This window comes from Brassica rapa, chromosome A03 (assembly GCF_000309985.2).
Source record: "Brassica rapa cultivar Chiifu-401-42 chromosome A03, CAAS_Brap_v3.01, whole genome shotgun sequence".
In the NCBI taxonomy this organism is placed as follows: Eukaryota; Viridiplantae; Streptophyta; class Magnoliopsida; order Brassicales; family Brassicaceae; genus Brassica; species Brassica rapa.
This window is the reverse complement of record NC_024797.2, coordinates 26,667,011-26,779,841: the sequence shown is the minus strand read 5'-3', so window position 1 is coordinate 26,779,841 and position 112,831 is coordinate 26,667,011. Positions and strand designations below refer to the sequence as shown.

Below are 112,831 nucleotides of genomic sequence, written 5' to 3'. Positions count from 1 at the left end.
GTGTCCTAAAAGGATGATATATGAGTCTATAACACGCTGGAAACGTGATAGACCATTTTGGTTCCAAAGAGTCTTCGAAAAGGAGAAAAAATATAAATAGAAGATGAATCTCATGATGAGACCGTTGATATGGTTAATGTACAGTCAGGTACCTGGGTAAATCATCGATGATGATAAAGAGATCTCGGTTAACCATATCAGTTCGGATAAAAAGATGGAACTAAAGATGAAATGAAAAAGGGCTATACATGAATCTACCTCTATGTATGAGGTATGAGATTTAAAAGGATTATGAATCTACCTCTATGTATGAGGGTAGAGTGAATTAATTGGCCATCAATTCGATATAAAGCTCGTTAGAAAAACGAGAGATTTTTGGACCAAAAGTCCAAGGTATAGTTCTCCAGAGAATGAAATGAAAGATGACCTTGAGGTATGAAAAAAACGGCTTGTTCCGAGGTCACTGGAGAAAATTCAAAATAGATGCAATATATTAAAATGTCTGGCAGGACAAAAATAACTTGAGTTGCATCTTGATGTTTAGTCCCTGGAGAGTTAAAGATACTCTCGGGAATATATAAAACTCTGAAAGAGTTAGAACAAACCGTATATAAGGTATCTTGAACCAGTAACTGGTGATATGTTTACGGCACGATTTGCCGATTGCCATTTTAATGAGGATGAATTTCCAGCGTTAGGGGGAGGAATTTGAGAAATTTCTAAAGAGATTACATGGTGTACACAGTTGTTGTTTCATTTTGGCCCCCCTACGAATCAAAGAGAGATGGAAATTCAGGAAATTATGCATTTGCATAATTTGGCAAACCAGTTACTAAGTGTATTCATAGATACGACATGATATACCCGCTGAAAATATTCCATCAAGAGTTGATGTTCCTAAAGAACAAACTGATGAAAATAAAATGAACCTAGGGTTCAGTTAAAGAGGGGGAGACTAGCGGGTTCTAGAGATAAAAACCCCTTAAAGAAGTTGGTTGAGAAAATGGTAAGGTTCCTGAAGAACCTGACATTATAAGATGTTTGAAAGAAGGCATAAGTGGAAAGGTTCCAGAAGAACCTGATACTGAAAAATGTCTGAAAGAAGGCATAGATGAAAAGGGTCAAGATGAACCAAATAAAGATGATCCAGATGACGAAAAGAGAACAGAAAAGTATAATATTTCCATCAACTACACCCTTGATGAAAAGTTATAAGATAAAAGATGTTGATGGAATGTTCTCCTTTTCTGTCCAAAGAGATCGATCATAAAAGTGATGATCCCGATCCAAGATCCATTAAAAAGACATGATTGGGAGGAGTGGCAAAAGGCCATTCAAATTGAATTATTCTCCCTAAATAAAAGGAATGTCTTTAGACCTATAGTCATAACGCCTGAGAATATAAATCTTGTTGGGTATTAGTGGGTATTCGTGAGAAAAGTAATACGATATAAAACCTGATTAGTTGTCCAATGATTTTATCAGAGACCAGAATTGATTTTGAGGAAACGTATTCCCCGGTAATGGATGCAATTACGTTTAGATTTTGATGAGCCTAACGGCGTCTAAAAATCTTGAGATGCATCTCATGAACGTTGTGACTGCATATTTGTATGGATCGTTGGATAACAATATATATATATATGAAACTCCCTGAGAGATTGAAAATGCCAGGGGCATTGAAAGAAAAATCCAGGGAGATTTGTTCGGTCAAGTTACAGCGATCACTTTACGGATTATAGCAATCCGGACGCATGTGGTACAATCGCTTAAGTGAATATATCTTGAAAAAGGGATATGTTAATAATGTGATATGTCCATGCGTTTCTATAAAGAAATCGTCATCTGGCTTTGTGATCATTGCTGTATATGTAGATGACTTGAACATAATTGGAACTCAAAAGGAGGTTGATGATGCTCGAACTCATATGAAAGAAGAGTTCGAAATGAAAGATCTCGGCAAGACAAAGTTTTGTCTTGGACTCCAGATAGAGCATCTCCGAGAAAGAATAATTGTGCATCAATCATTCCATACGAAAAGGTTATTGAAACGGTTTGGTAGAATAAAGCGACTTCTTTGAGTACTCCAATGGCAAATAGATCTCTCGATGTTGAAAGAGATGTTTAAAAGATCCTGGTAAGATCTTATATAAATAAGTAGTTTGGAGATGCTAATGGTAATAAAGCATATGTGAACTTATATATCTTGCGAGTTGTATTTGATTAAATATACGTTTAGACACTAATGTCTTTGCAAGATACATCTCATTTCCTATTTATGGAAATTAAAATGGCATCGAGAACATGTCAGTTCTCTCCAAGGTACGTATTGATTCGGAATTGGTTTATCCTAGAAACCCCGAGTTTGGTATAGTTTTGCAGATACATGCTATTTATAAAGTCGAGCGCAAACCGGATATGGTTTTACAACTGGTGGAACCGCGATCTCTTGGCGGTCCCAGAAACAAACTCTGGTTGCGACATCTTCAAATCATGCATAAATTATTGCGTTTCACGAAGCATGTCAAGAATGTATGTGGCTTGGTCAATGAGTCACCACATACAAGAATCAAATGGAATAGTCAACGAGAAAGAGCCAACGAAAATATTTTAAGATGATTCGGCATGTGTCGCTCAAACCAAAGAAGGCTACATTAAGAGTGACAGAACAAAGCACATCCCTCCAAGATTTTTCTCGTATATAAGGGAGCTCGATAAAGATAAAGAGGTGGACATCGAGTATGTACGGTCATGCGACAATCCGGCTGCCTTGTTCACAAAAGCTCTTCCGACTACAACATTTCGAAAACACATTTATGGTATCGGAATGCGGCATATGCATGACCTATGATAAGAAAGCTAGGTCCACTATTTTCAAGGGGAGATTACGGACAGTGTACTTTTTTCCGTTGTCATGGTTTTTGTCCCAATAAGTTTTTCCATGACTAGATTTTTAACGAGGCACTACGTAATACAAAATGGATAATCAAAGGGGAGTGTTAAAAATTGTGATTATCCATTAAGCAAAATATCTTGTTTTGTCTTTTTGTATTAAGTCGGTCAACCTAACCGACTTCTTCCCTTATATATATTGTTCTCATGTTCATTTGTAAAAGTGAAGTCAATAAGAAGAGAATTAGTATGACCATCTTTTGACTCTCTCTCACGTTTGTTCCTTTTCATCAAAACACAAACACATATATACAGATATATAAAGATATATATATATATCTGAGCTAATAGTTCACAACAGATTTGTGTTACTCTAGAGTTCTGAACTGTTTTATACAAACTCTTAAACCAACCAAACAATGGTGTTTCCTAGAAACAGAGTTTGAGCTATCGTAAAGAACAAGTTCATGTCCTCTTGTTTCTCACGCACCTTCATGTCTGAGCAAAACAATACTCATGGGGGTTATTGGTTTAAGAATCTAAAAAGAATTAGAAAATTTTAATAATCCATTGTTATTGGTTTATGAACTTTTAAAATCTTTCTAAAATTCATTGTTATTGGTTTGAGGATTTTTAAATTTCATTCAAATCCTTTGTTATTCAAAAAGTTTCGTTATTATTAATTTTGCTATTTTTTAAAAATCTATGATTATTGGAAGGTAAATTCTTTATATTTTTACTCATAATCTTGATTTTGAAAATATCATGTGCTCATAAGATTTTAAAAATCTGTGTAACAGTAAGAACATACACATACCGCATGATATACCTATGATATAAACTTTCTTTTGTTAGAATGGTGTCTCAAAAAAACAAAAAGTCATTGAAAACAAAACAGGAAAATCTTTCACGTATAGTCATAACAAAACAAAAAACAAACCATAGCACAAAGAAGCAGTACCATAAAATGTATATGTCTACGTGAACATACCAAACCATAATACCAATAGAAATAATCTGTCTCATTATCACTATTGACTTCCATTTCCTATTGCATCTGTCCACATTAGAAATTATCATGTTTCTCTAATTATTAGCGTGTTCAATGATTTTAGAACTTTATGAAAGTTCTCACTAGTGTCAAACACATATATTGCAGGAATCTCACAGACATATTATGCTGAAACGAGAAACCAATAACAGCGAGAACTGATTTATCAAGATCCATTTTATTATTAATCAAGCCAATTCAAAAAAGTCTCAGATATCGTTAAAATAAATAACTATAAATTAAAACAATGATCACTTGTAGCTGAAACAGTGATCACTTGTAACTATAAGATGTGTATCATTGTGTCAATTACGTAATGTTTATATACATAGTTTACATTGAGATTTTTTTTTTGGAAAATTTTTAGAAAGATTGTTATACATTCCTTATAAGGAGAAATCTTTTGAAAAAAAAAATTATGCAAATCTATTATACTCAATAAAAATCTATAGAAATCAAAATATTTGATGGAAATTTACACAATATTTGTTAACTCTACTTAACTTCTAAAAATCTGTCAACTTTTAAACTCCTTCCAAATTCTGATTCCAATACTTAACTTCTAAAAATCTGATTCCAATAATCTGTCATCAAGGAAATGTCTTGATGAACTTTCTTCTTCTTCTTTTCCATCAGTTTTCCCCGTTTTTTTCAGGTTTTTATTTCGTAACATATATATGAGGATTAATTCAAACATTGGTATATGTCAAGCTTATTCTTAACCTTGTTTTGTATTTTCTCCATAAAATAAAATTATAGTTTTGGGTTTCAAAAGTTAAGAAAAAGTGTTGATTTGTGTTACTCTAGTAGTTCTGAACTGTTTCATACAAACTCTTAAACCAACCAAACAATGGTGGTTCCTAGAAACAGAGTTTGAACTGTCGTAAAGAACAAGTTCATGTCCTCTTGTTTCTCACGCACCTTCATGTCTGAGCAAAACAATACTCTTGTGAATACTCAGCGTTTTCACCTCTGAGTATATTATGTATATTACATTCTATACATAATATAATAAAAATATATATTCTGTATAGAATGTCGTAAAAATGAATGATGAATATTTAATAATAACAAATGCTTGTGAAATTATACATGTAATTATCATATTTACTTCTCCAACATATATTATGCATCTTCTTCCGCTTCTTCTTATTGTTTTTGTTATTATTTGATTTTTTTATTAAATTTTTGCTTATAATTTCCTATTTTTTTACATATTTTTTCCAAATATTTATTTCTCTCTAAATAGTAATAAAAATTATACAATCAATGAACCAAAAACTCATCTTATAATTCTTTTCAATCCTAACATTATCTTATTCGCTTTATTATTTCATTTAAATGCAAAACATTTTTTTAATCAAAATTCTAACATGTTTGTTCAGTATAATTCATCCAATCTTCAAAACCTAATTATTTTAAAAGCATATATGGACATTATAAGAGATTAATAATTATATCAACTTCAATAAATTGTTTTCTATCCATTATTTTATGTAGTATATAAATATAAAACAAATTCATCAAACATTATTACACTTTCTATAATTTTTAAAATTAGCTACCATATATTATTATTTGTAATATCATCTAGATTATTTGGCAAGTGATAATAATTAGTTTTAGAATTACCTTTTATTAGATCTAATTAAAATAATTAAAAATTATTAAATTTCCATGCATTATATTATGTAATTTATAAATAAAAAATAATAATTGATCAAACATTATTATTATTTATATAATTTCAACACTTAGTTACCATAAATCATTATTTGTATATAATTTAGATTATTTAGCAAATGATATTAATTGGTTCTAGATATATTTTACATCTAAACTATAATAAATAAAATTAAAAATTATCGACCAATCAAATTATAAAAAAATTCTTAAGACTTCACAAATGATCGACATGTAAGCAAAAGTCATTTAAGTGACTTCTCGTTTAATATATAGGAGGATTTCTATTCTTTATAAATGGTTTGTAGACTCTTAAAAAATTAAAATTATGATATAATAATTTTGTAAGCCATGATAGATAATTTTATAACTGTTTTAATTTTTTTAATAAATTACTCATAAGACATATATGGACATTGTAAGACATTAATTAATAATAATTATAATATTTTATAAAAGAATATAATGCTTTTTAATAAGAATATGTAATCATTATATCGATTTCAATAAATTGTGTTCTATCAATTATTTTATGTAGTATATAGATATAAAAATAATTAATCAAAAATTATTACACTTTCTATAGTTTTGACAGTTAGGTACCACAAATTATTTTTTGTAAAATCATTTAGTTGGTGAGTGATATTAATTAGTTCTAGACTTACCTTTTATTTTAGATCAAATTAAAATAATTGAAAATTGAAAATCTTTCAACCATTCAAATTTTATTTTCTTAAACTATATGTATAATCGACATCTAAACAAAAATCAATTAAGTGACTTATCATTTAAGAAATATACTAGATTTTGACCCGTGCTTCTCAAGCGCGGATTTATTTATGAAATTATATATTAAAAAAAATGAATTTCTATAAGATAGTATATAGGTCTGATTATATTTATGGGGAACCTAATCGTACCTAACTGAAAGATAAAACCAACATTGAACTGAATTTCATAATAATCGAGTAGATCCTATATTTTTAAAATTAAAAACTAAATGATAACCAGAATTTTAAAAATACAAATTATATACCTACAAATATTAATTACATTTATTTTGCTACAGAACCAAACCAAAACCCGAAATAGCCTAACAAATGATTTAACTCTTTTTAGTTGGAGAACATATGTGGTTTTTAACTGAATCAAAGAATAAGCAGTGTTTTCATATTCGGACCTACAGTCAAACCGGTAAATCCGTTGGCCGTATATATTCTAGACTAACTTATGTTCAACATGTAGGATTTTATTAGAGGTTCTACCAACTGATATACTTCTACAAAATTTAGATTTACGGAAAACCTATTAATTAAAATCCGATAAAACCTAAAATCTGCTATTACCTCGTGAACCGACACTGGTTGACTCAGTAAAAAAAAACTAAAAACCCACTAAAACTGATATTATTTTGATTAAAATTCTCATATACTTTATAATAGTATATAAACCATTTGATTTGTCATATAAAATATGTGCATTGTATTTATGTTATGTATTTTAATTTATAAGTTTGTAGTGATCAATGCTATTACAATTTTATATAGATAATATATTTCTTTGTTTAAAAACAAACAATGGATTTAGGTTTATTAATAAAATGAAAATTATGATTGTTGGAATGAGATTTTCAATGGATCTTAGATGCAATAAATTAAATTAATGGATATAAAAAAACGTATTTCGTGAGAATTAAATTTATTTTGTAAATTCAGAGATAGTTTTGGAAATTTTGAGATTTTCATTAAAAAGAAATAAATATTTATGTACTAATAGTATAAATTTGTATAAATTTATTATTTTAAAAATAGTACCGAGATTGTTATGGGTGTTTATGTTTTTAAATGCTGTGAAATTATATGGCAAAATAATAAATATTAAGGGTGTTTAAATATGTGATGTTGATTTTTTATTTACCTTATATAGTATACTGTGTGGATCAAAATTCAAAATAACAAATGAATTGTTTCTGTAATTGACATACAAATCGTATATATAATATATTCCTAACAAAGTACAATATATTCTAACAATCAACTTCCTTTAAAATGATTTCGAAATTAGTAAAAAGTGTTAATTAACTAAGTGAATATGATTAGCACATCAATGATATATTCCTTTTGGTTTCAAACTGACTGTTACAGCCTATGCAATATCAGGATTAAATTTTTAAATTTTAACAACCACGCTTTCAGTATTTTATTTGAATGAAACGTCTTAAATATTAACATATTTTAAAGAAAATTTTTTTCCCTTTTAATAACAGTACTAGATTTTGATCCACGCTTAGAAAGCGCGGATTTATTTTTGAAATTAAATAAATTCTTCTTATATAAGAGATAATGTATAGGTTTGAGTACATTTACCCGAGTGCACTGAATCGTACCAAACTGAGAAAAAAACTCAAAATTAAGCTGAATTTCATAAATAATCGAGCATAGAAAAAATAGAAACCAAAGTAAAGACCAAATGAGTACTTAAAATTTTAAAATACAAATTATATACCTATTAAACATAACTAAACCATTAAAAGTTTATATTATTAATAGAATTATATGTGGTAATGATCACATTTGAATAATCTATCATATATTCATATGGATTTATTTTTAGAGCAATTATATAATAGATTATGAGAAAATAATAAATGAATTCATTTAAATTATGTAAAGTATTTATATAGTTAGAGAAATATAAGTTAAGACCAAATAAATAGTTAAGTCTAATGAAATGGTCCAACAACCTTGTTTAAGTAGATTTTTTTAGGAGTAATTCCTTTTTAATAGTATAGATAATCTATCATATATTCATATGGATTTATTGTTAGAGCAATTATATAATAGATTATGAGAAAATAATAAATGAATTCATTTAAATTATGTAAAGTATTTATATAGTTAGAGAAATATAAGTTAAGACCAAATAAATAGTTAAGTCTAATGAAATGGTCTAACAACCTTGTTTAAGTAGATTTTTTAGGAGTGATTCTCTTTTAATAGTATAGATTGAAACAGACTTGCAATACATGTTAGTTTCATATAATGATGGATTGATGTTGAAGGGTTGGTGCACCAAAGAACACTCGTTTTTGTAGTGGGTTTCAATAGTCACGTTTTAGTTTTGGGATTTTATCATCCATATTTTGGTATTGGGATTAATAAGTACGTGTTGGTAAGAAGTGTTTTAATAAACTTGGACTACGAATAATACGGGCTGTTTCAGTCGCTAAAGCTCATAATCAAGGTTGAACATATTACATTACTTAAGATTTTCTAAGGTTTCCATAAGATTTAAAATAAAAGTATTGACTACATTATTGTTAGAGAAATATATGGTAATATATTATTAGTCTAAATTTAAGTAAAATCAAAGTATTAGTAGGTTAAAGAAAAGGTTTAAACAACTTTTATAAGTAGATTTTTTAAGATTTTTTCTATTTTAATAGTATTGATAAATATGTTGTGGAAGACTTTAAAGCGCGAGTTTGATTTTTGGATAAAAATGTTAGTTGGTATATAAAACTATTTTTTGAATTTTGATCTACATATTTATGTTATTCAGTGTGTCTTCATATCCGACTCGGACCTACGGTTGAACTGGTAAACCTGATGATCCATATATAATCCGATTTAATGAAAATTTCGTTATTTAAAAATTTGATAAAATCTGAAAAAATCTAAAAAAATATCATTAACTCGTGACCTAACCATGGTTGACCCATAAAAAAACCAGCGAACTGTTAATATTTCTAAAATTAATATTTTATATACTTTTAAATTGTACACAAAATTGGAAAAACTATTATAATTTTTTTGTACTTTGATGAATTTTTCTACTATTAGAAAAATAAAGAAAATTATATTAAATAAAATAAAAACTTTATCATATGATATATTAGTTTGTTTTTGTTATTTATATATATTCTATTAAAAGGGAAGCAACCTTAATAAATCTACTTATAAAGGTTGTTTGGACTCTTTTATTTTTGAGTCCAACCTATTATATATAACTAAATCTTATAACCAACCTATTTTATAGCAACCAAATAAAAATCTCCTACATTTAAATAAAACATATTACTGTTTATTGACTTTAAATATAATCTAAACTATCGACCTATAGCCTTTTAAATATGTACTTAGGTTTTGTATGAACCATTGTTCTATTAGTAATGTTTATATAATATGTTTGTATCGAATGATGGTATGAAATTATTATAAACCAACATTATACCTCATATAACAAGACTTTAATGAACCATATATTAGATATCTATTATTTAAATGAGTTAGTATTTTCATCACAAAAATATAACAAATTAATGTTTTCATCAAAGCATTTTAACAATTTACAGGTTTGGTAAAATGTTCATACATAAGAGAGAGTTATATAAGGGCATCTCCAACCCTACTCCATTTTCTACTCCAAACATCATTTTGGAGTAAAATCTTCTCCAACCCCACTCCATTTTCAACTCTAAAATGGAGTAATGGCTAGGGTTACTCCATAAATGGAGTAATCTTACTCATTACTCCATTTTGGTGTTGAACTTTTTTTATTTGTGAATTGGTCCTTTAAATCTTTAATGTTTTTATTTCTTACTTAAATAATATTTTAAAATGATACAATAACATAAATAAACAAGATATTCCATTATTTAATAATTTTACATAAAAATATAGACTATAATAAAAAATAATATAAAATAAAGATAACATAAAAGGATCTATAGTTTTTTTTCGCTATTGTGAAAGGACCTATTCGGTTTTGGAAAAAAAATGTGTTAGATGACATCATGACTACATGTATAATCTTACATAACATGATAATTAAGGATGAGCGTGAATTTGATGCACTAACTGAACTTGGAAGAGAAGCTACACCTCCATATATCAAAATTACATAAGATGAAAATGCCTAATTTCAAAAATTTCTTGTTCGATTTAGAAATATCAAAGATAAAGAAGCTTATGTTTCATTACCAAATGTATTAGTTGATCATTGTGAGAAAAATATTCTAATGCCACTATTAAACCAACTTATATATTGTCTTTTATTTTATTTTTATGATTTCTTGTACTTTTTAATAATAACTTTTTAATTTAAATAAAATTTTTAAGGAATTTTTGTAAACATAAAATAGTTGGGGTTAGTTAGTAATTTTTTATAAATATAAAGTATTATTAACAATTATAAATAAAATATATTATTTTTGGAGTAGAAAATGGAGTAATACATTGGAGTAAAACCTTACTCCATTTTGGTGTTGCACCATTTTGGAGTAAAATATGGAGTAATACATTGGATAAAATCTTTGAATAAAAAAAGAATACATACAAAATCTTAAATAAATTAATTCATGAATTATATAATTTAAATAAATTATTTTTTTGACATCATATGATTTTGTAACATAATAATTTACAACATTTTCAAAATATTAATTCACAAATTTTGTATATAATCCAAAGAAAACCCCGCGCTTTTAAAGCGCGGGTCAAAATCTAGTCTTATATATTAAAACAGAAGTCAAAACCTTGATTCATGCGTGATTTTTTAAAAAATGGACCTAATGAACATATTCATAGAAATTCATATTACATTTTAGTTCAGACTAATAATAAATCGAATTTTTAAAATATTTTAATAATAATATCTTTTGATATCTTTTCATTTTAAATATAAATATATTTATTTTAAAATTCTAACAAATCTGTTTAAAAAGATTTTTACAAGATCTTCATTTTCGAAATTATATTTAAATATTTTTGCTAATTTTGAAATTAGTTTAAAATATTATTATACATTAATATATTCAGTTATATAAAATTAAAAATTAAAAAATCTATAATATTTTATTTATTTTATAATCATAATCAATCATATTAAAATAAAATTATTATATTGAGCTAAATATAATAAAATTGTATTAAATTTATATATTTATTTATTTATTTTATTTTCGTAATTATAAAATATTTATGTTCAAAAATAAAATCTAATATGTTGGTAAGATGGGTTAACATTATCAAACTATATAATACATGTATAAAATTTAACATGTATTTCTTTAAAGTTAATAATATAAAATCTTTGTAACTACTTTAATCATAATATATTTTCATTTTAAATATAATATATATTGATATATTATATTTTTAATATTCTAATAAATCTGTGTAAAAAAATTTAAACAATAACTTAATGTATTTTAAGTTATCGTTTAAAAATGAAAATAAATAAATTATATCCTAATTTATCTACTTTATAGTCATGATCATGTTAAAATATAATTATTATACTAAAATAAATATGATAAAATTATATTCGATTGATAAATTTTATTTTCATAAATATAAATTATTTATTTAAAATATAATATGATGATAGAACAGCTTAAAATTAACAAACTATATAATACATATCTAAAAATTAACATATCTTAGACTTTTATATATACAATAATAAATTATCTAATATTGGTAAAAAAAATCCAGTTTTGAAAGACGGATCAAAATTTAGCATAAATTAAATACAAAATAATTTTTAAATATATTTTCTCGTTAATCTATTAATTTGCTTAATAACTAAATGCAAATACAATAAGATAAATATATAATAAGAAGTGGTAAATACATACAGTTTAAACAATTAATTAATTATAACATGTAAATTATAAAATTATTGTATTTGAAATAGTTATATAAATATTTAAGTATATGATTAATATTAAAAATATATACCACTTATGTTTTAAAATAATAATTTATGTATAGAAAAGTAAAAACAAATATCCGTGCAATCAAAATCTAGTTGTAAGTTTAAAGATGCCGGATCCTATAAGAAATATTTTAAATATTTATTTGTTATTAGTGTGAATATATAAATTTAAATCGTTGTACAAAGCCCGAGAGCCCAATAGAGAGTAAAACCTAATTGTGTTATACGCGAAGAAATGGAATGATACTGTTCATCTCTCTTCTTTGTTTTGTGGAGACTGCTGATCTTCCTCCTAACTCTGAAACTGTCCGAGTTATGTTATGTGTTCTTCATGTTTAACCCTTATTAATTCAGTCAACCACGAGGCTTTGAATGCGTGTTTAGATTCGTTGAGTCGGTGTATCTCCAAGTATAAATAGGTCATTAGTCCTCCTCTCAAATGATCTTCTCTTCGTATCTCTTTTATTTTCTCCATTCAGAGATGGTTTCGAATCTGTTTGTTGATTATGATATCGTTTTTTTTTCCGGTTTTCAGGCGATGCTCATGCCAGCCGCCGTCTCGCCACCTACAGGCATCTTTTGAAAGCGAGTTCAATATACTCCTTGAGCGGATTTGATATTACTCTGCAATCAGAATTTCAGACATGCTCATCATGTAAGCCTAATCATTCTCATTCTGTGATTTTAGATCTCTTTGCATTGATCAATAGCAGCATTTAGTAACCCACAACTCTTAAGTTATACTATTGAAAAACTCTTTCTGTGTCAATTGAAATGATCTCTGGGTTGATTTTTGTATGGTAGCAGAGTTGTCAAATCATGAAGTATCACTTTTCACTGTTTTCAGGAACGTTCATTCTCGCCACTTCTGATATGGTAGAACGAATATATGTGATAGCTGAGGGTAGTGAATGATAGTTGTCCATGAAAGCAAAATTATCAACCTCCCAAAAGCTGGAGCCAAAGCTTCTAAAGAAGCAATATAATTGTGGACAGAAGTTTATCTAGGTAATATATACTATATAACTGTTTCTCCATAATTGAAATTTAGTTTCAGTTGATATATATCTGCACTTATATCGTCTGATTTGCAGTTTAAGGCTGCAAAAGACCAAGACCCATGGAATTTAGTTATATTATTGCCACTGCTCTCCTACTCTACTCTCTTTAGTTATATTAAAAGGTATGTGTCATAAGAAAAAAGCGTTTCAGTGTGTTTTGGTTGTAGTTTTGCAAAAGAACATAATCTCATGATGATGAAAATTTCACAGCCTCTGGCGACATGTATGCAGAAGCTCCCGGAAAAGGACCGGGTACACCACCACCACCACCGCCATTCGCTTGGGAGCCAAGAAAGCAACTAGCAAACTGAAGAGATCAAGACACCTAGGGAACTCTTCAGATTCCGAAGGGGGAAAATCGAAGGCGGCGCTGGAAGAAGCAAAGCTGGTATAGGAAGCGCTCCAGCCGGGGGAAAGCAAGGAATGGCTGAAGCTCTTGCTGAGATAACAAAGAAGTAAAAATCACATAAAAACAACAACTAAAAGGGTCAAAACTAATACATGGCTTTATGTTTTGATGTCTACAACACAGGTCCGCTTCTTTTCAGCAAATAGAAGCGGAAGTGGAAATGTATATGAAAGCTATCAACGAGCTCAAAACAGAGATCTCCAGCTTCAAGAGCAAGGACATGGCAGAGCTTCAGAAGTTCCACCTTTATAGATAATCAGTGCTTGAGAAACTAACAGATGAAACAAAGGTCAGTGCCAACAACAACAAAGTGTTATCCATTAAAATTATCGCACAAACTTTCTTTATCAAATATGTTTGAACTTTTGATTAGGTTGTAGCGAGATGTGAGGAGTTCCCGGAGAGTAAACTGGAAGCGATACGAATGGCTGCTGCATTGTACTCAAAGCTGCACGGTATGATCAAAGTGCTCAAGAACTGGAAGATTGCGTCCCCTGCTGAACAACTTTTCGATAAAACTGAATGTTACTTTGCAAAGGTAAAAGCCATTAGGAATACTGATTTTACTATATAGTTTCTTCGCTTGATTGATCTGAAGAGTAATGATTAAAAACAGATAAGAAAAGAGATGACACTCTAGAGCAGACCAAAGTAGAAGAAGAAAAGAAGTTCAAGAAACATAACATCCATTTCGACTTCGGTTTACTTATTCGGATCAAGGAATTAATGGTTGACATCTCATCAGGCTGCATGGAACTTGCATTAAAAGTAATATCAAAACCTTCTAACTTAGCATATACTTTTGCAAACATCTGATCAAACACTGTTAAAATGGAATCTCTTGGTTCAAAAACTCGCAGGAGAAGAGAGAAGCAAAGATTGCATCAGAATCACGCGGGGGAAAGCAGTGCAGGATCAAGAACAAGACTGTAGGATGGGCAAAAACGCTATGGAGGGCATTTCAGTTTGCGTTCGGAGTTTACACATTTGCTGGTGGACAAGGCGACCGAGCTGATAAGATTACCAGAGAGTTGGGTAATGAGATCGAACTCATCCTCAACAACGAATGATTCTTCATGACCTCACCTTGCCTCTTAGTTTTGTTTCATCTGAAAATGTCAGACAAATATTTCAGTCTCGTTAGAAGAAACTTCAAGTGATTTGGATCTCTAATATCTAACAAAAATGTTGTAATATAATCAACAAGAAGCTGTTATAATTTTATATATCAAGCTAAAGCCTTTACAACTTCGGTATTCAGTTAAAGATAATTCAAAAATCAGTCATCCATGTATGAGTTGTTTTTGCCATATTATTTTTACAGCTTCAAAAGTTGATAGATTCAATTCAAAACTCAATCATCGTTTATATATACACCAGGATGTAGATGTTCATATAATCACATAAGAACCTAATGTAACAAATCATACATACATACAATAACTAAAAGGGGAATATGCTCAAAAGAGAGGCTGTCCACGTCAAATTAATATTCAGACCAATCATAGAGTTGTATTGTGCCATGTCATCTATTCCTCACACCTCAAAAATTAGTTCGATTACATCGAAGAAACCCAACCATTTCACCTCGTCTCTGTAACGTTAAAATTGTGACTCATAAAGCTTCGGCGATTTCATCCATCTCCTCCACCAATCTCGCTCGAGTTGATTCTCTTCTTATACAGAAAAATCGTAACTGATAGTTTTACTCTCTCTCGAATTGATAGAGATTTTGAATCGCCTCATTGTTAATTTCTCCGAGATATAATGGATATCGTGTATGACTCTCTGTGAAACAGATGTTAAAATCACAGAGAGTGAAGCATTTGAGATTTTGAAGATGGCAAATCAAATCAGCGGATCAAGCTCTTGCAATGGAAGAAGCTCTTCTCTCGTAAATGGTAAGGTTGTGATGAATCACTTGGAGCTCTTGGTGGCGTTTGGTTCACTGAAGGATTTTCTTTTTGATGGTTGTGAACAGGTCAGATATGGAAGAGAAGAAGCTTGCAGACGATAGAGTCAGCGATGAGCAAGTAAAGATAACTGAATTGATGGTTTCTGATGTTGATGCGAGGGATACCGAAGATGAGGTCTTTGAGGAAGCTATCGACAGTTCGAAGCCTGAATCTTTCCAAGCCGATGATGGGTTACACGAGGATTTGCCTTCAGAGGAAGTGAAAGTGCCAGAGGTTAATGGAGAGAGCCATGGTGAGGCAAACCTGCAACATATAGCTACGGGAGAGGCTGTACCAGGTTTTGTGACTTCCCAAATGAATGGTGATGAAGGGGAAGCAGGTGTAAGGAATGTCAGCGAGACAGCTACACTTTCTTTTTCTGAAAATGGAATCGTCTCCCCTGAGAAGAAAGCTGTTCTCCTCTCTTTCGGGTAAGCTTTTATGGTTTCATTTTCAATGAATTCTTCTTCTATGTATATCTTTGAAAATAGACGAGTACTCTATAGTTTGTGGTGATAATCCTGAGCTATTGTTTTGTTTCTACTCTATTTTATTGTTAGGGTTGTTGGAATTTATATCAAACCTTAAGTCTTTTTGTTTGATTGGTGCAATGATTGGTGATTTCGTTTTGGTTATGCTTCTGAGCAGGTCAGAGAAGAAGCTTGGAGATGATAGAATCATCCATGACCAAGTAGAGAACAATATATTACTGGTTTCTGATGTTGATGCGAGGGATACCTATGATGAGGTCTTTGTGGAAGCTATTGACGGTTTCCAAGCCGATGATGGGTTGCACGAGGATTTACCTTCAAAGGCAACTCCTGAACATTCCATGGATGATCTGGAAGAAGAGAATATCAATGACAAGGAAGTGAAAGATTCCAAGGTTAGTGGAGAGACCCATGGTGAGGCAAACCTGCAACATATAACTGAGGGAGAGGCTGCACCAGGTTTTGTGACTTCCAAAATGAATGGTGACGAGGGGGAATCAGGTGCAGAGCATGTGAACGAGAAAGTTACATGTTCTTTTTCTGAAAATGGAATCGTCTCTCCTGAGAAGAAACAGCTGGTGGCTGAAGTGATCGAGGAAACAAGGAATGATGGTACTGAAGAGGAAAACAAGGAGGAAAATGTTGATGTATCAGCTGGTATGGAAACAGAACAAGAGGCTGGGAAACGTGAAGGATCAGATAAGGATTGCTTTGAGAATGAGTCTGGGGCACAAAGAAATGGTGAGACTGTTGCCGAATACAACACTGTTAAATATGCTTCAGGTGATAGCATTCAAGTAGCTTCGGGTGAGAAATCCTTGAATGATAGTATTGAAGTAGCTTGCGCTGGGACCTCATCTCCATTGGAGGTGGAATAAGCTGTAAGGATGTTACAGAGATTGGTAGCAACAAGTTATAGTTTTATTCTTTGTTTATTCTCTGCAGGTGGAGACCTGGTATTGGCAAGACTCAGATTGGGTAAGATATGCTTCACTTCACGTTAGTGCAATCACTATATAATCTACCTCTTCACATCCAATTTTGCTGAGTAGAAGAACTACGATGTAGAATCTATATTTCCCCGGTCATACCAATGTCATCAACTCTGGATCAAGGTGGCTCTCATCTCTCCCCCTCATAAGAATATTGATTCTGTGTGTGTAAATTTGAATATTTTTTCTTGATTGGATGCAGTGGAGTAAGAGCATGTCCATCAATAAGAACCTCTTATGGGTTCTAATCAATAAATTAATAATAAATATAGTGATTTGAAATGTTTAGAACCTTTGTTAATCTAATTTAATTTTTCCTTGTCCAATGGTAGAACCTCATTGAGGTTCTTAATTTTTTTTTTTTTAAAGTAGAATGATTGGATTTCATAATATGAAAGAACATAATTTTTTTTTGTGATCAACCACATTGCACAAGGAGAGCAAAGCAGACGCAGGAGAGACGATCTTTGTGATGAGTCCAGTTTCTTATGAGTTCTATTTTCTTGATCATGTACACATGCTGTTATGAGATTTAGTTGATCCACAGCCATCCTTTGTATCTTTTGATTGAGGAAGTTTCCCGTTTTCAGGAACTTTCAGGTACTTCTTTGACCGAAAAACTCCACGGTCTGCAGGATCTGACGCCGCAATGTAATCTAGAAAGAAAATGCCACTGACTTCAAGTAAATCTCTGAAAGTACCAACTCATCCAAAGAAGGGAAAAAGTAAAACACAATTTTCAAAGACTCAATGTTTTACATAAGAGCTGAAAGTAAGATGACAGACTCAAGAAGGGGGAATGCTTCAGTGACAGACTACTGTTATCTCTAAAATGATGGATCAAGTTAAAAGAGGAGATAGCATATCCACAAATTTGAACTGAAGTTACAACCACAGACCCAAAATTGTCTCGGAATCAAGAAGTATCTAGAGCATATTCACCATTTTTTTTATAAATAAGTGAGGCTCCTAAGCTCTTCATAGGACCAGATCGGTATCTAACTAGACATGTTAGACTGTGGAACCAATGGAACTAGAAAAACAACACATAAACGGTCAATAAGTACACAATTTTGACATCCTAAATCTTCAATTGTTTATTGATCTATGAGCAGAAAAAAGTATCGAAAAGCAAGATTTGGTATCAGAAAGCAAGCAACTTTAGCTTACCAGAGGAGTGTAAATGCTCATGGCAATGTACTGATGAATCTTGTTGCCAACAAAAGGAGCAAAGAAGACGAAGAAAGCAAACCCAAGAGCCAAGAACACAGCAACTGCCACCACCTACCCATAAATTTCAATAAAGTTTCAAACTTTCACCTCAAAATCAGAAACCCTCCAAAAAAACTTCACTCAGAATGGAGTTTACCTGAAGTGGATGGTAAGGAAGTTGCCATCCATGTTTTCTCATTTTCTTGCAAAATCCAGATGTAGATCGAAGTGACTCAAATCAAATAAACATAAAAGCTTTCCCTTTTACGAAGTGACCCACCATGGAAGGGAGAGGGGAGAAGAGTTATGATTGAATCAAACGAACGTTCAAGATCCTCTACAGAGGAATCAAACGAATCAAACAAGGAAATCGAACACTCTCGACTCAAACGAACAAAAACTATTATATAAGAAAAATTTGACAGAGAATTGACAGAGAAGATGGAGAGATCAAACTTGGAGGAGGAAGAGAAAAAATGAGATTTTTGCATGAGACCCCGACGAAGGAGAGAGGCCGTGAAATAGGAAAGTGACACGTAAGGGTTCCTATCAATCCTTAAAGTCCCACTTTAAGCAGCGGTCCTCTCATTTTTCTTCCTTTTTCATTTATTTTTTTTCATTTTTTTGTTTGGAACCTCATTTAAGAAGTTCCGATGGAGGTGGTCTAATATTTAGAGTTGTAATATATTAGTTTGAACTAAACCTTTTTTTTTTGGTTTTAACTTTTAAGCTTTCCTGTTGAATCCTTCCTGACCTTACGTATACTTTGTTTTTCTGTAGTATGAACTTCTTTGAAACTTATGAATTCTCACCTCAGTTAATGACGAGGTCGTCAAGAAAACCTATAAGTAGTCCAAGAAGGTAAATTTAATAGTCCTAAACTGTTTTTGTGTTTTCAACTGCAGAAGGGTAAGTGACAATTACTTCTAGGAACCATCTCAGAGTGTATTGGCAACTGGTCTCAGCTTAAAAATCTGTAAGGTCAGCATTCATCAAAAAAAAAATATTTCTACTTTGTATCTCTGCACCATCTAAACTGTTTCAGTTAACCATATAATAAACAACTGCAGTTGATTAGCAAATGGAAACTAAAGCAGGACTCATGTTTAAAGCGATTTTTTTTTTGATAAGACTGGTATAAGCATCATCCCAAATCTTATCCAGAAACGGCATCAATACCCTGTATTTTCTGATGTTTCAGTGACCATTTCTAAAAGCCATGTGTCAGTGACTTTCACCGATTGTAACGACTTGGTGTAACTGTGTGCAGGCACAATAGAACACAAACTGTGTGTGATCTGGCGTGTAGAAAAGGACTTGACGTCCTCGACCTTCCACCTGATATCCAACCACACTTGAGAAGGAGTACTTCAAGAACCATCATTGTCTCTAAAATCGTACATGGGAAAACTCTCCATAAGTTTGGGGCATGTAACTGGTACACACTGATACGTACTCCTGCAGGATATGTACATTCTTATATGTTCATTTTCTTCATCATATTTAGATTAAAGGGGCAGTAACCTTGAAGAAGATGATAGGGATGGGTTTTCCTTTGTTAGACGTGATATACCCGTAACCCGCCACTAGCGCCGAAAAGCCTTCTGGCTAAGGTTGTGAAGTTGTTCAGCCGTCTACTAAGCTTCTGCCAGTTGCTCCGATGGGAGTTGTTGGTCGGAGGTGATTGTATCTTTCACATAATTGGAATCGCACATGACAAATCAAGTTGGCTTCTCGATGCTTCCTGCAGTCATTTATGAAAGCTCATGGATCTCTGAAGATATCAGCAATTGGGAATTGGTCAGTTCTCTTACAGTGTCAGATGACTTTCTGTGCTGCTATTGTGCCAAATACCAAACGTATCAGTGTTAAACTTAGTAAAGCTAATACAATCCAATTTTTCTTCTTTGTATGTGTTCTTTACATTAAAAGAACAAGATTCTACGGTGAGATCGAGTTGAGATACCTCATCGGCAAAACCTTGATGGAACCATTGTTATATGCTTCTTCTGAGTTATCTCTGGCTACAAGATTCTGAAATCGTAACTTGAAGCTCCATGGTATAGACCCAAAACAATGTGTACGTCAAAAGCTAATGTGCCACATAATTTTTTTTGTTATGTTTGGTGTAAAACCACACTTTTTTCTTACGTCTATTATCTCCAAATTGTCTGGTTGATATATAGCTTACATAGTTTCTCAAATTTTGGCATTCTTTTTACTACTTAGATGAATGATATGTAACTCGCTAAAAACATTTATTATTGCGACAAAAAAAACCACATATTCATATATGTTTATTCCACATAGAATATGTTGGAGGTCAAAAAGTTTGTAGGTGTTGTGTCAGCCTCCTACTAAGCTAATCGTGCTTGCAGATAATCACCATAATCCTCAATGCTCACCATTACTGATCATCTTGCTTAGCCCCTTACTTCCTCATCTTAACAAGTGAAAACAATTTAATTTTTGTTAAATATAACAACAGAATCATTTTATCATATAAAGAATCTAAACATAAGAGCATGACCAGCTGCCAGTATCTGAATTTGAGTATTTGGCTCATTTATTATTATTATTATTTTATTATGATTATATTAAGTAATTAAGTTTTAATTAGAAAAGAAAAATGAAATTAATAAAAAAAAAGACATGTAGGCAGTAGAGGTTCAGTATAGATTCTAAAAACTGTGGTTTCAGATACTCTTTTTTTATATTTTTAATTATTTAATAACATATTTGTAGATAGACATTCTTTTTCATCTCTCCTTCCATTTCCGGGCCTTGTGGATGCTCTAAAAAGGAAGAAAAATCAACTAAAAGAGATGAACCTTATAGAGAGTGTTGTGACCAAAACTCATCTCTGTTTTTTTTTTGTTGCTAAATTGTAAATGTCATTGCAAGGTTTGGTTACATGTTAATGCTACCCAATTTGCTTTTCAGCAATTCTGAAAGCTTAGGGGTAAATATTGCTTTTCAGCCATTGTAAAACTCATCTCTGTTGGTTTTATTGAGGTAAATATCTATGTGTCTTATTTATAGTTATGATGGAATGAGGAAGTTATCAAGTTATCTCCTAAGAATCATGTAGATGTTTATCATACTTGGGCTACATGGCTTCATGTATCGACAGTCGTAATCGGGAGAGTATCGTGAAAGCTATCTATAAATGTTATTTAGCACTTATATAATTCCTGATCATACTTGAATAAGAAAAATATAGTGGGACATCATATTCCAAGATTGAAAATTTTAAGAATTTGACTTAACAAATCTAGAAACTATAAAACCAAAAGTTGTTGTTAAACGAGACTTTCTAAAAAGAAAAGAAAAATATTCATTTCAGTTTAACTAAAAAAAACAATTTCCAGTCAAGTAAATTCAGCTATTAAATTATAAAATTTATTTATTTAAAATTAATTTGAATACAATGTAAAACGATAAAAATTTACATAGAAGTGAAAAATAAAAAATTTAACAAATTCAAAATATATAAAATTTTATACAAATTACAAAATGTTTTTCCCCTGAAAATAACCGAATAGCAATGTATCTTAAACAAGTTCAGATATTCATACTAAAAGTAACCATATTACCCAATTTAGTTCAAGTATTTTGTATCCAAACTATCCAAATGTACCAATAATAACCAAAAAAAATCATTATATACACTTTTTGAGAATTTTTATTCACGCTATCCTATTTTAACCGAAAACACACAAAATATTGAAATTACCTAATATAATTAACTTATGATTTTAAATTATATTATTAAAATACTTATATGTACAATTGTAACTAATATTTTTAGATATATATAAAAAATTTGGATATCTTCGGTTACTCATTTGATTCTTGGTTTAGACCATATTGGGTTCCGGATCTTCGGAACATCAATTTAAAACCCATTCGGTTATTTACCACATATCTGATCGAGTTCGGAAGCCTGATTTTTGGGTTGATTTAGGTCGGATCTTCGGGTCTGGATATTTTGTGTAGCCCTAATTTTACTATTAAAATAGTTGAGTTATGAATTCATATATTTCATAATCTTTCAAATGTTAAAAATTTGAATTATTTTGTTTAATAGTTCATTATTTTTCAAATAATTATATTTTTTTACATAACTCTAAAATCTCGGGCTTGATTTTTAATATTTTGTTAGTTAATTGTGTTACATATAATAGAAATAATTATACAAAAATTCACATATAAATAAAAATGATAAATGTAGCAAATTTAAATATATTATCCGCGCGTAGCGCGGAGAAAGGATCTAGTTAAAAATAAAAGTCGTAAAGCAAACTTGTATATATGATCAAGGATATCAAGAAAACTACAAAAGAATGTTTACAAGTGAGAACATCAAGAACAACTCTAAGCCGTGACAGACAAGTAAAAACAAACTCTAAAACAAAGATTTTGAACATACTATTTGTATAGCCTTATATCATACATGAACATGATCAACTATGAACTATAATCTATGATCACCAGAGTCAAGTTTTTTTTTTCTTCCAGAAGCTGTACAGAGAAAAATGAGAGAAGAATTGATTTGCCCTTTTTTGATCCGTTTTATGGTAGTTTGCAGGATTCAATTACTTCCATCACTGCTTTATGGGTCTCCGGAGGGATCATGTTTAGAGTTGTGTGAAATGTTCAGAGAACAAAGTTACACTAAAGAATCTTGAGATTTTTCTCTAGCCTGAAACCGAGTAGCCATAAGAGGTTAAAGAGTCACGTACCACAAATACACTAGAAACGTGCTTAGATCTAAACAATCCCTCGGCCCAATACTATAAGATTTACCACTTAGTTACTAATTCAAGTAAATAAAACCCTTATCATAGTGAATAAAACAAAACCACCTTCTGTGCTTCCACATTTACGAAATCAGTAATACAACCTAAAATCATAAACAAAATAATAGTTCGTAACTTTGGACAATGGTAAAAGTTAGCAAACACATCATAACTAAAAAACCATAGTTCAACATTCTGGACAACGCAATTTCCAAGTCTTATTTCCAAAGTCATTACTAGATGGTTCATAGGGATTTTCATTTTAATAAATAAATTTTGAAAAGAAAAAAAAATTGACAAAAAAAGAATTAAAAAGAATTATAAAAAAATCTGAATTTGAAAAAAATATAAGTCGAAAAAAATTATTTTTATTTTTCTATTTAAAGAATTATTTATTATATATAAATAACAATGGTATAAGAGTCTTTTGTCATTTAATGAAAAATGTATTTTTGAAAATGTTTCTTTAGTGGTGGTAAACATGAATAATGATACTAAAAAGTGGTAACCATGAAAATTCTACATATAATTACGATCTGAAACAAATATATTCTAAAACATCATTTTCCTGTTAAATTATAAAATATTATTATTAAATATGATATTATTAAACTATATATATAGTCTTTTAAAATTGAGATTTAATTATTTTATCAATTTCGATTATATTTTGAATGATTTAGCTCGGAGGTAGACTAATTTATTATCATGAAAGAAATAATTTGTGTAATTTGTTTTTAAACTTGAATCTTCTTGAAATATATTATAAAACATCATTTTCCTGTTAAATTATAAAATATTATTATTAAATATGATATTATTAAACTATATATATAGTCTTTTAAAATTGAGATTTAATTATTTTATTATTTTTTATTATATTTTGAATGATTTAGCTCGGAGGTAGACTAATTTATTATAATGAAAGAAATAATTTGTGTAATTTTTTTTTTAAACTTGAATCTTCTTGAAATATATTTAGTATTATTTATTTAAAATTTATATTTTTTATTATGTCAAAATGAAATAGAAATAAAGAGAATTTATATTATTATATTTTCTAATTTATTTTTTTCTAATTTTGTATTCTCTGAAATAGAGAATAATGAAGATTACTCTCATTTTAATTGAAACCAAAAATATTTATGAAAATAACAATATGATCTCAGAATTTTTTTCATTATTTGTTTGTTTATAATATCGTTTTTAATCTATAATAATTTTGAATGCTTCGTAAAATTAATATAAGTTTATATAAAATAGTTTTTACTATGGACGGGTCAAGAAGACTAATCCATTACTTGTTAATCAAAAAGCATTTTTAATAATTAACCTTGATTTTGTAAATTAATAATGATTTTGACATTATTGCTAACATGGCCCACTCACTCACAGTCCTCCTCAGACAACTAAATTAATTGACTTTTAATTACTAGGATATTTACCACTACTGCCACTGGTCCCTATTATACATTTTCTCTTAATGGAATGACATTACACGGTTCACTTACGAAACAATCTCATTTAACAGATGAAGAATTAACCGGTTCCATAATATTACAATAACCGGTGAATATCCTAAAGGTTTCTTATCGGTTATCTCCAGCAAAGCTTTGTATTGGATAGGTTTGCTTCTGATGTTTTTTACTTCTTCATCGCCACCTACAAAATAAACGTAACGTAACTGAAGCATATACACTGAACAAATGATACAAAAACAATTCATGCACAACCTGATTGCTATAACTAACCGAAAGGTCCTCCATAATCTACTAAAGAGTTCATTTCGTTCTATTTCATATTGTCATGAACAAAAGTCAAGCATGTGACGAACAAAACTGAGGAATTCAACTCAAGCTTACCACCATCAGCTCAAGCTTACTACCATTAGCCATAATGGCAAACACATGAATTCATTCGTTTTCTGTATGAAGTAACTATGCCGGTGTAAACTCAGGCCGTTGGAGCTCTATTGGACTAATACCAAATAGATACATTTTATAAACTTTCTATTTTATTGGAACGGTCCACAACAGGTTTGTTAGTAGCAGTCAAAGTAACAAAACATACTATGTAAAGCAAGCAACATTATATCAAGGTAAACTAATTATGCAAATCCATACCAAATACACTTATTCCATTGTACAAGCATGTTGTGACGATCAAAATATTACCATCAACTTAAGATTACTACCATTCCCCATAATCACGTTTAATTTGTTAGTTTTCAGTATTTAGTAATTCTGGACAGTATAAACTCAAGCCTTAAGAGCTCTATTTGACTAACATTGTGTGGGGACATTTTCTAAACTTACTATCTCTATTGGAACCTCAGGAAATTAACGGTCCACAACAGGTTTGGAGGTAGCAGTCAGCGAATTAAGTTTCATAAATTTTTAAAATTTTAACATCTTACTATTTTACTAAATTAATAAATTATGATGTTTAAACCAATTAATGATATATTTGCAAAGTAAAACAATAGTATGGTTCATGTACACACGACTCAAGCAGAGTTTTCGTGACTTTTACAAATTGCCCCTTCATCTTTGAGTCTGCTGAACTTAGAAAGTATGATGTGGAGAGATTTAGAAAGTATGCATCTTGGTTCAATTTAGTTAGAGTTAAGGGAATCTGACTCAATGATTAGTGATTAATTCATAGTCTTCATATACTATATGTTTAACTGAACATAACATATTGTAGATTGTATATATAATGTCCAATGAAATTATGAATGAAAATTATAGTAAATTTTAAAAAAAATTTCAACGTTCTCATTCTGCGCTCTTGCACATGTCTTTACCTAGTTAATAGATAAGTCACAACATTTTCAATATGACTGAAATAAATATGCTATGATAATTTTTAAATAAGTTTATTTTAAATTTTTAAACAAGTATTTATTTTCATTACGTAAATATTTCGTTTTTACATCATTCGTGATATATATACTATAATATTGAAATATTTTCAAATGTGTATTTACATACTCAAAAAAAATAATGTTATAGTTTACTTGTTTGTTATCCAATTCAAATGAATTATTTTAAACCGTCATTTGTATTTCAAACAGTCACTTGTATTTGTAGCTTTTTATTATATACTTATTTTGGTGGATGGTGTTTGAATATTAGAAAAATTAATATATGTAAAGTTTAATAAAATTGAATATTATTTTCATCTCCAATCAAATCTTAATTGATTTCGTGTATTTGGACGTTTTGTTTAATTAAAAATATATATACACAATAAGGATTTTATGGTAGGTTAAGATAGTGATCTCTTTAAAATTTGGTTGCTAAAAGTAACTATGGAATCTCCTTTTTTTAGTTATATGTGTTTACGGAAGTTGCGTGATTGTTTTTATTAGATTGTTGTTATTATTGTTTTATTTGCGTGATTGTTAGGTAGCTAGTATGGCATTGTTAACATATGTGATATTGTGGACATATATATATATATATATATTGTTATGTTTTTAGAATTTTCTTTCAAGTGGCCGATTTTTAATTTATTATATATTATATTTAACTTATTTGGTTTATTCATATAACTGGTTTGGTTTTCTTCAGTTTCTCATATTGGACATGAAATATTTACAATGTGATACAATGCATATTTTGAGGAGGGATGTTTCTTGATTATCAACAAATAATCAAAATATAAACATGTTAAATGGTTTGCCATTTTCATGTGTATAAGTGGAAGTAACCATGTCGTAAATGATATTGGAGATATGTAATCTATCATATGTACAGATTATAGTTTTATAATGCATGGTTTATATCTCTGTATGTAAATCTAGTAGAGGAACCAAAAAGTCATTACCAATGTATTAATAAGAAAGAATAGAAACCGGTTTGATATCACATTTAAATATGGTCAATCATTTGCACTGGAAGAGTGAACCGGTTTGGTTAGATTTTAGCTAAGGATGGTTGACTATTCAATTACAGTCCGGTGGTTTAAGAGTAGTCAACAATATGATTTAATTTAATGAGTTGCCGTTGGTGCAGAAAAATAAATGATAATTTAAATTAATGACTTTTTAAAGAGGGTTCAATCGTACATATGACTACATATGAATATTATTACAACAACGTACATCAACATGTATATTAGAGGCCTAGCGTGTGTATACATATATAAATACTAACTTTGCGCACTAAGTCTAAAGATCTTCTCTAGCCCAGATGCTTATTGCCTTACCAGTCTTGTTGTAGATCTGATCGTGCGCACGGAGAGAAGCCTCCACCACAATGTACGGACGAGACCCATGGGGTGGTCCTTTAGAGATCAATGCGGCTGACTCAATCACCGACGACGATCGCAGCCGTAATCTCCAAGAACTCGACCGTTCGACTCTTCGTCGACCACTAGACGCAACGCAGAGGAGCTGGCTACTCGGACCACCAGTGAGGAAGAAGAAGAAGTACGTCGATATCGGATGTATGCAAGTCAGCCGCAAGATCTTTCTATGGACTCTTGGAACCCTTCTTGTTACCACCTTTCTCGCTGGATCCATAACCATGATCGTTAGACACGTGCCACACCACAAACATGAGAAGCCTCAACAAGACAACTACACTCTCGCTCTCAACAAAACACTCTTGTTCTTTAACGCTCAGAAATGTAAGCTCGAAACTTGTTATCATTCTGTTCTTACATATATAAACTAGAAGTGATATATTAAGTGCCTGACAATTCAATTTTTTCTTCATGCCTTATACTCACTTGTGCTCTTGTTATTCATGTAATTTTGTTTATAGTGTCTTATATACAACTAAACATATCGCTTAAAATCATGATATGTCGGTTCCTTTTGTCTATGCCCCGGACCGGTCCTATATATGTATCTATGTTATGTCATGTCTCAAGTCTGGTTACTTATTATGTTCCTTGCAGCTGGGAAACTTCCTAAGAAGAATAACGTGTCATGGAGAGGCAACTCCTGTATGAAAGATGTCGATGAAGGAGAATACCCTCCCAGAGATGTGGTTGGAGGCTACTACGATGCTGGAGATACAATCAAGTTCAGCTTCCCAATGTCATATGCGATGACCATGCTGAGCTGGAGTGTGATTGAATACAGTGCTAAATACGAAGCTGCAGGGGAGCTTGACCATGTTAAAGAAATCATCAAATGGGGAACTGATTATTTTCTCAAGACCTTCAACAGTAGTGCTGATACAGTTGACAGGATGGTGTCACAGGTAAAAAGATATATATGTTTTGAAGGTAACTTGGATACTAAACAGTTATGAAACGTTTGTATATTTTCACAGGTTGGATTTGGGGATACCCGTGGAGGAAGTGTGGTCCATAATGACCATTACTGCTGGATGCGTCCAGAGGACATTGATTATAAAAGGCCTGTGCATACGTGTTACTCTGGCTGCTCGGATCTTGCTGCAGAGATGGCAGCTGCTTTGGCCTCTGCATCCATCGTATTCAAGGACGACAGAGATTACTCTAAGAAGCTTGTTCACGGTGCTAAGACGCTTTATAACTTTGCAAATTTTAATAAAAAAAGTTACAGTAAACCTTATGACGAGTCTAGCGAGTTTTATAAGTCCAGCCTGTTTTGGGACGAGCTTTTGTGGGGGGGTGCTTGGTTGTACTACGCCACTGGAAATATAACGTATCTTGATCAAGTTACCAACGATGATATGGCGAGGCATGCTGGTGCCTTCTGGGATGGTCCTTACTATGGTGTCCCTAGCTGGGACAACAAGCTTCCCGGAGCTCAGGTTAGTTCTCTAATAATGTTATTTTAAGCCGACTCTTAAAACAACCTAATATGCTTGCTTGCTTGCTTTCTGATCAATACAGTTGCTCTTGACACGGTTAAGGCTGTTTCTAGGCCCTGGATATCCATATGAAGACATCTTGAGAACCTTTCATAATCAAACAGGAGTGATTATGTGCTCATACTTACCTTACTACAAAAAGTTTAAAAGAACCAAGGGTGAGTTAACTGTCTACACTTTTTAATTTTTGTGGACCTGTTGTGAAGAGCTAAAACGTTGATATTATATCTATACAGGAGGTTTGATCAAGTTGAATCATGGAGATCCACAACCTCTTCAATATGCTGCAAATGCGGCTTTCTTAGCTGCGCTATTTAGTGACTATCTAGATGCTGCTGACACTCCTGGATGGTACTGTGGTCCGAAATTCTATTCTACTGATGTCCTACGGGACTTTGCAAGATCACAGGTATATAATATGCTTCCTCTATAGTATAAATGAAGCAACTAAATGACTTTATCTGATCATACTCTTTTGTGTGTTTTTTTTCTTGGCAGATTGATTACATACTCGGTAAAAACCCTCGGAAGATGAGTTATGTTGTAGGTTTTGGACAACGGTACCCGAAACACGTGCATCATAGAGGAGCTTCAATACCGAAAAGTGTGAAGAAAGAAAGCTGCAAAGGAGGATGGAAATGGAGAGACACTAAAAAGAATAACCCAAACACCATCGTAGGTGCAATGGTTGCTGGACCTGACAAGCATGACGGGTTCCACGACCTTCGTACTAACTACAACTACACTGAACCGACTCTTGCAGGCAATGCTGGTCTGGTCGCAGCACTGGTGGCTTTGTCAGGAGAAAGAACGTTTGGAGCTATTGACAAGAACACTATGTTCTCTGCTGTGCCTCCTTTAACACCTGCCACGCCGCCTCCTCCAGCTCCATGGACACCTTAAAAATAAAACTAAAAACCTTTTGGGTGTAATAAGTTATCTAGTTTTGCCTGATTAAGACACAAGTGAATAATGTAGTTTTAAATGGTTAAAAAATAATAATTTGGCTTATTGCATAAAGTTGTTGTCTGAGAAACCAAACACTGTTTGCTATGCTTTTAGGTACATCATGTGGATGGTACACAATAGACCTGGGCATTTCGGTTTATGGTTTAAGTTGGATCCGGTTATTCGGGTGGAGTTGAGATGTTTTAGACCAATTTAGGAACCTGTAACTTTTCTGATCGGATCCGTTCGGGTTTTGTTGGGTTCAGGCCAGTTTTCTATTTTTATGAAATTCGAAACAAAACTGAATTACATATGTGCAGGTTTTACTTTTACACATAAAATATATCATTTGTGATATTTTCTATAACACAAATGAATTTACTTCAATTTTTTTTTAATAAATACATAAAATGCAGTTCATTGGAAATTATAGTCACATATCATGCAAATAGTAGCTAGAAACACAATTTGATTGCCAAAATTTCTGAGTCTCACGTCAGCTAGTTATTCTCATCAAACGAGTTATCATTCAATAATATTGCTACAAATTAGTTTCTTTAATTGTTTGAACTTGTTAAATGGCCTTTAGATAAATGCATAATACATTCTTAAACTTTTTTTGAAATGACCAAAAAATTATAGATGGCAGTCGGGATTGGCAATCTGTAGAATTGATTCTCATGTACTAGTGTTGTTGATTACTTACCTTGGTGATGGAGATGCAAATGAGAGTGATGACAACATCATACATAATAAATAATATATTCTCAACGAAGCATATTCATGAAGCTTTTTATCATTTGTAAGATGGTCTCATTTCAGTTTAGGTAACTATATATAGCTTTGATTCAATAAAAATGAAAAAAATTATGTTGAAATAGTAATTTGGTTTAGATTATACATAATTAATTTAAAAAAATATTCAAAACATAGTAAAATTGAGAAAATGTCAATTTTGTATAACTCTCTTATGTCTTTGATGTGTTTACCTTGTACAACCATTAATTCGAGGAGTAATGAAAATTGAGAGAAGCATATTAGGTAAATTTGTGGAATAATTTTCAGTTTTGTAGATTGTTATTTTTCCACATATGAAAAGCCAATCTACAAAACTGAAAATTATTCTCAGTATTTGTGTGCTATGCTCCATAAATCACAGGTTCGACTCTGCACAAAGGCTACGGCAATCTGAGGTAAAAGATCATTCAGTTACGCACAAGGCTTGCCGCAGTTTTTGTCCTTCTAATTTCTCTTTCTAATTATAATGTTTCATAATTTTAATTATGGTTTAACATGGTGCAATCGAACAATGTTTAGAATCTCGAGAATGTTTTGCATGCACTTGAGGGAATTAGTAGAGATACCAATCCGACCGATGTTCTTGGAGGCAATATTTAGAGATATATTTTACTGTTTGGTTTAAACTTATCTTAGACATATTGCTATCTTTTGTAAGGGATAATCTTAGACATATTGATATCTTTTTTAAGGGATAATTCTATTACTTTCATGATGATTTCTATTCTAATCAAAACTTATGCTCTATTCCATTGGAATGGTGATTTTAATAACTTATTTGATGAAGCTTTAATGACCCATTTTCATGTGCTTTTCTTTAACAGTAAAGATGCGTCCCTGTGTTCTAAAAAATAATTAATAGTTATTTTACAAAAATATTATTTTACTTTTCTAAAATCGTATAAAAGAACCGTAATAATTTTTGTATAATAATTTGTTTTTCTAAATCTCTTTGAAGTCTTAAAAAAAAAAGATTTGTATACTATTTTGACACATGTCATTTTAAATTATTTATTGACACATGCCGCGATAATGTTAATTAGCAGTTCTAAAAAACCAACTTTATATAATATTTTTTTTTCTAAATTCCTAAACAAAATATAATTAGAAAAGTTCATGTAGTAGTAATTTTTCTTTTCTAAAATTCTAAGAAAAAAATAGATTTGTATTAATATTTAGAAAAATATTAAACAAAATACAATTTTCCGTAATAATTTTTTTTTTCTTCTAGTTTTCTTTAAATCTTAAACAAAATAGATTTGTATCATATTTTTGACACACGTCATAGTTTTAAATTTTATTGACACATATCACGATCATGTTAATTAACAATTTTTAAGAATCAAACTTTAAATAATTTAAATTATATAAAATTAAGATTTTACTTCATGAATATTTAAGCCCTGATTGGTAAAGCAGATGATAAACCAGTAGCTTAAAGGAATAACATTATGATATAGAAACCATATGCTGTAAAAGCTGTATGTTTTTACTAAACTGTTTAATTGAATGATTGATAGAGCAGTATGAACATGTTATTTAAAATTATTATAAAAATTAGTATACAATATATAATATATTAATTTCAAATGAATATATTTCTAATATACATATATATATAACATATACATATATATATATTAATATAAAAAAATTAAAATATATAATTAACTTATTTTATTTAGTAATTTCAAAAATTATGTTTATATTGAAAAATGTTATTGGGGAAATTTTACTTATACACTTTTTATGATACCACTTTACAACTTTACCATCAATCAAAAGGCATTTTCAAAAATACCACATTCATTAATGTGTAAAAGACAATATTGCCCTTAACTTATCTTCAACTCATTTCTCTCACTCTCGTAAATCTCCGTCCGTCGTCTATCGTCTCTGTTCAGATCCGCTGTTTTCCGTTCAGATCCGCCGTCTCCGTTCAGATTCGCCGTCTATTCGCCGTCTCTGTCCTCCAAATCCACCGTCTCTGTCCTGAACCGACGTCTTCGTCCAGATTCGTCGTCTTCGTCCAGATCCACGAAGCAATCGAGATCGAGACTCAAAACTTCAAATGTTGAATCCTCAGCAAGAATCACAACCTGTAAGTATTTTTTCGGATTTTGTTGTTTTGATCTAAGAGAAAGAGTTATCTATTAATAGTCTGATCTAAGAGAAAGATTTCTAATAGTGAACATTGAGTTTTTAAAAATTTATAACTCTTTATAAATCGAAGTTATTTAGTAATGTAATTGACATGTTCAATTCCCGACACTCATAAAAGAAGCATATGTTCAAGCTTATATAAGAGCCACAACTCTGCCATCACACATTTTCTTTGATCTACAAAGTTAATCATCAAATTCATCATTGTCTCTTGTTTTTTTTTCTAAAGTCTTATTGACCAACCATTGACATTTTTTAGTTTCTTCTTGTGTCTTAGATTGCAGAGTCTGTTTCTTTTAGCAGTGATAAAAAGTATGATATAACGCAAGTGAAGGCTCCACCTCAGCTGCAGAAAATGATGTGTTAAGTAACTCAATCAACTAAAAGATAATCTAGAAAGGCTTATAAGACAGTTTATAAAGTTTGTTAAATAATTTATAAGGTTTATAAATTCTGCACAATTTTGAAGTTAACTACGAGGTATTGTGATACTTCAACAGAGCTACCAGACAAGCCAAAACTGATCATCCAACGTTCAAATATGAATTATGTTGAAAATGATTTTTTGTATTTTAGGTAAGGAGGAATTTAGTGAAATTGAGAATTCACACCTTGCGGAAGTGTTGTAGAACTAGCTAGAAAGAATAACATTCAATTTTCAGGAGAACCTTATGCAAATAAGATTATTGATGAATGGGGGTAGATCTATGGTTCACTTTCTCATATCAACCAATGGGGTTAGATCTATGATTATTGATGAATGTAAATAATTTATAAAAGTTTATAAAAAACGTTATGAAAGCATACATTCAATTTATAAGGGTATTATATGAGTTCCATAGGTTTATAAATCAATTAAAAGAGTCTATAACCATTTAGAAAGCCTTATAAAACAATTAATAATGGTTTGTATAATAATTTATAAGGGTTTATAAGGGTACGTAAATAATGTATATGGGTTTATAAAAATAATTTATTAAGTTTATACACCATTATAAATATTATAAAATGATTTATATGGGAATTTAAAATTTCTGAAGCGGTGGAGTCTTGATTGCTGTCCACATGTACCTCAGAATCTGCCATGTATCATCATCTCTTTACAAAGCCTTATAAGGATATGTAAAATTATTTGTAAGAGTTTATAAACTATTAATAAATGCATATAAAACAAGTTATAAAATCTATAAACCATTTATAAATGTTTATAAGAAAGTTATGAAAGTTTATAAATAATTTATAAGGGGTATGTATACTATTAATAAGAGTTTATAAAAACTGTATGAAAGATTATATTCAATTTATAAGAGGTATTATAAGAGTTGTATAGGTTTATAAATCACTAAAAGAGTCTATAACCATTTAGAAAGCCTTATAAAACAATTTATAATGGTTTGTATAATAATTTATAAGGGTTTATAAGGGTATGTAAATAATGTATACGGGTTTATAAAAATAATTTATTAAGTTTATACACCATTATAAAATATTATAAAATGATTTATAAGGGAATTTAAAATTTCTGAAGCGGTGGAGTCTTGATTGCTGTCCACATGTACCTCAGAATCTGCCACGTATCATCATCTCCTTACAAATCCTTATAAGGATATGTAAAATTATTTGTAAGAGTTTATAAACCATTAATAAATGCATATAAAGCAAGTTATAAAATCTATAAACCATTTATAAATGTTTATAAGAAAGTTATGAAAGTTTATAAATAATTTATAAGGGGTATGTATACTATTAATAAGAGTTTATAAAAACTTTATGAAAGATTATATTCAATTTATAAGGGGTATTATAAGAGTTGTATTGGTTTATAAATCAACTAAAAGAGTCTATAACCATTTAGAAAGCCTTATAAAATAATTTATAATGGTTTGTATAATAATGTATACGGGTTTATAAAAATAATTTATAAAGTTTATACACCATTATAAAGGATTATAATAAAACAATTTATAAGGATATGTAAAATTTCTGAAGCGGTGGAGCCGTGCTTGCTGTCCACATGTGCCTTAGAATCTGTCACGTATCATCATCTCTTTACAAAGCCTTATAAGGGTATGTAAAATTATTTGTAAGAGTATATAAACCATTAATAAAGACATAAAAACAAGTTATAAGATCTATAAATCATTTATAAATGTTTATAAGAAAGTTATGAAAGTTTATAAATAATTTATAAGAGGTATGTATACTATTAATAAGGGTTTATAAAAACTTTATGAAAGCCTTATAAAACAATTTATAATGGTTTGTATAATAATATATAAGGGTTTATAAGAGTATGTAAATAATTTATAAAGGTTTATAAAAGTAATTTATAAAGTTTATACACCATTATAAAGGATTATAAAATAATTTATAAAAGTATGTAAAATTTCTGAAGCGGTGGAGTCTTGCTTGCTGTCCTCATGTGCCTTACAATCTGCCACGTATCATCATCTCTTTACAAAAGTATATAACTATTTATACAGGTTTATAAAACTATTTAAAAGGGTGTATTAAACTATTTACAAGAACATATAAGCTATTTATAAGTCTATTGTTAAAAGTACAACTCGACGATTTATAAGTTTTTATTAAGAAGTTTTTAAACAAGAGTTGATTGTATATGTCTATACAAAACATATAAATGTTTGAACTTGAGAAGTCTTGTGAGGAATGCTAGGCAGAATGAGTGTAAGAAACTCAAAGTGATTTATAAGCGTTTATAAATTTATTTACAATGGCTTATAAGGTAATTTTTCTAAAATCCCTCCAAAAGACAATCAACACAAAAAGACATATCTGGTGAAAGAGTCACGTCCTTCAACAAGGGATATATTGCTTTAACATAGTCTGAGAACATCAAGGCTTCTCCATATCTCACTCTTCTATAAAAGAAACAATTGAAACCAAACTCACTTACATGTCCAACTAATATCTTCAACTATGCAACTACTAAAAGAGAGATACAATTGTTTTAGTATAAGAGATGTCTAAAGAAGATGAGAGAGAAGAATGTACTAAGAAGCCAACTCTGCAACTTTTATAAAGCGTTATAAATACGTAATTCTTTGATAGCACAAACCACATTCTTCTTCAGAGTCTCTCTTGCCTCTTCAAACAGCTCACCAACCTCGTAAATTTTCAAAATCTAAACAAAAGCCAGTCACATATTATTTCTACGCATCAGCATTCACTTCCAAAAATAAGATTCAAAAATAGTATGCTTTCGTAACTCAACAAACTCATCCTTCATCTCCACTGCTTCTGTAGATATTATACACAAAACAAGACATAAAAAATAAATCTCACAAAGTATAAATAGAACGTTACACTACCAAAACACCAACGTTCCACCTCATATACTGCACATACTAAAACATTGCTAGTCAAACTACAAATAGTAGCATTGTATTACCTTAAGGAAGTGAGATACTTAGATATGCATATCACCACACATCTTCTCCACAACATCCTTTAAATCCAAAAGCTGACAACACACATTTGTAATTCTCTGCAACATCACCAAATCAACCAAGAGAAGAAGTAATCATGGAATAATTATACTCTTAGGTTAGTACCTTCTCATGAATTAAATAATTATATAAATCTGAAAACTATGACAATAAATCAACCAAATCAATAATTGTACTCTTACGTTAAGCTTTGTGTCTTTTGATTGCTAAAAGATCAACAGTAAGATTTGAAAGGACACAATTTATAAGATCTTATAAATTTGAGATCTGAAAACTTCACTTGAAAAACTTCGTCTTCTTTCTTAGAAACATATCGATTTTGATAAATCAAGCTAAAATTACAGAAAGAGGCAAAAATCACCATATACTATCATCTTACCTTTGTTAGTGTTTCTTAGGCGTTGGGAGAGAGATCGTCTCGTTCGTCTGAGCTTGTCGAGTCTGTCAGCTTTGCCGGAGAACTTCTCGGCATCGTCAGATCTCGCCGGAAAACTCGTTAGCGTCGTCAGATCTCACCGGAAACTCATCAGCATCAGGAGAGAGATCGTCTCATTCGTGTTTCGCCAGAGAACTCATCAGCATCGTCAGATTTCGCAAGAGAACTCGTCTTCGTTGTCAAAGCTCACCGGAAAACTCGTCAGAATCACCGGATCTCGTCGGATTGATTATCGGATAGTGGAAAAGAAGATAATAGTTGTAGTTTTAATTAGATAGGGGTATAATTGTATTTTGCCTATTAAAATTTTAATGGTAAAGTTGGTTAAAGTATTAATGAAAAGTGGTACATTGAAAGTGGTATTTGTGACAATTTCCCAATGTTATTTTAAAAATGATTTTTATAATTAAAATATCTATTTCAAAATAATATTTCACATTTAAAATATAATTGAATTTATATAATTAAATTATAATTTAAATGTAAAACACTATTTAAAAAAATATTGTAAATTTATTTTAGAAATGGAAATTTTATTTTCTGGAAGATATTATTAAATAAAATAATTGAATTAAATATTTTTTAAAATTTTATCAATTATAAATGCAAATGTTCTTCTAAAAGCTTCATATGAGAGCATTGGCCACATAACATTTGGAAAACATTAGCATTTAGTAAATGTTTTTCTAAATGCTATTCTAAATGTTTTTCTAACAAATGTTGATTGGATAATATAAAGCATAATACTAATGCTAATGCTCTATCAAACAAGGCTTTAGTTATATGTGTTTCTGTTTTTCTTAATTTTTAACTTTTTACTAAAATATATTTTTCAGACAACAGCATAGTATATGTAGGAATTATCTTTTTATTTTAAAATCTATTTTGGATTTTGAAAAATCACTTTGCAAATAATAATATATTTTGCTTTTCAGTCAAATAATAACTTAATAATTTTGTCTCTCTCTTTTTCATGGGTTAAATTATAATTTCTCTTTTTTTGTGAGTCAAATAATTGTTTATTTCATTTTTATTTTGTTTAAATAATAATTTGATTCTTTTTTGTGGGTCAAACAATAATCTTTTTCACTTTTTTGGTCAAATAAAAATTTGACTCCTTTTTATGGGTCAAATAATAATCTGTTCCACTTTTTTAATCAAATAATAACTTACCTTACTTTTATTTTGTGGGTCACATAATAATCTACTTTCTTTTTCGTGGGTCAAATGATAATCTGCATTCTTTTTTTGTAGGTCATATAATAGTTTGTCTCCTTTTTTGTGGATCAGATAATAATCTGTCTTCTGGTCAAACAATTGGTCAAACAATTGGTCAAACAATGACTTTCCTTTTTTCTGTTTTTTGGGTCAAATTATATAACTAGCTTATCAAGTTTAAGAAATCACTATCTCAAAACCTCTATTACAAGAGCCCTGAAAATCTCTCCAGCTTGATCTACCATAGTTGATAAAGCAACGATTAACTAAACAACAAAATGAATAAGACAATCTTTCTTCTTCTCTTGTCTTCCGTCCTTTTCTTTTTTCACGCGTTTGCGTTGACAAGTGTCAAAAGTAGCTGGAATCCTATCATGGATGTTAAGGATCCTGAGTGGATTCCCATCAAGGACGTTAAGGATCCTCACGTCATACAGCTCACTGAATTTGCAATCTCTGAAAATTTCAGACGCACCAAACATATATTGAAGTTCGTGACGGTTGTTAAGGGCGTATTTATCACGTTTCCTCATGACGATAAATTTATTACTTACCAAATTGTGTTCGCGGCCAATGACGGCGGCAGCAGCGGAAACAAAAACTACAAGGCAGTTGTAAATGAGTTAAATTCAGGATTGGAACTCGCGGGATTTATTCCATGTGAGGATGATTTCTATAAATGTAATGAGTTCTTACATATATAGCTAAATAAATAAAAAAACAAATGGCAAAATACAACAATTTCATCTCTTTTTTGAAACTTGAAATTCCTGTGGATATTCTTATATCTTTTATATGTACAATGCAAGAGCATTCTCCGAACTGTTTCAATCCAAACGCACTTAACGATAATCCAAACGCACGTGAACAATAACAAAAAATTAAACTGAAGGAACCAGTACAACTTTAAGCATATACGAAGATTGGATAATCACATAGCAGATTTTACCAGAAAAAAAAAATCAAAGCAGATTTTACCAGAAAAAAAAAATCAAACAGCAGAGAAGTTAGCATTTTCAGCTAGAAACTCAACTACTCTTATATTATAAAAATGGTTATCTTAAAGATGTACTTTAATTCTCTTCTTGTAAAAACTGTTTTTAATATCAATATAAAAGTGATTGACAAAAAAAATGTTGATATTTTAACCAAAGTAGAAATTTTGTTAATTTGATATGTTATTACTTTTGTTTAGTTGTATGTTATTTATTTTTTGTTTGATTTTCTTCTTTTTTTATAATTACACTTCCAAAAAAAAAATTTCCTTGCTTTTTTATCTTTGAAAAGATTTATCAAGTTTGGAAATAAATCATTTAATATTTAGTGCTTATTTTATTCTGTAACAATCATTCTTGATGATTGGTTCGACTGTGCCTTTAAAAATTTAGCTGTAGATGTTTAGCTGTAGATAAATCGGTTGTACCTGTAAAATTGTTACTGTGAATTTTTTCTGCAGAGATTTTTGATGTAGTTAAATTTATTGTAGTTGTAAGCTGTAAGCTGTAGGCTATATATATTTTAAAATAAAATATGTGAAATATGTATTGTATATATAAAATTATTATTTTTTATCAATTAAAATCATTTATATTAATATTTTTTAAATAAATTATCAAAATTTATTGTAATTTAAAAGTATGTAAATAATATTTATATTATTTAAATATCTTAATAATTTAAAAACACTCAAATTCAAAATTAAAATATTTATAAAAGTTTTATTATGATTATATAATTTATTTAATATTATAGATTTTTTTTTCATTTACAGATTCTACAGTCTATAAAAAGAAGATGTAGGATTTTTGTCTAAAATACATAAGAAAAAGTTTTACTTTTTTTTTTTTGCTGTAGCTTTAAAAATAAAGCTAAAGCATGATTGGTAAAACTAAATAAAAACTTGATGTAGACTTTAATTTTTAAAAGTAAAGCTACAACATGGTTGGTAAAATTTAGTGATTTGAAAATGAATAAAGCTAAAGTAAGGAGATAAAGTCCAACCAATCACCCCTATTGTGTTGAAGATATTTTTAGATACATTGTGGGTACTTGGATTTTATCTTTCTTCTTTAACTTTATTTACTAGGCTATATCTGCCCAATGCGCATGTTGAATTTTCGTTAGTATTGGCTTTGTCATGGTTATTCGGTTAAATTGTTATTAACATCTTCAAGTTGTTTTTTTGCTTAGTTTTTGTCGGTATTTCTCATGTTTATCTTTCAAACAAGGCCAAGTTTATAATTTAACTATTAACTCAATTTACATGTTAAAAGAATCTCAGTGCTAAAAACTGTAGTCAAGAAGATAGAAACAAAAACTATTACTCTCTATTCTATATCTTCTTCTGTTCAACATAGTGACCTCTCCTCCTTGTCCCCGAATGCTCCACTGCTCTGGACATCTGGTCCTGTCTCCATCACTGCCTTTGCCGACCAAAAACAAACCCCTGTTCACCACCTTCTAGCGCTCTCTTCCTCTGGAGTCGATTTTGCATATACCCTTCCCTGTTAGTTAGTCTCATTTCCCTGTTATTTAATTACTAGAGTTTTTTTTAAAATTTTCAACTGAAATTATTTTCCTTTCTTTGAAACAGGGGTCCATTACAGTCGCATGGTTTCAGATTTTCACTATAAAATATAATTTGCAGTCAAATCTTCTCCAACCTCACTTTATTTTCTGTTACATAAAAGAGTAAATTAAAATGAAGTTACTTTTCCATAAATAGAGATTATTTTATCTTTTACTCTTTTACATTTTTTTTCACTTCAAAATGGAGTAGGATTGAGAATTTGAGATGTTCCATACAGACAGGACATCGAGCTTCTTCCCATTCTTTAACTTGTTTCTGCTTTTCCCATTCTTTAACTTGTTTCTCACTTGGCTTCAAAGCACGGCCCAACTCGCATTACAAAGGCGATCCTTTAAACCTTTCATGAGATATCTTTCGGCATAACGAAACAACTTAAACCTGCAACTAGATTATTCACCTTCTCATAAGCAACAACAAACTATTTCTTAATCAAGATTAACAGCTTGGGAGTATCAACCACATTTTTGGGGTTACTTAAGCAATAAGCACAAGGTTTGTTCTTTCAAAAACTTCTTACAGCACTATAAAGTTTCAAACGTTTTGTTCAAATCGATTTACCCATTTGTTCAATCGACCAAAAGAGAAACCCAACAAGATTCTAGATGAATACGAGATCATACACATGAATCAAGCACAATGTGCATAAAACCCTAGAACTGGAAAACCCGAAAAATATTCAGGTAATACATTTTGTTTCTTGAAAATAAATCAGTTTAAAATTATATTATAGATATAAGTTAATTTAAAACTAAGTATAACTATTTTTCAGGTAAATAATTAAAATTTTGGGTATTTGGATACCTATTTGGTTCTCGGTTAGGTTTCGGTTTCTTTATTTCCAAATCCGTGATTGCTTGAAATAGAAGAAAGGTTTTGTGCTTTTTACTGGTTAAAGGTAACCTTCAAATTGCTCCATCTCTCTATTCTTTGCCCTCAACTTCTTCTGTTTCTTATTCTCTGCTTTAAATAATAAACAATAAGAGTTTATCTCCATCTTGAGGTGCAGAAAATGGCAGAAGAGAGGTCGCTTGAATATACTCCCACGTGGGTCGTAGCGTTTATCTGTTTCATCATCGTTCTCTTATCACTTCTTGCTGAACGTGGTCTTCATCATCTTGGAAAGGTATATACATCCACTGTCTACCTTCTAACATGCTCTCTTTTTCTAATAACTTTCCATTGTCTCGGTCCCAGTGTCTGAAGCGTAGGCGACAAGATGCCTTGTTCGAGGCCTTGCAGAAACTTAAAGAAGGTTAGCTTCTTCCTTCAGTTTTCCTCTGCGTTATCAAACTTGATCTGACCAAATTTGATGTCTTCGTGCAGAGCTGATGCTCCTGGGGTTTATCTCTTTAATGTTAACGGTGTCTCAGGCCGCCATAAGGCATATCTGCGTCCCGCGAGCTCTTGTTAGCAATATGTTCCCGTGTAAGAAGCCATTGGAGAAGCATCATGCTCCAGAATCATCTCATACGCTTAGTTTCAGCGCACGACATCTACTTTCCACAGGAGCAAGTCCAGACCATTGTGCTGCCAAGGCTCGTTTCTCTTAAAACTCCTATCTCATTGGATCCTTTTCTGTTAACCATCTCTTGTTTCTATGATTTTCAGGGGCAGGTTCCGTTAGTATCTGTGGAAGCATTGCATCAACTCCATATCTTCATCTTCGTGCTAGCGGTTTTCCACGTCATCTTTTGTGCCTCAACCATGGTTCTTGGAGGAGCCAGGGTAATGTAACTTACTTTTATAGCAAAAACAGCAAAAAGAACCTTGGAACTTTCATGTTACAATTTTTTTTTTTTTAAGTAAAGAACCTTGGAACTTTCTATTTAGAAGTTGTCTTTACTTTGCTCTGATTACGTTATTTGATTTGAAATGACATGTAGATACAACAATGGAAGCATTGGGAGGATAGGTTCAAGAAACATCCTTCTCAAAAAGGTGAGATTCAACAATTGATGTGATTTGTTTTGCGTGTGTTTTAAACACCAAGTAAATAGGTATTAAAATGTTGCAGAAGCAGCAAAGCGTGGTCATGCTCAGGCTCATCCTCATGCTCATGCCCTTCACGAGTTATTCAACGCAAATCACGAGTTCTTTGCGATGCATGCTGGAGGATTCTGGAGAAGATCTGTTGTCATCAGCTGGCTTGTGAGTTATATATGTATAATAATGCCAAAACAGAATTGTCACACATAAAACATATTTTTCCACCAATATATGGATAAAACTGTCACACATAAAACATGTTTTCCACCAATTAAGATTTTATTTCTGATGTGGTTAGCCAACGTGGTCTGTTTGTGCAGAGATCATTCTTCAAACAGTTTTATGGTTCTGTCACCAAATCAGAATATATAGCTCTACGACAAGGGTTCATCATGGTATGGTATCACTTTACTCTATTTTTTTTTTCATCATGTTATTTCAGTTTTACCAAGTCTTTTATGTAATCAATAAATCTTTGCAGACACATTGCCCCACAAACCCATCATTTAATTTTCACAAGTACATGCTAAGAACACTGGAGATAGACTTCAAAAAAGTTGTGAGCATAAGGTAAAAAGAATCAATTAGCTACCTAATGGCTTCATTCATCAGTTTTGTCTAACAATTTTTTATGTTGATGTGATCATATAATGTAAAGCTGGTATCTATGGCTATTTGTCGTGGTCTTTCTGCTGCTGAATGTAGGAGGATGGAATACTTACTTCTGGTTGTCTTTCTTGCCTTTGATCGTAAGTTTCACTTGATTGGCAAATAACCAGTTTAATTGCGCCATTTTATCCTTTTTGATGCTTACTTAAAAGTGTTTTGAAACACACAAAAATAAAGCTCTTACTAATGGTGGGTGCCAAACTGGAGAATATAATAAGTACCTTAGCTGTGGATGTTTGTGAGAAGCGAAACCGTGCAGAAGAAGCAGTCATCAAACCTTCTGATGAACTCTTTTGGTTCCATAAGCCAGAGATTGTTCTCCAAATCATCCACTTCATTCTCTTTCAGAATTCATTTGAGATCGCTTTCTTCTTCTGGATTTTGGTACTTCACTTTTCTTTTGCTACTTTGTTTGAAAACAATCGCAATCTTTGTTTATGATTTCTCCATTGTACTATTATTAGTTCACATACGGAATACATTCGTGTATCATGGAGAGACTAGGCTTCCTTATTCCACGGCTCGTCATGGGGTAATAATAATACGTACTTTTTAAGTCCAAACCAATTAAGGGTTTCATCTTTTGGTTTGATGTAACTGACTCTTTGTTCGTACAGTGTGTTAGTTCAAGTGCTTTGCAGTTACAGCACATTACCACTATACGCTCTTGTTACACAGGTAAGTCATAAGTGCATGCATTATAAATTTATAACCACATGCGTCGCAGCTATATATACATAAACCAATTTACAAATCTTGAATCTATTGTTTTTATTTATTTAAAGATGGGTAGCAAATTCAAGAAGGGGATATTCGACGATGTAGTACAATCGACACTGGAAGTATGGTTAGAAGATACAAGAAGTAAAGGCGACTCAACAAGCCAGACTCGCAGGTTGGAGATACAACCCACGACTCCTGAGGCTTTTAATGTCCAAGTCGATGAAGTCAATGAATGTGAAAACCCCCAAGTCCAATAAGATCAGCACACATCATTCTCTATGTTATCCCTTAACTCGTTATAACATTTCCACTAGATCGTTCTGCTATACGCTACTTTTAGAGCTCTCATCACAAAAATGTGTCTATCTGTTTGACACTCACTTGAACCCATCTTTTGACTAACCCCTCAAATAATGTTGTTTTAAATCTACAATTGTACTTTCTGTAGATTAACAAAGTAAAAGAAAATCAAATTTGAAAATTATATATAGATATTATCCTTCAAATATTTAATAAACGGAAAAGGACTTTCACATGATTCAAGTTCCATCAAGAGTCGAGATCCACAACGTTCTTCTCTCGTCTCTATCTTTGCCCTCTATTTTCTCCATATTAAAAAGCAAAATAAAAGCATAAAGCAAGAATATAAAAAGTACAGTTTAGGGCCCACTCTGTCGTTGACTAATCTAGATTGTGCACAGACAGACACAACAACAGTTGGGTTCACTTCAAACTCAGATCTAACGGTTCAGATTCCACGCCGGCAACGACCGAGTTTAAAGAGTTTTTTCATGAGGCGTCTGGAGCACCATTGCATGGTTGTGGTCTCCTTCGTACGTCACGATAAGCATCATCGCGTCATCGGGTGCACGCTCCACGTGCTTACGCGCCGGACAACCTCTCATGCTGCTGCACTTGTAATAGCCCCTGAATAAAACCGAGTCCAGATCGAGTTTAGTTTAAACATATTAACATGAGTCAACTCGGTTTTGTATCTTTATACGTTTTTTAAAAAATGTCGAAAACAAACAACAAGTCAAAAAGAGCGTGAATCCACTAGTACTAGACGACACGTTTGGTACAACCAATATAGAAAAAAAATACAAATAGTATTAGTTTTATTATCAGGTAATATTTGACAATACACAAGCTGCCCAAGGATTGTTTCTTTTTTATTTCTTTGGTGATTATAAAAAGTCTGAAACCCAACATCTGCAGCTTCAAACATGTAATCAGAAATTTAAATGGTATTTATAAATTACAACACTTTATTAAAATATATATAGTTTAAGATACTAAATTTCATAATTTATAAATATATATTTGTTTATATATAATACAGTATGTTAATTATTAAAATTTGTAAATAATTAATTTTATATTACTTATTATTATCGTATAACAAATTTTATGAGGCTTGGAAGGTAAATCACGTTTTTGAAGATTTTACTAGTTACTTTACTACTATCTTCTTTATTGAGTTTAACGCCTATATACCCGTCTAAACAACAGTTTTAAACACTTATAAAAATTAAATTTCATACAATTCAAAAAACAAAATGTAAAAACTAACCGAGGGTGAGGAGAGCCTTTGATGGGTTTTTGACCATATTTTCTCCATGAAAACTCATCTGATGGAATATCAGCCATCTTGCTGCTTACTGCAGGAACTCTAATCACTCTTTTCACTTTAGATTTCCTGTTCATTTTTAATTACCATTAATCAAAACAGAACAAATGTTATTACCATTAATAAACATAATTAATGTTTAAATAATCTCTAGATTTAGATCTGAATAAATAAACGATTAGTTTGGGATTTAAGTAAACCTTTTCTTGGTACAATGGCAACGCCCTGAGGGGGTTGAACTACACTTTCTCTTCAACGAAGCAGATGATAACGGAGGCTTGCCCCTCGAACCCGAGAACTGAGACGATGGGTTAGTGAACTCGAACCCTGACGACATCTGGTTACTCTCGGTTTCACATCTATGAGAAGACATGAACGAGTTCGCCGCAGAGACCGGTGGGGACGGCGCGAAGTGTATAGTTGAAGAAGGTGGTTCTTGATGTGGTTTTCCGTTAGGGAGTAACGGAGCCGAAGAAGACGAACCGTACTTTGTCTGAGTGTGGTGGGCATGTGACAGAGGAGGACGGCGATGTATCGGAGTCGGACAGTAAACTCTAAACGCAGATCCACCGTGCTTCTCTGTTTTCTCTCTGTTCAACACGACGGTGGTTGTTGTTTTTGTTCCTGGCTTCTCCTCTGTCTTCACAACTACTTCTTCTGGTTTCGTCGTCGTCACGGGACCTCGTCTGAACCTAGCGTGTCCGGTTCTAGATCTACCGAGAAGAGAAATCACCTTCTTGAAACTGTTAACGGCGACGTCAGTCACCGCCGTTATCTCTGTTTGTTTCTCCTCAGTTGGTTGACTTTGACCGATCAGTTTAAGAAACTCTTGGACGCCGTGAATCCCAGCAGAAGCAGCTTCTTTCAAGGCGGTGTCTCCCTTTTCCGCAGGAAAGCCACCGTCTTCTTCTCGTTTGACTTTACCGCCACCGTAGCTGCTGCTGCTGCTCATGATTAGCTCCACCGTCATATCTCACACCACTCTAGTTTCGCAAAAGTCAAAACTAATATTCTTTTCTTCTCTATTTGGAGTTGTTTAAAGAAAGAAGGAATATAATGATGATGATGAAGAAGAGCACCGAGAGACCAAAGAGAGAAGAAATGAAAGGGCGAGTCAACTCAACTCAAATGTGGTTCTCTCTCTCTTTAAAGGGATTGAAGACAGTGCATCAGTCAAATAGACTACCAATTATAGGGCTACACGTGTCTTCATTTTGTCAAGCGTTTTGACACTCTCAACGTCAATGATTTTCATAATGGGATTGGAACCAGTGGAGCTCAAAATAAAATATATTCGTTTCAGTTTAAATTTTTATTCAAAAAATCTAGATATTCGATGCAAATTTTAAAAATGAAATATACTATTCGTATATTATAAACCAGTTTACTTACTTTTTTCTTAACTTGTTTTTCTTATCATATTATTATGGTGATTATTCGGTCAGACCAGTTAATAGAGATAGTGAAATAGATGCTTTTCTAATTATTTTTTCACCCAATAATAGATTATAAATTATCACTACTATCTAATTTGGACTAAGATATCAAAATATCAAATTAGAAATGGAAATTAAGATAGTTAATCAGGGTTCTTCATTCATTTGAAATACTTAAAACATCTAGAAAATGACTAAACTTAAAATCGAAATACTTTTTTTCCTAAGTGGTTAGATACAAGAATTTTATCTATGTGTAGTAATTCTAGATCATTTATGTTTTGAGTTTTGTTTCTACTTTCATAATTACTTTTCCGTTCAAACTATAACGCTTCTGCAACTTTTATTTTTCGACTCGTGTATTGTGTAATTTTAAGATTCTATCTAAATTGTCTTTTTTTTTCCGTTCAGATTATAACGCTTCCGGGATTTCTATCTTTTTGACTCGTGGATTGTGTAATTTTCAGATTCTATCTTTTAATTTTTTTTATTCTTTTCCGTTCAGATTATAACGCTTTCGTAATTTTTATCTTTTCGACTCGTGGATCATATAATTTATCAGATTCTATCTTTTTTTATTAATAATTATTTTTCGTTCAAATTATAACGCTTCTGCAATTTCTAACTTTTCGACTCGTGGATCGTACAATTTATCAGATTCTGTATCGGATTGGGGCAAGGTGAAATCCACACCTCTTACATATTCTTCTTCTAGAAAAATAAACAAGACAAGAACAAAAATAAGAGTGTGATGACTTTAGTTGCTCAAAAAAAGAGAGTGATGACTCTTTGGGTCATCTAGATAAGAGTGAGGTCTAAAACAAAGGTTTGTTTGCCTATATCGAGTAATGGGCTTATGTAGAGGCCCATTGAGTGTTTTATAGAGCCCAAAGAAAAAGCGGCGCCATGCATAAGGAGCCTGGAGCCACTTGGGCGAAGGGGATAAGCGTTAACCGTAACAGCCAGGTCAGCATCGACAGCAGTTAGGTGTTGAGAAGTCCTGTTCCTGTCGGACCCGCTGTGTCGCAATTAAAAAGCCGAAGAGTCTACCACGAATATGCTTTCTTCTTCTCTTTCATTTATTCCTTTCTTCCTTCATTAGATCCTTAGTATCTCTGCTTTACTCTTTTGAGTCATCCGATCATGGAGTTTTTCCTGGAGATGCTTCTCACGGCGGTTGTGGCTGTTCTGTTTTCTTTCCTCGTGGCCAAGCTCGTGTCTGTGTCTATGGTTGGGAACAGCGGTGGAGTAGTAAACGATCAGGCGGAGGAAACCGAGATCGGCGTTGTTGCCGTGGAGGAGGAGCTTTGTTCTGGTTTGAAAGTGGATGCTCCGGTGGTGCAGAGCGAGAGGAGACTCGGAGCTGTTGTTGTTGATGAGAATGTGGAGCGTGTTGATCGGTTTGGAAGCGAAGCTGATCGAGTTGTTGATGAGGTCAAGGAAGGGACTAAAGGGGAAGACTGGGTGGTTACATCTGATGAGTCATCGGCGGCTGGCTCGCCGGAAAATGTGATAGCAGAGGAGATGATGGTTTGTGGAGAAGATAAACAGAGAGACGCGGCGGAAGAGTTTAATGTTCGGACGGTGGGAGCTGAGTCCACTGCTTCTGTCTCGTTGGAAAACGTGAGAGCAGAGGAGATAATGATTGATGGAGAAGAGGTGAGAAGTGAAGAAGACGTAATAAGTGGAGAACTCGTAGTCGCAGAATCTGAGGATGTTAGAGTTGAAGAAAGTAATACAGTGGAGGAGAGTGAGAATAAGATGGAGTTTAATACTAAAGAAGGAGATAAAGAAGAGAAAAAGGAGTTGAGCATTGAAGAAGAAGAGGATGATGATTGGGAAGGAATCGAGAGGAGTGAACTGGAGAAAGCCTTTGCGGCTACTTCAAGTCTTTTGGAAGTATCCGGGAAAGCAGAAGAAGTTGGTGACGAGGTTAAGATGGAGTTGTACGGTTTGTACATGATCGCCACTGAAGGGTCATGCCGAGAGACGCAGCCTATGGCCATCATGGTCTCTGCTCGTGCTAAATGGTACCATACGTATCCCATGTTTTAATAGTTATTATAGCTCATATTCCTGATATAGAAGGAGAGAGTCCATACACTAGAAAACTAGGAGGGACAAAGCTTTATATGGTACCTAATCATCTGGTTAGGAAAGAATCAGCAATTATGTAGCTTTTATAGCATGTTCAATAACTGCTATGTGTAAGTGACAAACAATGCTTACCCTTTGGGATAGGAATGCCTGGCAAAAACTTGGAAACATGAGTCAAGAGGAGGCAATGGAGAAGTATCTTGCACTTGTTTCAAAAGAGATTCCTGGACTGATGAATACTGTGAGTTGTTAGATTTTTGAGGGTTTGAAATTCATCTTGATATCTTTAATGGTTATTAAGGTCTTAAAACTCAGACTTATTCTCCGTTCCCTCTCTCTCTACAGGTAGGGAAGATACCGGTCTTACCTCCTAATTCAGGATCATTAGAAGATCCGACCACCTTAGGCACAACTGGTGTTGCTTTCAGCAAAAATGGTAAAACTAATTAGTAAATAATGTATTTGCGTCAGCGATTTATTGTATCTTTCTTTCCAACATCTAGTTATCTAATCCTTTTTCTAGCTTCAAGATAACTTAGTATAAGAAATAGTTTCAGCTGAAAGGTGAATCCATTGTTTAAGCAGGCAAGGATTGAAGAAGGCTCTTTGGGAATACAAAGGCAATCTATTCTTGCATAAAAAAATGGGACCTAAAAAAATCTATGTTTCTCAAAGATAATCATAAATGCTGAAATAGACCATTTGATGCAACTTGGTTTGGCTAGTGTTCTAAATAATTCGTTATCATCATCACCCATTGTTCTAATAGGAGTTGCAGCAAACAAAAACATTTAAAAAAAAAATCTATTCGTGTTTGTGTGAATTGGCTGATTTATGGTGTGAAGATAATGCTAAGCTGACCTATGAAGCAAGCAAGGAGACTTATATTCCTCCTAATAGTTTTCCTTTGGTTTTGATTCTATACGTGACATTAAGCTAAAGGCTAAAGCTGACTACAGTCAAACCATAAATAATAAAATTTTCTAACGAGAGATTTGAGATAACTCCAAGTGAACAAAACAATGTATATAAGCCAAAACTATCCCAAAATAGTAAAATTCAAAAGACAAATGAAACCCGCCTTTATTTTTATCTTTCTGCACACAAGTAAAGAACCGAGAAAAAAAATAACATAAAACGAAGAAGAAAACAAGAGATACATCCACTTTTGTTGTGGTATTTGTATGAAAGATGAATCAAGGCACGATCTTGAAAGCCTTGTACTTATCAATCCACGAGATGAAAGAGTTCTTGGAGTTTCTGAAACCAAGGAAGCCATGTTCTTTACTCTTGTTCATACTATCAATCATCCCTTCAACACCTAGCACATCATCAGCAAACCACCACACACCAACATCCTCAAGCTTTTTCTCTTGCAACTGATTCTTCTTCACCACCTCTTCCCACACTCTCTCTTTCCCTTTCATCATCTTCACCAACCCAACGTTCTTCCCTTCCTCAAATCCATACTTCTCGATCCCAAACCTCTCAGCAAGAACCTTCCAGAGATGTTTCCACTTGAAAACATCACCGTTGTTGCAGTTAAACGCCTCGTTCTTGGCGTACGGATCAACCGCAGCCCAAATCTGCTGCTCGGCGACCAAGTCAGCGTCCGAGGCTGCGGTGTATCCTTCCCACGCCGCCTTGCTCCCAGGGAAAAGCAACGGAGACCCTTCTTGCTTGCATATGGCTGCGTAGACGCAGAGAGTCCCCACAACGTTCGTCAAACTGTAAGGAGAGAATCCAAAGATAGTGTTCGGTCTATGCACAGACCAAGTCACGGTACTACTCTCTTTCTTCTTCTTGATCTCTTCAAACAGAACATCCTCCAGAGTGTAATAGAAGTTACTCTTAATCTTCAACCTCGGCATATCCTCCGTGAAAGGAGGATCAAGAGACTTGTAGTGATTGGTCCCTGTCTGGAGACAAACGTGTCGGAGATTCTTTGCGCTCGGGACAACCGCGCGGAGGACGTTACGTAGCGTGGAGCCGTTAGCCTCGCTCTCAAGGTTTGTGCACGTGACGTAGAAGACGTCTGTGACGTCTGTTAAAGGAGAAAGCTTTGATCGTGTTTCTTCAGCGTTGGAGACGTCGCACTGGATGTAACCAACGGGATGATCGGCTTTCCAGGTGGGACGAGGACTGGGAGCGACGCCGTAGACTTTCCATGGACCGCCGGGTGTGTCGGAGAGAGGGAGAATCTCGGCGAGGCTGTTTCCGATGATTCCGGTGACGCCGATGATGAGTGCGACGCTCTGGTAGCTTTGCGTCGGCTCATAGTTATCGTCTATTTTTTTCTGCGAAAAAAAATAAGATTTTTATAAATGAGTTGAGTATGAAGGAGAAGGATCAATGGATGAATGTACCTTGGCAGCTCCGATGGCACCAGCCCACCACCAACTCATGTTCTTGATCAAATCGGACAAAACCAAGAGAAGAAGAAGTAGTTTTAGTTACAGAGCCGTTTGTCTGATTGTCTGTTTTAGCTTTTTTATTGTCGTTTTATAAACGAATAATCTTATATTAAAGTTTATAAATCTTATAAAACGTGATGTTTAGTTCTATTATTCTCCAATTTATTCGACTTTATTTTTATAAATTTCATGTAAAACGATGAACCAAAAATTATTCTATAGATTGTGAATCTTGGATTGTCTTCAAACAAAAAAAAAAGAAATCTTTTTATTTAATAAAAGTTGAGGGACAAGAGTCTTTTTCATGAACTGAATTAACAATTCGATTTATGTTCTTTACTAACAAATTTGTATTGACTTTCAGGAGGTTGAAACTTCACATAATTCCACACCATTTGATGTTCACAACCATTACACAAGTTATCTTCACGACAGATCTATCTAAAAAAGTCAAATCACAATTGATTTTCATATCTATTTAATTATACTAAAATCCAACTGAAGGATAAATATGTTCTGACCAACCACTACTAACTCTTCCTAACAGTCTGGCTATGGATATAAACATAGAAATTAGTTTTGCGAACGAATTCGAATACGTTAAGCTATAAGAAATGTTTGCAACGAATGATATTCAGTTAGTAGACTAATATTTTCTTTTTATAACCTAACAACCACAACAGATTGTGTCGACGCCTTCAACATGTTGCCCCTGGCCTATAACATGCCATACGAACAATGTTAAAAAACCAGGTTTTATACTATAATAACCAGCAAAAAAACACATTAACTATTCTTCTTATTGCCCCCAAACAAACATGTACTTTTTATTTATGTTTAAAAAGAATGTTACCTACATTCATGTTGATCTACTGAGTTTGCCATAAGATACATGCATGTCTGTTTGATTCCAAAACAGAATTTGAAATAAAATGTTCTGTAACTCTACTATATTTTTGCATTGAATAATGAAATAAAAATGAATTCATTAATTTATTTTCCGTTTTAAAATAGAATATAGTTGTAATAAAGCTCAAAACTGTATAAAGATATTATATTTTGAAAGAAAAATGGAATTAATATATTGGAGATGTGCATCAACTATTTTACAAAAGAATCATTTGCTTGGGAGAAAACAGATTTGTATTTTGAATCATTTGTCAGGGCTTTTTTTTATGTGACATCAACATGTATTCTCCCTCTTTTCCTGATCAAAGTAATAAATATGCATTGCACGACGTGTTTAATGCTCTGAAATAAACATCTTGCATCATTTGAAGGCCATATCATTATAAATATATCACTATCATGTATGCAAGATTTTTGACAATCTATAAATACTATCAGAATACAACAAGCTTGGAATTAACATTAAGTCGCTTGTTTAAGGCTCTGAAATAAAAAAGAATAACTTCATATGCGAACAAATCACTATATCTTCAGTGGGTCATTTTTTGTCTTGATAATTTCGATACAACCATCTCAAGATATATGTACTCCGGTATTTTGAAGGATGAGTTCGGTGGATGGTACATGGCGCTATCCACCACCGCTAGATTGGTAGTTTATATAACGTTTTTGGGTACAATTACACTCTCATAGTTTTCTTTCTCTTTGGAACAACTCTCTCATAGTTGTAAACAATATATTCTATCATATTCGACGTAAAGCTATTAATACATTTTCTTTTGTTATTGTGTTCTCAGGGACTATAATGTTCCTTATATTTTTGATATTGAAATCTCTGAACGATTGTGACACGGAAGATGATGACATGGAGAGTTTACCATTGGTAGCAGGACAAGAAGTAGTCACCATCTGGACGCCGTTGGTCTACGAGCCGTCGGGGGTAACGGGGAACAAAGATTTTGCAACGGCGTCGTTTAGCTCCGCGGAGGATGTGGACTACTCGACATTGTGTGTAATATGTTTCGAGGAACGGAGAAACTGTTTTTTCGTACCGTGCGGTCACTCTGCCACTTGTAAGGGATGTGCGCTGAGGATCATGTCGGAAGAAAATAAGGTGTGTCCGATTTGCCGGAGGGTAATACGCAAATCTAAGAGATTACCGCTGAATCTTTGAACGTTGTTGCTATTTCCAAGCCACCATTTTTGTCTCATGATCACAAGAAAAGTTTTCAATCATCATGTGTGCTCATCATTCACAACATTTGTTTAGAGAAATGATATGCCCATGAGAGTTTACATATCAATAAAGAAGAAGCAGAGGACAGAAGAGGGAGTGAAGAATTGATGATGATCTGGCAATTTGGATGAGTTTTAGCCAATAATAATATATTGAGTCGGCTGTAAAGGAGCCTTGAGATATAAAAGGAACTTGTGAGTTAGTTAGGGAGGTTATTCATTTGGAGTGTATGATAGTGGCTTGATTCTCTGGGTGTAGAGATTCAAGAGTGGTGGTCTTCAAGCTTATACGCTTGGGCTTGTGTTCGTGGTTTGCTATCAATACGATTGGAGTGTTCTTATCAAGGAACCATTTGCAATAGTATATAGAATGACAGTATTAAACCATTTAGATGAGAATATTATATCATTCTTTCAGATAACTACATCTTGCATCATTTGAAGGCCATATCATTATAATATATCACTATCATGCATTATATATGTTCGAATACGGATAATAACACAATAGCAACAGTGACACCAACCACTACACTATCAAATTGTTGTTTGTTTGATCTAAGAGCGATGAAATTATTAAAGTTCATAAAACTTACTTTCACAATGCCAATTGACAAGTATGAACCATAAGGAAACTTGAAATAAATCTATAACCCACACGCACATGACACGACACTATGAGTCAAAAAACATAACCTACGCAACAAGCAAGAATTACTATTGGTCCTTGAGATTACATTGGTGATGCTAAGAGGCTTTATAGTCTTTTTCGTACTGGACTAGACGGGAATAAGGTTTATATACGTTCTCATTGTGGTCATTCGAGCCCTCAAGTTTTCTATTTTTTTGGAGAAATCATTTGGATGGTTGTTTCTCCTGCTAGTGCTAGATATCAAGGACTTGTTATATAGCCTGATTAAGAACCAAACTGCAAGATATTGTTTGTAAGAGCATCTCTAAAAGACGCTCTATAAACTTTAAATATGAAGTTTTTTGCTTTCCAAAAATGAACTTCAAAACTTCAAATGTTTTGAGGAGTGAAACTCTATATTTGAAGTTTTACTACTCAAAACTTCAAATTTGAAGTTTCATATTTTTATTTGCATTTTTGTCCCTACAATTACACATCACATTTATGATTCATAAATATTTTCTTGTTTATTGTTTAATTTTTAAAAAAATTATATCTCATAAATATTTTAAGTTTTGTTTACAAAATTTAAGCTTACACATAATATTAAATAAAACTTTAAAATAAGATTTAAAATATTTAAAACTAGATTTAGATGACAAAAGTATACAAAAGAAACTTAACAAAAATTTTTTTAAAAAACTACATGAAGACATAACTATTATACAAATTTAAATATTAAAGAGAATGACAGAAGTGTTGGGAGGTAACTTATAATTTGTCTTTGATGAACTTTCTCTTCTTCTTTTTTTTTCCCAGCAGTTTTCTCTGTTTATTCAGGTTTTTATTTGATAACATATATATATGAGGATTTTAGTACATACATTTTGTTAACCTTGTTGAGTATTTTCTCCATAAAATAAAATTTATAATAAGTTTTGCTTTGTGTTACTTTAGTCATGGTACTTTATCATTCTGTGAGCTCTGAACAACTATTTCGTACAACTCTCAAACCAACCAAGGAGCAATGGTTCCTACTTCCTAGACAGAGAGAGTTTCGGCTGTCGTGAATGACAAACAATTCATGTCCGTTTTGTTTCTCACGCACCTTCATGTCACTGATCAAAACAATACTTAAGAGAATATCCAGCAGCTCAAATTGTATGCCCAATTTCGAAGCAGCTAAACATAACAGTGGGGAAGTAGAAGAACCATCCAGAAACTCATTTTTTGTTTTGGAATCCCGAAGTCAATAAAGAAGGTAATTATCCAATAATCCACAACCACGTGTCATACAAAACAAAGATAGCCGTCCGATCGTCGAACAAGGACGTTGACGTCAAGGACAAACCTTTCTACACTACAAAACCACCACGTGGCTTCTTCAGCAACAGTGAACCGTTAGATCTGCCACGTTGACAAACTAAGACGAAACTCTCAGGAACCGAAGTGTACGCAACTACACAGTTCACTAAACTCATGTCTTATTTAATTTTAAGGATCTCTCTTCGAGCTGAGTGAATAAACCTCATAGCTAGCAATCTACGCGATCTATACAACAATGAGGAAGAGGACGCTAGTGTCCGTTTTGTTCCTTTTCTCACTTCTCTTCCTTCTTCCAGATCAAGGTTACTACCATCTTTCACACTACTAACTCTTCTGTGTACACCACTTCATTTGATTTGATTACTAAAGTTTCCCCTTGTATAGGAAGAAAGCTACACGCGAATGCAGAAGATAGTTCCGACGAAGTTACAGATCCACCGAAGGTTGAGGAGAAACTCGGTGGTCACAGCGGTTTATCCACTGATTCAGATGTTGTTCACAGGTTTCGTGTCACACGCTTACAATCATTTTGTATAAAACCTCTCAAGCCTGAACTTCAAACTCGTTTTATTTGAAACAGAGAGTCTGAATCGATATCGAAGAAGTCACTACGAAGCAACGCGGAGAAGTTTGAGTTCCAAGCTGAGGTTTCTCGGCTCATGGACATTATCATCAACTCTCTATACAGTAACAAGGACATTTTCCTTAGAGAGTTGATCTCCAACGCTTCTGATGTAAAAAAGCCTAACTGTTTATTATTATTATTATTATTACCATTTGGTTTGTTGCTTGTTGAACATTGGGAGCTAAAATGTTTTGTAATTTTTTTCAGGCGTTGGATAAGATTAGGTTCCTTGCTCTCACTGATAAAGATGTTTTGGGTGAAGGTGACACTGCTAAGCTTGAGATCCAGGTTTGCTACATCTTTCTCACTAGGTTCAGGGTAAATTTTCAGTTGTGTAATAACGTACTTATCTGCAGATTAAGCTAGACAAAGCAAAGAAGATTATTTCTATCCGGGACCGTGGAATTGGAATGACTAAGGAAGACCTTATCAAGAACCTTGGCACCATTGCAAAATCTGGAACCTCAGGTACGTTTTTCTTATGTGGTTGATTCGTATGATAGGTTTGGATCAAGTATTGAAGATATTTTCTTTCAACAGCTTTTGTTGAGAAAATGCAATCAAGCGGGGATCTGAACCTTATTGGACAATTTGGAGTTGGATTCTACTCTACTTATCTTGTTGCTGACTACATTGAAGTCATTAGCAAGCACAATGATGACATACAGTGAGTTGATTCCTGATAGTGTTTTGTTATAAAATCATTTGGAAAGCTTTTCTGATAACTTATTTTTTGAATTTAATCAGACATGTATGAGAATCAAAGGCTGATGGTAAATTTGCTGTCTCCGAGGATACATGGAATGAGCCTCTGGGACGTGGAACTGAGATTAGATTACATCTTAGAGATGAAGCTGGTGAGTACCTTGAGGAGAGTAAACTTAAGGTCAGTCATATACTTATAACTTTGGAAGTAAAGTCTTCTTTTATTTCTGAGTATTGTCTCATTGTGGTTGTTATGATCATCTTTGTCTACTACAGGACTTGGTGAAGCGATATTCAGAGTTCATTAACTTCCCTATCCACCTATGGGCTAGCAAAGAGGTTGAAACTGAGGTCCCAGTTGAGGAAGATGAATCAGCTGAAGAGGAAACTGGTGAGTTATAATTCCTGTTGTAGTGTGTCTTTATTCCTACAAGTCAGGCGTCCCCTATTAATGGTACCTTTGCCTCAGAAACACCCTCTACAGAGGAAGAGAAGGAAGAAGATGCTGAGGATGAGGACAGCGAGAAGAAGCAGAAAACTAAGAAGGTGAAAGAGACAGTTTATGAATGGGAGCTTCTGAATGATGTTAAGGCCATATGGCTCAGAAGTCCAAAGGAGGTGACGGAGGAAGAGTACACTAAATTCTATCACTCTCTCTCTAAGGATTTCTCTGAGGAGAAGCCAATGGCTTGGAGTCACTTCAACGCTGAAGGTGATGTTGAATTCAAGGCTGTGTTGTATGTTCCTCCTAAAGCTCCCCATGATCTGTACGAGAGCTACTACAACAGCAACAAGGCCAACTTGAAGCTCTATGTCAGGAGGGTCTTCATCTCTGATGAGTTTGATGAGCTTCTTCCTAAGTATTTGAGTTTCTTGAAGGGTCTTGTTGACTCTGACACATTGCCTCTAAATGTATCAAGAGAAATGCTTCAACAACACAGCAGCTTAAAGACAATAAAGAAGAAGCTTATCCGTAAGGCCCTTGATATGATCCGTAAGCTCGCTGAAGAGGACCCTGATGAGGTCCATGATGATGACAAAAAAGGTATTCCATTGGTATTCATCAAACCACTTCTCCTGTAATTTATTCTAAACTTTTTTTTCAATTCTTGGCACTATACAGATGTGGAGAAGTCTGGTGAGAATGACGAGAAGAAAGGCCAATACACCAAGTTCTGGAACGAGTTTGGCAAGTCTATTAAACTTGGCATCATTGAGGATGCTTCTAACAGGAACCGCTTAGCAAAGCTTCTTCGTTTTGAGACGTATGTGCTTTTCTTTATTCACATCTATCTGCTTATCTTAGTACCTAAAGGTTAATATAATTTACTATTATTTACAGAACAAAGTCAGATGGAAAACTGACTTCCCTGGATCAGTACATCAAGAGAATGAAAAAGGAGCAGAAGGACGTGTTCTACATCACAGGAAGCAGCAAGGAACAGCTGGAGAAATCTCCATTCCTGGAGAGGCTCATCAAAAAGGGCTATGAGGTCATTTTCTTCACAGACCCTGTTGATGAGTACTTGATGCAGTACCTGATGGACTACGAGGACAAGAAGTTTCAGAACGTGTCGAAAGAAGGGTTGAAGGTTGGGAAAGACTCTAAAGTCAAGGAGCTGAAGGAGGCGTTCAAGGAGCTGACGAAGTGGTGGAAGGAGAGTCTGGCTAGTGAGAATGTTGACGATGTTAAAATCAGTAATAGGTTGGCTGACACTCCTTGTGTGGTTGTGACGTCCAAGTTTGGATGGAGTGCAAACATGGAGAGGATCATGCAGTCACAGACTCTCTCTGATGCTAACAAGCAAGCTTACATGAGAGGAAAGAGGGTGTTGGAGATTAACCCACGGCACCCTATCATCAAAGAGCTCAAAGAAAGGGTTGCTAGCGACCCTGAGGTAAACAAAACATAAGACCTTCTGTCTACTTTTTATCAGTTTGAGTGATTGAGATGAAACCAATACACACATTTTCTTTCAGGATGAGAGTGTGAAAGAGACTGCTCAGCTCATGTACCAGACGGCTTTGATAGAGAGTGGATTCGTTCTCAACGATCCAAAAGATTTTGCAGGGCGTATTTACAACTCAGTCAAGAGCAGTCTTAAGATCAGCCCTGATGCAGTAGCAGAAGAGGAAGTGGAAGCAGAGGAAACAGAGACCAGTGAGGAGGCTACTGAGGCAAAATCAGATGACTTAGCTGGTGGTCTAAACATTGAAGCTGAACAGGTTGAGGAGAGACGCCAACCAAGGATGAACTGTAGATTTCACTTGGTGATGTTTTTTCTTATCTATGTGTTTCTCTACTCTTTAGTTAAAAGCAGAATATTAGTTTTTTTTACTATATGGTTTTTGATGGATTATGTAAAAGCAACTCAGCATGTATTTTGGTTTGAAGCTTTTAATATATTGCTTAAACAATGATATGAATTAGTAACGGTTAAGACTTAAGACACGACACTCTTTGTTGGTTATCTATCCGAAGTTATCCTTGCAGCTTTCTGTAGTGTTAGCCACCTATATAATGCATATCTACTTGGGGTTATTTTCCATAAAACTAAACCTTGAAATGGTTTCTGAAAAAATTAAAACATATAATCTGTAAAAGCTGTAGATTTTATTTGCAAAGAAAAAGACTTTAAATAAATTCGTGATAAAATAGATTTTCCAACAACTTTTTTCTTCTCATATCACTTTAAAACGTAAAGTAGAATGGTCATACTTTTTTATTGTGAGATCACATGGACCTTGACCCTTGAGAGAAGGTATATATACAGCTGTTGATGTCATCGCAAATACTCTTTAAACTCTGTCTCTTCAGTTTTTTTTTTTCTATACTTTTCTTTCAAAAGAAGGAAAAATAAAATAAAAGTGATGATCATAACAGTTCTTCATTCTCTTGTCTCGTTTTATTTCATCATCATCCCAACCCTCATCTTCTTCCATGGTAGTATTCGAATCTATCATAATATTTTACTATAATTTATATCAATATTCATTATCATATATATATATATCATAAATAAAGTATTGCATGCATTTGCCTTGTGTAGGAAGTAACGGTGCTACAATAACTATCGTAAACCGATGCAGCTTCACTGTCTGGCCTGGAATTTTACCCAACTCAGGAAGTGGGGACATAGGAACCACTGGTTTTGAGTTAGCCTCTGGTGGTGCACGTTCCTTCCAAGCTCCAGCAAGCTGGTCTGGTCGGTTTTGGGCAAGAACTGGTTGTAACTTCGACTCTCAAACAGGCCAAGGCACTTGCTTAACCGGTGACTGCGGTTCCAACCAAGTAGAGTGTAACGGCTCAGGAGCCAAACCACCCGCTACACTAGCCGAGTTCACAATCGGGTCAGGTCCAGAAGACCCGACCCGAAAACAAGACTTCTACGACGTGAGCCTTGTGGACGGATACAACGTCCCTATGGTAGTTGAAGCTAGTGGAGGGTCAGAAGGTAACTGTTTGACCACAGGATGCGTAACGGATCTAAACCAAAGATGTCCAGCGGAGCTCCGGTTCGGATCCGGGTCAGCATGCAAAAGCGCGTGCGAAGCGTTTGGTAGTCCAGAGTATTGTTGTAGTGGCGCGTACGCTTCACCAACCGAGTGTAAACCGTCCATGTACTCGGAGATATTCAAAACAGCGTGTCCTAGATCGTACAGCTACGCGTTTGACGATGCTACGAGTACGTTCACATGCACTTCTGCAGATTATACCATCACTCTTTGCCCTTACTTGCCTAGGTAGGTTAACTTCTTTTTTTTGTTTTCATTTGTTCCCATTTACTTTTTAGTATATGCACACGGCGTGCTTAGCTAGCAGAGCCTTGTGATTGGTTTGTGCCATTACCGAAAAAGAGGTTGATTCTTTTGTATTTTTACACGTAATAAAGGAGTATATAATAGTCATTCCATCAAAGAAAAGGAAAACAAAAAAGGTTATTAGAACATACAACAGGCCTACCATTATTCAAATAGTATACTGATTAAAGTTGGAATGTGTACAGCCAAAAATCTGCAGCTAATGGGTGGAGAGAGGGCAGTGGATCTGCAGGAAGCTCACCGTCTCCATTGTCTACGTGGTTATCTGATGTATTCAGTTCTGGCTCATCATATATTCATAAATCTTCCAAATATTTACCCATCTTTTGTTGTATTTTTCTTTTTCTTTGGTGGTTTTGATTTATGTTTATGTTTCTCATTTCCGGCTTCCGGGTGTGTATATCTGCTGCATCCTATTACATTTATATGTTTCATGATTGTGCACACTAATGGACATATAACCACACTGTTGATTTGTATTTTTGAACGCACTACAAGATAATGATAACCATGCGCAATATGGAAACTAACCCCTAAAAGTATCTCTATCCCAAACTGTTTGAAAAATTACTAGAAAAGGTTCTCAAGATTTGTGATATCCAACTATTATTTCAGAGTATTATTCTTGAGAACCCATTTTATTAAATTTGTTATGAGAATGCTCTAAGTTCCGGCATAGATTGCATCTCAAATAGGCCATTACAGTTTTAGTTACAATTACAACGTAAGATCGTAACCAATATACCAAATGCAAAAAATATGAGACGATGAGTGTTTTAGTCAGAAAGTTTGCGGGTGGCATTTTGCTATTGTTATGTATAGAGTTTATTGGAGCCGAGTGAGAAAGTGGTTGCAATACTCGAGAAATGTCGTCATAATTCATCTATAAAAAAATACAACTAAGTGGAAGAACTTATCTGATGATAACTAACATATAACGTATAATGGCCTTTTTTTGGTTTGTACTTTGTATACAAATGGTGTATCCTATTAGGATTACATTGATGATGGAGAGATGACGAGAAATGCAAAAAAGAGAAGTGAAAAAATAAATAAAAAAGAGCAAAAGGAGGAAAGAATATACTAACAGAAAATAAAGCAGAAAAGAAGATCATCACATGATAACTGATAAGCTTAAGTGCTAGCCGTGGACAGTTTAACCAAATTAAGCAAGCTGAACCAGTTCTTTTTTGGTTTTATTCGGGTTTGGTTTAAGGGTTTATCTTAATCAACACATATTTACGCAACTCCTATCAACAAACAATGAGATCAAATAGATATGATAGTTCTGTTTCATAAGTATAAGAAACTAGATGTTAATTTTTTTCTCAAAAAAAAAAAAAGTATAAGAAACTAGATTAAACAAACAAATATTTAAAGAGTACAATATGATACTTTAATTATGAGATAACATTTGGAACTCTTGAGACTTCAAACACAATTACACAACCAAAATGGAAAAGAATAAATAAAAGATGATTCCGTCTTTCTCTTTTGATGTTCTCTTATATTCTTTTCTAGATATAATGAAGTTGAAATGTAAAAGAACAACATTGGACACGACTAAACCAATCGCAAACCATCTGGGAGTTGTTCTTGATGAGAGGAGTCTTGGTCTTGAGATAAATGCTTACGGCAAGCATAAAGCACTGCCGAATGAAAACCAGATGGGTTGTCTATGAACACAAAATGGCCACCCTACAAACATTTTTGACCAAACAAAATCTCATATAAGCATCTTCTTTTTCTCTATACTTTCCTCTTAAATGTGTGATAAATCTATATAGAGACTGACTGACCTGTGGAACACGAATGATTTCGCAAGGGACCTTCATGTGTTTCCTCGCTTCCACTGCGCCTTGATAGTTCATCCAATCATTCATTCCATATATAAAAGTAGTTGGCACTTTCCACTCTGATGCGCTTTGTAAGAGGGGCTTCCGAGCAAATGCTCCAAAGGAGAAGATGTATTTCAAGCACAGCTCTCCACTAGCCTTTGCAGCCAAAGTATGATACACATAATCTAAAAATCAAGACCATCACTATCAGCTAATTACTCATCATTCTCCATTACCTTATATGGAAACTTAAAGAGAAAGAATTGCTCACCGGTAAGCAATATGGATTCCTCATCTGTTAGCTCAGTTCCCTCAGAATGTGCACCAAATCTTGCACTTGTATACCGGTTCACAAGACCTGGACCCCAAGGACCTAATCCTCTGCACCAGAATCATATATTTAGAATAATACTATAAGAGCATCATATATACATGAAAATATCATAAGAGCATACCTAACCAGCTTCTGAGGAGTGAAATTAGACTCCCATAAATGATTCAGGACTGCGCCTTTCCACGTAGCTCTGAACTTAGTGAGCCACTCTGACTTGGGATCTGACTCTGCAGTAAACCCAGCAGACCCCACCAGAACCAAGTGTTGAACATGCTCAGGATGCTGAAAAGTTAGAAATCAAAATTATAAGTCACAAGCTGTCACCTTCTACACATTGAGAGTTCTAAGAAATGTCACCTTAAGCGCGTACTTAGCAGCAACATAACCACCAAAAGAGTGTCCTAATAGAATAAAGTTGCTGAGATTCTTGGATTTACGCCATTCCTCAAATGAGTCTATAAACCATGCCTCTGTCTCTGCATAAACAAATCAAGAACAAAAACAGTTCCATTACTTGTGTAGCAACTCCATATATATATACAAAGCACATTGAGAAAGGTTCCCATGAAACTACTAAAGCCACGTGTCATCAAGACTTATTATACCTTCTGTGCTTTTACACGTAAAATCAGGCCTACTTGATCCACCCCACCTAGAGCAAAAAAAAAAGGAAAAAATTACTTTATTATACAGAGACACAATGAATCCTTTTGGAACCAATGGCAAATTTGGTTTGCTTACCCAAGTTGATCAATAGCGATGACCCTAAACCGACTCGCAAGGGCATCAAAATTACGAAAGAAGAAGCCTTGAGAAGCACCGTAACCATGAACCATGACAAGTGTTGGAGAACCTTCCTTGGCGTCAAAGGTGACAGTGTTGATGTACCTAGACTCATTGCTAGAAGACCTAAACCACCTGACTTTGGAGCCTGGTGGTCCTGAACCAATGTTGACTTGCTCCTGTACATAAGGCGTCCTGAAGATTGTTCACCCATCAAGATTAGAAACTTTTAGAATTAAAAAAAAAAAAAAAAACACAAAGGCCTGTTCTGTTATGTAATAAGAAACAGAGTAATTAAAACAGAGAATCAATTTTGTACTTGAGGATGGAGAGAAGACGCTTCTCGGCGGCGATGGTGTTATCGGTGGAGGTCGGAATCCACCGGAGTGAATTGGGCCTCAAGATTTTCCATTTCGACTTCGCCGCGTTCGTGGCAGCCGCCGTAGCAGCTGATGAATCGCCCGCTGACTTTGAGATTTCCTCCGCCATTCTTGACCGGAATCCACAAATCAAGGAATCTCGGATTTTTTTATTTAATTTATTACAATTAAATTCTGAATTTGTCACGAAGACGAAGACTAGAGGTTTTGCTGCGATGTCGCGACGCAAAGGATATTTATATATGCTCTCTGTCTGATGACCGCAACACAACGTCATTGATGACGTCATGTCTCTTGCAAAGCAAGACAAGAAGCTTCCCCTGTTGTCTTAATTAGACTAGAAGATTTGGATTGTAACGAGAAAAGTTAACCTAAGCTTAGCTTATTTTATAAATAGCTTTGTTACTAATTGCCAAGTAGTTCAGATAATGATCAAATAGTTGCATGTTTTTTTAACCATACTTATTTATTGTATTGTGACCTAAACCGGTTTACTTAACCGGAACTAATGTTTCGATCCCATTCTGGTTTAATTAATTCACTTTGCTAAGCTGACAACAAAAAAAAAAAAAATTCACTCTGCTTTTTTGGAACACTATTAATTCAGTGTGCTTAATCAACTTGAAATCAAATGTTACAAAACTCACTTTTGTGTTTCTTCTCCACCTAAGAACAAGAGGTTGAACCGATTTTCCAGTGGTTTAAGCAAACCGATGTTACACATCACATAATAGTAAAATCCAACAGCCAAAAAAAAAGGAACAAGATCCAAAAGGTGATCTCAGTTTTTCAAACAAATCACTGAGAAAGATACTTAAATCTGAAACATAGTTTTGATTTCTAATCACTAAACCGATTCTAGACTCGTAAAACGACACTAACTCAAGTCGTTTTGGTTTAGCTTGAGCTTCTGCTGCAGCTACTAGTAGTAGTAGTACTAGTACTAGGGTTGTTGGAGACGCCAAGACAAAGTGCTTCAGCCAATGGTCCACCTGGTGTTGTTGAACATAGCCACGACGGTCCTTCATGGCTAATCCACTGATGCTGGCTTCTTCCCTCACCTTCCTCCATGCCTCCTCCTCCAGCCATTGATAGTGTCAGTGAGCTTCCCATCGCCTCATCTTGCTCCCCTTCTACCAAAAACCGCCTCGTCTCTTGGCGGTTTGGACTCAATAGACCCTCCAATGCTCCAAATCTCTGGTCTACTAATGGATCATTCTGTATGTAATTAAGATCATATTCAAATCCACGTTTGAGCTCCCTGCTTGATCCAACCTTCAGCTGAGCAGCTTCATGAATCTCCGGGTTTAATGTTGCTATGGAGTCGCCTTCTTTCATAAGCCACCTCAATCCACTTCACATACCAACCAACAAAGTTTCAATTATTTCAATACTTTGATAAATGTGTAAGTAAACACGCACCTATGGTGATGATCATAAGAAGAGGAAGCTGGCGGAAGAGTAGAAACCGCAGAGAACTGGCTTAAGGGAGGTCCGTAGAACTGAGGATAAGCTGTAGCGAACTGGCTAGCAACGTTCTTAGTGGTGCGAGCATCATTGTGGTGAGAATGAGATGGTGTTTCCACATGCTTTCTTGAACGAGGACGGCTCTTGTGAGCGTGCCTCTCACAGTATTTCTGATCAGGGACCACGTTCCTAGAGCATCTCCATTTCTTCCCGTCTGTTCTCTTGCACCTCCATGGCTCCATATCAGCCGTGTTGTTGCTTGCGTTTGAAGCAATCCCCAGCTTCAGTGAACCTCCTCTCGCCACTGTCACTGTCACCCACGACATCAGATGCATATAACATGAATACATGATAACTAAGAGAGATAGTGAAAGATGAGGAGATGTTACCATCATGATTGTTGGTGTGGTTCCTGGAGAAGGGTGAGAGAAGCTCAGAAGGAACAGGAAGAGAAGCCATCATGTACTTGAATATATTCCTCTGTCTCTCAAGCTCTTGCCATTGAGCTTCACTGAAAGCTGCACCTTCCTTTCCACTCATGCTTCTTCCCATCTCCCCTGGATTTAACATCCACAAAATTTCACATCAAGACAAAAACATCTTCAATCTAGTTGAGAAAGTGATAAAAGGAGAGAGCTTTAAACCTGAGGAGGTCAAGGTGAAGAAAGGGTCAGCAACTGAAACACCAGCAGTGGAGTTAGAACCCCCTAGAGAGAACATTTCACCAAGAGTAGAAGTGTTTGAAGCAGAGAAGATTGGATCGGCAACACCATTGGAACAGTAACAGAAGGAAGCAGAGGCCGGCGATGAATATGAATGATAATGATGAGACGGTAACATAACGTCTTTATGAGAGTGCTCTACAACTCCAAAACCAAACCCACCAACAAAATCTTCCTTATTACGTTCCGCTCTTGTTCCCATTAAAACTAAGAACAACAAACCCCACTCGAAAAGTCTCAACCTTTTTACCTTAAAACTCGATTAGAAAACACAACAGAACACATAAACAACAGAACAAGAAACCCCTTTTTTTTGTTATGCTTTGTCTCTGTAATGGAAACCAAAAAGCTTCACCCTTCAGACAGGACCTGAATCCTAGGGAGACATACCCACAAGAACACAAAAGCTCCCTCTTTTTATATTTCTCTCTCTCTCTCTCTATCCCTCTGATCAGTGGCACTTAAAAAGATGAGGCTGGGGAGAAAAGGTTTAGGTTAAAAACGAGTAGGAGAAGCGGTGCCGTTTTTTGAGAGCCTCATGAGCCATAAAGCTTTTCTCTTTTTTGCTTCCTTAGTCTCTAACATTCGACCTTTGTTCCAGAGTACAGACAAAACTTTACATTAACTCTCTCTCTCTCTCTCTCTTCCACCTGACACAGGCAATAAACACCCACGTTGTCGTTTCCTTCACTAAACACCGTTAACTCTCTCTCTCTCACACACCGCCTCTTCAAAAAGTCTTTTACTTCGACCTTAGGTAACGTCTTCTCAAACTTTCACATCGTAGTCATGGGGATAACAACAACAAGCTCCGTTAAAGTAACGGTGCCTGGAGATGTGTGTTCGGGTAGTGGGACCCCACGTCTAACGTTTCCGTGAGAGCTTCTCATAGGGGACCAGAGGGGATGTGATGCTCTAACTAATTTACCCCTCTCGGCTCACTAATTTAGATTTTACTATTATCCACCCCGACTTCTTTTCTTCTTTGTCTTTTCGACCCCACTACTTTTTTTTTGCCTCGGCCACTTCTCTAGTTCTTTCTGATTTAGCTAAATTTCCTCTTTTATATAGATGGTTAGAAGATGAATTATTAGAGGATAAATTGAAAATTCATTTAATTATTGGCTGAAAATTCATAATATTTTTATAAGAAGAAAATATAAAAGGCTAATTCTAGTGTTATTTTCTTTGTCGTATAGGACCATTCAATCCACAAATGTTCAAATGTCTTGAAAAAGTACGGTTCATCAAGGTCATTGTTCGTCGTTAGTGATATATAATTGGTGGTTACTCTTGAATGCACATGTTCTCTTGAATGCCTTCTTAACTATACGGAAATCACCTAGTCAAAAAATAAAAAATGGGATCATGAAGGTTTATGTTAGAATTTTGTTACGTATCGATCATAAACATGTGCCAAACTATATTGCCGCGAGACTACCAATTTTTTTATTACAGATTCATTTAGTAATATGTGGAAGCAAGTAGTGTAGGAATGAGGATAGAAATGTAGATAAAATAAAGAAATTATCCGTTTTAAGAGGCGGTCTGACCTGTTTTCGAGAAGATCTTGGCATCAAGTAGAGTAGGAGACAATATTCTACGTGTGTTCCAGCATCTAGATACTGAGAGAAGACTACAAATGTGAAATAAGCTTATCCGTTAACCATGATAGGACTAATGATAGCAACGTGGAACTTAAACAAGTCTAAAGTCAAGTAGCACAAAAGATAAAGTATAGGGAACCACTAAAACTATATAGGAATGTCTCAAGAACCATTAGGACAAATAGAAATCGGACTGGTTTTGGAGTTTGTGAGAGAACAGACCAGAAGTCGAATATGTGGGAGTGGGATTGTTAGCAAAAAAAAAAATGTGGGAGTGGGACAATGACACAGTATTCGTAGATTCATTTTTTCAATGGTTTATTTATTTTTTATTTTTTTAATTCTGATGATCTTATTAAACAAAGAAATTTGCATTCAATAACCAAACAAAAACTCAAAATTAACTATATAACCAATTTCACATACTCTCTCCTCTTTTCTCTTCTTATTTTTCTCTATTTTCTTTCTACAAAACTAATTTTTCTTTTTTTTATAGTTATTTCACAAATAACCCCATTAAACAAAGGAAAACAGCCCAAAAATATAAGAAAAAATAAAAGAGGCCAAACAAAGCCCACAGACGAGTCCCACGAAAAAACCAAAATAAAGTCTAAAGGAAGTCGATCGTGACTTGAAATCCACATGTTTCTTTTAGTGTGACAGGAACACGTGCCCACCATGCGGGCCACCACCGCGCTTCAGTGACAAGGACATCTCCGGCGAAGATCTAATCGGCGGCTCACCGGAAACAAACCAGAAACAGAGCCCCGTACCAAACACCTCGCCGTCGATGACATCAGGAGATGAAGGCGTCACTATCTACAACACCTTAGTCTTTATCGTGAAATCTCATACATCAGAGGATAATAAATCAAATCAAAATGACTTGATTCTCCATCGAAATCCAGTAGATCCACAAGAGAACTAAAACCAAATGATCTCTCTTCTTAATTTGGAGTTTCTATCGAGAAACAATGTTCTTGATCCAATTGAGTAACGAAACGATGAAAATAGAGATAGCTTGAGGAAGATAAGATCAGACAAAAGCCATGATGAACCCGGAGAAGACCAACGCCATCACCACGAAGAGAAGTGAGACGTGGAGCCAAGTGCCAACGGAAACATCAGAGGAGCTGATGTACCATCGGAGCTAAAAGCCAGCCGACCACCCAAAAGAAGGTGTGATGCCGGAGACCAAAACCGGTAAAGTCAGTGCTAAGGAAGTCACTGCTTTCCGAAGACTGAAGCTCGATCAACGGGAGGCAAGGCCGGAAGAAAAACCGACCAAAAGACAGAGTGAGACCTCGGAAAGACACTTATAAGTGATTCAGTTTATTTACAAAAAATATTTTCTGTATAGACAAAAAATAATGTGTGAATGATATTTTTCGTTTTTGTTGAACATGAGTTTACAATAGATTAGTGGTGAGGTGTTGGTGTCGGACGTATATCGAGAAACAATGTTCTTGATCCAATTGAGTAACGAAACGATGAAAATAGAGATAGCTTGAAGAAGATAAGATCAGACAAAAGCCATGATGAACCCGGAGAAGACCAACGCCATCACCACGAAGAGAAGTGAGACGTGGAGCCAAGTGCCAACGGAAACATCAGAGGAGCTGATGTACCATCGGAGCTAAAAGCCAGCCGACCACCCAAAAGAAGGTGTGATGCCGGAGACCAAAACCGGTAAAGTCAGTGCTAAGGAAGTCACTGCTTTCCGAAGACTGAAGCTCGATCAACGGGAGGCAAGGCCGGAAGAAAAAACCGACCAAAAGACAGAGTGAGACCTTGGAAAGACACTTATAAGTGATTCAGTTTATTTACAAAAAATATTTTCTGTATAGACAAAAAATAATGTGTGAATGATATTTTTCGTTTTTGTTGAACATGAGTTTACAATAGATTAGTGGTGAGGTGTTGGTGTCGGACGTATATCCTTAATAGGGTGCTAACCCCCGACTTCTTTTCTTCTTTGTCTTTTCGACCCCACTACTTTTTTTTTGCCTCGGCCACTTCTCTAGTTCTTTCTGATTTAGCTAAATTTCCTCTTTTATATAGATGGTTAGAAGATGAATTATTAGAGGATAAATTGAAAATTCATTTAATTATTGGCTGAAAATTCATAATATTTTTATAAGAAGAAAATATAAAAGGCTAATTCTAGTGTTATTTTCTTTGTCGTATAGGACCATTCAATCCACAAATGTTCAAATGTCTTGAAAAAGTACGGTTCATCAAGGTCATTGTTCGTCGTTAGTGATATATAATTGGTGGTTACTCTTGAATGCACATGTTCTCTTGAATGCCTTCTTAACTATACGGAAATCACCTAGTCAAAAAATAAAAAATGGGATCATGAAGGTTTATGTTAGAATTTTGTTACGTATCGATCATAAACATGTGCCAAACTATATTGCCGCGAGACTACCAATTTTTTTATTACAGATTCATTTAGTAATATGTGGAAGCAAGTAGTGTAGGAATGAGGATAGAAATGTAGATAAAATAAAGAAATTATCCGTTTTAAGAGGCGGTCTGACCTGTTTTCGAGAAGATCTTGGCATCAAGTAGAGTAGGAGACAATATTCTACGTGTGTTCCAGCATCTAGATACTGAGAGAAGACTACAAATGTGAAATAAGCTTATCCGTTAACCATGATAGGACTAATGATAGCAACGTGGAACTTAAACAAGTCTAAAGTCAAGTAGCACAAAAGATAAAGTATAGGGAACCACTAAAACTATATAGGAATGTCTCAAGAACCATTAGGACAAATAGAAATCGGACTGGTTTTGGAGTTTGTGAGAGAACAGACCAGAAGTCGAATATGTGGGAGTGGGATTGTTAGCAAAAAAAAAATGTGGGAGTGGGACAATGACACAGTATTCGTAGATTCATTTTTTCAATGGTTTATTTATTTTTTATTTTTTTAATTCTGATGATCTTATTAAACAAAGAAATTTGCATTCAATAACCAAACAAAAACTCAAAATTAACTATATAACCAATTTCACATACTCTCTCCTCTTTTCTCTTCTTATTTTTCTCTATTTTCTTTCTACAAAACTAATTTTTCTTTTTTTTATAGTTATTTCACAAATAACCCCATTAAAGCCCAAAGGAAAACAGCCCAAAAAATAAGAAAAAATAAAAGAGGCCAAACAAAGCCCACAGACGAGTCCCACGAAAAAACCAAAATAAAGTCTAAAGGAAGTCGATCGTGACTTGAAATCCACATGTTTCTTTTAGTGTGACAGGAACACGTGCCCACCATGCGGGCCACCACCGCGCTTCAGTGACAAGGACATCTCCGGCGAAGATCTAATCGGCGGCTCACCGGAAACAAACCAGAAACAGAGCCCCGTACCAAACACCTCGCCGTCGATGACATCAGGAGATGAAGGCGTCACTATCTACAACACCTTAGTCTTTATCGTGAAATCTCATACATCAGAGGATAATAAATCAAATCAAAATGACTTGATTCTCCATCGAAATCCAGTAGATCCACAAGAGAACTAAAACCAAATGATCTCTCTTCTTAATTTGGAGTTTCTATCGAGAAACAATGTTCTTGATCCAATTGAGTAACGAAACGATGAAAATAGAGATAGCTTGAGGAAGATAAGATCAGACAAAAGCCATGATGAACCCGGAGAAGACCAACGCCATCACCACGAAGAGAAGTGAGACGTGGAGCCAAGTGCCAACGGAAACATCAGAGGAGCTGATGTACCATCGGAGCTAAAAGCCAGCCGACCACCCAAAAGAAGGTGTGATGCCGGAGACCAAAACCGGTAAAGTCAGTGCTAAGGAAGTCACTGCTTTCCGAAGACTGAAGCTCGATCAACGGGAGGCAAGGCCGGAAGAAAAACCGACCAAAAGACAGAGTGAGACCTCGGAAAGACACTTATAAGTGATTCAGTTTATTTACAAAAAATATTTTCTGTATAGACAAAAAATAATGTGTGAATGATATTTTTCGTTTTTGTTGAACATGAGTTTACAATAGATTAGTGGTGAGGTGTTGGTGTCGGACGTATATCGAGAAACAATGTTCTTGATCCAATTGAGTAACGAAACGATGAAAATAGAGATAGCTTGAAGAAGATAAGATCAGACAAAAGCCATGATGAACCCGGAGAAGACCAACGCCATCACCACGAAGAGAAGTGAGACGTGGAGCCAAGTGCCAACGGAAACATCAGAGGAGCTGATGTACCATCGGAGCTAAAAGCCAGCCGACCACCCAAAAGAAGGTGTGATGCCGGAGACCAAAACCGGTAAAGTCAGTGCTAAGGAAGTCACTGCTTTCCGAAGACTGAAGCTCGATCAACGGGAGGCAAGGCCGGAAGAAAAAACCGACCAAAAGACAGAGTGAGACCTTGGAAAGACACTTATAAGTGATTCAGTTTATTTACAAAAAATATTTTCTGTATAGACAAAAAATAATGTGTGAATGATATTTTTCGTTTTTGTTGAACATGAGTTTACAATAGATTAGTGGTGAGGTGTTGGTGTCGGACGTATATCCTTAATAGGGTGCTAACCCCCCCCCCCCCCCCCCCCCCCCCAAAGATTTATTACGCACTCTTTATGTTTTTATTTTATTTTAAATCAATATATTTCTATTGTCTAAATGGCATATTTGCATTTGCATGTGAATAAGGCGATGATGCATTGGAAGTGGGTCAGATTTACCAATATTAATGAATGTCTTGGACCCATCTCACCATCTATGATTCTGCAACTTCAAGTTTCAAAGCTCTACATGCATATCTATAATTCTATATAGTAAGTTAATGTGATTCAGTATAAAGGTTGATGCAATAATTTGAAGGCTTGCATTCGTTCTATCCGTAAGGCTCTCACCATTGATAACGGACGCTAAGTTCTTCACTTTTCACCAAAATAAAAGAAAAAGCAATCAAAAAATTCTTTACAATAGTTTAGAATTCTGTAAAACGAATCATTAGTACATGTGTTAACAGGATTAAACCTTTAGGACAAGGCATCATTTTCGTTAAATAATCTTCTCTTTGTGTGAATATGTCTTACCGCTATAGTACATATGGTTTGCGTATTACTAACATTGCGTCGACCGTCCACTATGTGAGGCTCTTTCCAAAATAATCCACTCACAGAAATTGATTATTTTCATTATCGATTTCAATTACAGGTTATAAACATTGCATCACAAGACGAATTTTACTTCATTTTATAATTGTCAACATAATTTTTTTAGTAATGGCATAGAAAAGCAACCTGATAATAGTGAAAACAGAAACAAAACAAAAGCAACCGGAAATATAATAATCATAATTTAATTTTTTTTATTTTTTGGGATTCTCCAAGTAAAAGTTGCGTTTCTCTTCCTCGTCCATGAATGCAGTAACATGAAAAGACTTGCCGAGTCCCATAGGAGTCTTGAAGTAGATCTTCTTGCTCTTTGGCTCCTCCATACTCATCTCCACAATCGGAACCCACATAAACATCTGCTTACTCTTCACCCCTAATTTAACAATTAACATACACACACAAATATATACATAGTTATATAAACCTATGAATCCATGTATATATATAATTACTTGGAAGGGTACCTGTCATCTTCTTCATACAACCCTTGTCGACATATGCGGTGACCTCAAGAGCGTAAGAAACTCGAGTGTTGGTGGCTTCAAAGAAATGTTCATAAGGAGTGTCTTGCTTCATCCACACGAAACCCGTGGCTCTAACTCTTCCACATTCCACGAGGTTCTTCAAAGGCATCACACCTTTTGGAAATCCTAGCTCCTCTAGAAGCTCCACCGAGTTCTTGTAACACTCCTCCGCTCCGTACACGATCTCAGCTCCAGCTCTCTCCCCTCCAACCACCACGACTTCCTCGCTCGCCATTTGATTGATCACAAGATGAGAGAATTCAGCAAGAAAAAACTGTATGTCTTCTTCAAATATGAAGAGCAAATTAATATAGGCTTTTGGAAAATGTGACAATTTAAATGAAATAAAAAGAAAAAGGGAAGACATTAGAAGATGTGACAGGTAGTTGAACAGTGGGGTGGTTGTATCGGTATGAGTCATTATTTGTTTGCCTAATTCTCTCTCTTGTTACTTTCGTGTGGTTTCTGTTTGGTTACCTAATTTCCCATATATATTTTTTTTGTAGAAGGCAATAAATATTTGTATTTATTTCTTTAGAAAAGTCAAATATACTAATATATATTTGATATTTTTAATAATCTATACATGAATCTGTAGTATGAAATATAAATCATCCTAATAAGTAAGAAATAAAATACTAATAAATATTTGATAATTTTTTTAATATTTCAATACACTACCTATAGTGAAAAGTATTTATTCTCCTTATAATAAGTAAGCTATGGTTTGGGGAAGGATTTCATAAGAAACTAGGTGCATCCTAATTAAACAAGATCCTATTTGAATGCTATAACTAGATTATGATCCGCGCTTTCAAAGTGTGGATTTTTTTTTCAATTGACAAATATTTAGTAAATGTCATATTTTCATATATTTGTATTTTATTTTATAAAAGACTTAAACCTTTTATTTTTATTTATCGTATTTCATTTTAAATGACTATTTATGTTTAAAAAATTAAACTTTATTTCTTTAATGAATTAAGTTGGTATAACTCTGATAAATTAATTTTATTATGTGATTAATATTTTAATAAAAAAATATATACTTTTAATAAAGATTTATACTTTTCAATGAAAAAAATCAATTTTTTATGAATGCTTAAATTATATTAAGAAAAAAATAATAATTAAGAATAGTTGAAAAAAAATTATTTGAACTTGGACTCAATGGCCTAAAGAAAAAAAATATTAAAATTGGATCTGATTTTTTAATCGGTCCAAATGACCCAAGAGAGATCTGATGTGGGCTGGAACCGAAAAAATGATCCAATATAGATGTGTTATTAATATTACTTGATTGCCCTTAATGAAACATGCAATGTTAGTAAAGAAAATGATATATTAAGGTAAAAAGGACAATAAAATTCTGCTTTAATAGTATAGATAGAAATTTTGAAATAATTAATTGTTCAAAATAAAGGATACTGAAAATCATATTACATGCAAAAATTGTGGTCTCGTAAAGATTAATGAAGTTCTTCTGACTATTGTAATGTCACAAAAAAAATTTGTTGATAAGTCCTCTAGGCTCTAGTTCATTTTTTTTAATAATTAACCAATCAAAGAAACAACTGGAAAGTGTTGCATTACTTGGAAAATTCTAGTTTAACAAATTATCTGTAACACTTTTCTGCAATGAGTGAAGCATGGTATGAAACTTCGAAAGTAGATGGACACGAATGTTAAAATATATGGGCCAACGAGGCAACGACCATAACTGTTTCAGACAACCCAAGTAAGATGCAAAGGTAATAACAGAGAAGGTTCTGTTGACGTAAGAAAAAAAGGCAAAAAAAACAACTTCACATTATTTGATTATATCACGACTCTATGCAAGTAGGTTTTACCCTAGTTCCTGCAAATTCCTACCCAAAAAAAAGAAAGATAGATTCTTGTTCACACGTCTGCTTATTATATTTAGAATAGGATGATCAGATAACCCTTTACTTTGCATAAGTGATCAGTTCCCTTCATGAAGCAAAAAACTTCATACATATCGGAGGTTTTACTCCAGCGAGTGCAAGTACCGCCGCCGGTAAAGTCCAAAGCCCTTCCCCACAAATTAGCCCTGAGGCGACCGCCGGAACCATAACCTCTGCTTTCTTCCTATTCATCTTCTCACAAACAAACACAATCAAAGTCCCTACACACATGTCAATAGCAAAATAAGCTCCGACCAGAAATGGAACCGCCATCGCCGTCGGAAGCGGCATGAACCTCCCAACCTTCGCCGGACTAACATCCCTGACGACGTTGACCAAAACTGCAAACCCGAAAAACCCATAACACATCTGGAGACAGTGAAGAGGCAAAGCAGAGAAGCCTTCCACCCCAAGAATCGCCATGTTCCTGTAAATCAACGCGTAAGGAGCCTTAAACTCTCCTTTAGGGTTTCCAACGTCGAACGCTGTGTAAAACAAGAAGAAACTTAAAGGCGACACGATGCATCCCACGACCGTTCCGATCATTTGGCTAGCGAACATAGCCTTAGGTGACGCCATCGTGTAATGAGCCGTCTTGAAATCTTGCATCAAGATGCAAGAAACCGAAATAACCGATTTGATCAGTCCACATCCGGCTAGTCCGGCCACAACTCCGTCCTCTCTACCCGACACAGCCGCGAGAATGAACAGACCGATTTTACTATAGTTATAAGCCATGTTGATGTCTGTAAGTCCAGCTCCATAGGCGTTACAGAAAGCAAGAAATGGCGCGAAAATGTAAGCTACAATAACGTAGTACCATTTGAGCTGAGGAAATATCAGAGGAACCACCAAGGTTGAGACAGCAGCGAAGGTTAAGTATCCGGCCACTCCGATCCACATCGGTATTTTGTCTCTGAGGAAATTCTCATCTTCTTTGAGAAACTTTGGTTGTTTCTTGTCACTCACGTCATCAAGATCGTTAGGTTGTTTCTTCAGTTTTGCGTTGATACTAATAATGGTGACACAGAGGATCTTAACGAAAGTGTAGAGACCGTCTCCGAGGATTAGAGCTACGGATAAGAAGACTTGGTAACCGTATAAGCTTTTCATGTTCTTTTCATCGATATTATTAGGGAACCAAGAGCCTTTGAGTTTATCAAGAAGAGGCCACATTAAGCCATAAGAGAGGACAGCTCCTAAAAGCAAAGAGAGGTTAACCAGATGTGAACATATCATTCCTGCTCCTACAAATGTCATGCTGAAATCAAAGAAGAACCTGCAAAAAGAAAAAGAAAAAATCAATTTCATGATTAAAGAAAAGAAATTCCATAAATATTTACTAACACACAATTTTATTTCAAAACTAGTACACTAGAAGAAAATCTTCTAAAATAGCATATATTAAAAACTAAAAAGAAATTTTATTTTATTTTATATTTGAGTTTAGATTTAGTGATTGCCGTTTATATTTATTATTAGGAGGTGGGTTAGGGTAATGGTTAAAAGTTTGAATTAATTCAGTCATTTTTTACTTTTGAATTAGTGTTATTTTGAGGACTTTTATGTGCTATTTTTTTCATAATTTGTTTGTGCTATATAAAGGATTTACCCATTTAAACGCATAATTAACGATAAATGTAATTTTGTCTTTATAACCGATGCTTACGTTTGTTTCCAAGCTTTCAAGCCAAAGGTTGGGAACTGAGCGAACCCACAACCTTCTAAGCCAGAGAAAAACCACTGGAAAAAGCCCCACAAGAAGCTAATTGAGAAGTACTTCATGAAACCGCGCACTTGTTTCCTGAAAATCAATTCATTTAAGAGATTAAGAAACTTAAGTAACAAGCACTTCTTGTAAACTAGGTTAACTAACTTACTTGGACTGTGCATCTCCTTGTGTGTGGAAGCCATTGATGAGCACAGCACTAGCTAAACCACTCGGGTATGTTAGCTTAAGGTCAATAATCATAACCTTACGGAGAGGGATCAAGACGAAAAGACCGACGAAACAAACGGCAAATACATAAGCAGTCATCCAACCAAGACCTGGTTCTTTCACACTCTTCGCAGAATTACCCTCCATGTTCGCACCAGATAACTCATATGTCCTATGGTTTAACCCCAGAAGATACGAAGCAAACCCTCCTGAAAATATTCAAGAACAAGCAGAAAAATCAAAATTCCACAAGTTATTTTATATTTATATATACACCCCCAAAAGAAAAGGCAACTGACTTACCAAACTTAAAATTTATTTTCTTGGAACAACTAATATACAGTATATGGAACCGTTTTACATACCCTTCATTAAAATCCTTGCTTGTTTCCCAAGAAAGGAAAATAAACTAATAAAGGAAAAAATAATGTTCTTAACCTCCGACGGCAATGCTGTAACAAGCAACAGCAGATGTCTGAATCATTGTGTTCTCTTGTTTTGTGAATGGCTTTGAGACAAATCCTGATTTCTTGAGAATCTTAGTCCATGTCTTGACGAAGACAAAAGCCAGGAAAGCTGCAGAGCTGTTGAGATGAGGGACAATTCCTGTAGTAAGATTTAGCTTCTGAGCTATTATACTGAACACAACTCCGATCACTATGCTCACTAACACGCCTCTAACCGTTATCTGCTTCGTCCATGGTTCAATCTTCCTCCCAGACATCTCTTCCTCTGTTTCTTGTCCCTCTTCTTGTAGTGAGGGCTGATTATTGTTTTCATTTTCTTCTCTCTTCATGATCTTTCTCTGCTCTATCTCCATGGAAACTGAAGGACGAGCAAAAAAGAAGATATTTGAGCTCTGCAGATCACAATTCTTATACGGTATATATATACGCGTGGTTGTAATGTTTTAATTGTCCTTTAAAACTTAAGGTTTGAAAAATCAAATTCGGGAATTACAATTAAATGTCTCGTACAGAGCATTCATTACGTGTAGAATTTTCACTTTCACTGAATTTGAAAATTTTTAAGTGGAAGATTGATACTCTACGACCGTCTATCTCCACGTCTATCTCCACGATGTGTGGGATATTTGATAGACCCCTGTAGAAAACGTTCCAATAGCAATAACTGGAGTTTATCTCCAAAATACCAAATCAAGATGGACTATTTGAACATGCTACATAGATAAAAAAAATTATTTAGAATTAAAAGATTACCACATCATATAACCATGATACATAGATACTCCATCCGTTTCACAAATATAAAATTTTTAGTGTTTTCACATATATTTTAAAAAACATATTAAATCACTATAATAAATGTATCATGTAATTTTCGATTTTCAAGAACTTTTAGCTAATAATAATTCAATAAAGTCAATTAATTTATCGAAAATCACAATTTTTTCGTAGAAAATACAAAAAATCTATCTTTTGGAAACATTTTTTTCTTCTAAAACATCTAGCTTAATGAAACAGAGGGAGAGTATTTATTTGAGTAGACATCTAACTTAGTTTATTCATCTAAATAGTCACTGATTACGTAGATACGATATTAAGGACAGTTGGTTCATATAGATGCACAATCGATGTTTCTTAACATAGAAAGACTAGTTTGCACTTGGCTTCCAAATTCATAGTTTATTTTGGAGGTTGACATGCATATACTAAATAACTATGTTAGTATTCAACTATCAAAATATTATAGGCAGCATAGCTTTATTTTTCTCTTATCCACTTTTCGTGTTGCTTTTTAAATAGTATAAATGTCACTAAATAAACCTAGGAATTAAAATCTTATAGTGGTTACAAAATTGAAAGAAACCAAAACACTTTAAACTTCTCAGCTACGATGTTGCTTTCTAATCTGTACAAACTTGCGTGCACTGCATTGTGATTATTATACCTATTAGTGATTAGATTTCCGGACTTATAATCAAATATGGAGGAGAAGAAACAAAACATTTTTAGTGGAGATATTGATAGGTGGATGGAGACGAAAGAAAAAGAAAATGTATACCACTCCTTGACACCATTCATTTGTTAGATAATCTCATTCACTCCTAAGTCCTAACATCACAACTTATCATCATAGTCATATAGCCCTACATTGACTCCAAACGACGACCATTGACTTTTCAGACCCCTTGCGAAAATGAGGACAACTTATTTCATTTCTGCATTTGTGTCCAAACAGCTTATATGGACAGCATTTATCAACGAGTACTATATTCTTTACATTCATTGTCATGGTGCCCTAAGTTTTTGTTCGTTGGAAAGTCTACCTATTGTTATCTTCAGTGACTTGTTGAAAAAAGAGGCAGCGAGATAGAGATAGATAGACTATGTTCTTACTTACATGCACATGTCACCCATATTACCGTGATTAAGATATCACACATGCGTCTAGTTTCTAGTAGCTGTAGTAACTCGATTCTTTTGACTCCTAAAAGAGAGTAAGCGCATTCGACTTCAAGGGCTACTCCATAAGCTGCGTCGTGTTCCTCTCGACTCATATTGTTTCTTCGTTTATCTCTGCTTTAATCCTAGAAACAGGTGTACTATATTCTAGCACTTTCTGGAGTGCGGCAAGTGAGCGGAGTCGGAAGCAGAAATCGCCAAGACGAAGCGAATTCTCAGGCCTCCGGAGACGTGATACAGAAGAAACCAAAGTCTAAATAATTTTCCCTCGCTTTTTCTTGCATCCGTTCAAAAAGGCTTGATTTCCATAATAAATGTCCTAGTTAGCGAAAGAGATCGTTTGAGTTTTTCAAAGGGCCGGCCCAATATGGATTTGGGCGTTTATCAAGAGATGTGATATATACAAATCAACAACCCATCATTAAGTTTGATGATTTATGTTCTAACTAATTTTTGATTGATTACTAGTTGACCAAAATAATTTGTCCAGACATACTCAATCAAGAAAAATGTAGCTGAGAAGTTTGAATGATAGAGAGAGAGGATGAAAATGTTGGTTAAGTGAGAACAAGGGTGAGAGAGTGAGTGAAAGTGATGAGAATGGAGTGATATTGAAGGTAAGAATGAGAGGGAAATTTAGTGTGATGGTAAGGATTAGAATCACAATAAGAATAAAAGATTGAATACAAGTGGAATTGACAGAAATATATTTTCAGATCATTTGATCAATAATATGTGAGAGAATTTTTAATATGTGATAAAAACTGGTAAAAACTTTGCAATTGACAAAAAATAGTTAATATAACTGAGAGAGAAATTAGATATTGAAAAAAAAATATAGTTTTTTTATCATTTAAACACTAAGGCGTGACATAGGAAGTAATGTTTTTAGATATTGATTTTGTCGCTCGAAGCTATTAGTTTAAAAAAATTAAATTGTTTTTATGAAATTCTTCGTTTGAGTGATTTTAAAAATTAATGAATGTAATTTGTGTATATTCATAATAAAGACAAAAATTATTATTTTATGGTTTTGTGTTATTTTTTTTAAAGGAGAGAGAGAGAGATAGAGAGAGAGAGAGAGAGAGAGAGAGAGAGAGAGAGAGAGAGAGAGAGAGAGAGAGAGAGAGAGAGAGAGAGAGAGAGAGATGGACATGGAGAGAAAGAAGTATTTAGAGATAGAGAGAAAGAGACTGAAAGAGTGACTAAGATAATTATACACATATATATATATAGAGAGAGAGAGAGATGTGAAATAGAGAGAAAATAAAGATTATGATATATAGTGAGGTTGAGAGAGAGAGAGATCGGGAGAGCTATAAAAGGAGATGAAACAAGTGAAACATAGAGAGAGATTAGTGTTTAGGGTATATCCAACGGTTTTGGATTTAGTGTTTAGGATTCACCCAATGGTTTAAGGTTTACCAAAAGATTTAGAAAATATGTTTTAGTATTTTGCTGACGGCGTTAATGTTAAAAATCTTTTTTTCTTTGACAACGACTACTATTTTTATCTATTTTTGAAACATAATATAAATTTTTATTATTTTATTTTTTAAGAATAAAAAAATGTATATGAACCAGCAAACTATTATTAGTTGGTTAACTCAAGAAAAATTCATGATAAAATATTAAATTAGTAAATATTCCCATATAAGTCAAAATAGCGGTAGTAATAAGATAATCAATGAATTAAAAAGATTTACCTTTTAATCTGTTTCAAAAAATAAAAGGTTAACGATGAGAGAGAAAATGATTATATATATTGAAAAAAGTAAGGAATCACATTATGAACTAATGTTTTTCAGGTATTTATTTTATCGTTAAAGCCATAAATTAAAAATACTTAAAATATTTTGTATGAAATTCTTTTGTGTGAGTGATTTTAAAAATTAATGAATATAGTTTGTGTAAACTTCACAATAACAAAAACAAAATATTCTTTAATGATTGTGTTATTTTTTTAAGAGAGAGACAAAAAGAGATTGATAGAGAGAGATATGGAGAGAAATATGTATTTTTCGACAGAGAAAGAGGGGATCGAAAGAGAGACTGACATATATATATATATATGTGTGTGTGTGTGTGTGTGTTAAATAGAGGGAGTTAAAGATTATGATAGAGAGAGAGACGGATGCTGAGAGAATATTAAAATAGATGAAACAAGTGAAATAGAAAGAAACTAAAGAAAGGAAAATCAGATATTGAAAAATAAATTTAGTTTTTTTTTTATATTTTAAACTCTAAGTCATCACATATGAAGTAATGCTTTTAGGATATTTATTTTATCGACCAAATCCATAAGTTTATAACGTTTAAAATTTGTTTATGAATTTTTTTTTGTTTGGGTGATTTTAAAAATTAATGAATGTAGTTTATGTATGTTCACAATAAAAAAGAAATATTATTTTAACGTTTTTGTGTTATTTTTATAGGGAAGAGAGAGAAAAAAATGGATATAGAGAGAAAGATGTATTTAGAGATAGAGAGAAAGCTAGACTGAACGAGAGACTGATATATATATATAGGTGAAATAGAAAGAAATTAAAGAAAATATTAAAATATTTTCATGATAAAATATTAAATTAGTAAATATTCCCATATAAGTCAAAATAGTGGTAGTAATAAGATAATCAATGAATTAAAACGATTTACCTTTTAATCTGTTTCAAAAAAATAAAATGTTAACGATGAGAGAGAAAAGGATTATATATTGAAAAAAAGTAAGGAATCACATTATGAACTAATGTTTTTCAGGTATTTATTTTATCGTTAAAGCCATAAATTTAAAATACTTAAAATATTTTGTATGAAATTCTTTTGTGTGAGTGATTTTAAAAATTAATGAATATAGTTTGTGTAAACTTCACAATAACAAAGACAAAATATTCTTTAATGATTGTGTTATTTTTTTAAGAGAGAGACAAAAAGAGATTGATAGAGAGAGATATGGAGAGAAATATGTATTTTTGATAGAGAAAGAGGGGATAAAATTTATAACAAAAAGAAATGTTTTTTGGAGGATTATATTAGTGATAAACTTTAAAAAATAAAAGTTTACCGTTTATATTCTATTCTGAAATGTAGTAGAATATAAACGGTAAACTTTTATTTTTTAAAGTTTATCACTAATATAGTCCTCCAAAAAACATTTCTTTTTGTTATAAATTTTACATATTATATTTAGAAAATATGTGTACATATAACAATGCTCTTACAAATACGTGAAATGGAAAAGTGGAGGAAGTGAATTCCTAAAGTGAATTCCTAAACGACATAATCCATGGCTGCAACTAGAATGCATTTTTTAGAATTAAAACTTCCTGAATGTTTAATTCAAGTGCATTCCAAAAAAAATCACCAGTTACAATAAAAAAATGGAACGTGTATTCAATTTCATTTCATAACATTCCATACCATTCCAGAAAAAAATTAACTATCATTTGAAAAATCATTCCAAATTGAAAACGTTTTGGAATAAGTGGAATGCTGATTCCATTCCATTCCATTAAATTTCAGAAATAATAATTCATATCATTTCATATATTTCTTTTAGTTGTTACCAGTTACACCCCATGTATCTCGTGTTTGGTCGTCTCGTACGGGTCGATTCTCTTCTCTTAGGTTCAGCTACTGCAACTCCATCATCATTTGTAGGAGTAGTGGTAGCAGTAACATCAGCATTCAATGTGGAAGACTCAATATTGTTAATCCAAATACTAGCAGCTCCGCTTTCGTTAACAGTAAAAACAACACTGAAAAAAGTGAAATTGACAATTTGTAATAACCCAGAATTTATAAACTATAAAACTTAATTACATTTATTTATGCCTTCCATCAGAACTAGTTGCAGTCTCTATGATAGGGTTATTTGAATCTTGATATAGTGAACTATTAACAAAAGAGCAAATTATGTTAAAGTTTTTCAAAAAAAAAAAGGCTATTAAGCAGAAAAAGTCAGGTTTCTTACTCACATGGCAACTAGTTCAACTGAATGAAAACGATCCACATCAAAGACGTAAATAGCTCCCTTTCGGTTTCCTAGTGTAATAGTAGATGATTAAAAATTATTAAAATACAAAATATTGTAAATGTTTTTCTTACCTACTGCAAATCTTCCATGCATACCAGTAATTTCGAACTTTGAATTTCCACCATCTTTAATACGGAAATGTCATATGGGTTTGACCTTATCCTCAAAAGAAGAATGATAAACTTTCACACAATCAATCCAGCCTCACCAATCTACATAAAAATTTAGATTGGACATTTATAATTATGGTATAAAATTCAACATATATCTCACCAAACTTAACAACTAACCTGTGACAACACTTGCGTTTGCAAACAGCTGACACAGTCAATGCTAGAAACTGATATCCTTTCAAGACTTATGGGCTCGCCAACCTGTTTTCCTTTTTGGGTCTTGTAATTTTTCTTAGTCCACTTTTTAGCTTCATGGTACCCTAACAAATATTAAACCAAGTTAACACATGTCAAACCAGCTATTTAAAAAAAGTTCAATATTGTTTATCTACCGTTTAGATACATCACTCTGACACATTTGTCTTCACCAGAATAGAAGAGGTAAAATTTGTTCGAACGACAAAAAAACTGAAAAAAGATTGAAAGAAATCAGTTACTACCAAGAGTAAAACTGAAAAAAGTACTAGATGATATATTTACTACTGAAAGAAGTGGAACTGAGTTCTCAGACTTCTAGTAGCATTTGATAAGACTACACTGAACCGTTTTGTCCTCGCTTGCACTTACTACAAGTGCATCATCGTATGGACTACACTGTATGTCATTGATACTATCGTCATGACCACACAAAGTTTGTAAATCAAATATTAAACATGAGAAACACTATTTTGTTTCCTCAAATTAAAAATTTTCCATATCTACGGTAAGGTCTTCACAATTGATGACCTGGATTATACACATTAATCTTCCAACAAGTATGTAGTGCGTATCGTCTTTCACTGCCCAGTTGACAGCCAAAAACGATTCAACGACCTGATGCAAATACAATATGCGGAAAAATCAGACTTAGAATATAAATGAATTGACAGCATAAAATAAATTACATACCTTATCATCTATATAAGATTTCTCATTTAGAACATGATTATTTTAAGCATCATTAGGCAACTCACAAATTGTAACCTATAAATACAAAACAGATAAAACCAAATAAAAAAACTGCATAGTGATATTAAAGAATAAAAAATAAAGAAAATATCTCACCCTGTTTCCACCGGCTACAGCAAATCGGTAAAATGAACTGAACAGGTGATTTGATGCAACAGCTTTAATTTTGTGGGGTGATCGAGTGTTTTCCAAACTTTATATTGATCGTCATCCTTTGGATTCATCTCTTTCTCTGTAACTTGAGCAGTCGCCATTATCCTGTGAAAAACAAACATTTAGACTTTGTTTCAAGAAAATCACAAAAAAAAAGAGTCTGTAAATCAATAACCAAACATCTTTCTGCAATTACATGAAATTCAAGCACAAAAATAACTGAAGATACACTTCTTCAAGTCTGAACAAGACAATAATAATACGTTCTTGTAATAGCCAAATAAAACCGTGAGAACAGAAACACAAAACATAAACTTTCATATGAGAACAGAACCCACGCAAATCGTGAACGAATGAGATGGTGGAAGAAGTTGGTTAAACCCCACACAAACCGTGAAGATGAACCCTACACCAAATACATCTGGTTGTCTCTTTTTTTGACGGCTAAACCTTACGATCTAAGTTAACACTTAACATCCAAACAGAAATGTAGAACTACTACTCAAGCCAATGAGATAATGCATTAGCATTCTGGTGAAAATTTTAGATCAGATCAGCTAAGCGATTAAGTTCTCAAAGCTCAATTTGACATAAGAACTCGAGATATATTGGAAAATCAATTTTACATAAACAGATACAGAAAGATAGACCATAGAATCAAAGCGTGAACTCAGCAACAAACTAACAGCAGAACTCCGATTGTCCTAGGAACGAATCTTAATTCTCAGACAAAAGAGACAACAGATAATTATGTTTAACAAAATAGTGCAACTCTATTTCTTACTATATATTTGGAGTAACTCTATTTCTTACTATATAATAGAGTGAAACTTTTTTATTTATACTTTAGTTCTTTTATTCTTCAATCTTTTTATTTTGTAACTATTTATTTAATCTAATTATGCAAACAACACATAATGTTTAACAAAATATATATATATATATATAGAAACATTTAAAATGTATTATTATTAGCCAAAGAAAACAAGCGCTAAAATTAAACATATTTTTTAATATTAGCAAAAAACAAATACTAAAATTAAAAAAAAGTAACTCAAAATAAAATTAAAACCATAGATGATAATGACTTAATGTTTTGGTAAATTGCTTCCAGATCGAACAAGATTGTTAAAATATTGTCCAAATGAGGTAAATGAAGGAGTAGCTTCTTGTTCATGTTGTTGACCACGTCTTTTTTTGTTTTTAAAATTCATGTTCGTTCCTCTGAAAATATTCACGAACATCTAGATCTTGCGATGAATTCAAGTCACAAACTAAATATTTTTGATGCATGTATGTAACTAAAATATATAAAAATGTATTGGTGACCAATGCATATATACTACATGTATAATTCTATACAGCATGATATGAGGATGAATGTGATTTTAGCGCACCAACTAAAGTAGGAAGAGAAGTTCCACCTACACAGATTCAAACACGAAAGAATGATAATATTCGATTTGAAGAATTTTTTTTGGTCGATTTAGAAAAGATTCAAAGATAAAAAAATTTATTTCATACTCTGAAATTTGTTATGATCATTTGTAGGAAAGATATACTAATGGAGATGTTTACGTTAAAATGTATTATGTTATTAGTACAAAGTAATGTAAATTTTAATATAATAAATATTTGATATAAATATATAATTTATGAAAATTTTGTAAAAAATAAAATATAAAGAGTCAATTTGTAAATTTTGTAAGTAAAAGATATTAGTTATAAAATAGAAAAGAATATATTTTAGAATATTTTTTTTTAGAGTCAAATATAGAGTAAATCATTGGAAAGAAACTCTACTCTATTTTAGAGTAATAACTAATCTAAAATAAAGTAAACCATTGGATACGGTTTTAGTACCTTAAAACACCACCTAAGTTCTTTGACTTTGATGTCTATGTTGATCAACGCCACCATAATTACATTTAATCCTTTAAAACTTTAATCTAATACAATTTTATCAACACATTGTAAAATAGTTTTATGTGCTTTCAGTGTAAGCAATTATAACGATTAAACAAATTAATAAAAAAAACAAAGAACAGCAAGGTCAAGATCTAGATTGATGAAGTTGAAACCATGGTGGGATGTATAATTTCAAACACACAGATTTCAAGGAGAATGTTTTGGTGGATCCCACCTTCTTTAATCCTTAGGCTTGTGACTTGTCTTTCACAATATTCTTCTTCCCTCTCTTCATTTTCAATTTGTTTTCTTTTCTATTTAAAAATGCCTCCTGTCTAAGTAGTTGTCTAACGCATTGAAAACCAAACATACTTAATTTTAGTTTCAAATTGTTTTCCTAACCAAGGAAATTCAGAACAAGTCCATGACATCAACATTTTCCAAACACACACATGACATAGGTGGCGATTGGTTTTCCCGCTACCACCCGCAAACGCAGCTTTTGCGGTCGGTAGCGGTTGTCGGCGGTTTGCAACAATCACTCAAATCGCCTTAAACCGCTTCAAACCGCTCCGAATCTCATAAATTCAAAAGCTGGCTCCAGCTAGCGTTTGCGGTTGCGGGCGGTTGCGGGAGGGTAAAATTTTTTTCTTTTTTTTTTAAAACAATATATATACAAAGAAAAAATATTTAATAAAAAATTTAAAATTGAAATTATGAAAATATTAAAATATATCTATTTTATTTTAATTAATATTATAAAATTTTATAATAAAAACAATTTCAATAAATTTTCAAAAATTAAAATTATAACTTTCTAAATATAAATTTTATATTTATTATAATTTTATGATTTTTGATATTTTTATAATTATATTAAATGTAAATATTGTTAATTTATTATTTGACTGTTACCGCATTTGGTAGTTAACCAGTCATAAGTCACCCGCAAACGCACCAATTTTTAACCGCAGTACCAGTCGTACAAATCTCTTAAAACCGCTAGAAACCGCAACCGCCCGCATCCACAAACTCCCGCAACCGCAACCGCAACCGCTGCGTTTGAACCAGTCAGGCCCATAGTCATAATCAAAACGCATCAGGTTAATTAGGTAGCTTACCTAGTTACTGTAAACAAAACCAATCAATTGTTTTGTGGTCAGGAACGAATCACTAGCTAAATTTAGATGGAAACTAAATGGAATATGGTTTATACTAATTAATTGGGATGGTAGGGCTTAACAAGTCTTTGGCAGTAAATAATAGTTTAAGTGTGTTTAGTGTGGATCATGTGAAAGTCATCAGAGCTTACCTGTCGCTTTTAAATTAATTGCTTTTAGTTTAATCTAATTTAATCTATATATGTATACCGGTACTGTTACTTAATATCATCCATGCGTTTCGTGACCAAAACAAACAAAACATACTACGCTGCTGCAGATAATTAGTTACACAATGCACACTTTATAAACACAAAAACATTTTGCATTGTGTATAACGTCTAAATTTATTAGTAGACAAAGTAGAATCAACAAGAGAAGGAACATCAGAATACCAACCTATTATTTATAACTTGTGTTAGCGAGCCATAACGAAACTAAAAACAACTTAAAGTCATTCAATATTGCACTTCCAATAATATCCTTAAATCAAAATTAACCCAAAATTAACAAAAATGAAGAAAAAACCACCAATACGAATGTTCAAAGTGAAATTAAGATAATATTAATTAATTAAATAAATAGCATTAATAGCTTCATCATCAAACTAAGAAAAATTAGCACCATGATCCACCACTCAACATCCCAGTCCAATACCCACCAGAAGTAGCAGCTGCATCGCCACCACTTGCTTGTTTCTGATGATCATTAATGTCGACATTACTTGTTGCTGATGAAGAAGAAACTGGCAATTTCAAATCCTCAAAAGGAAACAAGGGCCTTCCATTCACATCATCACCACCCTCTCCTCCTTGAAATCCTCCGGGGAAATCATTATTACGATGATGATCCAATGAAAACCCTAGCAGTGTGGTGTTTGAGTTACAAGGCTTGTAATGATCTTGCATCGAAAACCCTCCTGATGTTGGATCTTGATTATGAACTGGAAAACCCATGAATGAAGAATTCCCATTATTACTATTGTTGTTTCTTATGAAATCCAGAGGGGAAGTTGCCATAGCTGACGTGGCAGAACATGAAGAACTAAGCAATAGATTGTTGGTGCTCTTGTTGTTGTTCCCTATGTTGTGGATAAGGTCAGTAAAGTTGGTCCTGATCAACCCATGTGGTGGTGGAAAACCTAAATTGAGATCTTGTTGAGTCGTCTCAAGAAATTTAGGGTTTTGACCGGTCAACCCTTGTTGAGACATGCTCATGAGGTGGTGGTGATGTTGATCAGAGCGATGCTTCTTTGTAGCTGGTTGTGTAGAAACCGAGTGATTGTTACCAATATCAGATGAAGAAATCGAAGAAGAGTGAGATCTCTTGTTCTTTCTTGAACCACCACCAACAGGGATATTCCGAAGCGAACCGCCTTCAGTCCAATACCGTCTACAACCTTTGCAGAAGAATCTTGGCTGCGTCAAGCTATAATTGTTATAGTAACAAAACTTTGTATTGGTTGAGTTACATCTTGGACAGTTTATAGCTTGGTCCTTTTCTGGCCTTGCCTTTCTTTCCACTCCACCTGCCGCCCCATCGGGTGTTGGCTCCTGCGGCTGGGACGGTTGCGGCTTTGGGCACGTGTTTGTTACTATTTCTTCCAAGGGCTTCACTACAATCTCCTGATCATCAAAATCACAAAAATCAACTCTTCCAACCACTAGCACAGAAGCATATTATATATGTAAAAGCATAATTAACATATGGGTTTCATTATGAACGAATAAATAGTTTTTCATCAAGATATAAATGATTGGGAAATTTGAGAAAGGCTTTAACCAAAAACATGAAAAGAAAAAAGCAAACTGACAAAGGGTAAAGTGAAAAAAAACGAATATTTAATATGTAGAAAAGAAAAGAGAAACATAAAAAGAAGATCCAAAACCTTTAAACTCTAAGTTAATGTCAGGTACTGAGCCTAATATGAATCAAATGATCCAATCTATATCAACACATACATACTAGAGTTATAAGGGTATGGTTATATACATATATAATATGTATATGTTTGTGTATACCTGTGGCCACTGAGCCGTATCCATTGATGAACTTCCTCAGATGAGCAGAAACAAACCTGGTATTTTCTTTTCTTAGTTTAATTCTAGCAAGATTTGAAAGAAGAAAAAAGGTTGTTTTTCGTTGGATGAAGAGAAAGGAAATTTTGATGGCTGAGAAATCTTTTTTGAATGAGGAACTTCTTTGTGTGCTTGTCGGATCACATCTGCTTTATGGTAGAGGAGAGAGAGAGATATAGAGAGAAATTGTACAATATAAGATTAGTAAAACATTCTGAGTGGGAATCTTTGTCCTACTGAAAATTATCAAATGAGCTAATACGCCATATATAATACATGCAGTATGTATGAGCTTATGTATACTAGAGATTTTTTCCGCGCTTCGCGCGGATTATGTCTTATAAATTTATTTTATTTATAATATTATTTGTTAATTTTTTCTTTTATATTAACTTCTTGTTTTTCCAATGTTAGTTTTTCTTAATTTAAATTTATATGTTAATAATTTTTCATTTTTTTGTTGTAGATGGAGAATTATATTTTTTATTGATGGTTTTTTGTATGTGATAGTGACATAAACTTTTTGAAATTTTAAAATAATATTATATATAGTACGATTAACACATTAAAGAAGAGAAACATATTCAGACACATTTTACACAGGTTTTATATGCATAATTTTAAACATTATATATGTATATATTATAAGTTTGAAACATGTAAATGCTTTCTAAAGCTAAATACTTGTTCTGAGTTTACATAACTTATCGAAAGTTTTATCTCTTTTTAAATTCAAATCACAGAAAAAATATAAAAAAGTCAGTATAGATAGGTTTTTTGGGCTTTTAAATCAACACTGAAAAATGACATGAATCAGATAACAACAGTTTTGTAAACAACTGGATAAAATTTGACCGAGCCAAAGATTTTCACACAATATGTTCTTTCTTCTTCAAATTGCGAAGAGCCTATAGGCACAAGAAAAAAATCATAATTTTTGTTTTCACTTATATAACATTTTTTCTCCTTTACACACGGAGTTTATTACACTGCTATAAGCAATGTAGAACTCTATTCATATAAGATTCACATCTATGCATTTTGACAAAGAAGAATTTCAGCCATCTTTAGTTTCGGAATGTACCAACTTCAGTCATATACACTATATTTTCTCTATGATTCAAAACTTATAATTTTAATATATGTGCAGATTTCCATGTGAAAAGGCACGCACGCCATCTATCATTCAACCTATTACTTTTTCCAAAGTAAACACTATAATCCTCGTTTGGTTAGCTCCACAAACTAATCTCTTTGGATCAGTTTATCAAAAAATATGGATACTAATGTCAGAAAAGAATATAAACACTATCAACAATACATATTGGCACAAGAATATTTGGTTCAAGGAACATATTCCACGTAATGCGTTTATATCATGGCTGGCTTTGCGGAGAAGACTGCCAACCAAGGATCGCTTGAGGCGTTGGGGATTAAATGTCTCAGGAACGTGCGCCCTTTGTAATCTGGAAATAGAGACTCACCATCATCTCTTCTTTGAGTGCTCTTTCTCTCGCTTGATATGGGAGCCTTTTGCTGCTGAAGTTTGGATTTCTCCTCCGGCTGATCTACACTCTGTTGCAGCCTAGATCAATCAACCTCGCGTCAACGTAGATGCACATGCTACTCCAGTCATCAAGCTCTACTTTCAGTCATGTCTCCTCACCTTCATCAGTCATCCTTGCCTCTTTCGACCGTATGATGCGTGACCGTCTCCTCTCTTACCCGGTAAGTTCTTCTTTCTCATCTTCTCTACTTCTTTTTATATTTCTTGTATAAGACTTCCTTAAGGCTTTTTTTACCTTGAGTTGTTGTTGGTTGTTTTTGTTTCCTTGCTGTAATAAGTTGTTTAAAAACAACAGTGTAACCTTTTAGAAAATAATAATCTTAACATCTTACCAAAAAAAAAACAACAAATATTGACTTATTTATGTGAATATATATTTTATTTTAAATCATTATAGTGGACGAATAAAACACCATAATTTGTACAACAAATTTTCTTAGATTCACCTCATCATACTCACCATTTTACCATTTTAATTACATAATTTTACATGAGCTTCTTCATCCTTCCCGGTTATTTTCTCTTTATTTATAACTACAATATAATGTTATAAATTATATATATTATAAATTAATAATTTATTTACCCTTAAAGTCTAACTATTAAAATATAACATAATTCAATATAGATATATGATTCTATTAATAAATTAGCAGTTACAAATTTGAAATTTCTAGAAATATCAAAAGTTGTATGTTAGTTAATTATTTTCTAAATGATATTTATTTTTAATTCTTTTTAGATGAGAATATTTTGGCTGAGGTGGATAGTCTCAAAAGCCTTGAATTTAGTCCCTTTTATATAGTAGGATATATATATTATTTTTTGTATATCAAAAACTTATATATAGAGAACTTTTACAATACAACTTAATGAAATGATTATGTGACAAAAAAAAAATTTGGAAGAATTCAAAACTAGGTGGAAGTCCATACGGTTAAATATTTTTTAATTGATCAAGAGATATCTCAGATTTATAAAAAGAGTTCATATTAATTTTAAAAGAAGGTACAAATTACGGATATATCTTTTTGGTATGCAAATGAACTGAAAACATGGTTAGGGGGAAATTTTACTTATACACTTTTTATGATACCACTTTTCAACTTTACCATCAATCAAAAAGCATTTTCAAAAATACCACATTCATTAATGTGTAAAAGACAATATTGCCCTTAACTTATCTTCAACTCATTTCTCTCTCTCTCTCGTGAATCTCCGTCCGTCGTCTATCGTCTCTGTTCAGATCCGCTGTTTTCCGTTCAGATCCGCCGTCTCCGTTCAGATTCGCCGTCTATTCGCCGTCTCTGTCCTCCAGATCCACCGTCTCTGTCCTAAACCGACGTCTTCGTCCAGATTCGTCGTCTTCGTCCAGATCCACGAAGCAATCGAGATCGAGACTCAAAACTTCAAATGTTGAATCCTCAGCAAGAATCACAACCTGTAAGTATTTTTTCGGATTTTGTTGTTTTGATCTAAGAGAAAGAGTTATCTATTAATAGTCTGATTAGAGAAAGATTTATAATAGTGAACATTGAGTTTTTGAAAATTTATAACTCTTTATAAATCGAAGTTATTTAGTAATGTAATTGACATGTTCAGTTCCCGACACTCATAAAAGAAGCATATGTTCAAGCTTATATGAGAACCACAACTCTGCCATCACACATTTTCTTTGATCTACAATGTTAATCATCAAATTCATCATTGTCTCTTGTTTTTTTTTCTAAAGTCTTATTGACCAACCATTGACATTTTTTAGTTTCTTCTTGTGTCTTAGATTGCAGAGTCTGTTTCTTTTAGCAGCGATAAAAAGTATGATATAACGCAAGTGAAGGCTCCATCTCAGCTGCAGAAAACGATGTGTTAAGTAACTCAATCAACTAAAAGACAATTTAGAAAGGCTTATAAGACAGTTTATAAAGTTTGTTAAATAATTTATAAGGTTTATAAATTCTGCACAATTTTGAAGTTAACTACGAGGTATTGTGATACTTCAACAGAGCTACCAGACAAGCCAAAACTGATCATCCAACGTTCAAATATGAATTATGTTGAAAATGATTTTTTGTATTTTAGGTAAGGAGGAATTTAGTGAAATTGAGAATTCACACCTTGCGGAAGTGTTGTAGAACTAGCTAGAAAGAATAACATTCAATTTTCAGGAGAACCTTATGCAAATAAGATTATTGATGAATGGGGGTAGATCTATGGTTCACTTTCTCATATCAACCAATGGGGTTAGATCTATGATTATTGATGAATGTAAATAATTTATAAAAGTTTATAAAAAACGTTATGAAAGCATACATTCAATTTATAAGGGTATTATATGAGTTCCATAGGTTTATAAATCAACTAAAAGAGTCTATAACCATTTAGAAAGCCTTATAAAACAATTTATAATGGTTTGTATAATAATTTATAAGGGTTTATAAGGGTACATAAATAATGTATATGGATTTATAAAAATAATTTATTAAGTTTATACACCATTATAAATATTATAAAATGATTTATATGGGAATTTAAAATTTTTGAAGCGGTGGAGTCTTGATTGCTGTCCACATGTACCTCAGAATCTGCCATGTATCATCATCTCTTTACAAAGCCTTATAAGGATATGTAAAATTATTTGTAAGAGTTTATAAACTATTAAGAAATGCATATAAAACAAGTTATAAAATCTATAAACCATTTATAAATGTTTATAAGAAAGTTACGAAAGTTTATAAATAATTTATAAGGGGTATGTATACTATTAATAAGAGTTTATAAAAACTGTATGAAAGATTATATTCAATTTATAAGAGGTATTATAAGAGTTGTATAGGTTTATAAATCAACTAAAAGAGTCTATAACCATTTAGAAAGCCTTATAAAACAATTTATAATGGTTTGTATAATAATTTATAAGGGTTCATAAGGGTATGTAAATAATGTATACGGGTTTATAAAAATAATTTATTAAGTTTATACACCATTATAAAATATTATAAAATGATTTATAAGGGAATTTAAAATTTCTGAAGCGGTGGAGTCTTGATTGCTGTCCACATGTACCTCAGAATCTGCCACGTATCATCATCTCCTTACAAATCCTTATAAGGATATGTAAAATTATTTGTAAGAGTTTATAAACCATTAATAAATGCATATAAAACAAGTTATAAAATCTATAAACCATTTATAAATGTTTATAAGAAAGTTATGAAAGTTTATAAATAATTTATAAGGGGTATGTATACTATTACTAAGAGTTTATAAAAACTTTATGAAAGATTATATTCAATTTATAAGGGGTATTATAAGAGTTGTATAGGTTTATAAAAGAAACAATTGAAACCAAACTCACTTACATGTCCAACTAATATCTTCAACTATGCAACTACTAAAAGAGAGATACAATTGTTTTAGTATAAGAGATGTCTAAAGAAGATGAGAGAGAAGAATATACTAAGAAGCCAACTCTGCAACTTTTATAAAGCGTTATAAATACGTAATTCTTTGATAGCACAAACCACATTCTTCTTCAGAGTCTCTCTTGCCTCTTCAAACAGCTCACCAACCTCGTAAATTTTCAAAATCTGAACAAAAGCCAGTCACATATTATTTCTACGTATCAGCATTCACTTCCAAAAATAAGATTCAAAAATATTATGCTTTCGTAACTCAACATACTCATCCTTCATCTCCACTGCTTCTGTAGATATTATACACAAAACAAGACATAAAAAATAAATCTCACAAAGTATAAATAGAACGTTACACTACCAAAACACCAACGTTCCACCTCATATACTGCACATACTAAAACATTGCTAGTCAAACTACAAATAGTAGCATTGTATTACCTTAAGGAAGTGAGATACTTAGATATGCATATCACCACACATATTCTCCACAACATCTTTTAAATCCAAAAGCTGACAACACACATTTGTAATTCTCTGCAACATCACCAAATCAACCAAGAGAAGAAGTAATGGAATAATTATACTCTTAGGTTAGTACCTTCTCATGAATTAAATAATTATATAAATCTGAAAACTATGACAATAAATCAACCAAATCAATAATTGTACTCTTACGTTAAGCTTTGTGTCTTTTGATTGCTAACAGATCAACAGTAAGATTTGAAAGGACCCAATTTATAAGATCTTATAAATTTGAGATCTGAAAACTTCACTTGAAAAACTTCGTCTTCTTTCTTAGAAACATATCGATTTTGATAAATCAAGCTAAAATTACAGAAAGAGGCAAAAATCACCATATACTATCATCTTACCTTTTTTAGTGTTTCTTAGGCGTTGGGGGAGAGATCGTCTCGTTCGTCTGAGCTTGTTGAGTCTGTCAGCTTTGCCGGAGAACTTCTCGGCATCGTCAGATCTCGCCGGAAAACTCGTTAGCGTCGTCAGATCTCACCGGAAACTCATCAGCATCAGGAGAGAGATCGTCTCATTCGTGTTTCGCCAGAGAACTAATCAGCATCGTCAGATTTCGCAAGAGAACTCGTCTTCGTTGTCAAAGCTCGCCGGAAAACTCGTCAGAATCACCGGATCTCGTCGGATTGATTATCGGATAGTGGAGAAGAACATAATAGTTGTAGTTTTAATTAGATAGGGGTATAATTGTATTTTGCCTATTAAAATTTTAATGGTAAAGTTGGTCAAGGTATTAATGAAAAGTGGTACATTGAAAGTGATATTTGTGGCAATTTCCCTTTTATGTCCATATAGATGTTTAGCTAATGTGACTTAATTAGTTCCGTGTGATAAAATTTGAACTTGTGAGCGTATAAATCCATATCTTGTTGTATCGGTCCAAAACTTGACCACAAATTCATGGACATACGATTAAATGTTTAACCTATATGTTTTTCCTTTTATTTATTACAATTAATTTAATAATTATAATAAGTTAGACCTATGTACTATATATTTGCACTATTTGGATAATAGTTGAAAATATATGGACAGATAGATGATATGGTGCATTTTAATGCATTACGAAGAAATGATTGAAGATGCCTTTAACTGAATAAATCAGTACTTATCGACATTTTGTAACAAATTCATAGTAACTCATCGCAATTCCGTCTCTAGACGCGATAACTTATACAATTCATCGTTAAAGTTAGACATTTCTAATATTCAATATTTTATTTATGTTAATAAAAAAAACTAATCATCAACGTTTTATAAATTATTTGAAGTATATATACTCAAAAAGTTCTATATTTAACTGTTGAACATTAACAGGGCCGGCTCAACAATATTCAGAGTCATAAGACAACAAAAATTGTTCCCTCTCAATTTAAATGCAGATATTTAGATGTAGATATTTTTTAAAATATTTTTAAAATTTAATCAGTAATATTTTGTAATGAAACTAAAATCATATACATATCAAATAATTTTGGACTCTTTTCAATTTTATTGATTATATTTAAAAAAATTTATATATAAAAATATAGATTTATAAAAAAATTGGACTCTTTAATTATTATTATACAAGGAAACACGGACTTGAGTCTGGGGCGGTCGCACCGCTCCTCCCTTAATGAGCTGGCCCTGAACGTTAAGCATATTAGGTATTTATCCGTAATTTTACGGGTAATTATATTAAATGAAGAAATATATATTATATTTACATTGTTATAATTTTTGAATAATAATTAAAATTTTAACTTTTAATTTTTAATTTCAAATAGTTGGATAATCAAAAATTTCAGTAAATAATTTTAGAAGATTTATGAGATTTAGAAAATATTTTAACAACTTAAACCTTAGTCATTACAAATATTTCTCTTACAGAAAAAAAATATTATAATTAATTCAGATAATTGATTGTAAAATTACTTTATATTTTATATTAACACGTGAAAAAACAGAAATACTCTAGCTTTCAAGAAATAAAAAAAAAAGAATTTTTTTTGTATAGCACTTTAGAAAACATAAAAAGTTCTAATAATTATTTACCTACAAATCTAATTATTTTATATAAGAATATATAACCATTAAATTTCTTTCAATCAAAAAAAGTTAAAGTATTTTATTTAATTATATATAAATAATTGATAAAGAAAAAGAAATTGATAAAACATATATATTATATCTAAAATTCTACAATTAGTTACCATAAATCATTATTTGTAATATTACTTGTGTTATTTGGTAATTTATACTATTTAGTTCTATTGTTACCTTTTATTTTTAGATCTAATTAAAATAAATAACTAATAAACGTCAACAACCAATCAAATTATAATTATTTTAAAAACTTAACATTTTAACAATACATAAGAAAACATTACTTAAATGACTTCACAATTAATATATAATATGATTTGTCTCATTAAAACCAAGGATAAATTTGGTTAATATAAACATGTATAAAGAAAATGGTAGTCTAAATAATTTTTCTCATAATTTTGTCAAATCACAAATCACACTCTCTCACTCATTGTTTATTTAGTGTTTAACATAAAAACTTAAATGGGTTTAACAAACCATTTCTTCCTTTAAAACATACATATTTTAATTAAATCTGATTATTATTCTGCATCTCGACAAATAAATAAAATTAAATACATAATAATATAAAAGAACCAAGAACACAACAAACATATTTTATTATTCTTTTATCCTGTTTTTATTTATGTCTCCTTTATTTTTTTACTATTCAAAACAAGCATGCTCATTTTATTATAATTAAAGCTATATGAATTATATTAATAGAGTATTAACTTTAGGAAAAGCATACGAAAAATACTTTGATTCATTTAATTTTAAATGACTTACTATATAATAATTTTAAATGGATTACCATATAATATAATTTTAAGTGACTTACCATATAATAATTTTAATTCATATGTTTATATTAATAGATGAATTAAATAACATTTCTTGATTAATATAATTTTAAATGACTTACCATATAATTTTTAGTTTTTAAAATATAAAAATATTTTAAATCATTTCTAAAAGTGATAACTTATCTATGATATCACATTGTCATTGGAAAATGATGAGAATTTTTAAAAATTATATATTTGGCTGTTTTGCATTCATTGCAAACATTTTAGAATATATGTGTATATATATATTAAATGAGTGAGTTTAACTGATATTATTAGGTTTACGTTAGTTAGTTTTCTGGAATCTATGATTTATTGATTTATTGTATTCACTACTAATATAAATATATTAAAAACCATTTTTATAATTGCTTATGTAGTATCATATGTATTTAAATGTAAATTATCAATTTATATAATATAATATATGATATTTAATTGTTTATATAAATAAATTATATTAATTCATCTATATTTAAGAAGTTTAATTGTATGTTTGAAAATATATTTTAGATTAGGTAATTCTAGAGCTAGTTTCCTTTTAAAAACTTTAAATAAATAAATTAAAAATTAAAAATCATCAACCAATCAAATTATAACAATTAATTAGAAATATCTTCTATGAACAACACGTCAGCAAAAATCGTTTAAGTGACTTCTCAATTAATATATATAGGATGTTTTAAAAACACATAAAACTAATTAGTTCACATTTATAGTAACATAAAAAAATACATGCATCTTGACAAATAAATAAAATTAAATACATAAGAATATAAAAGAACCAAGAACACAACAAATATATTTTATTATTCTTCCCTCATTTTTTTATTTATGTCTCTTTTATTGTTTTTACTATTCAAAACAAGCATGTTAATTTTATTATAATCAAAACTATATGAATTATATTAATAGAGTATTACCTCTAGGAAAAGCATGTGAAAAATACTTTGATTAATTTAATTTTAAATGACTTACTATATAATAGTTTTAGATGAATTACAATATAATACAATTTTAAGTGACTTACCATATAATAATTTTAATTCATCTGCTAATATTAATAGATGAATTAAATAATATTTCTTGATTAATATAATTTAAATGACTTACCATATAATTTTTACGTTTTAAAATATAAAAATATTTTAAATTATTTCTAAAAGTGATAACTTATCTATGATATCATATTGTCATTGGAAAATGATGAGATTTTTTAAAATTATATATTTGATTGTTTTGCATTCATTTGAAATATTTTAGAATATATATGTAGAGTGAATGAGTAAGTTTAATTAATATTATTAAGTTTACATTAATTAGTTTTCTAGAATCTATGATTATTGATTTATTGTATTCACTACTAATATAAATATATTGAAAACCATTTTTATAATTGTTTATGTAGTATCATATATATATATATATATGTATATTATCAATTTATATAAAGTAATATTTGATATTTAACTGTTTATATAAATAAATTATATTAATTGATCTATATTTAAGATATTTAATTGTATGTTTGAAAACATATATTAGATTAGATAATACTAGGGTTAGTTTCTTTTAAAAACTTTAATTAAATAAATTAAAAATTAAAAATCATCAACCAATCAAATTATAAAAATTAATTGAAAAACTCTCCTATGAACGACACGTTAGTAGAAATCACTTAAGTGACTTCTCAATTAATATATGGTGGGATTCAAAGTTCAAACAGAAATAAACATTAAGCATAGTTTACACCCCCCCCCCCCCCCCCCCCATATGTCGTCATGCATCAACAATGATTTCATGACAAATATAGCACTCCGATTATCAAACATCAAATTTAGTAACCTTGTTTAAGTTTTCTCTTGAGACTCACTAATTAAACGTATTTATCAAAAAATAATATGTATATATATTGTGTTGTCATAAAAAAAATATCTTTAATAAAACGTTGAAAAACAGAAAACACATAACTAAATATCGAGTGATTTTTAAGATTTATCTATTGATAATAAATAGAATGTACAAAGAAATTTTCAAACAAAAATTATACGTAAGAATGTTCAAATGAAAATATAAATAATAATTGGTTAAAATTAAAAACAAATCAATTTTTTGATACTATAAGTAATTAAAATTAACAGAAATAAAAATTATTGAAAATCTAAAAATATATTTTAAAATAAAAAAGACAATTCTTATATATTGTGTTGTTATCCAAAAATATATTTTAATAAAAACTAAAAAATTTAAAAACAGAAAACACATAACTAAATAATAATCAAGTAAAATTATTAATATTTTATAATTGAAAGATAATATTGAGTGATTTCTAAGACTAAATTATTAATGATGATTATAGCATATAGATAAATTTCAAAAAATTTATAATACGTAGAAAATTTCAGATGGAAACATTAAAAAAATTATCATTATAATCACTTAATTAGTAATATCTATATAATAAATAATTATAAAATGTTTACGTCTATGCGAGCTACCTAATTATTATTGTGTTTAATATGTTATTACTTTCTAACCAATTGCAAAACTAGTTTATTATTTAAGAATTTTGTAGTTATGGAAATTACTTATTTTGCTACGGGATTTATACCGGATTCCATCTAGTTAACATCTAATATACAAATAACCAGTTTTTTTCGTAAAGTGTTTTTTTCTTAATATGTTGTGTATTCATTCAACGCGTTAAGTAGCCCTCATTAAACAAGTTATGAACATATATATCAATCCTGTTCGACATGCAACATATCGTTCTCCTGCTTTTGGAAAATGCTGACTATGTGTTTAGTGTTTGTTACAACGTACACTATCAATTTCTAATTGTGTAATATATACTATTAAACTTGTTGTTTGTCAGTTCAAGAGAATTTTCAAATCTGAAAATCCGAGTCAGGTTGACTTGTTGGTCATTAGTTAGGTATTGGATATTTAAAATAAATGAATATTTAAGTCTTTTATCGCAAGAGAGCGGAATGTAAGAGTGGACCTCTTTGAATTAATAAAGCATGGTGTTCGATATCAAAAAAAAAATGAATAGTTAAGTCTTTAAGTTCTTAACGTCCACATCGATTTCAATTATGCTTATTTTCGAATAAAAAAAATTATTCTGTTGATTTTAATGCCTGAGCTCAGAAGTAGATAGTTTTCTTCTTTTGTTTTAAAAGTCGACTGCTCTTTTCATAAAAAGACAGAATACGGCCATATGGGTTCTTTACCTAAATTATTTTTCTTTACCTAAAAATTTCGTTATTATGGTTTTCGAAAGTTATCAGACAAAAAAAAAGTTATCAGACAATAAAAGTTCTGCAATATTTTTTTATCAATAAAATAATTAATAGACATATAAGTATCCAGAATGTGGTTATTTATATTAAATATTTTCATATATGTTGATATAATTTTTTGTAACACTGATACATGTTGATAAAAATGATATTTTCACCCAAAAAATGATATTTTGATATGTGAATTATTTAGGATTGAATAAACATATGTGTATTTTGGTATTGTTACCTGTATGTTTATATAATTACCAAATTACTTAACATATAGGTTAAATGTAATTTTAATAAGGTCGATAAAATCAATATGAAACTGAATTATTTGTTACTTTATAATTAAACCAATCATTGAGACAAAAATTATTTGTTGTTAATGTAGTTACCAAATTATTTAACACTAGTTTTCTACTTTTTTACAAATGCCGAACCTTCTGTACATATGCAGCATGCTATACTTTATAATTAGACCATTCATTGACATACGTAGCACTTGTTTTTTAATTATAAATATTGAAACTTCTGTACATTTAATCGTAAATCACATCCAACCTCAAATAAAGTTTTTTTTTACCTCAAATAAAGTTGAGCTTGTGATATTCTTGAAAGCTAAAGCACTAATTCTTGCCCTAGTTGTAGATTTAAACTACTGTTGCATGAACGTCTGCCAATTTTATATGGAGCATTACATAGCATATTACGAGTACAACGCATCAATACAACTAGTATATATGCTACATCATCGCATAGCTGAACGTAAAATCAATACTTTTATCTTTTGAAGACAAAATCTTATGCACGAAATCTTCACTCTTTTTACCTATGTTATTAGAGTCTTTATAAAACAATTATCAAACAAAAGAAAATTTAATAAGTTGCTATATAAAGTTTACAATTTTCACGATATAATACTTATCACTAGGGTCGGTCCGCCCTACGGGCGGAATATTAGTTAATTTGATATTCACTAAATGCTCGAGTTGATATTTGTTTTAAGATTCAAGAATTTGGTTATCTGTTATGTCTTACTTATTAGTATGCGATGGTATAGTTGTTTTTCGATTATTCTTGCTTTGGTATTGTATCAAATTAACTAATTGTCCAACTCATAATTATAGATGTACAAATGTGGATTTGTGATAAAGTTTGATGACAATACTGTTTTTTTTTAATTATTATTCATAGTGGAGTATGCATGTGTCAGAAAGAGGCCTATAACAACTTTTTATGTTTTTGTGTATGGATTTTAAATATATATTATATTGTATAATGCATACTTGCTCTACAACATTTGCTTGTAGACTAAAAAAATTGTTTTCTATATTTTTAAAAGAGAAAATATTTAGTCTAGAATATAACATGGACATATGTATTGACTATATATAGAAGTTGGGTGTTATTTTAAAATGACATATGTATAGAAATTTTTCAACCATTACTTCACTGGCACAAAACATTTATAACTGTAAATACCTTATTTTAAAAGCAAAACTAATAAAAGCGTGTACAACAAATGTATTTTGATATATATTATATGCATCAAGTTATAAAGGTTGGAAACATTGCAAAACTGTTTGGAGCAAAGTTTTTAACTTCACGATCTTCATCTTGACGTCAGTTCAGTGTCGGCCCTGGCCACAAGCAGAAGAAGCATTGGCTTCTAGTTGACACGATAATAAGTATTTTCGCGGCCACATATTTATAAAAAGTGACTTTAGCCTAGTAGTTCTAAGAGAAATTATCAGTGCTAGAGGTGCTGGGTTTAATTACCCTTAACTACATTCATTTATTTTGGCCCTAAATATAAAATGGAACACGTGTCACTTCCAGAACGCGCGAATTGATGACGTGGCTTCACGGGAGAGAGGCGAACATTTCTTTATATATATAGATATCTGTACGGAGGAATTAAACTTCAAGTACCTAATAAGTTGACCATCCATTGACCTCTTTTATTCCCAATAAAAACAAAATGAACACATTTTCATATAAGATATTTCTTGGCACTTATACAAACATTGATCAAAAAAAAAGAAGAGAGAACCAAACACGTCCTTGATGGTCCACATGCCCTCAGATTAAAAAAAGTTATCTATTTATTCATTCATAAACTTATCCGTCTTTCACGTGTGTCTTATGAGTTAAGATTCCAATTAGGCTGTAATTACCTGTATCGCACGACATTATGCTGATTTCATTGGGTGGTTAGTATCTACTCAAGAATTTCCCAAAGGAACGTAATAATGACGGTGTGTTCGATTAGTCTGAGTTCCTGATTAAACATGGCCTATGTATCATCGCCACGTGAGCTATCTTAGTGTACAAAACAGCTCAGGAGCTCCTAATTTCCTTCACTCCACGTGCCACGATCCCTGAATATCATCTGACTCATCTTCTTATCACCAATGAACTTTACCAAATACACATTATATTTTATAGAATATAAAATTTAATAATATCAAGCACAAAACGCATGGAAATTGCTCAAGTAAATCTTGTTCCTTAGTTTTGCTGTTAAAATGAAAATTTGAGAATAATTGATAAAATGTTCAACCAAAATGATGATGATTTCGACGGTAAAGCAGTTAATCATAGACGCCATACCGGACGTCTGAGATGATGGCAAGTGTTGTAGCCTGAGTTGACCGAGTACTAATGAACGGTTTGTGGCCGGTGAAGCTAGGGTCCCACATTTCCTCATGCGCGTGCCTTCTCTGATAATTCTCGCCAAAGAAAAGGTCCACCGAATCTGAGCCGTTGGATTTACATACGGGCCCTACATAGTGCGTGGATAAGCATCTTCGAAGCTGCGGTCCATGTCAATGCATGTGGACCAAACCGCACCTTATGAACAACTTGCCATCAAAATGAACAACAGACCAACTTTTTACCAACATATATACTTCATATATCTTCTTCTTGAATAGTTGGAGCTAGCTACGCCTTGTAATTTTGCATGTTGCATGTTGTTAAAGAACTCAACATACAAAAGCAAGTCTTTGTGACATCAACAGGTTTTCAACTCGGTATCTAGAAAACCTTTATATGTTTTTCTATATGTTCCCTTCTAGAACTCATGGTCGTCGCGACTATAGCGTATTTCTTTATAAACAAGACACTTTGACCACACACAAAAAAAACAAGACACTTTAAATGCGGAGGTACATAAGTTTTGTACTTGTACATTCTACCTTTTTATCAGTTTGAATTTAGTTGAGTTTATATTCGCTTGCTAGTATTATTAATCGGTAAATTGCTTATCGGCGCATGATTCTACTTCGTGCAATGTGGTAATGAAGAAAAGAATAATACTTTCACGAGTAGATTTTTCTGTAGGGCGTTTTTCACTCTTTCTTTAATTCATAAACAGAGGAAATGAATCTACACACCTTTTATAAAAAAGATAATCACCGTCGGTCGTCTCGTAGGAAGTGAATCCACACACCTTTTATAAAAGATACTCTTGGGCTTGTAGAAGACTTAAAACAGACTCAAAGCCCACAATAGACTGTTCCAACCTTCTGTTAATATTAAACATCACAGTTTGCCAAGAAGTGTTATTATGGATGCCTAAATACATTTGGGCTTTCTTTATTCTATAATTAGTACATTCTCCAAATATGATATAGGTCCATTAAGAGTGGTCCAACCGTAATTGGTCTCTTTTTCTTTCTTCCTTTCAATAATTCTAAGCCGTTGGTAAGGTAATAATCTAAGCTGTTAGTTTATTCATGTCTCGCACTTGTGAACTATTTTGCGTTACACCTTGCATGCTAGCTAGATTACTACAACACTAAACTAAAGTGATCTTGAAACTGACTTAAGTATGTATGTTTTTGTGCACCCGCTATGTTGGTGTTGCTTGTTTAAGTTTTAAGCTATCTTCTTTTGCACCAACCGTCTTCCTCTTTTCTTTTCTTTTTCTCGTGTAATGATTAAAATCTGTAAGGACGGAGCATTTTGGTGGCGCACGAGAGTTTCTTTTCAAGAAGTGAAAACCCCTGGCGCATGTTAGTAGGGTCTCTCTCTCTTTTATAAAAAGAAAAAGAGAAGAGAAGAGACCCATGCGTAAAGTATTATCATGCGCCATATTATATGGTCCTAAATCTTAAAGTCTTCTATCTAACCAATTCCCATCCATCTTTTCCTTTCCCCTTTACATCTTGTTTTCTTCGACCATATCCATTTTACATTTTCGCCATACCGTTTCTGCTTATTCATTTTATATGAACATTTTGCAGAAAGACAGATTATTAGTTCGACTTAATTTAATTTTACATAGCGTATTTTGAAAACATAAACAGTTTCATCTATTCTTCACAACTTACTTTATACAATAGATTTGAAGATAAAAAGCAAAAGGCTAAGTAATCAATGCAAAGTGCAATACGCATTATTATAAAATCAACATCCAAATAGCACAACACGTAATACCAAAACAGTGATGGAAAGCCAGGACTTCTTTTTCTAATAACCTCTCACATGGACATATGGATAGTCAATGTCAAAAAGATTATTTAAGAAAAAATTACTAAGAAAGTGAGAGAGATAGAAAGATTTCTTGCATCAGTCCAAATGAGTTAATCACAAGAATTATCAAAAGACGAGCAAAATTTCGGAGCACTTTCGAAACTAATGATTGACATTATGATTTCCCACTTAAACTTTTAATATTCTAAGTTTAATATAATAGTCCAAGTTGAGCTTTACATCGTATGTACTTAATCTCTTCCTCCTTTATTGATCAATGAAGAATATGAAAAAGAAAACAAAAAATTATTATTATATATAAATAACTTAGTATAAACCAATATATAAATGTACATCAACTTCGCGCGCATTGGTACTATAGAAATATAACTTGTATAAATCATCTATATGTTAAGTTTATAAGACTCTTGAATAAAGTATAACTTCGGGGGATTTAACTAAACTTCATAATATGTTTATGTTCTCAGGTACTTAGATGTGTGTATATATTTTTCCTAGAGGTATATAGTTACTAATGTTTTCTTTAGCTAAGTGGGTCGAACCCGGTCTTGGAATGTTGAGTTACCAGAATCTCAGACGCAGCCCATAGCTTACTAGCTTCGGAGGAGTTAGATCCGAGTCCAGATGGTGTGGTTTCATTGCAATCCGTAAAGTACTTTCCCGAAACGTTCATCAACCTTGGATTTGTTGCCACGTAACACGTCGTTGCTGCTGCCTAATCCCATGCCAAAATTAAAACAAAAGTAAGCACATAAATCCAATAATCCAAAATGATTAACAAACTTAAAGGATGATTAGAAAAGAGTTATTACTTGAGGGACGGTCTTAAGGAGCTTGGAAGTCAGGAAGAAGACGAGATCTGAGTAGGAAAAAAAGACAAAAGGGAAATCATATAGACATGATTAAGAATCTTAATTGTCATGATTAGTAATAGTAGTATTTGTTTAAGATAAACAAATATCTCAGTGGAAACAAAACAAATTTAAGATAAACCAACCTGTCAATAAGCCTTCCCGGTCTCTTGTTAACCGGGTTTTTACAACCCCTGGGTGTACGCAGTTTACCGTCACGTTTGCTCCAATTTTCTGCATACATGTATATGTTTTCCATTAAATCCTCTTTTATAAAGTAAAACTTAATCACTTTATTTTAAAGACCCACATGATTGTCTTAAAGCTAACTATGTTCAAAACTGAAAAGTCAAGCTTAACTAACTCTTTTCATATAATTGGTTAGAATACAAACCCTAGTTATCTAGGTTTCTTGTTGTCCCTTCTCCATCCATACCTTTCACCCTTCATTTACACTCAGAAAAAAAATCAATAAATCCTTTTTTACACAAACTGGACCATTATTATGACACGTTATTATGACACATTATTAACTTCTACCATAATGCTTTTGGGTTATTTTTGTTGGAATAATAAATTTCCGGGAGAGTAATAAATTGGAGAATGTAAATAAGTGAGAGAATTAAGGAGAGAAAGAGACCTGGAGTCTAGAAGAGAGCTCCTTGGTATGCAAAACGTTGGCAAGCTTCGAGAGAGCATACGCACGTGTCGCATCGAATTGACTAATCGATCATCCACACACATTACCCAAACCAAAAAAAATTGTTACTAACATTTCAAAATGTCAAAACATTTTACTTTCCCTTTCCCATTTATTACCCTCCTATCACCTTACTGTCACTCATCAGTGAAAACAAAAGTAAATTCCCTCAGACAATTTTCCACCTCTCAAGAACACCAATCCTACTCTTCATTTAGAGTTATAGGCTTATAGCTATTGGACCCTAATATGAATGGTAGATATGTTGCATTCACTTTTCAGTTTCTGAAAAATGTTATTACCACTTTGGTTGGGATATCTGCCGGAGATATTCGATCAAATCGCCAGAAAACCAGCCGTGAATACCGGATGTAACGTTAACAATCCTCCCTTGAACTCCTGTTTCCTCTGCCGTTTGAATCATCTTCTTCAGTAGCAGATTCGTCAATAGAAAATGGCCTGACAATAAATTCTTAAAAATTGTTATGATTATTGATTAAGAAGGCAATTAAAAAATAGTAGTATATTATTAGGTAATTAAGATCTGTCATAGACTGTGGGAATCGTATTAAGAAAAGATTACCTAGATAATTAGTGGCAAATGTCATCTCGATCCCGTCTTCGGATATTGCATGTTCATGTGCTAATCTGCCTGCGTTGTTTCTGATTGGACATATAAAAAATATATATAATCTAGAAGATAGTATTTAAATCAAATCATATACAAATAAAAATTAAGAGCTGATACAGTATTAAGTATGTTCTGTTCACATAAATTCCCAGTAATATCCGCACGTACATGTGTGTGTAAATTTATATACATGCATATAGTTTGATTTAAACTTTTTTTGAAAAGGATTGATTTGATTTTCTGAGATAAACATAAGCAAACGCAACATAAACGAAATTAAACATGGTTTATAATACGTCATTGATTAATACAATTATAAACATAAAAATATGAAACTCATAAACGTAAATTTCAAGAACTTTAAAACGTAAAATGGTTTAAGAAGAATTTGAACTTACATGAGAAGATTAAGAGGTAGATGGAGAGATTCGAACCCGGCGACGAAGCTCCGTACGGAGGAGATAGAGCTGAGATCAAGCTCCATGACGACAATCTCCGCCTCAGGAAACTCAGATACGATCCTTCCTTTAGCTTCTTCCGCCGCTTTCACGTTCCTCGCCGGAAAAACAAGCCTCGCTCCTCGTTTGGCCAGCACTCTCGCCGTCTCCGCTCCGATCCCTGACGTCGCACCTTCACCAAATGAGAAAAAGAATCACGACTCACCGGAAAACTCGTTTCAGAGGAATAAACTGAAAAATATGAAGAAGAAACTCACCGGTGATTATGGCTGTTGTGGAACGAAGGTCACAGTTCTCCGTTACCTCATCGGCGGTGGACTTCGAGCCGAAGCCGCTAGCACCGGCGACACCGATAAGGTACCTTCCAGTCTCGATCATTTGTTCTCTGCGAGGACGACGAGTCTTGTTTTTTTTTCTCTTGAAAGGCACACAAGAAGAAGAAAATAAACCGTATTTGCTGTTTTCAGTTGTGAGGGTAGAACGGTAAAATAAGCAAAACTCTCTCTCTGTTTCTTCTTCTCTTGTCAGGTTCTTGTAAGAAAAACGCCGCCTGGCAAGGGAGATAGATATAGGGAGAGGTATGAGAGAGAGATGAAGCAGTAATGTGTGTTATTTATAGTCAGCTTTTGATTGATGAGGTGAAAAAAGTAGATATATCAACTTTTTCATCAAAAGGATCGGTAAAAGAATTTAATTATCATTCTTTTGTACCTTCTCCCTGTTTTTAATTTATTTCCCAGTGGTAGGTCTAGTGGAGTATTTTATTTATTTATTTTAATATGCATTCTTGTTTAAAAATCTCAAAATACAGGTTTAACAGAATTTACATTACTTTCAAGAATTTTAAAATAGACACCACAGAAATACTGCAAAACAGAAGAAACTACTTCTATTTTCAAAGTTCATAATTAAATAGCAAGATATTTTGTTATTATTACTTGCACATATGTTACAACCAAATACATCAACATCTAAATTAATATTATAGAAATCTACCATTAAATAAGAGGATACTGCAAAACAGAAGAAACTACTTCTATTTTCAAAGACACCACAGAAATACTGCAAAACAGAAGAAACTACTTCTATTTTCAAAGTTCATAATTAAATAGCAAGATATTTTGTTATTATTACTTGCACATATGTTACAACCAAATACATCAACATCTAAATTAATATTATAGAAATCTACCATTAAATAAGAGGATGCTGCAAAACAGAAGAAACTACTTCTATTTTCAAAGTTCATAATTAAATAGCAAGAGATTCTGTTATAATTACTTGCACATATGTTACAACCAAATACATCAACATCTAAATTAATATTATAGAAATCTACCATTAAATAAGAGGATACTTTATAAAAAGGCATAAACTATTTCTTTCTAAACTCAGGTTTAATACTTATCAGTTTTCAATTTTTTTTCCAAGCAGCAAAAGTTTTATTTTTAGATTTTGCTGAAATTGGAGAAAGTTATTCAACGGATATAAAAGCATATCACTGGTTTAATGGGAAAAAATTATCAACTTTTGATACGGGTTATTTGTTATTATATATATATATATATATTTTTTTTTTTGACAGCAAGACATTCACAGATTCATATTGACTCTGTAAACCAAATCGGCAACTCCGCATATTATCCATATGAACGATGAAAGACGGTTGTTTTCTAGCACTACGTGCCAAGCTATCCTCCCTTTGATTCTCCGTTCGGGGAACATGGATGATGTCTGAGTTGAGGAAGCTTCTTCGTAAAAGCTTGATATCTTCCAGATAGGTTTCAAATGCTGGCCATTCTTCTGGTTCCGAAACCATCTTCACCAATTGAGAACAATCCGTTGCAAACGTAACCTGAAACTGTCTTAGATTCTTCATACATTCCATTGCCCAAATCAACGCCTCCATCTCAGAATGAAGAGGTGACAGACACGCCCTGACATTCCTTGCTCCTAATAAACCATCAAAACCTGGTAAGCTACTATACCATCCTTGTCCCGAAAAAGTTCATTCTCTTTCCACGAACCATCTATAAAACACCAGCGTCCTGTAGTTTCTAATGTAGGTCGGGCCTGTACTTGCCTCTCCCTTCTTTGATCAGTGTTAACCTGTGCTTCAGCCCAAAGTGTCGATTCCAGTTCGGCTAATCTAAGTGTTTCCCTTGGATCAGTATCCAGATTACTAAACACTTTATTGTTCCGACCTTTCCATATATACCATAATATCCATGCAAATTGGTGGTCATCCATCTTTGGAGTAACTCGACAAAAGAGATGATCCATGTTACCAAAAAACGAACAAGTTGGAAAAAAATCTGGACTCGATGGTATTTTAGATAGTGCCCACACTTGACGTGCTGGAGGACATTCAAAAAACACATGATTAATTGATTCCTCCGGGTCTCCACATCGAGCACAACAAATTTCTCCTTGTATTCCTCTCCCCCGTAGATTCTTCATTACCGCTATACAACCTGAAACGAGTTGCCATAAAAAGTGCTTCAACTTCGGTGGGCACCGCACTTCCCAGCAAAAAGCTTTTAACGGATCCACTGTGGGTCCATAAAAATCTGGTGGTTTTTCCTTATCAGGATATACCCGTTCCACCTGATACCCTGATTTGACCGAATATTTCCCATTATTAGTGAAATGCCATCCATTCCTATCATCCATCTGATTTCTACTTAATGGAATACTTTCTATAATTTGTGCATCATGAGGATCCACCAAAGCCCTGATTGCCTCAAGATTCCAAGTTCGGGATTCCAAATTAATGAGGGAATCCACTGTAAGATCCGGGTAACTGTTGTGAAGATTTTTGTTTGCTGGTCTCGGGCGAGTGGCTGGGATCCAAGGATCATTCCATACAGAAATAGATGAACCTGTTCCCACCCTTTTAATTAATCCTTTACAAACCAGAGATCTAGCAGAGATCATACTTCTCCAGCCATATGACGGGGAGTAAGATCGGATCGGTTCAAGGGGTGAAGCATTCCTATAGTACCGTCCTTTAAAGACTCTAGAGAAAAGAGTGTTTGGTTTCTCAATCAGCCTCCACAGTTGCTTTCCAAGCATCGCCGTGTTAAAATCCATAAGATCCTTAAAACCTAATCCACCATTGTCTTTAGGGAGGCATAACTTATCCCATGATTTCCAATGCATGCCTTTTGTGCTCCCTCCTGGACTCCACCAAAATTGAGCTACTGCACTCGTTAATTTTTTAACAGTAGCTTTTGGTAATCGATAAACAGACATGACATGATTTGGCAGAGCCGTAACCACCGACTTAATAATCACCTCCTTCCCACCTTTAGTAAAATATCTAAAAGTCCATCCATTTACCCTCTTATTCAAACGTTCTTGAACAAATCCGAACACTTGGACTTTAGATCCCCCAAGGCTTTCGGGTAACCCTAGATAAGATCCCATTCCTCCTAAATTCTGAATACCCAAAATATCCCTCAACTCTTGTCGACTGGACTCTTCAATCTTATGACCAAATTGAATTGAAGATTTCTGAA

General features: G+C 32.7%; 15 protein-coding genes, 5 long non-coding RNA genes and 1 pseudogene across 42 annotated transcripts; 9 read left to right on the top strand and 12 right to left on the bottom strand.

The window, feature by feature from the left end:
* Window positions 1-14,729: 14,729 nt before the first annotated feature.
* Window positions 14,730-19,274, bottom strand: LOC108871331 (probable protein S-acyltransferase 22). Of its 2 annotated transcripts, none has more exons than XR_004455980.1 (3): window positions 18,624-19,247; window positions 18,425-18,538; window positions 14,730-14,925 (listed from the first exon to the last, which is right to left on the bottom strand). XR_004455980.1 is itself a non-coding variant. In XM_018657757.2 (3 exons), the coding sequence occupies exons 1-3, from the start codon at window positions 18,663-18,665 to the stop codon at window positions 18,171-18,173; spliced, it is 273 nt and encodes a 90-aa protein (XP_018513273.1). In that variant the 5' UTR covers window positions 18,666-19,274; the 3' UTR covers window positions 17,547-18,170. The 2 variants fall into 2 exon arrangements, 1 of the variants encoding a protein (XP_018513273.1); XM_018657757.2 differs by lacking the exon at window positions 14,730-14,925 and adding an exon at window positions 17,547-18,287 and having other exon boundaries at window positions 18,624-19,274.
* LOC103861477 (translocase of chloroplast 120, chloroplastic-like) lies at window positions 14,920-23,565 on the top strand. Of its 11 annotated transcripts, none has more exons than XM_033286331.1 (7): window positions 14,920-15,508; window positions 15,616-15,717; window positions 15,798-16,202; window positions 16,420-17,003; window positions 17,208-17,240; window positions 17,331-17,377; window positions 17,845-18,333. In XM_033286331.1, exons 3-7 carry the CDS (start codon window positions 15,805-15,807, stop codon window positions 17,929-17,931), a joined length of 1,149 nt encoding a protein of 382 aa, XP_033142222.1. In that variant the 5' UTR covers window positions 14,920-15,508; window positions 15,616-15,717; window positions 15,798-15,804; the 3' UTR covers window positions 17,932-18,333. The 11 variants fall into 11 exon arrangements, 8 of the variants coding, with proteins under 8 accessions (XP_033142222.1, XP_033142219.1, XP_033142221.1 ...); XM_033286328.1 differs by having other exon boundaries at window positions 15,616-15,722; XM_033286330.1 differs by having other exon boundaries at window positions 14,920-15,717.
* Window positions 23,566-27,369: 3,804 nt separating this feature from the next.
* LOC103861475 (endoglucanase 21-like) lies at window positions 27,370-30,101 on the top strand. Its single transcript, XM_009139188.3, has 6 exons — window positions 27,370-27,903; window positions 28,177-28,484; window positions 28,557-29,021; window positions 29,104-29,239; window positions 29,318-29,490; window positions 29,580-30,101. Exons 1-6 carry the CDS (start codon window positions 27,531-27,533, stop codon window positions 29,982-29,984), a joined length of 1,860 nt encoding a protein of 619 aa, XP_009137436.1. The 5' UTR covers window positions 27,370-27,530; the 3' UTR covers window positions 29,985-30,101.
* Window positions 30,102-35,887: 5,786 nt separating this feature from the next.
* LOC117132405 lies at window positions 35,888-36,500 on the bottom strand. The gene is made up of 2 exons (XR_004455981.1): window positions 36,403-36,500; window positions 35,888-36,251 (listed from the first exon to the last, which is right to left on the bottom strand). It is a non-coding gene; the product is annotated as an uncharacterized LOC117132405 (long non-coding RNA).
* A 4,944-nt stretch (window positions 36,501-41,444) lies between these two features.
* LOC103861472 (MLO-like protein 13) lies at window positions 41,445-44,563 on the top strand. The gene is made up of 14 exons (XM_009139186.3): window positions 41,445-41,599; window positions 41,711-41,827; window positions 41,899-41,956; window positions 42,028-42,239; window positions 42,313-42,429; window positions 42,588-42,642; window positions 42,719-42,852; window positions 43,011-43,085; window positions 43,172-43,260; window positions 43,349-43,439; window positions 43,537-43,743; window positions 43,824-43,891; window positions 43,977-44,037; window positions 44,145-44,563. The coding sequence occupies exons 2-14, from the start codon at window positions 41,714-41,716 to the stop codon at window positions 44,337-44,339; spliced, it is 1,476 nt and encodes a 491-aa protein (XP_009137434.1). The 5' UTR covers window positions 41,445-41,599; window positions 41,711-41,713; the 3' UTR covers window positions 44,340-44,563.
* A 295-nt stretch (window positions 44,564-44,858) lies between these two features.
* WRKY7 (probable WRKY transcription factor 7) lies at window positions 44,859-46,682 on the bottom strand. Its single transcript, NM_001302045.1, has 3 exons — window positions 45,913-46,682; window positions 45,656-45,781; window positions 44,859-45,009 (listed from the first exon to the last, which is right to left on the bottom strand). The coding sequence occupies exons 1-3, from the start codon at window positions 46,680-46,682 to the stop codon at window positions 44,859-44,861; spliced, it is 1,047 nt and encodes a 348-aa protein (NP_001288974.1).
* An 882-nt stretch (window positions 46,683-47,564) lies between these two features.
* LOC103861470 (acyl-CoA-binding domain-containing protein 3) lies at window positions 47,565-52,052 on the top strand. Of its 6 annotated transcripts, none has more exons than XM_033286336.1 (4): window positions 47,565-49,178; window positions 49,390-49,486; window positions 49,591-49,681; window positions 52,024-52,052. In XM_033286336.1, the coding sequence occupies exons 1-4, from the start codon at window positions 48,292-48,294 to the stop codon at window positions 52,029-52,031; spliced, it is 1,083 nt and encodes a 360-aa protein (XP_033142227.1). In that variant the 5' UTR covers window positions 47,565-48,291; the 3' UTR covers window positions 52,032-52,052. The 6 variants fall into 6 exon arrangements, with proteins under 6 accessions (XP_033142227.1, XP_009137431.1, XP_009137430.1 ...); XM_009139183.3 differs by lacking the exon at window positions 52,024-52,052 and adding an exon at window positions 49,831-50,068; XM_009139182.3 differs by lacking the exon at window positions 52,024-52,052 and adding an exon at window positions 49,828-50,068.
* LOC103861471 (3-oxo-Delta(4,5)-steroid 5-beta-reductase-like) lies at window positions 50,304-52,014 on the bottom strand. Its single transcript, XM_009139185.3, has 2 exons — window positions 51,612-52,014; window positions 50,304-51,542 (listed from the first exon to the last, which is right to left on the bottom strand). Exons 1-2 carry the CDS (start codon window positions 51,648-51,650, stop codon window positions 50,442-50,444), a joined length of 1,140 nt encoding a protein of 379 aa, XP_009137433.1. The 5' UTR covers window positions 51,651-52,014; the 3' UTR covers window positions 50,304-50,441.
* Window positions 52,053-52,295: 243 nt separating the features above from the next.
* On the top strand, window positions 52,296-55,370 carry LOC103861469 (E3 ubiquitin-protein ligase APD2-like). Its single transcript, XM_033286337.1, has one exon. The coding sequence runs from the start codon at window positions 53,374-53,376 to the stop codon at window positions 53,740-53,742; it is 369 nt and encodes a 122-aa protein (XP_033142228.1). The 5' UTR covers window positions 52,296-53,373; the 3' UTR covers window positions 53,743-55,370.
* A 251-nt stretch (window positions 55,371-55,621) lies between these two features.
* Window positions 55,622-59,551, top strand: LOC103861769 (annotated as a pseudogene).
* Window positions 59,552-59,778: 227 nt separating this feature from the next.
* Window positions 59,779-61,992, top strand: LOC103861467 (thaumatin-like protein 1). The gene is made up of 3 exons (XM_009139176.3): window positions 59,779-60,035; window positions 60,142-60,835; window positions 61,099-61,992. The coding sequence occupies exons 1-3, from the start codon at window positions 59,963-59,965 to the stop codon at window positions 61,271-61,273; spliced, it is 942 nt and encodes a 313-aa protein (XP_009137424.1). The 5' UTR covers window positions 59,779-59,962; the 3' UTR covers window positions 61,274-61,992.
* A 262-nt stretch (window positions 61,993-62,254) lies between these two features.
* LOC103861466 (1-acylglycerol-3-phosphate O-acyltransferase) lies at window positions 62,255-64,769 on the bottom strand. Its single transcript, XM_009139175.3, has 8 exons — window positions 64,188-64,769; window positions 63,827-64,063; window positions 63,691-63,737; window positions 63,443-63,561; window positions 63,207-63,367; window positions 63,023-63,132; window positions 62,713-62,936; window positions 62,255-62,611 (listed from the first exon to the last, which is right to left on the bottom strand). Exons 1-8 carry the CDS (start codon window positions 64,535-64,537, stop codon window positions 62,477-62,479), a joined length of 1,383 nt encoding a protein of 460 aa, XP_009137423.2. The 5' UTR covers window positions 64,538-64,769; the 3' UTR covers window positions 62,255-62,476.
* Window positions 64,770-64,919: 150 nt separating this feature from the next.
* Window positions 64,920-69,184, bottom strand: LOC103861465 (growth-regulating factor 8-like). 2 transcript variants are annotated; one of them, XM_018657727.2, is made up of 4 exons: window positions 66,360-69,184; window positions 66,105-66,272; window positions 65,671-66,019; window positions 64,920-65,602 (listed from the first exon to the last, which is right to left on the bottom strand). In XM_018657727.2, the coding sequence occupies exons 1-4, from the start codon at window positions 66,637-66,639 to the stop codon at window positions 65,146-65,148; spliced, it is 1,254 nt and encodes a 417-aa protein (XP_018513243.2). In that variant the 5' UTR covers window positions 66,640-69,184; the 3' UTR covers window positions 64,920-65,145. The 2 variants fall into 2 exon arrangements, with proteins under 2 accessions (XP_018513243.2, XP_018513242.2); XM_018657726.2 differs by having other exon boundaries at window positions 65,671-66,025; window positions 66,360-69,169.
* A 3,994-nt stretch (window positions 69,185-73,178) lies between these two features.
* Window positions 73,179-74,038, bottom strand: LOC103861464. Its single transcript, XM_009139171.3, has 2 exons — window positions 73,652-74,038; window positions 73,179-73,560 (listed from the first exon to the last, which is right to left on the bottom strand). The coding sequence occupies exons 1-2, from the start codon at window positions 73,944-73,946 to the stop codon at window positions 73,382-73,384; spliced, it is 474 nt and encodes a 157-aa protein (XP_009137419.2). The 5' UTR covers window positions 73,947-74,038; the 3' UTR covers window positions 73,179-73,381.
* Window positions 74,039-75,380: 1,342 nt separating this feature from the next.
* Window positions 75,381-80,859, bottom strand: LOC103861463 (metal-nicotianamine transporter YSL1-like). Its single transcript, XM_009139169.3, has 4 exons — window positions 78,014-80,859; window positions 77,517-77,784; window positions 77,306-77,440; window positions 75,381-76,915 (listed from the first exon to the last, which is right to left on the bottom strand). Exons 1-4 carry the CDS (start codon window positions 78,393-78,395, stop codon window positions 75,685-75,687), a joined length of 2,016 nt encoding a protein of 671 aa, XP_009137417.1. The 5' UTR covers window positions 78,396-80,859; the 3' UTR covers window positions 75,381-75,684.
* A 2,512-nt stretch (window positions 80,860-83,371) lies between these two features.
* Window positions 83,372-87,856, bottom strand: LOC103861462. Of its 5 annotated transcripts, none has more exons than XR_004456706.1 (7): window positions 85,252-87,855; window positions 85,096-85,170; window positions 84,540-85,020; window positions 84,325-84,467; window positions 84,106-84,246; window positions 83,976-84,042; window positions 83,372-83,892 (listed from the first exon to the last, which is right to left on the bottom strand). It is a non-coding gene; the product is annotated as an uncharacterized LOC103861462 (long non-coding RNA). The 5 variants fall into 5 exon arrangements; XR_004456705.1 differs by having other exon boundaries at window positions 83,372-83,756; window positions 85,252-87,854; XR_004456707.1 differs by having other exon boundaries at window positions 83,372-84,246; window positions 84,540-84,615; window positions 84,934-85,020; window positions 85,252-87,856.
* On the top strand, window positions 87,439-88,987 carry LOC117132940. The gene is made up of 2 exons (XR_004456708.1): window positions 87,439-87,677; window positions 88,300-88,987. It is a non-coding gene; the product is annotated as an uncharacterized LOC117132940 (long non-coding RNA).
* Window positions 88,769-90,773, bottom strand: LOC103861461 (dof zinc finger protein DOF4.6). Its single transcript, XM_009139168.3, has 2 exons — window positions 90,398-90,773; window positions 88,769-90,001 (listed from the first exon to the last, which is right to left on the bottom strand). The coding sequence occupies exons 1-2, from the start codon at window positions 90,419-90,421 to the stop codon at window positions 88,994-88,996; spliced, it is 1,032 nt and encodes a 343-aa protein (XP_009137416.1). The 5' UTR covers window positions 90,422-90,773; the 3' UTR covers window positions 88,769-88,993.
* A 1,944-nt stretch (window positions 90,774-92,717) lies between these two features.
* On the top strand, window positions 92,718-94,459 carry LOC117132942. The gene is made up of 2 exons (XR_004456710.1): window positions 92,718-93,464; window positions 93,802-94,459. It is a non-coding gene; the product is annotated as an uncharacterized LOC117132942 (long non-coding RNA).
* Window positions 94,460-95,360: 901 nt separating this feature from the next.
* On the bottom strand, window positions 95,361-103,311 carry LOC117132941. The gene is made up of 2 exons (XR_004456709.1): window positions 95,876-103,311; window positions 95,361-95,608 (listed from the first exon to the last, which is right to left on the bottom strand). It is a non-coding gene; the product is annotated as an uncharacterized LOC117132941 (long non-coding RNA).
* A 3,243-nt stretch (window positions 103,312-106,554) lies between these two features.
* LOC103861459 (short-chain dehydrogenase TIC 32 B, chloroplastic) lies at window positions 106,555-109,932 on the bottom strand. 2 transcript variants are annotated; one of them, XM_033288544.1, is made up of 8 exons: window positions 109,568-109,932; window positions 109,251-109,482; window positions 108,805-108,884; window positions 108,524-108,680; window positions 108,162-108,243; window positions 107,668-107,755; window positions 107,483-107,529; window positions 106,555-107,385 (listed from the first exon to the last, which is right to left on the bottom strand). In XM_033288544.1, the coding sequence occupies exons 1-8, from the start codon at window positions 109,686-109,688 to the stop codon at window positions 107,194-107,196; spliced, it is 999 nt and encodes a 332-aa protein (XP_033144435.1). In that variant the 5' UTR covers window positions 109,689-109,932; the 3' UTR covers window positions 106,555-107,193. The 2 variants fall into 2 exon arrangements, with proteins under 2 accessions (XP_033144435.1, XP_033144436.1); XM_033288545.1 differs by having other exon boundaries at window positions 109,251-109,470.
* Between the last annotated feature and the right edge of the window lie 2,899 nt (window positions 109,933-112,831).

Excerpts from the sequence above, each read along its gene's own strand:
- LOC103861475 (XM_009139188.3), top strand. The coding sequence starts at position 27,531 with ATGTACGGACGAGACCCATGGGGTGGTCCTTTAGAGATCAATGCGGCT. Across the intron at positions 27,904-28,176 it reads GTTCTTTAACGCTCAGAAAT|CTGGGAAACTTCCTAAGAAG; the intron begins GTAAGCTCGAAA and ends TGTTCCTTGCAG. Across the intron at positions 28,485-28,556 it reads TTGACAGGATGGTGTCACAG|GTTGGATTTGGGGATACCCG; the intron begins GTAAAAAGATAT and ends ATATTTTCACAG.
- LOC103861477 (XM_033286327.1), top strand. The coding sequence starts at position 15,784 with ATGGTTGTGAACAGGTCAGATATGGAAGAGAAGAAGCTTGCAGACGAT. Across the intron at positions 17,004-17,207 it reads GTCTGGGGCACAAAGAAATG|GTGGAGACCTGGTATTGGCA; the intron begins GTGAGACTGTTG and ends TATTCTCTGCAG. Across the intron at positions 17,378-17,844 it reads GTCATCAACTCTGGATCAAG|GAACTTTCAGGTACTTCTTT; the intron begins GTGGCTCTCATC and ends TCCCGTTTTCAG.
- LOC103861467 (XM_009139176.3), top strand. The coding sequence starts at position 59,963 with ATGATCATAACAGTTCTTCATTCTCTTGTCTCGTTTTATTTCATCATC. Across the intron at positions 60,036-60,141 it reads AACCCTCATCTTCTTCCATG|GAAGTAACGGTGCTACAATA; the intron begins GTAGTATTCGAA and ends TGCCTTGTGTAG. Across the intron at positions 60,836-61,098 it reads CTTTGCCCTTACTTGCCTAG|CCAAAAATCTGCAGCTAATG; the intron begins GTAGGTTAACTT and ends GAATGTGTACAG.
- LOC103861469 (XM_033286337.1), top strand. The coding sequence starts at position 53,374 with ATGTTCCTTATATTTTTGATATTGAAATCTCTGAACGATTGTGACACG.
- LOC103861470 (XM_009139182.3), top strand. The coding sequence starts at position 48,292 with ATGGAGTTTTTCCTGGAGATGCTTCTCACGGCGGTTGTGGCTGTTCTG. Across the intron at positions 49,179-49,389 it reads GTCTCTGCTCGTGCTAAATG|GAATGCCTGGCAAAAACTTG; the intron begins GTACCATACGTA and ends CCTTTGGGATAG. Across the intron at positions 49,487-49,590 it reads TTCCTGGACTGATGAATACT|GTAGGGAAGATACCGGTCTT; the intron begins GTGAGTTGTTAG and ends CTCTCTCTACAG.
- LOC103861464 (XM_009139171.3), bottom strand. The coding sequence starts at position 73,946 with ATGGCGAGCGAGGAAGTCGTGGTGGTTGGAGGGGAGAGAGCTGGAGCT. Across the intron at positions 73,561-73,651 it reads TTGTATGAAGAAGATGACAG|GGGTGAAGAGTAAGCAGATG; the intron begins GTACCCTTCCAA and ends TTGTTAAATTAG.
- LOC103861461 (XM_009139168.3), bottom strand. The coding sequence starts at position 90,421 with ATGGATACGGCTCAGTGGCCACAG. Across the intron at positions 90,002-90,397 it reads ATACGGCTCAGTGGCCACAG|GAGATTGTAGTGAAGCCCTT; the intron begins GTATACACAAAC and ends TTTGATGATCAG.
- WRKY7 (NM_001302045.1), bottom strand. The coding sequence starts at position 46,682 with ATGACGGTGGAGCTAATCATGAGCAGCAGCAGCAGCTACGGTGGCGGT. Across the intron at positions 45,782-45,912 it reads TGCCATTGTACCAAGAAAAG|GAAATCTAAAGTGAAAAGAG; the intron begins GTTTACTTAAAT and ends AAAAATGAACAG. Across the intron at positions 45,010-45,655 it reads AAAGGCTCTCCTCACCCTCG|GGGCTATTACAAGTGCAGCA; the intron begins GTTAGTTTTTAC and ends GGTTTTATTCAG.
- LOC108871331 (XM_018657757.2), bottom strand. The coding sequence starts at position 18,665 with ATGAGAAAACATGGATGGCAACTTCCTTACCATCCACTTCAG. Across the intron at positions 18,539-18,623 it reads TTCCTTACCATCCACTTCAG|GTGGTGGCAGTTGCTGTGTT; the intron begins GTAAACTCCATT and ends ATTTATGGGTAG. Across the intron at positions 18,288-18,424 it reads TGAGCATTTACACTCCTCTG|TTCCATTGGTTCCACAGTCT; the intron begins GTAAGCTAAAGT and ends TTGTTTTTCTAG.
- LOC103861466 (XM_009139175.3), bottom strand. The coding sequence starts at position 64,537 with ATGACGTCATCAATGACGTTGTGTTGCGGTCATCAGACAGAGAGCATA. Across the intron at positions 63,738-63,826 it reads ATCGCTATTGATCAACTTGG|GTGGGGTGGATCAAGTAGGC; the intron begins GTAAGCAAACCA and ends TTTTTGCTCTAG. Across the intron at positions 63,368-63,442 it reads CTGCTAAGTACGCGCTTAAG|CATCCTGAGCATGTTCAACA; the intron begins GTGACATTTCTT and ends CTAACTTTTCAG.
- LOC103861471 (XM_009139185.3), bottom strand. The coding sequence starts at position 51,650 with ATGAGTTGGTGGTGGGCTGGTGCCATCGGAGCTGCCAAG. Across the intron at positions 51,543-51,611 it reads GTGCCATCGGAGCTGCCAAG|AAAAAAATAGACGATAACTA; the intron begins GTACATTCATCC and ends TTTTTTTCGCAG.
- LOC103861472 (XM_009139186.3), top strand. The coding sequence starts at position 41,714 with ATGGCAGAAGAGAGGTCGCTTGAATATACTCCCACGTGGGTCGTAGCG. Across the intron at positions 41,957-42,027 it reads CTTGCAGAAACTTAAAGAAG|AGCTGATGCTCCTGGGGTTT; the intron begins GTTAGCTTCTTC and ends GTCTTCGTGCAG. Across the intron at positions 44,038-44,144 it reads TATACGCTCTTGTTACACAG|ATGGGTAGCAAATTCAAGAA; the intron begins GTAAGTCATAAG and ends ATTTATTTAAAG.
- LOC103861463 (XM_009139169.3), bottom strand. The coding sequence starts at position 78,395 with ATGGAGATAGAGCAGAGAAAGATCATGAAGAGAGAAGAAAATGAAAAC. Across the intron at positions 77,441-77,516 it reads CAAGGAGATGCACAGTCCAA|GAAACAAGTGCGCGGTTTCA; the intron begins GTAAGTTAGTTA and ends ATTGATTTTCAG. Across the intron at positions 76,916-77,305 it reads TTGAAAGCTTGGAAACAAAC|GTTCTTCTTTGATTTCAGCA; the intron begins GTAAGCATCGGT and ends TTCTTTTTGCAG.
- LOC103861459 (XM_033288544.1), bottom strand. The coding sequence starts at position 109,688 with ATGATCGAGACTGGAAGGTACCTTATCGGTGTCGCCGGTGCTAGCGGC. Across the intron at positions 107,530-107,667 it reads CCGGGAAGGCTTATTGACAG|ATCTCGTCTTCTTCCTGACT; the intron begins GTTGGTTTATCT and ends TTTCCTACTCAG. Across the intron at positions 107,386-107,482 it reads TCCTTAAGACCGTCCCTCAA|GCAGCAGCAACGACGTGTTA; the intron begins GTAATAACTCTT and ends GCATGGGATTAG.
- LOC103861465 (XM_018657726.2), bottom strand. The coding sequence starts at position 66,639 with ATGGGAACAAGAGCGGAACGTAATAAGGAAGATTTTGTTGGTGGGTTT. Across the intron at positions 66,273-66,359 it reads CTTCACCTTGACCTCCTCAG|GGGAGATGGGAAGAAGCATG; the intron begins GTTTAAAGCTCT and ends TGTTAAATCCAG. Across the intron at positions 66,026-66,104 it reads CCACACCAACAATCATGATG|TGACAGTGGCGAGAGGAGGT; the intron begins GTAACATCTCCT and ends CGTGGGTGACAG.